At 54.4% G+C, this 112,795-nt stretch overlaps 15 protein-coding genes across 15 annotated transcripts in view; 8 read left to right on the top strand and 7 right to left on the bottom strand.

Annotated features, from left to right (window-relative positions):
- Positions 1-3,093: 3,093 nt before the first annotated feature.
- On the top strand, positions 3,094-7,941 carry NCLIV_050900 (conserved hypothetical protein; the record flags this gene model as incomplete). Its single annotated transcript, XM_003884644.1, has 9 exons — positions 3,094-3,192; positions 4,334-4,500; positions 4,924-5,026; positions 5,366-5,455; positions 5,959-5,992; positions 6,324-6,451; positions 6,869-6,934; positions 7,545-7,584; positions 7,868-7,941. The coding sequence occupies 9 exons, from the start codon at positions 3,094-3,096 to the stop codon at positions 7,939-7,941; spliced, it is 801 nt and encodes a 266-aa protein (XP_003884693.1).
- A 525-nt stretch (positions 7,942-8,466) lies between these two features.
- Positions 8,467-14,367, bottom strand: NCLIV_050895 (putative KR domain domain-containing protein; the record flags this gene model as incomplete). The annotated part of the gene is made up of 1 exon (XM_003884643.1): positions 8,467-14,367. The coding sequence occupies one exon, from the start codon at positions 14,365-14,367 to the stop codon at positions 8,467-8,469; it is 5,901 nt and encodes a 1,966-aa protein (XP_003884692.1).
- Positions 14,368-19,794: 5,427 nt separating this feature from the next.
- NCLIV_050890 (putative KR domain domain-containing protein) lies at positions 19,795-22,876 on the bottom strand (the record flags this gene model as incomplete). Its single annotated transcript, XM_003884642.1, has 5 exons — positions 19,795-20,258; positions 20,754-20,850; positions 21,230-21,382; positions 22,066-22,360; positions 22,719-22,876. 5 exons carry the CDS (start codon positions 22,874-22,876, stop codon positions 19,795-19,797), a joined length of 1,167 nt encoding a protein of 388 aa, XP_003884691.1.
- A 3,987-nt stretch (positions 22,877-26,863) lies between these two features.
- Positions 26,864-28,618, bottom strand: NCLIV_050880 (hypothetical protein; the record flags this gene model as incomplete). The annotated part of the gene is made up of 1 exon (XM_003884641.1): positions 26,864-28,618. One exon carries the CDS (start codon positions 28,616-28,618, stop codon positions 26,864-26,866), a length of 1,755 nt encoding a protein of 584 aa, XP_003884690.1.
- A 10,296-nt stretch (positions 28,619-38,914) lies between these two features.
- Positions 38,915-49,155, bottom strand: NCLIV_050870 (putative SNF2 family N-terminal domain containing protein; the record flags this gene model as incomplete). The annotated part of the gene is made up of 9 exons (XM_003884640.1): positions 38,915-40,006; positions 40,354-40,497; positions 40,778-41,740; positions 41,871-42,474; positions 42,842-43,470; positions 43,885-44,028; positions 44,389-44,482; positions 44,658-44,849; positions 45,365-49,155. The coding sequence occupies 9 exons, from the start codon at positions 49,153-49,155 to the stop codon at positions 38,915-38,917; spliced, it is 7,653 nt and encodes a 2,550-aa protein (XP_003884689.1).
- A 5,014-nt stretch (positions 49,156-54,169) lies between these two features.
- NCLIV_050860 (hypothetical protein) lies at positions 54,170-59,203 on the bottom strand (the record flags this gene model as incomplete). Its single annotated transcript, XM_003884639.1, has 9 exons — positions 54,170-54,214; positions 54,829-54,902; positions 55,230-55,382; positions 55,626-55,872; positions 56,460-56,610; positions 57,431-57,609; positions 58,033-58,154; positions 58,450-58,547; positions 59,184-59,203. The coding sequence occupies 9 exons, from the start codon at positions 59,201-59,203 to the stop codon at positions 54,170-54,172; spliced, it is 1,089 nt and encodes a 362-aa protein (XP_003884688.1).
- Positions 59,204-60,632: 1,429 nt separating this feature from the next.
- Positions 60,633-61,626, top strand: NCLIV_050850 (conserved hypothetical protein; the record flags this gene model as incomplete). Its single annotated transcript, XM_003884638.1, has 2 exons — positions 60,633-60,875; positions 61,534-61,626. 2 exons carry the CDS (start codon positions 60,633-60,635, stop codon positions 61,624-61,626), a joined length of 336 nt encoding a protein of 111 aa, XP_003884687.1.
- Positions 61,627-63,805: 2,179 nt separating this feature from the next.
- On the top strand, positions 63,806-64,333 carry NCLIV_050840 (conserved hypothetical protein; the record flags this gene model as incomplete). Its single annotated transcript, XM_003884637.1, has 1 exon — positions 63,806-64,333. The coding sequence occupies one exon, from the start codon at positions 63,806-63,808 to the stop codon at positions 64,331-64,333; it is 528 nt and encodes a 175-aa protein (XP_003884686.1).
- A 3,118-nt stretch (positions 64,334-67,451) lies between these two features.
- On the top strand, positions 67,452-88,977 carry NCLIV_050830 (conserved hypothetical protein; the record flags this gene model as incomplete). Its single annotated transcript, XM_003884636.1, has 6 exons — positions 67,452-71,180; positions 73,310-73,771; positions 74,103-86,153; positions 86,352-87,368; positions 87,713-87,891; positions 88,959-88,977. 6 exons carry the CDS (start codon positions 67,452-67,454, stop codon positions 88,975-88,977), a joined length of 17,457 nt encoding a protein of 5,818 aa, XP_003884685.1.
- A 2,231-nt stretch (positions 88,978-91,208) lies between these two features.
- On the bottom strand, positions 91,209-92,558 carry NCLIV_050820 (conserved hypothetical protein; the record flags this gene model as incomplete). Its single annotated transcript, XM_003884635.1, has 3 exons — positions 91,209-91,333; positions 91,738-91,800; positions 92,429-92,558. The coding sequence occupies 3 exons, from the start codon at positions 92,556-92,558 to the stop codon at positions 91,209-91,211; spliced, it is 318 nt and encodes a 105-aa protein (XP_003884684.1).
- Positions 92,559-94,874: 2,316 nt separating this feature from the next.
- On the top strand, positions 94,875-95,972 carry NCLIV_050810 (hypothetical protein; the record flags this gene model as incomplete). Its single annotated transcript, XM_003884634.1, has 4 exons — positions 94,875-94,923; positions 95,212-95,328; positions 95,679-95,797; positions 95,898-95,972. The coding sequence occupies 4 exons, from the start codon at positions 94,875-94,877 to the stop codon at positions 95,970-95,972; spliced, it is 360 nt and encodes a 119-aa protein (XP_003884683.1).
- Positions 95,973-96,779: 807 nt separating this feature from the next.
- Positions 96,780-97,358, top strand: NCLIV_050800 (conserved hypothetical protein; the record flags this gene model as incomplete). The annotated part of the gene is made up of 4 exons (XM_003884633.1): positions 96,780-96,962; positions 97,021-97,084; positions 97,106-97,210; positions 97,264-97,358. The coding sequence occupies 4 exons, from the start codon at positions 96,780-96,782 to the stop codon at positions 97,356-97,358; spliced, it is 447 nt and encodes a 148-aa protein (XP_003884682.1).
- A 1,867-nt stretch (positions 97,359-99,225) lies between these two features.
- NCLIV_050790 (conserved hypothetical protein) lies at positions 99,226-99,795 on the top strand (the record flags this gene model as incomplete). The annotated part of the gene is made up of 1 exon (XM_003884632.1): positions 99,226-99,795. One exon carries the CDS (start codon positions 99,226-99,228, stop codon positions 99,793-99,795), a length of 570 nt encoding a protein of 189 aa, XP_003884681.1.
- Positions 99,796-101,989: 2,194 nt separating this feature from the next.
- NCLIV_050780 (conserved hypothetical protein) lies at positions 101,990-102,658 on the top strand (the record flags this gene model as incomplete). Its single annotated transcript, XM_003884631.1, has 1 exon — positions 101,990-102,658. One exon carries the CDS (start codon positions 101,990-101,992, stop codon positions 102,656-102,658), a length of 669 nt encoding a protein of 222 aa, XP_003884680.1.
- Positions 102,659-107,341: 4,683 nt separating this feature from the next.
- Positions 107,342-112,795, bottom strand: part of NCLIV_050770 (putative cation-transporting ATPase) — a gene marked incomplete at both ends in the record, with an annotated part of 7,379 nt that continues 1,925 nt past the window's right edge. The window contains 2 exons of the mRNA XM_003884630.1: positions 107,342-110,472; positions 111,168-112,795. The exon at positions 111,168-112,795 is cut by the window's right edge and continues 1,925 nt beyond it. Coding sequence (XP_003884679.1) covers positions 107,342-110,472; positions 111,168-112,795 — 4,759 coding nt within the window. The remainder of the gene's footprint in view (positions 110,473-111,167) is intronic.

The following is a 112,795-nucleotide window of genomic DNA, read 5'->3' as shown; positions in this document are numbered from 1 at the left end:
GAGAACTCCGTGGGCGTGCTGAACCGCTCGCGCAGATGGTTCGTGTGATAACCACGTAAGCATGCGCCTAAAGTGTTGCAGCGCAACACAGCGGAGACTCAGGCGGTTGATTGGGCGCACCAGCGTGGAAAAGGAAGGCGGCGAGCCTCTTGAGTTTGTCCTCGATATCCACCTGTGAGTGGATCCTTGGACAAATTTTTTGACTGTCGTGCGAGGGAAATAATTTAGACAGAGTGCTAGCGGCGGGTACAAAGACCACCACACAGCACCAGCAAGAACGGGCACTGGCGAGGACTGGCACTCAGTCGGTCACGCCTGAGGTCAGAGAAACCCCGGAGGGGACAAGGCCACGGATGCTTACACCCAGGCGTTGGTGGCTGTCGTGTCGGAGCGGAAAGCGTTCAAGGCGGAACTGTTGGAGTAGCCAAGTAGCAAGAATGCAGCCGTGCAGATTTAGTAGTGCTTGCGTCGTGCAGGGCGACCCACAAACACGGACAGGATAGACCTTTTGCTTTTTCAGACAGTCCACAAGCAGGATGAGTAGTTCATCTACTTTTGGTAGTCCCGAGCCAGTGGAACCGGAGCAACTCTGTCAAGACAGAGAGGGGGACCGTGCCACACAACAGAGACATTGTTTGTCGGATGGCCAGATCGTTCTGATGGCCGCACGTACGATGGTGTCTTCCGTACTAGTCACTCACCTTACGAATGGAAGCCGCCGGGCTAGTCCAAGCGACAAGAAGAGCTCGCCGGGCTAGTCCAAGCGACAAGAAGAGCTCGCCGGGCTAGTCCAAGCGACAAGAAGAGCTCGCCGGTCACGCTCACGTATTCAGCTTGAGGAGGGTCCACTCGAAGACGGTAGACAGTTGATGGAGCAATCGATGCGGATTCATCAATCAGAGACGCCCACATCTGTTGTAGAAGTGTCATGGATGTTCCGCTGTCGCGTGTAGGTCTCCTCAGAATGCCGCCTTTGATCGAGACGCAGAGAAAGTGCTTCCGCTTGTTAGGGGTGCTCCGCCATCAAAGCTTGCAGCTAAAACCAGATCAGCCATTGGTTGTGCTCGGCGTGAGGCGGGAACCGATACAAGAGTGCTTCTGCTCTATGAGCCTACCTTGCCTTTCTCGGGGTCGATAGACTGACGAGCTTCTTGTAGATGGCTGTTTCCGGCCCATAACGCCCATCGTTTCGATATCACTATTTGTTGATGCGTTAGAAATCCCTGCTGCAAGTAATGCACTTTGACAACCGGCGGTTGTCCTGAGACGTCAATCAGCTTTAAGGGACAACCACCACCCCAATGGACTGCTTTAAGACGGCCGAAACGTATCCATCTCAACTGAAAACAAGATTCACCCCCGCTGTTCTAAGACCCAATCGCGGAGATATTTCAAAGGTATGCCAAGTAGTTATGAAGGTAGAAGACGTTTGCCCATGCCTTCTGCTGTCAGGCTAACTGTTTCTCTGCGGTGCTCCCTATTTGGTCCCCCGGAAGAACACACACAATTTTGGCGTGTCCTACCGAAGAGCGGAACACATGGCCTTCAAAGTGAAGGGCAGCCGGAGTTGGGGGTGGAGTGAACAAAAGTTTCGGGTGTCGCTGTGAGGCGCCCGTTCCGAGCAGGAATGTCTCACACTGGATGAGCTTACATGGAAGCATCTTCGTTTTTCAGCATCAGGAACTAATGGACTGCAGTTGTCTTCACACCTGCAAGTGGAGATAATTTTCAAAGCCAAACCAACCGTACACTTCTCATCTACGCCAGCTAAACCTCTCTTTCATCGGTTTCTCTTCTCCGGCTGTGCTCCGAATGTAACTCTCTATGTCCTCGATATGTACCAGGAGGTACGCCAAGGGAGTTGGTGAGGTTAGCATTGATCAGCAGTGCATCCCACTGCAGTTTCGTTTTGTGGCGGTTCCAAAAATGTTCGTGATCGAAACCTGACCGATTCGAGTCACTATGCCGCTAGGCTCTTGGTTGAACACCGCGCCGCACATGAATACAGCCTGATCGTAGGCAATATAAGATACAATACAAAGAATCGTTTTAATGTTACATCAGATACGTAGTATCCTCCAAGCAGCCAAGGTTTTTTAGGGGGGGCCCAAGAGGGCCAGAGAAGAGGCGAAGAACACGGCCGGCACGCCCAGTCCTGTTTTTTCCTGGTTCGTTTGGTAGGCAGGCACCTCAACGCATGCAAAGTGCCGACCCATGAGGTTACCACTCGTCCAGGAAAACTGAGACACACGTCGCGTCCCTCTGAAAGTGGTAGATGCCGCTTGTCTTCGCCACGTTTAGGGACGTCTTTTCAACAGTTCTCAGTTCCCCAACTAGCGAGAGTTTCCAGAAACATCTGGGAAGCTTTGTCGAACCGCTGTCCGTGATCTCGCTCTAAGTCACGCCGTCCACAGCCCCTTGGAGGGTGGAAACCTGAACAGATCCTCATTGTTTGCCTCCACCTTCGCCAGTGCATTGGATGAAATATCTCGTATTACTTCTTCGACCGACGTGGGGAAAAGTGATTAATCCTGGTTACTTGGTTCTGGGGAAAAGGATTAATCCTGGTTGCTGCGTTTCTGCTGGCCGAGTGGTCGGCAGGGGCGGCCAGCTGCCGCATGCATGCAAGCTGCATTCCACTATCCGGTCGATCGTCGATTTCTCGTCGCTCGCCAATAGACAGAAACAACATCCACTATCCTTTAGGGCGATATTATTCGTTCTTTCTACACCTGTGTTGTGTGACTAGAATAAACTCCATCTTTTGGAATGTGACTTATTTTCCTAGATCCAGTGCCGGTACGACGCCACGGCCGACCCGCCTGGTAACTGCGGAGTCGTCGAGGTAGACGTCATTCATGAATACCCTTCTGATAGAGTAAACGCCTCTTCACCTTGGCAAAGGTTTCAATTTCCACTGCAACTGCCGTTTCTTCCTGTACGTGCGTGGAGCGCAAGATGGATTCAGAACAGTCGTCCGGCATTCGTGATGTGTCTGATGGAGGCAGGGGACAAGAAACTCTTTCGATGAGATCGTCGTCCCGTCAAAGAACAGGACCAGGAGAGGCCGGTGCTCCTGCGGCCCGCCAAAAAATGAGTAACGGAGGTGAACTGCCCACTCTACGTGGTGAAGAGACTGCCGTTCCGCCCGAGGCAATTAGTTATAAACCGGCACCTGAGGAGATTTACAAGGTGAGCATCACGTTCCACCCCTTCTATTCCTTCCCTTCACAGCTGCCACAGAATGCTCCCAGTAACCATCTACACTATAGGGTTCCCGAATGCAACCTAGCGACCGCGCTGCCGGAACAAAGGCTGCCGAAGGGGGCTCTTCCGGTGTGAACAGTGCGAACTCCGGCAGTAAGAGTCACGTTCCCCTTTTCGAAGAGGAATCTTGCAGGGCCCTATAGCCACAGAGACTGGCCAACTGGACCTAGCAACGAGCGAATCGTGGCTGGTACAGGTTACGGGCATTCTCACCTTGTGTGAGCCAGTGTCTGTATACTCAATCATCTCGCTGGTCCAGACGCGGCTTTTCGGCGGGCTGGCACCGGCATGACGTAACGCAAACACTTTCACCAACTCGGAGATAAATAATGGCGCCGGAACCATGCTGCCAAGGTTTGGAAGTTCAGGTCGAGTGCATCCCAGGATACCACAGCTACGCAGATTTTTTCGGGCTATTCCGGAGGGGTTGAAAACCTCAGGGGGGTAGCGGTAGCAGCCGTTTGTGTGTGGGGGGAGGCCAGACCAGTTAACTAGGGAGAGGGACGCGAAAGGGACAAGGTCTCCGCAAATGCATGCGGGTAAAACAGAAGCAATATACACAGAATCAGCTGGCGCGAACTCGCCATAACTTTGGTTCGATACTACGCGAGCAGCGATGGATTCTTTGCCAACTCTCCGTGGCTTTCTCCGCTCTGATCGGAAACTCGCCTGCTGGGTGTCGGTTCCATGATTTCGTACCCGTCCTCGAGCTAATGAGCGGTCCGTGGGGGCAGTGCATTCTGCCTTTTCTCCGACCGATGGGCACTATCCTGCAACAGGAACAGCTTCTGTTTTGTGTACTCCGTTGGAAGCATGAACTCCCAGCGAAGCGCTTCGGGTCACAGCGGAACGCGGGGCGTCCCAGCCACTTTCAGGCGCTCTTTACACCAAACAGGGGCCTCACGCAAAGTGCGTTTCCCAGAGCGCCTGTAGTCTTGCGCAGTTTGGCCGTAGGGGGAGCAGGCGCTTTTCCCTGCCACTGAAGACTCGGATCATGGATTCTCCGTCGGTATTGTGAGCCTTGACCATTGGGTCTGCGCCTCGATGTGGTGACCGTGTTTTGCAGCCGATTGGCAATGGCGCGTTTGTCCGACTGATTTTTGGAGATCTGCCTCTCACGCCCTACGAGGTGGCTGAGGCGGCGAAGGTGAAGGAGGCGTTAAAGAACGAACCGAACATGTTTGTTGGCACCGTTTTTTCCGACGACCGTTACCTAATTCGTTTTCTGCAAGGGTAGGCAACTCTGTGGGGTGACAAAGACTGTTATCTTCCCGTCACCTCCCGACACTCTTACCGTCCTTAGGAGGTTTGCGTGATTTTCCGTGCAGGGCTTTGACCCGTTTCCGTGCGTAGATTACAAATGTACAGCTTAGAGGCTATGGGAAGGAAACGTAGCGTGTAACCATTTTTCAGCAGATGAAGCGACGGAAAGCATAACGGGAAGCCAGCATTTGTCGAACGTTCACTGCGTCTCTCTTCTGACGGCGCCTCGCTTCGACGGGGTCGTCTCGAGACAGCGTTTCGGGTGTTTGCCGATGCGTTTTCGTCTCCAGTGTTTCCACGCCATGCTACAGAGTACTCCCGACACTCGCCAAAGCAAAACGTGACGTTCTACACGGTAGGAGCGTGTGGACGTCCCTTTTTGTTTCGGTTCAGGAACGACTGGGACATTGAAAAATGCATCGTGGACATGCGGAGGCATCTTATCTGGCGCAGCACCCATCTGCCGGTCCCCGTGGCCACGGTTTTGCCGCTTTTGGTGAGCGCGCCTCACGTTGAGCAACTCTCCGCCACTCCATATCCGCTGTTTCTTCCAACCAATTGGGACCCCGCAGGAGGGTTGCCTGGAAGTCCGTCATTCCGAACTCGCGGTTTGCTAAGGCTGCACAGGCTTCCTCGGGTTTAATTTCGTTTCGTACCCCTGACGCTGGTGGGTAGCTTCCCGCTACATCGGGATGGCTGCATTCTGGCAGTGCTTGGAGTTGCAGTTCCTATTTTAGGTAGATATCACAGGACGCGGCAATGTAGTGTCTGAATTCTGGTTGTGGCATGCATGTCAGTCTTTTTGCGACGCAGTTGTGCGGCGTGTTTCCTGCAGCCCAAAGGGTATTGCTACGTTTTCGGCCGAGACAAGTGTCTTCGGCCCATTTTCATCATTCGCTGCAAAGAGTTCGTCAATGCGGACCCGGTGAGGCTCCAGTGGACATACGACGGTGCCAGGAACTCGCACAAAAGTCCAGAGGCGGCTCTTCCCCTGTACTGTCTGTCCTTGTTTGTGTTTCAGTTGCGTATGTGTTCCTGCGTTATAGATGCTCAGTCGAGTATCTCTATCGCGCGCAACCCCGGTTGTCTGGCGCAACCACTATAGGTGTAGAGCAGACTTTAAGTCACTCTCGTGAACGGCAGGATCGGCAGACTGGCACACGGACAACATCTTGTGCTGTATTCTGTCGACCGCGCCTTCTGCGACGCGAGGGTCGTGCTGTGCCCCGGCGATCGAGAGACCACGGGCCATCCTTGGCAGCAGTCTTGCGCAAGGCAGACGCTTCCGTAAATGGATGCCTCACGGTGGCTAGGACTTGTGAGCCGTTGCAGTAGTACGCCTTTTTGGGGTGGTTCCGATTCCGTATTATGTTTGGCCTGTTTCCCGTGAGACAGTCGCTCCTGCTGACTGTATCCTTGCCTTCGCAGAACGCGGTGCTTCCTGTCGTGCTCGTCTGGATGGGTAAGGGCTGGGGGTTCAAAGCCTACCGTCTGAGCTGCCCTCTCTTCACTTAACACGTGCCCGAGGTCTACACCTCGCATGCACGTCAGAGCTTCGCGCGTCAGTGTCTTCGAAAACTGTGGCTGACAGAACGAGTTTCTTTCGTACGGGAGGCAAAAGTCAATATGCAGACGCGTCAGTCTGCCTGCAAGGCGTAACGTAGTTTTCTACCAAAGAAAAACACAGGCTATGTAGAAGGAAAGAGTTAGACATCGTACACGCAGGTTGCCCTCGGGCACGGTCTTCCTAGTCGGACAGTCAACAGGACGTGTGTCTCGTACTTTTCCCGCAGAGACGATGATCCACAAGCTGCTTGTGAAGAACAAAGTGGAACAGTGGCGCGTCATCATTGACCTGGATCAGTGCTCCGCCTTCAGTACCCCAATGGCGATTCTCAAAGAGATAGCGGACACGCTGACGGTAAGTGTGGCCAGCGCGCAGCGGAAATACCCTGATTCGCGTCTATTTCACAGCGCTCCGTTTTCGGACGTTTGAAGCGTGGTGACTATGCAGTTACGTCGTTGACCAGGTATCTGGTCACTGAAGAAACATAGTAGAAGCTTCCGCTACCTTCGTGTCTGTGCGATGTTCGCGCTTGTCGTTTGCCTCGAGATCTGACTTGTGCGATATCTGTGAAACTTGTTTACGGGACCCTGGAAGACCAGAAACGCGGCGGTTCACATGCGGCACCACTTTCCAGCATTTCGGTTCCTAGAAAAAAGGACTGCGTATGTATTCCTGAACTTTTTCATGTCGTGCCTGCAGCGGAACTATCGGGGGCGCCTGAGCCAAATGCTGATCATCAATTCTGGCTTTGTTTTTTGGGGCCTCTGGCAGCTTATCAGCGTTGTCTTGCCGGAGCGAACAAAGCAAAAAATTGCCTTGTATACATCCAACTTCCAGGTAACTTGAGACGTTCCTCTTCGCGGAGTCACCAGGAGGACCTCTTCCTAATGCTGAGTTTGTTTTGGGGTAGCCCTAATTACGGTATCATGTCAGGGTTCCATAGTTGGAGACTCGTGCAGCGGTAATGGCAAGCGCATGTCACGCACAGAGTTGGCGGGGCGTCGCCGACACTGATTTCGTCGGACTTAGTTCTGCTCGCTTCCACGGCGACACTGCTGGCCTGAGGAGCAGGTTTGCGCAGAGCGAAACGAAAAAAAGGCCCGACCCGCCAGGCGAACCAGTCATACGAAGCGCGGTGGATGGGGGGACACACATCGGATGCTCAGCAAGAAAGGAGCTCACGGAATAGGATATAAATGGCATCTCGCTGCAGATGGACTGCTGGCCCGGATGTCTCCTGCACCATTCGACGGGCCGATGTGAGAAGCGTGATGTTGTATGTATAGAAATCAGGGGTAGCGTGGTCTTTTGTTCTCCAGTGCATTCGACTACGTTCTTCTTTACGATACCGTAGAAGGCGTGCGAGTTCCCAATTGAGGCTGCACCAAGTAGTGAAACAGTAAGGCGCTGAACCCTCCTTTCTGGTGTCGCGTGTGTGTGACCACAGGCTGACTTGTTTTCCCATGTTAACAGAAACCAAGTAGAAGGTGAGCAGTAGCAAGATGAGGTACTCGAGCTATTCTTCATTAGAACGTTCTCCGTCTCGCTCTTTGGTAATGCTCTGTATGGCTACAAACGAGAGTCTCTTTTGTCTGGTTAACAATCAAGGACACCTGAGCAGAGTGCGAAGCAGGTTATATATCGCCTTTCTCTCCATGATTCGTTACCTGGTCAAAATCGACACAGCCGTTTCGAAGGATCGGAGATAACATGCAATAACCGGCTATGCTGTGTGTGTGTGTGCCTGCGCTAACTGTGTCCCTCTTATAGAGCGCTATGGGGGAAGCTGCTCTAACGTCACGGACTTCGACAGTATCTCCATGCCGCCTGGACCCTTTTCATGAGCGTCTTCGATTTTTAACAGCAGCTTCAGCCCCTGCTTGCAGGCGAAAAAGAATGCAATCGTTACCGACATGTGTGTGTATGCCTGTCAACCGCGTCTGTGCCCCATGTGGCAGTCCCCGATGTGGCACCAACACACGGTGCAACAAAGTATCAAACTTTGTCATGTTTTTAGTGAGCGTGTGTGTCTCGGAGTGTATTTGTTGAAAAGTCCGACTTTTTGTTATCTGTTGAGATCATGGTCACTCGCACCACAAAAAGGTTTATAGTTTGAGTTTGAAAGTCTCCTTTTTTATCGTTTGACCCCCATACGTGCAGTGGTCTGCAGTGTCGTGTCAAAGTTTGGTACTCACCGATCACTTAATTAGGGGCACCTCCCGACGTCGACGCGGGAAGCAAATGGCAGTCCTGCTCAAGACTTTCGCTCATGCAGTTCTCCTTTGTGGAGAGTAAATGGAAATGTTTCCGTCCCCCTGAAAACGATCAACCCGTCGATGACCAAGCATCCCGCCTTTCCAAAACAGTCGTCATGCAACACGAACACTCCTACTAACCGAGCTTTGCCGACCAGTGCCTGCTACCATCGTGCGCGTGCTAGGAGCTTGGTTTCTAATCCCAAAGCCGAGGGCCACAGCTACCGCTGTACCATTTTCACTGAATATCTCTACGTCGCACCTCCCCCGGTTCCCTCCTTCGCCTTCATTGAGGCTAATGCTGTTTTTGCGGTGCCGTATCACGCACCAGCATTCACTGAACGGGACGTACGGACAAACCCATAAGTTGTTCACATGAATCGTCTGGTCATCTTCTACAGGGGAGCGCGGCTGGGTGTCAGAAGCGCGTCCTGAGGACTCCGGGTGGCGGAAAAAACAGGTTGCGGCTACCCCCAAGCTCACTGTCACCAGCCGAGCCAATGCTGCGGACAGTTGTGAACAGTTGACGCCGCCTTCACGGGGGTTCTGTGGCACTCGAATACGACACAAAATGTGCCGTTTCCCCCAGTACACCTCCTGGAGATCAGCCTTCGTAGACAAATGTCTTGCAGCTTGGGTGACTTTAATCTTGCAAGGCCACACACCAGCACTGCGTGTGCGAAGCCACGCTTCTGGCAGTTTTACTGCTGGAAGCCACCGGATGCGAGAAAGAGATGACACGGCTGGTTCGGTTTTCCCCAGTGCTGCTGCGTTGGTGACAAAGCAGCAGGCAGCTTTCTCACGTGGACGCTTGGAACCTTGCTCGCACTCTATTCTTATCGAACAAACCTGTGTTTTGACATTCTCTACACAGACAACCGCCGCTTGCGCGGTGGTCTTCAACGAGCGTGAAAGTGGTTCCCCGTGCCCCGTGTCGAACGGGAGAACGGAAGAAGAGGACGCTTGCGAGGGCGCAACAATATCACAAAACAACAGCCACGAGCTGGCGACGACCGCAGCTTTGCTCTGCTGCTCGAGTCCTGTCATAATAAATAGTTCCACTGCTATTTCTAGACTTGGCCAATACTTTGGCGACGATGCCTCTAAACTTCGTGAGAGTGACGGAGCAGGATCGGGCAGTCCTGGTTCGCCGCGACGTCTGTAGCTGCTGGAACAGGTCTGCTGCCTGTTGACAGTTTCATCCTTGCAGCCCTTCTCATTCTCTTCCCCCTTTTGAGGCGAAGCTGCACATAGTGTTCGACCAGCTTGTTTTGGCCCATGCATCGCCGCTGTCTGCAAGTGGTTAATCACAGGGTGGTCGGGAGGCGGTGCTTCGGCGCGAAGACGACCCTCAGGTATTCCCAGCCTTCCAGCACCACAACTTGAGAACCCCTCGAGTGGAGGAAGTCGGAACAACAGACGTTTCCACCACGGTGTTAGTCCTCCTAAATTTGCATCGGCTCCACAAGGCTCGACAACTGCAGCTCGAGGGGACGACCTACTTGCCGATTCACAAGGGACGAGAAGCTGCGGCGACGGGGTGCTTCCGGTAAAACTAAACAGACGTAACGGTGAGCGATTGATGGGATGAAGCGAGGGCCACCCAACCAACAGGTGTACGCCATCGTGGGCGGAGCAACCAATACAGATCAGTTTTCTGGCTTTCATTGCATGCGCTGCGGTTTCCACTGCACGGTGAATCCGTTGCTTTTTCGGTACGAGAGGATCCCAATATTCGGCTGTTCTAATCAGCGTATCCGTTGCTAAACGCCCGGAAACTGTCGAGATATACAGGCACGTAGCGTTATGCAACGTGATACGCGTGGTGATTTGCCCCAACCGCTTGCTCGGCTCCGGGCGGAATCCAAATTGGTCCATCATCAGTTCCGCTTCTCCGTCTTTGGCCGGGTTTCCATGAGCATCCTTCTCCCATGCATGCTGAATGATGGGGCTTGGACAACTTACACGGCGTGCTTTTATGAATGAACACCCTTGGAGAACATCTGTGGAATGACAAATGGGGTGAGACTCCGGTGTTTCGAAGTCCCCCCGCGAACATGTGCCTCGGCCACACCCGGGAAACGAATAGTCAAGGGCTCCCGACTCACTCTTGGGGGTCGCATCCAATCCAAACAACACCGGTGAGCGCTCGTACGCTTGCGCCCGGCCACAGAAACCGGCTGTGCCGTAGCCGCTTTCGTGAAGGCTGCTTGAGTTCATGTTTTCCCATGCCATTGGTTCCTTGCGACCAGCACAGCTGCGGGTTTCGGAAGCGAGAAGCTCTACGAGTTCGAGTGCATCTTCAAGAGAGAGGATGCCGGATACGGCGGCTGCAGCAATCTCACCAATGCCAAGCCCCATGACAGCGGTAGGCTTCCCTTCTTGCTGCCACAGGTGACGCGCCAGTGCCCACTGTAAGCTGAAGAACATCAAAGCTTCTATGTGTGGGGATGCCAGAGCGTCCTGAGCGCTTTGAAACTCTGCAGCTGTAGACGGATACAGAAGACGGCTCAAACGTTCAGGGAGGCGATTCCCTAACGCTTGTTCAACTTGCTCCAAAAGAGAGGCGAAGGCCCGGTCTGTACAGTAGAGACCACGTCCCACTGACAGCAGTCCCCATACGTCGTCACAAAATAACCAAACCGCTCTGTCCTCTCCTCCTATTTTGCGTTGGGAACCAGGAGTTGATGGCATGTGAAGGGAATCGTGACAGTCAGCTTTAACTGTGCCCTGCATAACAGCTGGTGACCCCTCAAAGTCCACTGGGTCGCTTTTGTCCGATTTGTGCCAGCGTCGTCTGGTAGAAGATTCGATAATCACGCATCCTGATGTTCTGTCGGATCCAAAAGAGCTAATGCCTCCAACTAAAGGACGACCGTGTTTCTCGTCTCTTTTTCCGTTCGGGCCGTATACGTGGTCCGGGGACTGACGAAAAGCGAGAAGGTCCATCTTCTTGCAGGGGAACATTAGAAATCCACAAGGCAGGAGTCCTCTTTTGACGTCGGGATGCAGACTCTGGAGACGAGGAATCGGTGCAGCGTATCCATGCTCCAGCATCAACACTAATTTGGCTAGAGTCGCGAGGCCAGAGGTTTCCCCTGTGTGCCCGATGTGCAAAGCGGCATTTCCTAAAACGAGTGGGGAGTTCGACTGGGTGAGATCTCTAGGACCGAAAATAGCAGCCATTGATGCCACTGTAGAAGCATCTTCCGGTTGCGTTCCTGTTAGCCTGTCCGTTTCCCATATAGCAACTGTTCTTGGATCGACCTTACCCATCTTGAGAGCCTCAGTCATCGTTTTTTCTCGTAACCTTGCGTCTGCCGCGCTCCACTGTGGTGAAACAGGTACCTCTCCTCGGCCCATACGGATTAAAGAAACGCCCTTTAATATGGCCATTGGGCTGTTCCCATTTTCTCGGGCTACGGGCAAACGCTGCAAAACGACAGAAACAATGCCTTCGCCCCGAGGCACAGCACATGTGTCTCTGCCAGGGAGAATATAGAGATCGCGGCCTCGGAAACGGCGTGATGTGGGACTGGTACATGAGAAGGGCGTATCATTGGGGCATACCGGGAGCAGCGATCCTGCTGCGACGACTACGGCTGGACACATGGCATCCTTTCCTCGCAGGTGTTCCCATCCGAGAGCCAATGCGATCAGTGAGGCGCTATCACTGCCATCAATGGGCACCGCCACGCCGGTTAAACTCAGATGGTAAGACAGAAAGCTCGCGGCTAAGCAACTGTCACTGCGTTGCGGATGCTGAAAGCCGGATGTGTTAATGGACGGTGGAAGGGAGGTCTGCATTCGGCTACCTGAAGATGTAGCGAAGACGGCGATGGGAGTACCGGACGAGTCCGCCTGTGGTTCCATGTTGAGTTTGCATAGTGCTTCGTACGTTGTCTCTAAAAGCAATCGATGACACGGATCGGCGGCCAAAGCTTCTGTGAAAGATAATCCGAAGAAGTGGTTGTCGAATGTGTCACGGCTGCTCAACCAACAGACGCCTGGCCTGGGGTAGAGGCCGGTGCCAAGAGATTGCGATTCTGCGGGAAACTCTCTGCTTTTCGCACAATTCCGGAAGCATTCGTCACATGCTGCCGAATCCCCCGGAATCCAATGCCCGGCATCGCTTTGTAGAGCAGCCCAGAAAGCGTCCAGAGAGTCGCAGCGACCGGGAAGTCGGAGCGCCAAGCTGACCAGCGCGCAGTCATCTACCGCAGTCGAGAGACAAGGAAAAGACAGAGGCACAGCGGAGGGCGTGCCCGTTAGACAGGCAGCCACCTGCGTAACAAGTAAAGCCGAAATGGTATCAATTGTTGCGTCAGCCTCAAGGAAGGTTGGTTCTATGTTGACGCAAAAGCGTTGCTGCAGAGCCTGCCTCAGCTCGACAGCTGCGAGAGAATCAAGCCCAAGGGAGACCAATGACTCATCAGTAGGCAGGTTGTTACCTTCGAAGACAACGTAGCAAGCGGCGACCTCTAGGACTTCCCTCCTAACCAACTGCGCCAAGATCGCCAGAAGTTCGTCCTGTCGGTATACCCCGCTCGCGTCCATAGACGGGGACACCGGGATAACGCGGGATTGGGCCGGACTTGTTCTCATTTTGACACTGCCAGCAGACGAGCCTCTTGTGTCTTCGGCTGATCCCGAGTAAAGTAGAGCAGATTCTCGGTCAAAGTCCCCCAGTTCGCGCATGATGACAGGATCCGCGTTGAAGCAAGCAACAACAGGACCAACGACAGTCTGGTTCTTGAGAATCGCACTCACGGCGGCTAAAGGATTTCGAACACTAGAAACTCCTCCTTTTTCTAGCCAGCGACGAACGATTTGTGCCGAAGTCCCGCTTGATCCATCGGTCCAAGGGGCCCACTGAATGCTTGTAGCCACAAGGCCGAGATGCCTCCTGTAGTACGCAAGTGCGTCTAGAGAGGCATGAACTGCAGCTGATAGTGACTGGCTGATGCTGCCAAACAGGGATGAAATACTGGAGAAAAGAATAAAGAAATCCAATTCGACCTCCATACCGAACTGTCCCAAAGCATGATGAATCGACCACGCTCCTGCGGCCGTCCTCAACATGTCGTGTACCGAGTTGGTTGTTAGGTTCGCGAGCAGACTGTCGAGCTTCTCTCCCACGCTGTAGAAAATGCCGCGAACGTGAGGAAAATGTAGATCTTCTTTAAGCCTCTTAAACAACGCGACAACCTCTCCAGGTTGATCTGGCTGACAGATCACTTCCTGGATCAGGGTCCGTGACCGTAGTTGGCCATTCTTCACCCAGGACTCATGAGGGGTTTTCATCCCTGCGGTGCAAGCGGCTGCTTCCTTACACGCGCGAACTACAACAATGTGCGAAGCACCTTCATCTGAAAGCCACCGTCTGAGATGTTGCCATGTGCTGCCCGATCCGCAGTCAAAGACAATCACTGTCCCTGATCGGATGTTCGATGCTGCCTTGTTCCCGAGCGCTGCGTCGGAGGAGGCAGTCGAGACAGTAGGCTGAGGGTTTCCGCTGCTTGGGGATGCCTTGTTGAAGAACATGGGGCTCGGCAGGCTGCAGACTACACTCCCGGCGTGTAAATAACCCGAAACAAACTCCACGGCATTAACGTCTGGTCTACAAGACGCCTTTCGTTTGCTGGAATCCATTGGGCTGGGCAACATTTGTGTGGTCACTGCCTCGGTCATGGGGGCAAAAGCCAAGGAGCAATGTTGTTGGCCCAATCGGTGCGCGTGATCGAAAAAGACATGCAGTATCGGCTGCATTTGAGGCGCTGTTCTCTGTCGGAGAATCTCGCAAGAGCGTGCAAGGTTTTTGCAAAATTTTTCTGCATGGTAAGGATGGGCAGCAAGATCTAACGTACAGTGCACGTATGTGACATCAAGTCGCCACCCTAGTCTTGACTCGGGATGACAAGCAACGAGGTCCACGAAGGAACCACCATGCTTGAGCAAGTACAGCAGATGGTTGTTACTGGACTCGAATTCTTTCTTTAGTGCCCAGACTACCATATCAATACTTGAATGCCCGATTTCCCGCCTCAACACACTTCTCAGGTCCGGCCGATCATAACACCATATTGCTGCACGTGGAACTTGGTAGTGAACCAGTGCCTGGATCTGCTCCTCCGTGCAAACAATTGCAAATGTCTTCACGCCCAGAGTCTGAAAGTGGGTGGCTGCTACGAGCCCTACTCCGCAGCCTGCTCCGACGATGAGGACTCGCGACACCGGCTCCACAGGAGGCGTCGCAAGAGGAGGGGCCTGTTCCTGGGCCCAGAGCAATAATGCCAGCTGTGGAGGGAGGGCAGCAGCTAATTCATAAGAAAACGACGGTGGAACAGGGTGCAATAGGGAGCCAGGAATGTCCGCAATCTCGAACTGAGGCCGGGGCACGATTCCACAGACGATGTCTCCAACTGTGAGGTGTTCGCTCTCCACACCGAGCTCAAGCAGAATCCCGCTGCAGCCGCAGAGGCATGAACCGTTTCCTGGACCTTGAGCACAAAATTAAAAAAGCGAAACTGTCAAGCCTCACACTAAGTCACAGGAGGGCACCACTTCCCGGTGCTGTCGAAGTGCTGCTCTTAAATATTTTAGTGGAACGTCTTTCGTTCTCAGATTACAAACATCATGCATTTGACAGCGTCCTTGAAACGGGCTCCAGTGACTAGAGACGTGGACAATCCAAGTCTGTTCTTGTTAGCATGTGACGACCTTCATGCACGTTACATTGCTGCGACTGAACACGTAATCGGGTCGTTTATAACGTATCTAGGTGTAGCCATAGGAATTTTCTGCGCGGTGCACCAGGGTTTTTTGCAAAGGGGGGTGAGGGGAGAGGGATGAGGTAAACATAAGAAAAGGACAGGGCTCTGGCTCCCTTAGTTAAGCCTTACTCGAAGCTGGTATCGCTTCTATTGGGAATATCTCATCAAGACAGACGGCTAGGAGGCGTACACGACAAGCTTTGTTGGCTGGTTCAACGAGACATGGGAACTCGGGAGTGGCCGACGGTCTTTCCTCGGCTTTGCTGGTTAGACCCAAATAGTGGTCGTAAGCAGGAAAACTTTCTTCAAAGCCAAGGTGAAGGGGGAGCAGACGCGGGGCAAAAATGCGCGTTCTGCGGATTGCAAACTCCGTTTCGTCAACAATACCAGCTTCAATCATACCAAGCAGCTTCGATGTGGCACTAAGCGTTTCTGTTAGTGTGCCGTTTGCCGCGAAATCCATCAAATAAACTGGCGCTGTCCGGCCTGATAAGCTTTCGATCTCCAGCCGGCAAGCACGAACAAATCCAGTGATACCAGCATTATTTGGAGAAGCATTCAAGAGAGAGCCAACCGATTCAACGTGAAAACAGCCCTGAGTCACAAAGAGAATTCGTGGCAAAAGAGCCGATTGACGGGCCATTCGCCCGTACGCTTGGAGGATCAGAAGTGTCCTGGCAATGACTTCAGTTGCGTCTGTCATACAGCGTCCAGCCTCTGAGGTATAAGTAGCCACGATTGCTGTCCAGGTCTCGGCTTTCAAAACCGACTCCACCTGTTCCGGTGCCTTCAGTTCTTCCACGCTACAAAATGTCATTCGGACACCAGGCAGAAACATATCCACAGAGAAGTTGCGAAAGCTCGGCTGGGTCTTGGGGGAAGTGAGGACGAGCCACTTCGTGGGAGGAGCTTGTTCACCACGGAGCGCAGGCGCCGCCGGCGAAATGTTGTCGAGTTCGAGCAGGAACTCCCAACCCATTTCCCAGAAACACGGTCCTTCCTTGCCACTGTGGTCACCCGCGGAGCCTAAAGAATTGTTCTGTGGAGCTATTCTTCCAACGTAGAAACATTTCTTGTTCCACTGCACCAGTTCTTGCTTCCGAAGCAACCGCTCAGTACCAGTGTCAGACGACACTTGAACAGCCACCTGTGCATATGTTCCTCCGAAACCCAACGAAGTTACAAGCGCGATAGTATCCTTCGGCGAGGAAGAAGCTGGCAACGGCACTGTCTTAGTAGGCAGTAACACTGGCAAACTCCTAAAATCAATGAAGCGGTTGAGCCTTTTAAGGTGCAAATTCGGGGGGACTTGTTGTCTGTTAAGGCAAAGTATTGTTTTCAGCAGTCCTGCGAGGCCGGAGGCTCCTTCTAGATGTCCAAGGTTGGTCTTTAGAGCACCCAGCACAAGTCGGTTTCTTCGCTTTTCCATGTCGGGAGCGAAACTGTTGCATAAAGCGCTGATTTCAATAGGATCTCCCAGTCGCGTGCCAGTCCCATGGGTCTCCACTATGTCCACCGCACTCGGAGAGACCTGAGCTCGGGCAAATGTCTGCCTGTATAGGTATTCTTGAGACGGTCCCGACGGCGCTGTGACACTGCCTGTTTTACCTCCATGAACAACGGCAGAAGCTAAAATGCGGCAGAGTTGGTTGGAAGCACGAGTCCCGGTCCCACAAGATCCTTGATCGCCTTCGTTACCTCGTGGTTGATGTCTGAAACCGTGGGCCTGTCGTGTTCTCCATTCGTTTTGCTGTTCCGAGTTGGTCCGACATGGCGCGGCGTCTTGTTCTTTCGATGTTTCGGAAAGGTCACTTTGCAACACGAAGACGACGACACCTTCGCTTCGAACAAAGCCATCAGCAGCATCGTCAAAAGTCCTGCACCTGTAGGTTGGAGAGAGAAAACCTGCTCGTGCGAATGCCAGCGTCACATCCGTGGTCAGCAGCAAGTTCACGCTGGCTACCACAGCTGTGTGGCATGACGCACGCCGGTGTTGTAATTCTTGCAGCGCACAATGCAGGGCAGTCGACGACGAGGAGCAGGCGGTATCCACCGTGATCGATGCCCCCGTCAATCCAAGAGTGTACGACAGACGGTTGGAGAGCATACTGGTCGAGTGACTTGTGGCGGAGAAACTCTGGATCTGTTCGCCATGATTCATTCGCTGCCTGGTGAAAAAAAAGCATAAGAAGCATATGCCCACTGTATTGCTATGCCCCGTTCTTCATCGCAGCGGGACTTTACATGTTCAAGATCAATATAGTACTTGAGGACAGTCGAACATCGATTCAGGTTGTATCAGTTATTATTCGAGGAGACTGCGTGCACTCTGGAAAGAGGTAACTAGGTAGGTCCTCACCAATCAGTGGAGCAACAGCCAACGAACGTCGCAATGGGGGCAGGCCTTGAGTTATTCCTATCGATCCCAGCTGCATGGAGTGCCTCTACGGCTTTCATCAACAGTAACCGCTGCTGCGGATCCATTGTCCTCGCCTACACACATCGGTCCACGAATAAGAGGTAGCTCCACTCGAAGGCAAGCAGTTTCCGTAGCGCTTGCCTTTCTGCATGCCAACATGTCGCAGGCTCTTGGCGACAAACCCAAGGAGAGTTGTCTCCGCTTCTTTTGCATAGACAACGAGAGAGCCGAAAACAGTCAGGAGTAGAGCACCAGAACAGATTTACCCTTGATTCCGCCATCATGTGCATGCATACCTATATATATATATATATATATATATGTTTAGATTATTGTCCATCAGAACATCAGTACACCCATATATACGTTTGTATATTTCGGCACACACGGCGGGTTTTGCTGAGGGTTCAGCTTATCGTTAAAAAAGTACTAGATTCCGACATAAGCGAAATAGTCACCTCAGCGTCAGGGATTCCGAAGAACGAATTATCGAAAAGGTCCACATCGTCCAGGAAGCCTCCCTCTGTAAAGTGCAAAGTCGAGTTTGCCGCTCTGGGTTCCCGGTTGACCTTGAAGTCCTGCGCTGGGTAGAGGGTCCTGACGTAGCAGTAGGCACCCGCTCAACGCCAAAAAAGGGCACGCATGGCTGCTTCCAAACTTTCATTAGGGTCGCTGTTGCAGTTCAACTCGGTCTGTGACCTGAGCCAAGGTCAGTAATGCATTGCTTTTTTCTGGAGGGAAGTTTGTATCCGGCGGCACCCCCTCCAGCAACCGGTTTCTTGCATAACACTCCGTATTGCTCAAACGACTGCGTCTTTTCCGATGCGCAGAGTCGCAGGTGCGGCACACTGGGGGCACTCGCGACACCGATACGCCCGAGCGGCATCGAACTCATTGGTTCTGTACGCCATTTTCCTTCGACAGAATAAATAAGGGTTGCCGGCTGCCAAACTTCTACGCATTGTAGCAACGGTAGGGCCGACCCACAGCAATGCTCGGGGGTCTAATGGCGGAAAATTTAAGTGGACGGAATGCGCTCTGACCAACTGGGGAGTGCTATGATGTGCAACTCACCTGTTCGATGGAACTGGCCCAACGCAATCAATACCTGCTTCCAGGAGTTCCCACAGATGGCCAGGAGTCTGGCAGGAACCCGGAAGCGCACACGCGACACCTGTGACAAACACGCCCGGCGGCTGTTCTTGAACACTGCATAGTGAGAGTTCCGGACTGGGCCTTGTTTGTCGATCTCTTGCACCTCCTTGATTGCGCTTCTTACTCCGTAAGTGGACGACAAGGCTGCGGAGGTCAGCAAATTCGAAAAGCTCAAAAGGCTCTACAGGCTGCTTCATCATTCGCTGAATATCGTTAGCCAGCTCAACCGCAGTCAGCGAGTCCAACCCGAGCGAGAGGAAGGGTGTATCCGGCTGTAAGCTTGACTTCTCGATCCCAGTTACACGAGCGAAACACTCTATCATCATCGACAGTTCTTCTTCATCTTCGTGTTCAGGAAGTTCCTTTTTGGTGGAGTTTAATGCGTCCGTACCCATGGCTGTCGGACCCAAGCACATAGTTGATGCCGGTTCTGCCAAGTTGGCTTCTGTCGTTCCGCGGTGGTCGTGTTCGGCCTCATGCAAACCCTGTTGTCCCTTCGTAAACAAAAAGCCATCCTCGGCGTGCTCTGGACACGCAGCGATGGCAGGCGTCTCAGAGAGTGACTTGTTAACGTCACTGTTGGGTCTGTTCCCTGAGTCTCTACGTTGTTGTTCCATACCAAGCTCAAGCGTGCCTGGTTGGATCGGGCGGTATCCTGAACTGGTGAGATCATGTGTGTGTGAATACAGAATGTCAGTGCAACGCTCTGCCTGAAGCAGTTTCCTTCTCGCTTCTGACCGTCTCGGTTTGCCACTTGTTGTTTTGGGCAAGGAACCGGCCCTGAGAAGCCAAAGACGATGTAGTGGTAGATGAACAGCCTTGTTCACGGCCCGAACAATGTCAGAGTGAATCATCTTCAACTTCACGGGTGTGTCGGTGCCTTCTGTTTCACACACGCAGTCATAATCAATGGCTAGGGTGAACCCGCCACTTTCTTCACTGTTTGTGGAGGAGCACCTTTCATGTCTCACTAAGCCTTTAATCTACGGGACAAGCCTGTCGAGAGCCGTGGGCTTGCTTGATAGTGTTTATGTCTTCGATTGCATGAGGCTCACGGTTCTTCAACTTTCGTATTACTTCATCTGGTCCCATTCTTTACACAGTGGTGACTATGCACGGATTTATGGCAAAAGCGAGGTCAGCAAACGGGTTGAGAAAAATCTTACTCTGAATTTCTGCCGCCACTCCTAACCCTTCGCCGTCATTGACGGTACTGATAGCGAACGCCATAACTCCACCTTTGCGCACTGCAGCGCACCGTTCTACAGCTTCCTCGATATCTTGAGGGTAGTAGTTGCAGCCCCGAATAATGATAACGTCTTTGAGGCGACCAGTAATAAAGAGCTCGCCGTCACCGAGAAAACCGAGGTCTCCTGTCCGAAGGAAAGTCCTGTCGCCACTGACGGCTCCATCAGCTGTGTCGAGGTGCAAGTTGAACGTTGAAGCCGTCTCCACCGGACAGCGAAAATAGCCTGAAGCCGCGCTGTGAGAACTGACCCACACTTCGCCGATTCGCCACTCCGGCAGCTCGTGCAACAGCTTCGGGTCTACAATCTTCACTGCATCCAGGGAACACGGAAGTCTTAAAACACTCGCAGAAATAGATAGAGACACAATTCCAGATCAGTAAATATGCTGATTCAAACTAACGACTCACTCGTTGCTGTTGAAGCTGTTGGAGAAAGCTGTCGTCCTTGGCCTGACGATGTAATCTGTCGCGGCTCTGCGATCAGCCTCCAAGGTACAATAGTAATAGTAGGCGATTGATGCACGGTCTTGAGCTAGAACTACTGTATGGGGGTTAGGAGCTTCCTCCTCAGATGTTTTACGCAAAAATCCGTGGCTGTATTATGTTATCATTGCAATTCGCTCTGCCTGTTCGCCGATATTCGGTTCGACGGACATGTGTTCGTGTTTCCAAGTAGCAGGGAAGCAAGCTGCCTCCAGCAAGACGGACAGCAGAGGTTCTGCCCTTGCAGATAGAAAGAAGCAGTTCGAGGTGTTGACTGAGATCTGAAAAAAACTTCATGAAAGGCAGGAGCCTGAGGACTTACCGATGACGCCTTGGTGAGGCTCTCCACACCCGACGATGAGCTTGGCGCGCATTGCGCCCTCTGATTTTGCTCCAGGCATGATAATTTCTACTGTATCCTGGGAAGAAACAAGAAAGAGAACAGAAACAGAACCAACCTCCAAGACCAGCTCAGCCCAGCAAGAACGTTCCGCAAGGCGTCAATCTCTACGTGTCCCTTGATAAAACTGACGCCAGGATAAAACTGACGCCAGCGACGGTAGGGGGGGCTCATCGTTAGTGTAGCAGCAGCACGTACCCCAAGGAGCACTTTTCTTGGTTTGTCATTTTTTTTATCCACGCAAAACCTCTACTGATCGAGCATACCACGTTTGAATGGGTGATTTTCTTAGGGAAGTGTGTCTCTTCCAAAAGAGAAATTCTCTCGAGTTAGTCCGCCGTCGTACAAACTACACTTTATGCTGACTTAACAAGTGACCCCTTCTGCACCCGACTTACCCCCTGTGCCAGCTTTCTCTGATTGACTTCAATTATCCTCGGATTCCTTGGCTTCCTCCCTTCGGAACTACGGCCTGTGACCCCTACTGTATGCTCGGCAAGGCCATATGCCGGACACATCATCCATGGCTCAAATCCAGCAGGAGAGAACTTCTGTAGACACGATGAAACACGGGTAGACACAGCTGCATCCGCAGGTGGCTGTTCTGTCGGAGGCATATTTTGATCACAGCGCTGTGGGCAGTCGCTTGCACGTCTGTAATCCCCAAATATCGCTCGGAGGGTTACGTGGTAGTACAATGTGTGACAGCTAACAGGCCAGTGAATTGAAGCAGCGGCTTCCAGGCGGTGGCTGACTTGAAGGTACACCCAGCCTCCGCGGGTCGAATCACCTGCTCGGAGGACTGACGACGAATCTTGAGCATGGTACACAGCGACTTCCTGAGGAACCGGATTGTGGCCCAGTCAGACATTACTATCAAATGAAGGAAAGGTTCTGGCAGCTATGGGAGGAAGCGTGAGACCGTAACCGGGCCGAGACGAGGAAGAACCATAAGCATCGATTGATTGTGGCGACATGGCATGGCCATGTTTTCTACGTGGACTTTATCACGACGTAACTTCAAGACATTGGATATTGGAAGGTGCTTCGTGCAGTTGTGTGACCAATAAAGTTGAGGTTGTCTTCGGTAACACAAGGATTTGTCAGACTCTACCTGCCACAGTTTACTAAGAGCTCATTCCCGTCCCGGCGTGAGTTCCGCTCACAAACAGAAACCGAGAGCGGCGGCATTGTGTGCAACAACACATCTGAGTGGGTCTCCACTCGACCGTACCTGCAGGAATGCTTCAATTGTTGCTGGCCGGATGGGCTCGGCGCCGTTGACGCATGCCATAACCTTCTCGAAATTCAACTCCGACACGAGATCATCCGAGGTCTTCCTAGCCGCTAGCGCGTACGCGAAATCCGGTGCAGCTGTGAAAGAGCAGCCGAACTTGCTCATGCCCGCAAGCCAGAGATCCGGTGCGCTCACGAAGTCCACCGGTGACATCAGAAAGGCAGTGCATCCGAAAAACAAGGGGACGCACAACATTCCGACGAGCCTGAGGATGACACAACTCAAGCTTGTCCTGTTTTAAGGAACTGAATGCAAAACACGCACTGGTTGACCCTACCATCTGCAATACAAAGCTCCTACGGAAACCGTGCGAAGTTACCCGCGCTCCTTGCGGTGTCATACACTAACGTTGGTCCGAGAAGCCCCTTCCTCCCCCCCCCCCCCCCGCTACCCCACTCCTAAAGTCATTAGTTACTCATCAACCTGTCAACGTGATTCTCCCCCAGGAGAGGGGAGCCGCGCGCAGTATACCAGTTCCTCTCGCCACTCGAGTGCATCGAAAATGTTTTCGAGCGGTGAGTGTCCAACTGTAGCGGGTTCACCACGTCAGTCACTACGTAATGGCCCCCTTAACGGGCATTCAGACTCACCCCATATCATGCGTTACCGGCAACCAGGAAAAGAAACGCAGCCGATGACCCCAGGTGGACACGAGAAACTCCTGGTACTTTTCAGTGAATTCTGCGTACGATTCAACAGGTAGATCATATAAGCTCTCTTTGGTGCCGGGGTGGAAAGCCCCGCACATCCGCCAGTTAAGATGGATGTTGTGCAGTAGGGCTCTGTGCGTCACCACGCACCCCTTGGGGTTACCGGTGCTACCGGACGAGAACTGGATGAAAGCATGCGTTTCAGGTATAATGTTCAACGAGTCCAACTCGCACGCTGTGCCATCATCAACGTGGTCGGGCAGCTCGTCAGTGAATATCCATTGTAGAGCTCTCACGCAGCGCGTGGCGTCGTTCGGAAGGACTGATTCCAGAAAATGCCTGGTTTTTATTTGGAGAGGAAAAGACACGCGTATCTCCTAGTCCTGACTGGGAACTATTCAGGATAGGCGGTGTGACGAAGTCCGAATTCAAGAAACAAAACAGCATCTTCGGGACACCACAAACAACAATAGGGCACTTTCCGATCGAAATGGGTTCGAACATACTAATCCTCTCTTGTACGTGACTTCTACCAGATTTGGGGGCTACAAAGATAGGAAATCCCGGATGCAAAACTGTTTTAACGAACGCTGTCGCAGCGGCAGACAACTGACGCGTACTACATTCACATTAACGTGAAACAAAATTCATTACCTGAGGAGAGAGGAGCTCAGTACAACGGATGGATTTGTCGTCTTCACCATGGACACTATTCTGTCGATGCTGTCCGAGTCTCTATCATTGCTGCCAGGTGGGTAGACTGGCACGGCAGTAAGCCCACATATTTGACAACCAATAAAGGCGGGCACGAAGCTGACCGAGGGAGGATAACACCTGTAAAGATCGCAGATCGTTCAGTGCTCCGATAGAGCAAAACACAACGGCAAATCGTGGGCGGTGGCACAACAAGTCAGCGGTGCGCGATGAATCGAACAAACTCCCCGTAATATAATACGAGTTGAGTTTACTTGACAGTAGACAAAACACCTTCAGGTACCCAAAGGCGGCGCTTTAAGACCCGTGCTGCAAGCGAAGGTTCTGGTGGTTCATCGGACGACGTCTACGGTTACGAAGTCACGAGCCTGCATTCCTGACTTAGCGGACCTTCTGAGCTCAACCAGATAAAACAATCAGTCTAACGGACGTATGTATTTGCACCGGTTTAATTCTTGCGCTCTCTCCTGCAGGGTCAATGAATGCGAGTATGACTGAATTCCTGGGCCTCCTCTTTCTTATGCTGCAAGGAAAGCCAATCTTTGATTATGGTGATGCATTGGAACATGTTCTGAACGGCCTAGCGACTCTTCGCGTCTTGCTCAATCTCTGCTCTTACAAAATGGCTCGATCGCCTTGCTGACAGTGTACTTGGCTCAAGCAGGTGGCGATTTTCAGGGCCTCACGCCGCAGGTCGTGATACGTTAACGAAGCTGCTTTGGAACCCTACATAACAGTGGGAAGGCAACAGTGTGTATAACGAGACAATCTTCTTTGTCCGCCAATGCTTTAGACTCCTCTGAAGCTACTGTTAGGTGTCGAGGGAACAAAACTTCTTCATATGTTCTCCCTGGACGAAGACTAGACTGTAGGCGCAGTTGAGACCACCACTCCCCACATTTGTACAACAGGCTTCACTGGCGCCTCCTGCTGGACTACAAAAACTGAGGGTACCTGCTGTCTTACATTCGCATCAAGCCAAACGATGGCGTCTTCATGTGGTATCTTCTCGGCCCACTTCCACAGCGAGCGGAACCACAGCCCGTGAAGTTTCACGAGTTGCTCAGCGTTTGCCATGGTTATAATTAATGTCGACTCCAGCTGAACAGGCTGGCTCTTCAGTCCATGAGCATTACGGCATCTGGGTCGTCCGCTTTGGAGGCCAGACACTCGCTGCCTTTTTTTCAACCGGATAGCGGCTGGAGGGCACGTTTTGATGTGGGGTTCTTCTGCTTGACTTTCCAGCTGCTGGTCGTGCTGATCCACGAGGAAGGCAACCCTGTCAGGAAATGTCTTGCAGGTTGGCAAAAGGGGAAAAAATCTGGCCAACCACTCCCTTCACTCACTCTTGGTGATTCGTCTCCCCATTACAATCGACTCCGCACTCCGTCACCTGCCTGGCCGATGTTATGGCACTCCTGAGGACGATGTTGCGCAGCCTCCGAATTGAGACTGAGACCAGTGCCGTTTCCGACTACTATCAGCATTGGTAGCCATACCCAAATAAATATGTTTGCATTGGCACTGGCTATTGTCAATGTTGGACAGCAATGGTTGACTCCAAGGCATGGGCGCACGAAATTTTGAGAGCTTTTGTGGGATTGATGTGAAGCAGATAGGACATAGAAGAACCAGATGCGCCGTGCAAGTCTGATTGAGGCACTGTTGTTCGAAAAGAGAGAACGTTGCGGACAGTTTCCTCCTCATACTTGGGCTTTAGAGCGGTCCATGGTTTCCGAAAACATGCACATCGCCGCGTCTATCTCCGCATGCGAGCAGTCTCCCGCGCTGGGGGAATACGTGGTGAGCGGAGAAACAGAATCCTTCCGCTTGTGCCTGTCTCTCAGACCAACAAATATGTGTACCTAAATTACGATCGAATTGGTCACGATTACGATGCTAATGCCGCTGCACAAATGCGACAACGAACCAGCAAAATGTTCTGCTTTTGTTCCATTCCCATCTACCTGAGAGGGATTTGCCGTGCTCTACCCTGGTTGTGATATGCATCCGGTCTCAATAGTGAACAGCGCCTCTCGCTTCACGGTTACTCGTCCTTTGTCCACCTCATCTGAAAGAATTGCTCAGAGCCGAGTGGTACCAGGGCGACCTCTACCACCTACTAATGATGAACGAATAATTGTCCAAACCGCCTGGGGTCTTTTCACAGAAGAAATGTCATTACACGCCTTTTATTAAATCAAATTGCTCTTGAGAGAGAGTCGCAAAATGTTTGATGTAATACAAGTGTCCAGGTGGCCACAAAACGGCACCTCGGTCTGTAGTACCCAGAGCGTGACATCCGTATCGCAGTGAGATTTTTCGAAACCATTCACCGTCGCATTGCAGTGTGCCAATAATCAGCACCGTCACCCTCACTCGAAATTGTTTTTAATTTCTTGGAATTCTTCACAGGATGATCTCGTTCGCATACACCGCATCACTCGATCCCCCACCATTTGCGGAGGTTTGTCGTAAGCTCATGCTATTTGATAGGAAATATCAACTCAACAAGTACTACCGGGAGCAGCACCAGCACCACTCAACGCTCATGTTATCGGAAAACTGTGCCCAGTCACAATGCCGATTTAAAATATAATCGGGCGACCATAGCGTAGCTTCGTCCCAGCAACCGTGCAGAATACTGTCAGCACAAAATTCTTGAGGCTCTTACAAGATAACCTTTTCCGACTGTGGGTGGTGAATACAGAGGTGGTCATACTCAGCAAAAAATACAGCCCAAATCTCATTTTGTGGGACATTGAAAAGAAAGCTGAGAACCTCCCACAGTCGTGGCAAACTGTCCCCTCGGCGAACGGACTGTTCGCAGTTGCGTGACACAGACTGTACCAGAAGGTCCAGTCTCAATTCTTTCCAAGTCTTTAGTCTCTGCTGAACGGCCATAATAGGCATCTTGAAGCCAACTGCCGACAATCTGTGCAGTGCCCCTCTTGCCGTCTGCTAAAAGGCGCTCTTACTTTCTCCCATTCGATGGATGCATTCACCGTGTTCTTGTACGCGGCTGCCTGTCCTGCCACAGCTAGTTTGGCGCTTGTGTCTAGCTACTTACGTATACCAGAAAATGTCCCCGCCTGGTAAAAAACTACCGTGGGAACGAGACGGTGGGCCGCAGTCGCCATCACCAAAGAGTTGAACGGCTGTCTCTGGTCTTGAAAGCAGAAATAATTAAACCTGTTTTACATCCCTGGAGGGACATGGGTTGTGAGGAGTCACACATACCGTGCAAAGACTATATATGTAGCCGCCTGCACGAGACCACACTAACTCACGCAAGTACACATCAATGAAGATCACGTGTTTCGAGATAATTACATGCCGTTCTCGAACAGACCGGATAATCAAGAAATCAGTTACATGCCCTTCTTAGAGAGCATGACGGGAGGCGGGGGCGGGGGCGCCACTGCCTTTTTCGTCTTGCACTGGGTCCTGTACTTGGTTTCCATGCACGGATATGCCTGTTGTTTGACATGGTCCTTGTAGCAAGTCTTGGGAACTGTGTACGACTGCGTGGCGCATTGGTTCTCGAACACAGTCTTGGAGCACTTGTATGCTTCTTGAGTTGGCACGGCCTTGTAGCAAGTCTTCTCAACCTGGAAGGCCACCTGCTTGCACTCCTTCTTCGGGCAAGAGTACTGCACCTGCGTTGGCACCTTCTTTTGGCAGGTCTTAGAAACAAAGGCGCACTGCTGCTCCATAACAGTCTTGGTACAAGCGTAGGCCTGCTTGACTGGCACAGTCTTGTAGCAAGTATCCTCATAGGGGACCATCTTCGTTTCGCATTTGGACTGGTACTTCGTCTCGGGACAGCTGTATGGCACCTTGATGGGCTCTTGCTTGTAGCACGTGTCCGGAACCTGGACGGGGACGCTCTGGCATTCTTGCTTGTACTCTGTCTTGGGACACGAGTACGCTTCTTTGACTGGAACTTGCTTCGTGCAAGTGTGTGGAACCTCAACAGGGACCTTCTTGCACTGCTGCTTGTATTCAGTCTTTGAGCATTTGTACGGCTGCTGCACAGTGATCGTCTCGTAGCAGGTTTCCGGCACTTCATACGGCACCTCCTGGCACTGTTCAGTGTATTCAGTCTTCGAACACTTGTAAGACTGTGTAGTGGGCACCTCCTTGTAGCAGACATTCTTGCTTGTGAACGGAACTTGGCGGCAGACACGCTGCTTCTTGAGCTGCCTGAGCTTGCATTCCTTGCCCATGCAGGGCACTTGGGCGACTTCCTCGGTACATTCGGTCTTATACTCTGTTTTGGAGCAATCGTACGCCTCTTTCGTCATAACAGTCTTGCTGCAGGTGCTTGGGACCTCAATGGGGACCTTAGTGCATTGTGTTTTTGTCAAAGTCTTCTTGCATTTGTACGGCTTCTGCTGCTGCACTGGCTTGTAGCACGTGTCTGGAACCTGCACGGCAACATCAGAGCAGCTGTCCTCGAAGGCGGTCTTTGTGCAGGGATACTCCTGTGGCTGCATTACAGTCTTGTAGCAAGTGTTCTCCACTTGAAAGGGCACTTGCCTGCACTGTTCCTTGTACTCGGTCTTGGAGCAGGTGTAAGGTACCGTCTTCACATCGTCCTTGAAGCATGTTTTGGCGACAGTGTACGGCACCTCGGCACAGAATTGCTCGGGCTTGGTCTTCTGGCACGAATACGCTTGCTGTTCCTGGACTGTCTTGTAGCAAGTGTTGGGCACCTGGACTGGCACAGCTTTGCAAGCTTCTTTTCCACATTCGTATGCCTCCATCACATACTCAGTCTTGGTGCAAGTGTTCGCCACCTCATAACACTCGGTTTTGTGCTGTGTCTGCGGACACGAGTATGCAACCTGCTGGGAGACCTGCTTGTAGCAGGTGTCGGGAACCTGTACAGGCACGTTCTTGCAAACCTCTTTCTCCAGTGTCTCCGGGCACGAGTATGCTTCCTTCTTTGTCACATCCTTGTAGCAAGTAGCCTGGACTTGGTACGGTACCGTCTCGCAAACCTCCTGTTTGACCACTGGGGGTGGAGCCTCCTTTTTGCTCATGACCATCGGCGGCGGGTTTGCACTCGCCGGCAGCGCCAGCGCCACGAAGGCAAGAGACACGAGACAAAAGCGTGCCATTTTCCCTAATAGGTACCTGCAGATGTGAAGTGAGGCCTAGCAGTGGGTTCGGGCGCATAAAAGCTTCTTGGGGAGAAGTGGCGAAGAAAAATGTGAACTGACCAAACAGACTTGCAGAGGCTTCCCGGCAACAGACAATTGAAAGACATCTCTTGAGGCCTCACACAGGCTCAGCCACCCGGACCAAAACCATCAAAGAAGCGTTGGGAGCCTCCAGAGCACCTGACACCCCAGTCTCCCTACCTTTGTTAGTACGGGGTGCTCTGCCAGCGCGCCTGACCCACCGCACGGGGTGGTTTTTGAGGTGTGCAGTTGGATTTCTTCAAAAAGCGACTCGAGATTTGGGAAGAGAAGTTCAGGGTGAACGTGTTTTTCCAAGTATCTGCTACTGCATCAATGAACTCCGCAAAAAATGACGGAGAATACTTGTGCCGTCGTTCGTCGACTAGGATCTGTGTACAGGCTCGTCAGTGTCAGATCTCAGTTTGTGAAACTACGACTTGCTGCAGCACTTTCGGTGTGTCAAGTTGGGCTCAACGTGGCATGATTCCGAAAAAGAGAAGCCGGTGATGAACATCTGACCATGAGAACATCAAACTTCGCGACGTTTTTGGATCCTCAAAAGTTTCGTTCAAAGCTTCAACAGTACGAAAAGCAAACATGAAAGATCCACTCCCGAGCGTATGTCTGGAAGACACCATGGAGAGAGCATAGCTTCGTGGTATCAAACGGTATAATGTTGCCGAAAATGAAGTCGGTGGTATCAATCATACCACGGGCACCGTGACTGGATGTCGTCGCCCGGGCAACCTGGTTCGATTCCGAGGCGATCAGGTCGCATGGCCAGAGATAGACGCAGAAATCTAGGTTTTGAAGAGCCTCGATGACATAAGCTGCACATTCTGTTCAGACATTTCTCAATTTCCAGCCTGTGAATGGGTGCCGCGCCACATAGCGTCATCCGATTGAATAGGACTTTCCGTCCTAAAACAGAGGGTCCGAGTGGCAGGACTTGAGGCATCCTTCGTGCAGCAATGACACGTATAGAGCCTCTTCGCGTCAGAGGATTTTCTCAAGCAAAGTGGGTCTCTCCTGCGAGTGGGTATCATTTGGTACAGTATTGCTCGCGATAGTGGCAGGCAGTAGAGAAACAGCAAATTTCGGATTGTCGATTAAATGACCATGAACCGCTGGTGTCTCAAGGCGGTTACCAGATGCGAAGTGATGCTGCATAAAATCATTCTTTCAGCAACAGCACTGCACGCATTCATCCTCTTGTGCAGCAGCATCGTATTTGAATGAATGAGATTCTGGTGTCATCTAGTAAAAAGGCAAACGCTGATGGCTGGGTAGATGGGATTGTTCGATTGTTAACGGTGTGCAAGTCTATGCCTTATGCCTTGGTATCGGCAGGAAGCACGGAATTCCCAGTGGTAGGGCAAACATAAACGATCGTGTATCAGAGTTTCCGCTGCGTCCTCTGATATGTTCTTGGACAAATATGAGGTGAGCCTTGAATGCAACAAACGCCTGTCGGATCTCTGTAGATTCATCCAAAAAGTAGGGTTCGCGTAAAAAAGAAAGCAACTGGCACGGGATACGGGCGTTGCCAGTGTGATTGAGGCTTCAGACATCATTGGGAATTACTTCCAATTTACCCGTTCCACGTTTTTTCAATTATTCCTGTGAGGTCGAAATGGACAAGTGCGCACATAATGACTTCCAATTTACCCGTTCCACTTTTTTTCAATTATTCCTGTGAGGTCGAAATGGACAAGTGCGCACATATGGATCACTCACTTCACTTCCTATAGTTGCACTGATGGACCAGCTCGCTCACTTTTTCACCGCATGTTTCTTACCAGTGCAACCCTCAATCGGCCTGTTCCGCCAATAGTGAGGTTCTAGATGCAAACTCAAATAACTAGAAAGAGGCACAGCATTGCAGCAATTTGATTCGGTCTTCCGGAAGCTTCAGTCGAAGACGCGTTTAACGATAGCTCCGTTAGCTTACTCGACGTTCTCACCCACGACGACGAAACTGGTGGGTGCAAACGGTAGTTCAGTGCCCGGAGTTTTCGGGCTCGAATGACCTAACCTTGGCAAGGTTGTGCACTGAGCGGCTTCATCAGTCACTTCACCTACCACGAAAGCTTTCTCAGAGCAGTAAACATTGTGCTGCTGGGTGAACGTGCAACCGTTCAGCGAATGCCCCTAGAAAAAAGCGCAGAGTTGCTTGTTTGTTAGCTCGCGTCCAGTTGAGTTAGTGGCAAAGCGTGGCCTTTTCTCAAAGATATTCCTGATTTTTCCGTTACAGGGATTCTTTGGCAGCACGGATGGCAAACGTACACCTTTTTTTGCAAATAATTGTTCGCAGCTGACACTCGACGCAAAAATCACGGTCTTGCATACGATTGGTACAGCTTCGCTTGTCTGACATCTCTACATCAAACGTCTCTTCCAGCACAAGCCGAAATGGCGGAACCGCATCGGGGCTGCATGTCCCACGGCTGCCCGAGGTTAGATACGCTTGTTGACTGACGAATCGAAGCTCCGGAGCAACTCGATTGTCGTGCTTCGCATGTGGGGAAGGCGCCTCACCGCCAAATGGTATCTGAGTTTGTCTTTCGGCTTAGTTCGAACAGGATTGCAACGTTATCGGGGCTGTTACGTGGACGCAGCCTTCCCCCTGGTGGCAGAAGCTGGCGTTGACGACATCCACCCAGTCCCCCGTATAGCTCTGTGCTGTACTCGTGCATTCAAGTGCTGAACTATCGCCGACGCGGCGTTTCTCGATTAGAGGTTACTTGGAACAAGAGAGAAGTAGTATCATGCCTGAGCACAGCTCCTGCTATTTCAGGACAAGGAGAACTGGAGACAGAGTCATGCTCAAGAGAACGGGCAATACCGTGCACAGCACGTTGTGTACAACTTTTGGCGGTTTGCCTGTTGAGTTCCAGAGTGTCTCTCTCAGAGATTGGTGGCTGCTCAAGGGAGCAATTTTGATAGCTGTGGCCTTCCGTTTCCCACGACTGGCTGATAAACGGTGAACAATGTACCCACCGAAGTTGAAAACCAGGAGCCAGTAAGCGGGGCGTTGCGTTGGCACTCATATTGCGAAGTGGGTAGATCACACGCTGAGAAGAAAAGGCTTACTCGAACCGATGAATCTGCCAGGGCTTGTGCACATTTCCTGTGCTCATCGACTCGTGGCAGGTTACCGGCTGTTCTAATGTGCATGCGGTTGCTCCGGCACACATGCAGGGCCGTTGACGCGCCTAGCCCCTACCTCACAGATGAGAGAAAGAAACGGCTTTTGGCGATGAAACGCCAACTCGACTCGCAAGACTATAAGATCAAAATCAAACATATATATGCAAATGCCCGGGTATGCCGGTGGAAAGAGCAGGTTCCCGACCATACACGGCGAAGTCACTACAATCGTCTCCACCGGTGACTGTCAGCCGCCCTCGGGCGGTATGGAAAAACTTTCGAAGCTGATAAAGCCTCACCAGAGAGGTTGCATCATGACGCGCTGCAATAGATACGACATACCAATCGATTAGACTACCTCCACATCCGTTCATCGTGTTCATTGTTGCACTGACATCGTATTAGCACGTTGTATTATCCCATCACCCAAGAAGTGGGACACTCGAGTGTCCTGTCCAGGAGCACAGGGGGCGGCGACCAGACGAAACAGCACAAAATGTTTGTCTCTTCGTACACGCATACGCGTCGCCAGAGTGTTTCGCCAGTGGAGACATCTACCAGGCATGGATAGTCACGAGCTAACGTTTCTGCCAAGCAGTCGGTGTTAACATCTGGTTGTGTGTTCGTTTCTGCATCAGGCGGCTACGCTGAGGGCGGCTGCGAGAGCGGCACAGCCAACAGGAGGAGCACCTGCCGCAACGTCAGGTATTTGTGTCACTGGGTCAAATTCACTCTCGGCGAAGCCTTTTCTTTCTGCGAATGATGCAGCAAAGACAGATCTCTCAGTAGAGGCCACAATGGCCCGAATCCTCGCGGCGGAGAGAATGGAGTCTTCATTGAGGAAACAAACACAGGTCCGATGCTCCTACATGCCATCGTGCGGTGATTGCTCAAGAGGACTGCCGTTGTTTTTGCTACAGTTTCACATGTTTCTGTAGGGTGCGCTTACCATAATGAATGGGCATTTTAAGCCAATATCGTGATTTTCCAGCCTACTAGTCTGCACCTGCATCAGGTATGTGTTTGGTCAGCAACTATGTTTCCTTCGTGAATACATTCCCCTTATCGTCTGTAGGAAGGCCTTCGGCAGCTTGGTTGCTCCGAGTCCCACGAGGCGACCCTCCACAGCCATTTGAAAAAGATGAACACTACAGAACTGGTTGACGAGTACAAAGACATCGACGTAAGACTGAATTGGACACCGGAAACGGCAACACATGCCCGCACTAGATGCGGAGAGTGTTACCCACATGGTGCTTTGGCAACCAAAAAAAGCGCCAGGTTATCTGCCTCATTCTCTAGCAGGCACTTCCAGAACGCTGCTTTGCCGTTTGCGTGTGTCTCAAACTTCGTAGTGGGCAAATATAAGCGAATATCAGGCTCATGAGTTTGAGGCAGCTCTCCAGAAAAACCAGGACCTGCTCAGGCAGAAGCAACGTGCCACACTTGAGGAACTCAATAAGCAAGTGGACGAGCACCAGTAAGTCTACAGCCGCATGAGGGGTTTATTTTACAAGGTCAGGGACAATAGATCTCGACGGTACTGTACCGAACCCCTCACGACCTGCGTACCTCAATGATGATGCCTTGGGGAACGCGGATGCTTGACTCACTTGGTTTCAGCGGTAAATATATGCCTGTGTTCACAGTACTGGAAGTGTTCATGGACGTCGGACATAACGTCAATGAAGCAAAAGTGAAAAATGATAAAACCACCTGACTGGTCTGGCGTGCACCACTGTCGAACAACCCTTCCGCATCATGGCAAACACTGAGCAAGTGTCTTTGTTATCGTCTGAAAGACCCAATGATCGCGCATCATCTGCATCTGCGTTGCAGCACAGCGGAAAAACAGAGACAAGACGAGGAAGCGGCTTACAGTCGCTCCATTTACCTCAGTCTTGACCAATGGAGGTAATAGCGTGGAACAACAGCTGGTGGAGGTTGTGGAGAGCATCCGGGGCTGTATCACTACGAGTCGAAGTTTGAGTGTCTTAATAGTTAACTCGAAGGAAGCTCTCATCAACACTACCTCAGTACCAAGGCGAAACTGCCCGTAAATACCTCGTTCCGGAGCTCGGTGCAATGGCGACGAGTTTGCCTTTTTAGCGTGGGACATTCAACAGCAATATGTGTCAAAGCTCCTGCAGCTGGAACGATTTTGTTGCTTTCTCTCCGAGAAGTCTCAAGCTGTGTTTAACAACGATACCCAAAGACACAATTTGGCTGACGAAGTTTAAGCACAGTTGCACATGACAGGCAACCGCCATTCATCCTTGCTACAGACGTTATCACACGACCATTTTCTGGTGCTGGCTGGGGTGACTCCCAGCCAACACTAGCTGTTACTGAGCCGGCAAATTTGGTCAATTCTGCTATGGCGACAGGGACTCTGAAAGAAGGAAAGCCTCAGAAGCCAGAGCGAAGCTCCTACGCGACAAAGAAGAAATGGAGCGAACATTATTGTTGAGAGCAAAACAGCGAGAAGTCAGTGGGGATCCTGTGTGAAGACTGTCGGGTGACAGTGCAAGATGGCCGGCGCGCTTGAACAGCGAGGAAACAGTAACTATCGAATAATATCACACAATAGCTCCCGTTGTGCATGCAAATGGGAATTGTAGGATGTTTACACTGAGATGTGCGTAGGCCTGTGCCTTGAGATTGCACTGCCGGTCGTGTGCACCGGGAACAATGAAACCTGCATGTGGTTTTCGGTTACCATTGGCAGGAAGCAAAGAAGCAGAAGGACATGGAGGACCGCAAAATCATTCGACGAACGATCAGGGAAATAGAGAGGCAGAAGCAGAGGGATCTACGCGAAAAGTTGGAGTACCGGGAGGCTGTCCGGCGGATTATGGCGGTATGGCTTCTGCCCCGTCCGGAGCCCAGTCACGGAGGCTGCGCTACCGGCTTCCCACTTTGCAGCTACTGTGGCAGTAACCTCGCTGACGGTATCGCCTCATGAGGCCTTAGCAAGTCTTTATGCCACGTTCGTCAGGCAAGATTTGTGTCTCTTCTAGGACAGCAACGCTGTAGTGCGTTCTGGCGTGTCACTGCAATCAGGTGAGCCAACAAGAACAGCAAAATGCTCAAATGAGAGAAGAGAAAGAAAAGAAAGAAGATTTACAATTCCTGAAAGAAAGCCTTCGTATTGAAAGAGAATTGGAGGCACGACGTCTTGCTGAGCGACAGCGCCACGTTGAAGCTCATCAAAGTCGGGCCGACCGCATTGCCCCAACAGCGAGAGTGGACAAGGTAAGGGAGGCCATTGGTTGTTTCGAATCTTTTTCGCGAACGCCTTTTGGGTTTAGCAGTTAAGAGTTGTTTGGTCCGACTAGCGTGGGATGCGGTTGCGAGGCACAGCACCCACAGCGGCTGACGGTTTGATTCAGCTTTCCTGTCACTGGCCGTCTCGTCTCCGGGGCATTCAACCGTGGACTACGAGGCTTTCTCGCCGCTACACAAGCTCTCGCCAAGAAGATCACTTCAAATAGAAATTTCTGTATTCAGGGTTTTAGGGCGTCCTTAGTCACTTTAATCGAGCCAGGAAGTTGTAATTTGCATCATCAACTGCCCCATGCAAGGCGACCTGTTTTAAACACTCGCCAGCCGAGCACTCTACGCAGGCATACATATTCTGTGTAACAGATGCCGCTATCTCTTTCTCTGGATTACGTACTTGCTTTTTAAAGTCACCCGTTTGCAGTATGGGTCATGGCCTGCAACAAACCCATTTCATTTCTTTCTTGACGCTTATTCCCGGGTAGGACATTTGTGCAATCTCTCTGCGGCCCTGCCAGGCAGAGGCAGCCACGAGAAGCGCTATTGCACGATATAACAAAGAACAGGCAGAGCTAGATAAGAAGGAGCTCGAACAGCAGCAGAAGAAAAAACAGGTGAACAGCTGCAGGGTTCGTAACTCCCTTCCGTTCCGCTGTAGTTCCATGCTTCTACCACGGACGAGAAGTACATGAATCTGCCCTGGTGCAGCTCAGCCCTCCGTCGGATTACTTTATTGCAGTGGTTAGCCTAGTGCTGTGGTAGACACTGACTCACTGGTTTGTCAGTCAAAGGAGAGTCTCACTGGCACAGGGAGCAGAATAATGGACGTGGTAATTCACATTCAAATCGGCAACAGGGACGCTATTCTGTGTCCAAAATTACTTGGTGCGTCGTTCGTCTACCCAGGTAATACACAGGGTTGGTCTTACCACTAGAACAAGGGAAGCTTCTACTGTGCAGGAAGATTGCCAAACGAATACCTTGTTTTGAGAACGGGAGAGGGATCACACTGCTATTGGAAAATATAACTTTGCGGTAGATATAGCTCTCATCACCACGATTACAGTTAACTGCCCGGAAGGATGTCCGCTAGTGGAAAACTCTCAAGTTATGAAGGGCATGGAGGACGCTTCCCTACACAAAAAACTGCTGCTTTTGGGGTTTTGTTGCATTGGAAGGCGGCGAAGGACAATATAGAGTACTTGAAACGACAGGTTCAAGAACGGCAGGATCGCAAAAAAGCAGAGACAGAAGAAAGGCGAAAAATACAGCAAGAGCAAGAGGAAGCTGCAAAGGTTAGGGAACATTGTCCTTCAGTATTCCCTTGTAGATACGCCGTCCTCCAACAGGACAAAATAGACCACGATCTGCAGCCACATATACAGTGATGCGACGCGGACACCTACGGAGTCTGCGGTTGTAGCCGGAAATCTCCCAATGACTAGTTTCTGATGCACGGCGGATAACCACATGACTCACCTTTTCTGTCAAACAAAACCGACTTGCAGTCTTGATGTGCTTCCTTTTTTCGGCTTTTTAGATGCTTTATTCCCCATTCGCGCTGTTGTTCTGGGCAGCGAACGGCAAGGTGGGGCCAAATTTACAGCTCTTGTTTTGTGTATTTGTTCTGCTGCATGTAGGCATATAAGATTGAAACAGAAGCTAAGGAAAGGAACAAGAGGCTTCAGAATATAAGGCAACAGAACCTGCTGCTCCAACAGATTGAAGAACATAAACGCCGTACAGATATGAACGTAAGCAGTGACGTTGTCTGTGCCTTCCGATGCGGATGCCTTCATTACGGAGGATGCCGGTTGTGAAATTCCCCCCATTATGAGATTTCGTGATCATTTGTTTTCCTGAATGTCACAGTCCAGTGGCGTCTTTCCTGAACAGAGCCATTTCCTGCGATCGTGCATTCTACGGCCACATTATCTGACCTACATCAGTGTTGTGGGAAAAGCGATGATTCAAAAGCTTTTTTTTGTGCCCGCAGGTTAGCCCGACTGAGATCAAGCTGAACAGGGCACTCTTGGAAAGAGTCAAGGAGTTTAGAGAAAATCAGCTGTCAAGACCGTTTCGCAGACGATGTCAGAATGGCGACCTTGATTCGGATGACGACTGAAGTGTTCGTCTATAACACCGTGTTACAGAAGCAGCTTCCCACTCCGGCGGATCTTGTCACGCAGTGCGTTTCATTTGCTTCTCCGGATACTGGGTCCGGAAAACGGGCATATCAACTACCTTATTGTCCTGGCGTTCATGCGGCACCTTGGCAGTGACAACCACTGCACCCCCCCCCCCCCCCCAGTTTTGCCTATCGTGCTAACGGTAATGCTTTTCAGTTTCATCGTAGCTCCTTGGTCCAGTGACCGTCTAGGTCGGTGGGCATCACCGGTTTCGGTGCACGCCCCCCCGCCTGAGAAGTGGTAGCGTTGCTCTAACAATGATGACGGTATTGCTTCGATGTCAATGTTTACTGTGCCTGTGTCTGCCCCTGTCTTGGATGCTACTATGTTCGTTCAAACTTTATGCACGATAATTGAGCACGCAACGTTTGCTCAGATTTGCTTGGGCAAGTAAAGAGCGACTCTTGCTAGAGAATGCTCGCTGACATGTACAGGGGAAATATTTAGGCACACTCGGTCGGTCGCTCTTGCCGACCCGAGAGACAGCAATGCGTGTTCAGTTTGCATTCGGTACTCGGCAGCAGGAGAATCCGTGAGAGTATCCGGGGACGTACAACTATCATATTACATGTTCCGTAGCCATTTTCCACATCGGTGCATTCCAAACGTCTTCGGTGGAGTCAGGTGCGGCTAGAATATGAGTACCCCTATCCTACGGTTTCCTTAGTGGGTTCTACCACAGCGGCGAAGTCCTTGGGTTCGCTTGAATTGTAGGCCATGTCTAATAGAAAAACATTAAAAGCCGAAACTAAAAGGAAATTTAAACTCTGTGCTAAGGCCAAGGTGGTCACAGTCATACTCCGCAACCTCGGAAGCGTCTCACCGGACTGAATCCTGGAGTGGGTAAAGGATGGCTGGCATGAAACTCGGGAAATCCTATGTTCAAGTAGACGGGGAAACCTTCACGTGATAGGTTCCTTAGGCAAGAAAATCGAGATAAAAAAACTCGCAGCGTTGTAAAGTCAAATGCGTGAAGAAACGAAGTAAGCCACACGTGTTCCGGGGGACAAGCATCCACGAATCCCCCGCGTTTATTCGACGACGTAAAAACAATGCTCGCCGGCACAAAAAGACCTTTAATCAAGCATGAGAATATAACTACATATGCATCAACTTCAATAAATTGCCAGTTCTACCTAGATAATTGACTGTGGAGCTGGAATGAACAAGATAGCATGCGTTTCGACGTACACACGCATGAACTCCAATCCGCCGCCTCCAGGACAAAAGGGGAAGTTGTATAATTTTACAAATATCTGCGGAGCAACCGTAGCTGCTCTGTCTTTTCCATGCGGTTTTTTTCGGGCACCGCAAAGGAAGCCACACGCCGCGCAACTTCGAGTCACTCCGATCGTCAGCACCCACTCTCCTGAACGCACGACTGTGGCCATAAACTGTCATTTTTGAACTCTCCAACCTCCATTTTCGCCTCACGTCTTCTGCTTTGTAGGGCCAACGAGCACGCAATGAATTATGCATTTGTAACGGCTCCAAGAAAAAGTACTCATCTCATCCGTTGCTGGGAAAGACCTGACACGACTACGCCTGCTCATGTGAGGAGTCGTCCGCTTCCCCCAACAAGGTACCCAAAACGGGCACGCTGTCGAAGTGGTTATGAGACAACCTTGCCTCCTGTCCCAGAGGCGACGCCGCCCCCCCCTGCACGTTGCTTGGCGGCAGCAAGAACAGCGAGGACGGCCACTGGGCCCCCAGCTCCGGTTGTGCTTCCCCCGCCTTTTGTATTTCGAGCACAAAAGAACTCTAGTATCGACTGCTGTTGTTTGGCGGGGGCGACGACATTCAAACCCGTTCCCCCGGTATTTCCGCTGCTCGGCGTGCTAGTCGCAGCACTAGACAGAAGCGAAGATGATCCTTCAGCTCCTCGTTTCCCGCCAGTTGTTCCTGACTCAGTTCCCGTAACTCCCTTCGGAGATGCTGGCTTTCGCCGTTTCTGTGGGGGCGCACCACTGCTCGGGCTACTATCTGTGCTTCCTCCAGTTCCCGTCACGTCTCCACCTGATCGGCTGGTTTTCCCCACCTCGCCAAGAGACCGTTTGAACCCTGGGCCAGAGAAGGAAGCATTTGTGGTGCACCCTCCACTGTATCCAGATTGAGCAGCACTGGCAACGCCTTTGAGGAGAGTCTTCGGTGTTAGTCCCCCGTCTTTGATGGCGTTTGTCAAAGTGTGGCTGTTGCTCGTCGTGGGCTGAAGACTAGTGCTCCACGGGTTTGCGGTTGGAAGCTTGTTTCCTCTTACCTTGCCTTCGCCACCCCCTCCCTTTCCAGCCTGAGAGCGACTGCCTTTCCCTCCTCCAGAAGACGAGTTGATGCGGCCTGCGCCCACAGCTTCTGCATCACTTCCGCCAGCCGAGGACTCTCGTCCGACGCTCTTTGGACTGCCACTGGGACGTCGAACTACTGGTTGTTTCTTCGCACCTGGTCCACCCGGTGTTACATTATTGCCTGACTCGGCGTTTCTTTTTCGGCTGGTTGCCGTTGCCCCTTCTACCACAGGCAAACCGCCTTCTTGCTGCTGGAGCATTAGCTGAGACGCAGTTCCTGGAGTCCGCGAGAAACCACCCGCAGTTAAACTACTTGAAACAACAGTTCCGCCCCCTGCCGACCGGCGATGCCCAGATGCCCGTGGCGTCACCGCTGCTTGAAGACCCAAGGCAATCATCGTCTCTTCAACAACGCGATCGGCCTGAGGGAAACCGCGAAAAACAAACGTGCAAACAAGATAAACTACCGCAGAAAAGGGAGATCCGCCGCGTTAGTAAAATACTCGGCACGGGATGCTGCGCACTCAAACCACGGGCGACTCACGGGGCGTTCCATGGACAACTGCTGCCGGTAAACACACAGTTCGCAATCTGCAGTTGTGTACGGGGAGCGATGGAACCTTTGCTTTTCCCCAGTTACAGATACCCAGTAGCCCAGACGAAGCTCTCTCAACAAGTTCTCCCCCTTCCACAGCTACTGAAGGAGTCAAATCTCCCACGGCCACGGCAAAACGACGACTTGTGTCTTGAAGATCACGGAGAAGCTTACTTGTTGCTGATACTGCTGGAAGTACCATTTGAGCCTCTGCGGGGAAGCGCCTGCATAACCGTTGACGTTCGATGTATCTGGAATAGGCGGATGCTGCGCGAGCCTTTGAATCAGTTGCTGCATCTTTTCTCGTCGTTCGTCGTACTGAACGAAGTCGACACAAAACATTCAGTGAAGTGACAGCGCCACAGTGAAGACGCTCCAGGCGAAAAGACGGTACGACTGGCATAAACAGTCACGTATACACCCCTCGGTCCTTTCTCCTTGTCTCTCTTTTCCGTGTATCCGAGCGCACGTCCCGTTCGTTTCTTACCTTTTCCTTTTCTTCGGCCGGTAGATTCGGGCAATGCTTCCTGAGGTGCCCACGTCTTCCCGTTCGGCACTCGCCACAGCAGCCACACACTTGGCGATGAACGAAGCGCACTTGGTCTGGGCCGCCGCCAGCAGCAGTGATCTGCGCCGCCGTTGTCGCATCGACGCCATTGGCGAGTGCCTCAACGGAGAGACCCAGCTTTTCAGCTAGGGCAGCGGGGACCTCAGGACTCATAGGCGTTCCCGTTCCTCCCCCTCTTCCCCTTCCTGCAGACCCCGGAGAGGCGCCTGGCGAGGCACTTCCCGCGCCGTTCTCTCGGTCCGATGGAGAGGGCTGATGGCTGTCCCCTGTCACGGCCTCTGCTCCGTCGTCCTCGTCTTTCTTCCGGTCTTGCCCCTGACTTGTGCTACCTTCCTCCTCGCCCTCTCGGAGTTGTTGGAGAGCCTCTGGAGACGCAGACAGGGCAGAGCCTTGGTCCGAATCATTGCCACTGTGAGACTGACTGAGTTTCGAGTTCTCACCGACGGGCGAGAAACAAGCCCCTGCCTTCATCGTTCCGCCTGGAGAACAGCGAACGAAAAAGCGTGACTGGACCTCGGCAGGGAAGCAGCACGGCGCGGGGTAGTCGCGCACTCCGTGGCACGGGAAGTGACAATTTTCACACAGAGAAATCGACGCTCCTGGAAGCTTCATGTTCGCCAACTGATTCACCGGTCTCTTCGTCTGTTGCTGCGCCTTCTTCGCATTTGCGGCTGCCTGTTGAGCCGCTGCCGCGGCCGCTTGGAGACTCCTCTGCTGCTGGTCCTCCACACTTCCCGACACCGCTAGCTGGGCTCCACTAGCTGCCGCCGAAACAGCAGAGACTGCGGCCGCCGCAGCAGCAGCTACTGCGGCGACTTGTGCCTGGACCGCCACAGACGCGTCGCGACTCGCTTTCTGAGCCGACTTGGCTGCAGAAACACGTTTCTGAAGTTCTTCGGTAAACGCAGCGGGGAAGAGGTGCTGGTACGCTTGACGAAGCTCTTCTTCTTGTTTCGCATCTTGAGAATCGATCTGCTGCTTCGCTTCCTGGAACTGCACACAAGCAGAGAGAACAAGATATGCAACGGCACCAAATTGCGGATAGAGACGCAGACACGCAGAACCACGTGAACAGCGGGGGACGGAGCCGAGAGCGTCGCGAATCGCGTGGATGCACCCCTACCTGTCTCTCTTCCTCTGCACGCTGCTTGCATTCCTGCCGTCTTTGCTGATTTTCCTGCTTCCTCTTGGACGCATCCAGGTCGTGATGAAGTTCTTTTTGTTGTTGACGCAACTCCTTCTGCTGGAGTTTTTCTTGCTCCTTCTCTTCCTTCGTCAGCCTTCTTCTCGTCTGCTGCTCTTCAACAGCTTTGCACCGAGAACAAAGCAGAAGAATCCAATTTTGAGGCGTTACATTCATTCCTCTCTGACGGAGATAAGAGTAATACTCTTCGCTGACGTTGTGCCGGCAATAGTCGGGAGGAAAGCAATCATAGCAAAACGATGTCGGACACTTCGCGCAGTGGATGAGCATGTTCCCGCACTGAGACGTTTTCCGGAAGCAGAGACAGCACTCGTGCCACCGGCATCTCCAGCTCTTCTTCACGTCCCGGGGTAGACCTTCGCATACGCGATGATAAGCCCGTGGGCATCCGCTGCAGTAGACTAACTCTCCCAGCGACGCCTTAGTTGTGTTGCCATCTGCGTCCACGCTCGAGTGTTCAAAGTCCTTCCCATTGCCACACAGGAAGCACTTCTGCTCGTGCTTGATCTTCTTTCTCTCCTCCCTGCGAAAACCATGAAGTCGCAGGCGCAGTCGCGCTAGCCCATTGTTCAAAGACGAGCACCACGCACGCTCTTACGCACTCTGCGATATGGGAGGCGGAGAGAACGAAGCAGCGGAAAGAGGCCGAGACGCACACCCAAGAAAAAAGGGAGAGGGAACGAACAGGAGGAAAAACGCCGGGACCGCCACACCGCACATGTCGCTTGCAGAGCGTCACAGGCGATCGCGATCACGGGAAACGACCGACAAGAATAACAGACCTCCAGGACAAAACCAAGTTACTTAAATATCTGCTGCATCATGAACACTACTGAGACAAGACAGGTGCTCTCTCCGCAGCAGGGTGGCTCCTTTCGATTCCCACTCACCGTTGGCCGAATTCCTGGGGTACATACACCGCGATGGGCTTCTTTCTTTCTCTTTCTGATCGCCACAAGACACCAGCTCTTTGCAACTCGTTTTCGAGTTTTCCCTTGGTTCGTCCTACGCCGGGTCCGCGAGAGGCATCGTGTTCTCCAGCGTCGCGCCCCTCGGCCGGACTCTGTGCACTTTGTTCGCCTGCAGGTGTCCTTCCGTCGTCTCCCTCCCTCGCTCTCTCGCTCTCTCGCGCCGAGCCACATTCATTCTCGCTTGTGGTCTTCGAGCAACCTTCTTCTGCACCGTCTCGCGGGCCTCCACTAGAGCCACCCATTTCCACATTCCCTGCATCAGGCAGAACGGTGTCTGCCGAGTCGACGAGCTGAGCCTGCTTGTTTTGCTCTTCCGCTTCTTCATTCATCACCTCATCGATATCTACCATGTTTTCTTCATCGCGACTTCCTAATTCATCCTCTTCACCGTCCTCGTTTGTCGTTATCCGACTGGAGTCTAAAAGAGAACCGTCTCCGACCGCGCTGCCTGCGCCGTCCGTTAGCTCCGGAAGAGGCAGACGCTGCCGCTCCGTCAACTCCTCCAGCGAGCACTCTGCGATACTGACGGGATTCTTCGCTGCCACTTCCTGGAAACACGCGAAACATACAAACGCATCGCTGTCTCACAGCCGAAGCACATGCCGACTCCCACACGTGTGTGCCGTGGAGACCTTCGAAGTGCGCCAGAGAACCACAGCGAAGGAGAGACACTTGAGCAGGCTCAGAAGTGCAGATATGCACGAGAGTGCCGCATAGCTCCCCAAGACATGTGGACACAGAGAAGCAGAAAAATGAAGAACAAACACCAGGAGAAAAAGACGTGCACGCATATGCGCAAGTGTAACGCCACGCACGCATGCGACCAAAAAATGCTGTACAGTTGCCCAGAGAAGAAATCCGTCTGGGATGTTTAAACTGGAGCGTATCCAGGATTTACCGACCCAGCGCGCTTCTTAGGTGTTCTGGAAACATCGAAGAGGTCCATATGTACCCTGGCTCACCACAATCGCCTTTCGGCCATGCAGCATAAGCTTTCGAATCTCATCGGTCGAGATTTTATCCCCTCCTTTTTGCTGTTCTTCATCTTCGTCCTCCAGGGCTTCTTCATGCTGATTTTGGACGAGAAGTTTGTCTAAGCGCAGTTTCTGAAAAGCAACAGGACGCAATCTCGCGTTTTGGCTGGTGAGACGTTGTCCCTTACCAGCGGGGCAACCGCCCGGACACAGCTCTCTGCTCCCTCACTTCTCCGCGGGCACAGTCTCGTGTCTCTGTTTCCGTCACCTGTCCTCATTCCCTCGCTCATCTCCCTCTCTGTATTCGATCCCTGTGTTTTCCTCTGAGCCTCCCTCTCTGTCGCTTCCTTCTCCCCTCCCTACGTCTACGTATCTGTCTTTCCCGTTTCTCTCGCGTTTTGCTCTGCATGGACCTCAGCTTCGAAAGCCGTGTGCACATCGCAGGCTACCAGCTGTGAACTCTTGGCTCGACAGTCGCCACCCCACACGCACCTGTTCGCGTCGGAAAGCCATGCGTTCCTCGACCGTCCACTCATTGACGAGACTCCACACGTGGACTGCCCTTTGCTGTCCGATACGATGGGCTCTGCAAAAAACAAGGTTGCCGAACGAGGAACGCATCATTGTCCCCTGTAAGGAAATGTGCGCTTCACGAAAACGGGATAACGCGGCTGTGCACACTGGACAAAGCTCTCCCGGCGTCCCCTGTCACCCCCATCTTCTTTCCCGCCACTTTCCTCGTTGCTCTTTCCCGTCCGCACCTGTCAATGGCTTGGAGATCGATGAACGGATTCCAGTCATGGTCGTAGAGAACGACATGGTTGGCCGCCGTCAGGTTGATTCCTAGACCGCCCGCTCGCGTGCTGATGAGGTAGACGAAGTACGTGCTATTCTCGGAGTTGAAGTCGCGGATGTCGAGCTCGCGTACAAACTTGTTTGTCGAGCCATCCAATCTGAAAAGAAAAACCTCGAATGCAACGTCGGTGAAACGCGAGGGCGGCGAGCAACACAGCTAGCACTGTGTTGCCTTCCGAGAATGCCGCATCTACAGTCTTTCCCTCCCGTCTTCCCAGATCACGTGGCCGGCGGAAACGCACAGGCGTATCCAGACGCGACAAAAAAAAGTCAAGAGGAATCCATCAGCTCAGTTGGACAGTGCACTAGCGAATCGGGGCCACCCGCTTTTGGGTATATACACTCACGATACCAGCTCTCCCCCCAACAGAGGTTGTAGACCGCCCTCTCTAGCAGCTGTAAGGCAATTTGAGACTTTCTATTCCTTGGTACCTGGAGTTTTCAACTGAACGTACGTGCAGCTTGGCGCAAACGGAAAGTGAATTTTCTCTTCCGGCACACCAATGTGTCACGGCCACATGGGGGAGAGGAACGCAAGACACCCTGAGCATCTCCCTTGCACCCTGAGAAAACCCGGCAAACTTCCTCATCTTAGCATGGCACCGAGACGGACCTTAGGTATTTCCAGCCGCGGTAGTGGCAGTACGCTTCCAGTTCGTCCAGGACGAGTTGAAACTGCGTGAAGACAAGCAGTCGCTGGGCTTTAGGCTGTGTCCGGTCAATGACAAATTCTTGTTTGTCATTTCCATTTGCTGCTTCATCTCCCGTCCCTCCCTTTCCGTCCGTCTCCGCCCCCTCTCCCTTGGGTTCTGTCTCCTCTGGTTTTGCCTCCTTCGCCCCGGCGGCCATCAAGGCCTCTTCCTTCTCTTCCTTCGCGACTTCCTTCTTCGCTCCGCCATTTTGCTCGCCACCTTCCTTCTTCAGTGGACACACTGGCTGGGCCCCATCGCTGCTGCGCCCGCTTCTTCTTCCGTTGTCTTTCGTGCTTGACGGGGTGCTAGTGCAGTAGGCGGTTGAAAGAGCCTCGTCCCTGTTCCCGGGCGATGCACACAGTCCTCTCGGCGACGCCTGCAACCCGTTCGGGCCCAAGTCTTCGTTTTTCACCAATGGAGCGGAAGAGCGTTCAGCTGGAGTTTGCGGTGGCCGCAATTCGTCAGAATGTTCTGAAGAACTGTTTCGCCGTGCACCAGAAGACGCGTCCTCGGCCGCCGGCGAAGTGGCTGCGGTGGACGACGTCAGCGAGGAGGGCAAGGGAGCTGGAGAAGACGACGAGAAGGTCGACGCAGTCCCCATGTCGTCCTCCTCATCGTCCAAAATGACCAAACCGCGTTTCTTCTTGCTCCGCGCTGCGTCTCGGGACTTCACGACATCGCCCTCCTCTTGGTCTTCATCCTCGTCGCTCTCCTTCCGTTTACTTGCAGAGCCGTCACCTGGGCCACGCGAGGACAGAAACCCGGACTTGGATAACTGAGGAGCGCATCGCTTCCCCTCTGTGCCCACCTCTTCTGAAGAACTCGGCGCCTTCCCTTCGCCTGGCTCGTCCATAGCCACGTCTTCGTCCACGCTCGCCCGTCTCCCACCCAGCAGACCCACTCCGTCCACGCCTCTCAGAGAAGAGGCGCTTGACTCAATCGGCTGCGGCAACTGAAGTTCGGCTGGGTACATGCCTTCTTCCAGAAAGTCGGGATCTTCAACTGCAGGTACGCCCGCCAGCCGCGGATGGCCAGCCCGCAGCAACCTCTGGAACTCCTCAATGCCGCCGAGTTCATTTCTCTTTGGGCGACGCGGAGGCTTACGCCCTGCTGCCGTCTCTTCCTTCACCACTTCCTCGTGGCGTTTGTAGAACTTGTACGTCGCTGTCTCGCGTCGATGGTTTTCGTAGTCTTTCTCGTAACCAGGAACATACTTGCAGTTCAACTCGTGCAGATGGCGCATCAGTTTGTCCAAGAAAGAGAGCTTCGCGCTGCACAGGATGTGCGCTTCTCCTTCGATCCGCTGGACCTCCCGAGCCGCCTCGATAACCTCCGTCTGCATTTCCATGTTCTCTTCGACGAAGAACGCCTGCAGTCGCTGCATTTGACTCTCGCGGGCACACAGCGCCTTGGGGTGGGCACAGATGATCCGCATTTTGATGACGAGTCCAAGCATCTTTCGATATGAGCTGGTGCTCAACTTGTCTTTGCCTGCTTCTTGCAGCGCCCGAACTCGCAGAAGTCTTTCGTACCAAGAGGCGGCGGGTGCAGAGAGAGGCAGCCAGACAGAATGGTACATCTTCTTTGGGAGGGCGATGGCCTGTTCCTTCAACCTCCTCAGCATGACGCGGTCGAGAAGATTGCGAATCGCCTCCAGATCTTCCTGTCGGAAAAGCTGATCCACCTCGACTACCGGCGCCTTCTTGCCGTTCTGGCTCTTTGGACCCGCATCGCCGCGTCCGCTCGCGTCTTTCTTGTTCGACGCATTTGCTCCCGACCCGCCGCCCTGCGGATTCGTTAAAAAGGCCTGCTCAATCACCTGAGAATCTCGGAAAACATCCGGCATGAGGAAGTTGATGAGCGTGAACAGCTCCGCGGCATTGTTCTGGAGAGGCGTCCCCGTGAGAAGCAGCCGCATGTTGCCGATGACGCGGTCGAGGGCGTGGCGAATGGCGCCTGACGCGTTCTTGATGCGGTGCGCTTCGTCCAGAACAATGCACTGCCAGTGCGGGATCGTCTCCACGAAAAACTCCTCCTCGCTCTTCACCGTCTCGTACGTCGTAATGTACAGGTCGTAGAGTCCCTTCTGCGCCAAGCGATCTTCCATCGCGTGCTGGCGTTCGGCGCGAGACCCGCATATCTTGATGTGAGTCAGCGACGGGGTGAAGCGGTGAACTTCTCGCATCCAGTTGCCCACAGTGGAGAGAGGAACGACGATCAGGTGCGGGCCTTCCAGCTTCATCGCGTTCAAGTACGAGAGGAAACAGAGCGTCTGGATGGTCTTCCCGAGTCCCATTTCGTCCGCGAGAATGCCGCCTCCCGTCATGAACGAGCGGAGAAGCCACTCCACGCCTTCCTCCTGGTGAGGCTTCAGCGAGATGCCCTCGCGCAAGGGAACGCCCTCGATCTTCCGGCCGCTCGGATGGCGGCACGCCCGGTACGCGCGCTTGACGAACTTGGCACTCTCCTCTGCAGCCTCGTCCTCGAGACTCTCCAGCAGATCCTGGATCGACCGTTCGACTTGCAGCCGGCCGCCTTGCGCCTGCGGGCGGCGCTTCCCCGCAGCGTTTGCGCTCATTTGACTTCTGAACGACTTCGCCAGATTGTTGAGGATCTTCTGGTTGACGAACGGCCCGAGGTCCTTCTGGTGGACGAGGAGAAAGCGGTTTCGGTACCGTGTCGTCTTGACACGGATGCGCTCGAGACACTTGATTCTCTCCTTGCGCTTGGCCTCAATTTCTGCTCGCGACCACCTTTTGTGCATCTGATTCGCCAGCGGATCGCGGCCCTTGCACACAGGGCACTCCCACTCTTCGCCAATGGAGTCCCAGTCCACATCCACGAGACACGTAGGGTGGAAGCTGTTGACGCAGAAGTCGCACCCGAGCAGCTTGCCTGGGCGTTGACAGACGTAGCACGTCGACGAGTTGACGATTTCGCCTCGACCTTCGGATCCTCTCGCCCCCGCGCGGCCTCGACCCAGGCGGCGGATTTCATCCTGTTTGAATCCCGAGGGATTGCATTCGGGGCAAAACCACTTTTCTTCATCGGGTTCGATGGTGAGCTTCAGGCACGACCGCATGTGATAGCTGTTCGGGCACCCGTCGCACATGAGAAGGCGGTCTTCCTCCTCGTCTTCCGGCTCCTTCCTTTTGCAGATAAAGCACCGCTCGTCGTTCTGGATCTCGTCTTCTTCGTGTTCCTCGAGACACTGGGGACACATCCAGTCGTCCGGTGAAACCCGCTCGCCCGGCTGAATCACGCCCTCCTGCTGGAGGCACTCCAGGTGAAACCGCTTCGGACACGCAGTGCACTCCACTGTGTTTTCTTCCCCTCGCTGCATGGAGTCTCGGCAGATGTAACACCACATGCCGCCCCGCTTCCGGCCCGCTCCAGAGCTCGCTTGACTGAAAAAGGGCCCGGAAAACTTCGTGCTGCGACCCGACGACGCGCTGGCCGTCGGCCGAGGAGCCGCAGACTGCGACGAGCCATTCCCCCCGCCACGTGTCGAGGTCGACGAAGAGGACGAAGACGCAACTGCCTCCGCCTGTGCCGCGGCCGCCGCAGCCTGGCGTTCCGCCTGAGCGCGGAGACGCGACGAACTGAACGAGGAACGCGGCGGAGACGTGTCTCGCGCGCAGCTGCTGCTTCGGCTGCTCTCTCCACTCCCGGCGCGGCTAGCAGAGCCGCTGCTCACTCCCTGGCTTCCCATCCCGACGGCAAGAGACCAACGAGCATCAAAGCCTGGCCGAAAAAAAAAAGTAGGAAGGCGCGACACCAGACAGCGCGGGATGCCGTGGCATCGGGGCCCAAAGACCCCCGCCGGGAAGACCGGGAAAGTGTGCGACTGCTTGTGGCGCGCGTGCGCTCTCCCGGATGCAGGCGAACGGACGAAACTGGCGACAGAGAAGAGCGATTTCCACGGAGCGTCGAATGCGACGAGCGAACGGGAAGACGAGACGTTCGAGGGTTATGGAAAGCTACACGGAGACGGGTATAATGCAACACGAAAAGACAACCACGCAAACGTTTTCAAGACTTGAGCCCTGCTGGTCTTCGTTGACAAGAATCTGCGTTTTCTCGTTTCCGAAACCGGACAAAAAAAGTGTGTGGAACAACGGAGCCTGTGATTGGAGTAAAAAGAAATAATGGGCGTGTGTACAATGATTGAGACAATGTGGACAAAAACTCCACTTTCTTGGCGCTTTCCGTCCACGGTCCGGCAGCAAAAAAATACAATCCGCGTTACCAAAGCCCCCGCGGTTTGCGCCAGCCAGTCCTCAAGAATCAAAAACGGTCGCGGTAGTAAAGCGTTGTCGTTGAAGAAAAGGAACGACGGTTTCCGGAAATCCTGTCCCAGCAGACGTCGTTAGACGGTAGGAAGAAAGCAAAAAGATACCACGAACAGCAAGTCTCCCCTGCCTTCAGGAGTCTATACACACGAATCGGAAAGCCGAAGGATACCGGCGCAGTCAGAGGAGCGCGGCTGAGGGTGACGTGCACATTTACGAAAAATCGAATTCCCACACGACTGCGATACACAGGTACGGCGTGTGACCTTCACAGATTCGTACCACGAGGAAAAGTCGTAAAGAAAAGTCTTCTCTTACACACACACATACCCCAATTTTCTGTTCGGTGGTACAGACGAACCGGTACCAAGACCGACCCTGCGACTGACTGGACATTAAACGTGGAAAAGCTGTTCCAGGCAGACACCGCAAACCAGACGAGATAGGAAGTAACGAGGAGACAAATCCGCTGGAGGTCTTTGCGAAGAGGAGTCGGCACGACGGGGCCGGCGCGGAAGAATCTGAGGACGATGGACGGCGACTTTTTCTCCCAGGTGGAAGCCGCTGTCGGGCAGCTCGTGAGCAGTGGCGACTCGAACTAGAGTAAAAAAAGGAGAGCACCTCCAGAGAGAATCTGCAGTGTAAATGGGAACAGGGGTGCATTCGCGCGAGGATGTGTTGCAGCCACCGAAACACAACACAGACGAAAAATACAGCCCCGAGGCGACAGAGATTCAGGGCGTTCCCTTCAGAGGCGAAAAACAGACGCAGGGAACCAACGATCCCCGAGGCCTGCGACCAAAATGATTTGCATTCCGAATCACTGAGCACACGATCGCCTTTGCCGAAGACGCAACTTCATTTTTCTGTGTTCACGGCCACAATCTTTGGAAAACTGCAACGACACCGCTGGAACCACAGGGTTTAAAAGGTGACAGAAAAAACCGAAAATGATGTATCAGTTGATTTGCTGTTTCTGTCCCACACAGGTGCAGAGAAACGAGTCGACGGAGAGTTTACGCGCCTCTACTTGCATACTCTTTCTTGACGGGGGTGTTCGACAGCTGGGCCAAGAGAATCCGAAGTGGTAGTGGGGAAGAAAAGACGCATAACAGCCAAAAAATGGGGAAAGAGAGAACAAAAGCCACCTTCTTGAAAGAACAGGGGAAAAAGACCAGCTTCGGAGGTAGCTCTGATCACGGCACTGCCGAGCCACCCGCGAGGCGCCTGGCCGAAAAATGATTTTCCATGCGGAGCGTCAGTCGCAGTCTCAGAGTGCAGCCCGGAAGGTGTTGCACAGAGACGGCAGTTTACGAGGAAACAGGGGAACGAACAGAAAGCCAATAAAAGAAGGAGGGAAGCCGTCGTTTCCCGCCGGTGGTGAAGGTCCACAGAAGACGAACGAGGACGGGAGATTTTAACGGGGACCGCAGTGTTTGCTGTCTGTTTGCTTTCGTGGAGAAAGAATGAAGACACGGCAAGAGGGCAGATAGAGAAAAGTACGCTCGTATGTCGCAAAGAAGAGTTGAAGAAAAGAACAGAGGCATGCCCCTAGCGCTTCGAAAAGAAAAAGAAGAAAAAACGCGGCTACGCGTAGACAAATCCCCAGAGAAGCAGGGGGAAGAGGACGTTCTTCCTCTCTCCCGCTGTGCGCTATTATGTTGTGCAACAGGCGCGCAACGATTTCAAGTCTCTTTCCCCCGCCTCCAAATACGAAAGCCTATCTTCATTTCTCTGGCCAAAGCCCCCCAACAGGCTTTGCAAAAGAGGGGAACAAACGACAAGCAAGGCCCAGTGTGTCTTTAGCCGCTCCCAAAAAGGAGACGGGAGCGAAGAGGAGCAAAAAGAATCGAAAGACGCTCATTTTTCGGAAAACTCGCACGGCGAGCCCCCTTATTGTACCAGCCCTCTCGGACTCGGACAGCGAAATCACCCTCCACACCACACGGCCTGTGTTTCTCGTGTCCCCGAGACATGCGCGGTGTCGGAACCCGCATAGAGGAGGCAGCCCCCAACCAGTCACCGACTGCTCCGTGCGCACATACTAGCGAAACGTGCTAGGAGCGATGGGGGTACAAGCTGAGTGCAGGCCTTCACCCCAGAAATTTCACCCCGTGTGGACCCGATGATTCTCACCTTTTTTCCCTACTGAAGAGCGCCCGTTCGTGCTCAAATGCACCCTCGATTGGTCCCTGGCGCCGCAAGTCGCAATGAAAACGTGGAGTGCACCGCTTCACGCCGTCACGCTTTCACAATCGACACACTCCGGGAAAAAAACCCAAGACTGAAAGAAGAGCTAGGTAAGAAAGCGACGGCGAGATGCGAGAGGGCAACCTCTTTCTCACAACCACCGCCCACATCAAACCGGTATTTGTGTCCAACTTGAGTGTGCCGGCCGTGTGCAGAGAGACACCGGGGCTGGAGAGGAGCCTCGACGGACACACAACGACGTGGGGACGGAGGCAGCGAAAACGCGTTGCCGTGAAGATATTGCAGAAGTCGCTGATCTGATGCGGGCGAAGGACGCATAGGTCTTTGAATAGATCCGGACGGATCCAGTTGCACAGCCAGCCTCTGTCGACAGATTTTGGAGGGTGGAAACCAACCAGACCACGCGCGAGCGGATGACCGGCGGATTCCGATTGTCGCTCGACCGCCTGGGAGCCCCGTTATAGAGTCTTGGCGCCTTCACAGTCCGCGATGAAAAGCCGTCCTCCAAAAAGAAAAACAGCACAAAAAACTCTAAAGATTCGGTGTGAGAGCGATTGCGGGCCAAAAAAGTGTCAGGCGGGAACGCATTTTCGATACCCGTTCATAGACGGGCGTACGACGCTGTCAGCTCCCTCCCTGTGCCGCTCGTTTTTCAGCGCAGGCTCTTAGAAGATCCAAATCATGGTCCCTTGCATCTGGCGAAAAAGAACTTTACTGGCAAGGCTCCTACTCACCTGCGACGAGCCACGAAGCGTCGGCACGCCTTATGAAACAGTGGCGATTCCCCTCCTCCATTTCCCAGGGTACAGCTTAAGCAAGCAGATGACACTGTCCCGCTGTACCACGCAGTTCAGGCGCCTTCAGCATGTGTGCTCGAAACAGTGCTGATCGCCGGAGGTTCAAACATTGCATGTGTATTAGTCGTTTCTGTATCTCACATGGCAATCCAGCTGTCAATTCCACGCATCCTATTAATGTCTGAGAACGGTTCGCAATTTGCCGTTTCAGAAGCATCCATGCCAATAAACGTTTTCGTCTGGGAAACAACAGAGGACGAAATGAGTGGTATCTCCCCTGCCGCCATTCCCGTTTCCACGTAGGCATCTTCCCAATGGTATCGGGACATGATATTACAGAATGGCTAAAGGCGATGGCGGAACTCAGGCAGGCGGTTATTCCCTTCTGCTGCGTATGTTGAGCACTCGCCCACACACAACATGAGGCAGTCAATTCATGGAAAGGCATCGTCGCTTGCTCCAGTCGTTACTCTCAATGATACGCGAAAGGTGGTGTAACGAAATTAAAATGACCGTTGTACGAACTGAAAGCCGATTACACGGATATTTTAACCGATTCTGCGATTACGAACCGAACAATGCACTTCACTCCCCATACCGCCATAGTATGGTGCAACGAGCCTTTTTTGCGCTGCAAGTAACATGCCAATTATGGCCATTGCAATCGAACAAATGTGGACAGCGAAGGGCTGTCACGCACATGTACTGGAAAGCGTCTTGCCGGAGCTAAAACGGCAGATGGGACTCTACCCAGCTAAATGGTGCCGACACGGCAATTCTCGCGTAACCTTTGGATACGTGCCAGCGTGCTCTAATGAAAATTGATTTCCTGGTAAGTGGAGGCGGTGCTTCGCCACCCGCAAATTGCCGATTGACCTTTCGAAGGTTTATATTATTTTTCCCTCTGGCTAAAGGACCGAACTGCAGTCACGTCAAAGTACACTTGCTGGATTCTCGAAATTCGCCTCAGTTGGACGGTTAAGTGAAATTCCCACCCCCATCCTGGTGACGAACCCGCGAGGGGGGTTTCCGCGGGGCTGCAGATTGCGGGTCGAACGTGTTGCTTTGGTGACTGCGTTCTGGCGTTCTCTTTCTTGAAGTTACTTTCAACAGAGCACAAGGGACTCGCTTGACAAGTCATGAGAAGAGGCGCTTAGTACATTGAAGGAGTACACTAGAGGCGAAAAAGACAAAATTTGGCCTAATGGGTGCACGGCGCTCCTAAGGCGTCGTCAGCAAATGTGGATAGCGGTTGAATTCGTACCCGATCAAGCAAACGAAATCCCTAGAAGCCTGCCGCAAGTGTGGATACAATGCGATCTGCCAGAGTGGTTCGTAGCAGTCGTGACCGTATTTTCGGCTTGACAGAGCAGGGCAACAGTCTGCGCCCCATTCGGGAACGGTTCATCTGATGCGATCGCCTTGTTCACGAAGACGCATCTTTCGGGTAGGTGAAGTGGAGCAGCCCATACTGCGGAAAAACACATAATACAAAACAAGGGCCTAACACAACAGAAGGAAGAGGACCATGCCTAAACGGTTCACGAGGGCACAGCTCATGTCAATCAACCACACGAGACACGAATGGATAAAAGCTTTTTTCTGGGGTATGTATGGAAACTACTCGACTCTTTTATACTTTAACCACTGATGGGACTGTCTATTATGTATCTACGGTAGTACTATCAAGCCTTTTCTGGCTGTACGGTCAAAGATGGTGCAGTTTCTGCCTCATTCGGGAAGCTTTCAAGCCACCAGATAGCACCCAGCAAGGCCCAGTCCAGCCTACTTACGAGGAAGAAGCAAACTGTCCAAGGGAAGGCTGTCGCAACGAGCAAAGCATTTGCAAGAGCCTGGATAGAAAACGCAAGTACATAGCTCATCAAATAGCCAATCTCATATAGTAGTGATTCTGATTCTGTTCTCCCACTGCCGCAACGACAGGCCTAAAACCGCAAGATAAGGCAGTGCAATTTCCATTGTTACGTTGAAACCGGCCGACAAAGGTAGCCAAGGGGGCCCTCTGACTCACCGTACTGTGCATACAACTGCCCACTCTAGAAAGAATCAGTTCCTTGAGCTCACCTCGATGTTTTTCAGCTTGAGAGCTTCCGAATGAGCAGACGCACCTTCTCCACTATATCCAAACAAGGACTCAGCTGAGTGAATGCATGGACACGGACAAATGCACAAGAGGGGAGAGACACACGAAGAATATTCCGGCTGTGTGTGTGTGTGAGCCGTGGGACCGGTAGACGGCACACAAAAACAAAGGTTCCGGTTCTCGCTCTCTTCCTTTCGAGCAGCCACAGCTTTCGGGGGATAATCTTTGCCGTTCCCGGAAGTGCGCAGGCTCTGTGATGTTCCTTTTATTAGAATCACTCTCATCGGATTTTTCAGGAGGACGATCTGCTTGGCATCGCTGCCAACCAAATGCAAACGGTGCATCCACTGTTCGAGAAATACCAAGGGACGATAAAACTTACCCATGAAGGCAATGACAGGAGAGCCCAGCATAGCAGCCACGCTTCCTTCAAAAACAATTTGCGTCGCGAAAACACTAGCGCGTGCGTCCGACTCTACAATTTCAGACAAAATCGGTCGGTTCACGCCACTGGGGCACCACGCTATTGCAAACCCTGAGAAAAAAGGAAGCCAGGAAGGACAAATGCACTCACTGCGAAAACGAGTTTGAGCGAGAGGAAAACAAGCAAAATGAGAAGACTGTAAAGCGGTAAAATACAGTACCGACACCCATGGGGGTCCCAGGAGGAATGAACGATCTAACTCTATACCGACAGGTGGAGCAAAAGTGTGCCATGCTTTGACTGGGTGCTCGAAAGACCGGTCGTTGGACACCTGCTCATTGAGAGAGTGCTTACCAAGCAGCAGCATGTCGAGTGCATAGAGTCCGAAAAACTCAGGCCGGCGAGGAATGACAAGAAGCCCCATGTAAATGAGCGGGATAGAAATCAGAGTCCCCATCTGTCCAATCAAAGGACGGCCGTGGAAGTGGCTCCAGTGGTCCGCTTGATCACCGAGCCAGCCACCAAAGAGCGAACCAACCATCCCACCTATCAACGGACACGCGGTCAGGACGCTGGCCTGCCAATCCGGCATGCCGATATACTGAAACCACATTGTATAAAACTGGAATGCATGGAGCGGGATATAACCGCATATGCCCTGCAGGAGAAGAATGAAAAAGGTTCGCGAAAGAGTGGCGCGACAAAAGTTACGACAGCGTCGGTACATATCCTGGAAGAGGCTTGATTGCTGGTTTCCTTTCAGAAGTCCTTGTTTGGAACCTCCGTCTCCGCACTCTTCGTGGCGGCGTGGCTCAACGGCAATGATTCGCACGAGAAGTCCGGCGCACACCGACAGGATACCACTAACAAAAAATCCCACCCGCCAACCCTACAAAGAAAGCATACGGACAAAAGCATGTAACAGTGCACCATGTAACGGCGTTTCGGGGCCTGCTGAGACAGGTAAATACTGCCGATGCATCGTCAGCAACGAAATGGAAGACATCAACAGTTTGTCATCTCATATGCAATAATACGTATGGGATCGCCCACTCAAGCGCGACAGAAGTACCACCTGTGGGATACGAGTTCACTGGATTTGCGGAAAAGATTCAGGATGAGCCGCTGTCGTTTCGTAACCTGCTGTTCTGTAGCTTCCGCTCTCCGTATCAGCCACGGAAAACTTACCCGGACGCCCGGAACAACAGTCAAGCTTGCCATGCTCCCACCAATCAGAGCGCCAACAATGCAGCCTAAAAAGTTAACAGATTTGCGCCCGGACGCGCTGGCCTTGACAATTGGAAAGAAAGAAGAGGGAGAGACCGGCGCCGACAACGCCCTGCCAGAGACACGTAACCGTTTGCGTGGAATGAAGCATTCTCGAAGCTTCTCAACATCTGGCCATCTTACATCCGGCAATACACGCACGAAATGTGGCGTACTGCCACTGTCATACTCCCCCAGACGCTTCTGAATTGCATCTATTCCACCCAGACCCCCTAGTGGTTCCAAGCTAACAATTATCTGTATTTATATACGTACCTCCACACAGGAAAAACTGAAGCCAGCCAAACTGTTCGCCACGCATATTCGACGGAAACAGGTCCGCTATCAGCGATTGCGCCACCGGTCCAATGCTGCACACATGTTCACACAATGCATACTGTCCTTTTGTACTGCGTCGAACATCAAACAAAATAATTTGAATGAGACAAGGAGATTCACGTCGGCGTTCCTAAGGGTGTCCCAGACGAAGTCCGTTCAGCAGGTTTCCTATACTCTCGCGATGTTTTCTGTTTCTTCTTTTCAAGAGTCTGAGATTCACCCTGCTAGTCGTTTCTGAGAGGGCCATAGATCCCATATTCAGTAATGTTTTTGTCCTGCTGTTCCTCGTTACCTTCCTTTTCCGGTCAAAGATAATCTTTCTTCTCTTTGGCTTCTGTCCACTTTTGCGCAGCGGGACTACACACTGGCCAGGCTGTGGACGCCCTGACGACCCACTCGGATTCGCTTGCCTTGTTCAGCCTTCTGGCACCTTTCTACCACATTATATAATAGAGAAAACGGCATATGTTGCACGTTAACTCTAGCGCTTGACTTATATGGGAAACAGTGTGAATCTCTACGGGTCCCGTGTGACAGTCGGCAGAGTCTCTCACCTTGCCATAGCAATGCCGTTAAGTACCTTTAGCACGGCGAATTGCCAATATTGGGTGCCCATGGCAAGAAACATGCTCACAAGCCCCCACGAGCAACAGCCGGTCGCCAGCAGGCGAACACGGGATGAGCGGTCAGCCAGGTATCCCCATACTAGCCCACTGAGTGCTTGAGATATGCTCTTAAAGGCAACAGACACACACAACAACCGCATACTATTCCGATGGATGAAACAGTGATGTCGGAAGAAATTATGACAACGAAATATGGAAAACGATACCTCCCTCATCCCTTGCTACCTTGCTACACCATTTCTCACTTCCATCAGAAGACCCATTTGTTGCCTATGGTGTGAACTTTCCACTATTTACACCAGAAATGGGTACCGGCGTGTTGTTTGTAATGTACTGCAGTAAACTGCAGGAGCCAGCAGACGATTTGTTGTTCCTCCCAAGGAGGGAAGCGAACATGGAACGCGTATTACTGTACCAAGAGGACCGCCCGGAGCTAGGGCTTGCGGGAAACCGCAGAACGTGGTGAAAGGAAACCGCGAGATGCCAATAAATGTGTTAGCGAGGGTGCCGCGTGACTGCGGTCACAGTACCTGGTAAAAAACGAGCGCGCCTAAATCCTGAAGTGCCCACGAGAAATCAGCCTGGAGAATTTTGAAGCTCGCAGGCATAAGCTGGATGTCAAGGCCTTCAATGCCGCTGACCGTGTTCAGCACTGCATGGGCGACAAAAGCACGCAATAACGAAAAAACATGCCACGGCTTACGGAACACCACAGAGGCTCCTCGTTTCGAATTCGACGTTCGTCCTTCTGTAACAAGCAAGGCTAGTCAGTGTTTCTTCCTAGGGGCGGGCGGTTCTGTCAACAAAACAGTGTCACCTGCCTTCCTCCAAACGCGAACTGAAGGGCTAGCCACAAACTCTTGCTGTTCCCTGGGAGAATACCCGAGGAACAATGAGTCCTGTCGCTGCATCCGCTGTTTACGCCCGGACGAAACCACATCAATTACCTGCTTGAGTTGTAACGACTGAAGGACCCAGTTTATACCCGGATTTCTGTGGGATGAGCGGGCCTGATTCGCCACCGTCTCCTCCCGACTTTGGATCCCTGAGAGACAAGTGGAAACGGAGAAAGTCGGCCATAGAAACCTCAGTGCCACAAAAAATGGTATCGTCACACAGTTTTTGATTTAACAAGTTTGGAAAAACAGAATCAAGACATGCCTACTTGCATGTAGCAAACAGGAAGTTCGCATAACCCCATAATCCTATTGTGTATCTGATGATTTTCCACTCATAGAGCAGCAAATCCATTAGGTGAAGGCAACGGCTGTATGACAACAATACCTAACAACAGCTTCAGAATGCACGTCAAAAATTCACAGCTGTTGCAGCAGAGAGTGATGCCTCAAAGAAGCCCGAAAAAAGCCGTTTTCATCATCAACTATGAGGTGGAGGAAACACCAGCGGAGCAGTCCACGGTGTTGGACTCAAGGTTTGGGGCCAGGATCCCCTTTTGGAGCAGGGTAGTTCTGAGACAACGTCGTATTAGACGGTTTATAGCACCGTATTGCAAATGAACACCCATGGTATTCACAAGAGGAGGCGTGATTGTCGCGTAGAGGACAGCGTCTCCGGAGAGTTCGGAAGGAAGCACCCCGGCCGTGCACTAGGGCTCAGTAGGTTTTTCCCATGTAACCTGATGACGACGAGAATATGCAAATGAACGATACTGTGGACTCACGCCTCGAGTGGAGTCGTCATTGTTGGGGAGCATCTCGCCGTTCCATCCCCGACGGTATTAGGTTCGACACGGTCCCGTGCGACTTCACTACGCGCGGCAAGAGCACAGTAGCTCCTGAGGGGTGTTGACCGTGTTCAGAACAGAGGGGAAAACATGTCAGAAACGGGGATCGAACGGGAGAGAGCCCCTGGAAAGCCAAATACCCTGCGTGAAGTGGATTCCAACTTGTATGAGGGGTTTGGAAAAAGGATCATGTAGTCGAGTGCTAGCTGTCTTGCCAGCAACGATTCCATGGTAGCTAGCAGACAAAGACTTGTCCGTTTTTCGGCAGCCCTGATCCGTGGAAATTCGTGAACGAACAGGGCTGTGATTAAGATGAAAAGCGGGGATGTATAGGGCCGGTAATGTCTTTGTTTGATTGCGCAACACAATAGGACAAACGTGCCGCGGGGGCGGCGTCACTTCCTCACCCAGACACCGGCAAAGCCCGACTGCAGCACGATAAAATTCATCCGCTCAAGCGGGGATGGTTGAAGGGTAAGGGCACTTCTATCAACCTTGCGCGGTGCATTGTCTGACATGGCGGGGGAAAATATTGAGATGGGACGCATAAAAAGATCTTTGAGGAAGCGGCAGAAATAGTCTTGGCAACAGGAGCCTCACCGGGCTCAGAGTCAGCGGGTAGACAGACGCTAAGCCATAATTGCATGCAGTTGAGTGCAGGCTAGGTGAGACCATTTTGAGAAGACAGCCAAGGAAGCCTTGTTGCAACGCAGTTGAGGGGCTGTCGCACTGAAAGCACCAGCACCACCCTCCCCCCTCTCTACCAACTCCCCGTTCAGCGTAGGTCCTGGAATTTGGGGAGAAAAGGGAGATCCCTCAAAGAGAGACGTGTGAAAACGAAATCGCGAATCACGAGCCGCGCGCTCTGTTTATTGCTAATCAATTTGCAGAGCGCTGGGCCGAGGGCCCTGGCGACCAGCAGGAAAGCAGGCCTGCGTGCGTGTTCTACTCGGGAACGCTTTATAAGCCGCACCGAGGAAAATAGGGGACTCGGGGAGACCCGTCCGTCTCCAGACCCCGGTTCTCTGCCGGCGCATCCTCTGCCACAGTCCGGGCGCAGCGGGTGTGCGTCTTCGGACGAAATCCTCCCCCACAAGGCACCACGGCACACAAAAACTGGCGCACCCCAACAGCTCGTGTCTGCCTACAGACGGTTGTGCGTAAACGTCGGACTAAATGCGTATCGTTATACTAGAGTACGAATTGTTCACATATACCGTCGTGTGCAAGTTGGAATCCGCTAGCTTTTTCTCCTGTCCAGCTCGTATGCGCGTGTAGTTAGCCTGTGGTGGGTCCCCTCGGTGTTTGTATGTCGCGTTTTCTCTGCGGTGCTGCAGAAGCCTTTTCTTTGTTGCGTAGATTTTTTTCCCTTTTTGTAAACTCAAAATGAACGTCGTCGCGTACACCACTCCGGAGCAGCGGTCGGTGATGGACACGGTGGAGCAAATGCAGCACCACCAGGCGGCCATCGCGGCGAACCGCACGTACTCGAGCGAAGTTGCTACGCTTACTGAAGCCGATTCTCAAAACGTCCACGACATCTATGTTGCTGCAAACCTGGATGTCAAGCCCTGCGAGTACTTCCTTCAGTCCCAAAACATCAGCGTCCCCTATTACGTCGCTCCGACTGTACGTCTTGTACAGGAATCTCACATGAGAGCGTGCGTAGCGATATTACGCGAAAGTTTCCTGAAAAGACGGAGAGCTCTTCACTTCTTTCTCTTTATGGGACGTGAACCTTTTGACGTATCCCTACAAGATATACCGGCTTGTCGTAGGAGTATGCGCCTCGACAATGCCAGGGTCGTTGACGAGTCGCACAACCGCACCGGAAATGGGTGCACTTGCTCGCGTGGGGTGACAGGATTGCTTGCGCGCATCTAGTTAATTAATGTTCCTTTTAGCCATGCCTGCTAAAAAGGTCAGGCGGTGTGTTTGATGACACTGCAGTCGGAAACGGGTGGCACGTTTCAAAGGGAGGTTCGAATAATGGTTTTCGTCGTGTGGTGACAGCACGAGCACATCAAAGTATTAGGCCTGTCGACCAGCGTATCGGGCATCTAGCGGCCGTGTTGAGAGCCGAAACAAGAGTGCATGAATCTGCGTGAGTCGGGAAAGTCGCGGACTCGCCCGGACTGATCAGAGACCATGAGAGATCACGATTTGTGTGGAAGTAGCCATTGTTCTAATACCGAGGTACGGCTGGTCAGGAGAGCTGGTGTGTTTGTTCACCGTGAAACTCATGTGTTGCCTTGGACATCTGCGAATACGTGTTGCTTTGTTGCAGTACGAGAGCTACGTCCCCCCTGGAGGCTCCGTGATCACCCACATGCCGCCGCAAATCAAGAGGATGAAGAAGCGCTGCTGCGCCTGCTGCTAAGGGAGATGCAAGCGACTGTCCCAAAGAATACCGACTCGCAGAAGTCCTGTCCTTCCGGATGCGGGTGCTATGGGGACTTTCATTTTGTGAAACATCCAGAGCTGGACAGTAGTGCAAACACGGCTTGCAGATTCCAGCTGTTTACCATTTGTTCTTTTGTGTATGAGAGATACATTTGTAGGGCGCAGGGGAGCTGTATAATGTAATGTTTCGCATGCAGAGGGGACGGAGGTCCGAGGAAGTGTGAAAATCATCAGCGGTACGGACACGGAGTGGTTGCCGCTAATGTGTGTGATGCCACTTCCAGTGACCCCGGTCATGCACAAGCGCTCCCGTACCGATATGCTTACGGAAGCAGCCGACGAACTCGAAGTCGGTCGTTCATCGTATCCCTCACAAAAAAGGGCCAGTTGCCGAGATCATCGTTATATCTGCATGCATACAGTTACTGAGGAAAACCCTGTATGTCGTGTTGGCCGGCATTTTGGGGGGTTCCGGAGTCACATAAGCTGTTGAAACTACAGTCGAAAACAGGTTTCGCCAGTGTCCTGATGACACCATACCGCCGTCACAGCGTCTCCAGAAGCACAGTCGGTCCCTTCTCAAGCACGGCGTAAGTTTTCTCGCCACTCGCTCTATGTGGACGTTGTGTGCCGCCCTCTAAAACAATCATCTGCACGCTGCGATTTGTAACCGTTTTTCTGGATATATTGGATTCCGGCCAGAGATTTTCGGTGTTGGACGTCAAGCCCTCGCCCTTACGTTGTTCGCAACTTTCAGCCACGCCCGGCGACACTCATGGGAGCTCCAATAAGAGTGACTCGGTAGCCATACGTAGCCATAATCGGTACTAGAGAATCTTATTCTTCATATATCACTCACATTTCGTTGCTGCACTCGTAGTCAGCGCTACAGTTGTTTGTCTGCAAATGTCAACCGACAGTGGTTTCTTCAGCCGGTTCTACTGTTGACGGACGTGTTCGGATTAACTACTTCTCGAAGGCCGTGCCGGCGAACACGTTCTCCCAATGTCGTATGTTCTCATCAAGTGGCCAGTGTTTAGTAGGAAGAGAGAGTGACGAGAGCACCACGCAAGACTGGTTGACTGCGGACTACCCACCAGGCACTTCCGGCCATTCACGGAGTCAGGTCCTCCTCCTTGGCCCAGGGCGAATTGTCCGTCGCATCGGACTGCCAAAAAGACTCTCGTTCGAGTGACGCCGCTGTGGCATTAGTAGATAACCGCCACGTATCGCAACGTGTTGTCCCAGAGCTTCCCCCGGCGAAGACAGAGTTGGCATTCTGGCCTCTAGGCTTTTTTCTGCTGTAGTGGCCCTTCCTTGCTGTCGGACAATCTGAGCTCGCCTACGCGACTTTTTCGCTAAGGGGTCGTGGGAGCCACAGATTTCATGACAAAAACGCTCAGTTTGTGGCTTAGCCATGTGGACGACTTGAGTGTTTTAGATTATATATATATATATAGAATGATATGCGGCAAAATCGTGAGGCCAGACTCTTGGCGGGCAGCCGAAATTTAGAAGGCATAGAATGTGCGCATTGATCGCAGCGACAGAGCTCAGTGGCTGCTGGGCCACACAGTAGATTTTACATGCCCCACTCTGCGGAAACTCGTTTCAACTTTCTGGTTCTGGTGGCGCTCATCTGCACTACTGTCGTTAACTCGTTTAACGTGACGCTGATGGATGCACGCTTCTTGACAGACCACGGCCTTACCCGTCGTCCTCCCCGTAAAACACCGTTTGTGAGAGATCCTACGTTCCTGCGTCACTACAGAATTAAGCAGCCCCACTGTTTACGACAGCATGATAACCGTCCCCTAAGGCATCAGTTGGTGGCAAGATAATTCGTGCATCTAGAACCCACATTTTCTGCGCAATTGTAATTAATCTGTCTCGTTTTGGCGGGCGTCCAGCCAGCTATCGCAGGGAGGCCCTGTCCTCCGCCAGTCAGGATCTGTGCTCTGACTGGCGAGCTACGAGAACCCCGCCAAAACACATGTTCATTTTCAACACTTGAACAGCAGTCATATTGGCAATATTTTGTTGACTTTGCCTGTTGAAGTGAGGGACCAGCACGAGGTGGCTGCCACTGTAGGCAGTCATATTTCACTACCTCAACGAAAGCTGAACATTCATACCCTTTTCGATGCAACTCGGCAATGTCGACTTCAAAGCAGAATTCTGCTAAACCAAGCGCGAGCATTCCTTCGTCTCCTGCATCCAGCAAGAAGAGCCGCGTGCAGAAATCAGATGGAGTTAAGGTTGCTCGAAAGCATGGGGATGGAGACACAGACGGCGACCACGCTCCGACAACGGCGGAAGTCATCAGTCAGCAGATTCTTGAAGATGTGATCCAGACTGGTGCTGCACTGCTTTATCGGAGGCTTATTGATCGAAGGTGCTTCTCCTGTGCTGCATATTTCACTTGGAAAGTGGTGATGTCGAACGTAAAAATGTGTTGTATGGAGTTCGATCCAGGCGACAAAGATCTTGATGCTTCATCGTGGTCATGCGGGGAAATGCCAGAGCCTTCCCCTCTCGACACCTGGGCTCCGGGAAGCCTAGTTTTGAAGGCATTACCATCTTCGACTGTTCCGGTCCAGATCCCAAAACGGAGAGCAAGAACAGACCAGAATACTGTTCGAAAAACCGAAGCTTACCAGGCCTCTAGACATCATTCTCCTTAGGAGAAAAGAAAACAAGTTACCACGCGTTTGAGGAGGCACACATAGGGAATTCTATGGCCCCTTCCGATTCTTTCAGTAATTCCTAAAACGCCATGTGTGTTGAAACAGTTATTCGGTCCTATAAAATCTTCTCTTTTGAGGTACTTCTCAAAAGGAAGCTATGCGGAACCGGCCCGCAAACACCAACACGCCACTCTTGCGACCCCCGCTGATGAAATGAATTCTAAAGACAGAGGCGCGGTTTCTTCTTTGAGGATAGAGTTCCTTGGTTGATGCCAGCAGCCCGTGGACAAGGACCCGCTGCAGGTGGTAGTTTTTCCTTCCAAATTGTCACAGTAGGACATGAAGGCTTACTAGAAGGATATAACAACATGCGGAGACGCTTTCATCCCAAATGCAATGTCACGACGCATACAGCTGGTATGCTACGAGAGCACATCTCGCCGAGATGGCTTTTGGGGGCGACAGCGGCACTGGGTTTGGGTTTGTCTCCCCATTTGGCGACGAGTTTATCCATAAGAGCAATTCGAATTGCATCGTTCCACGCCGGTGAACGGCTAGCAACAGACGCTGTGTCGGTGTGACCCCCCATCAAGACTCGAGATATAACTGTACACTGCCGGACTCTCCTCGCTGCGCCCCTCATGAGCAGTCGAACCATCCACAGCACAATATATTGACACGGGGGAGTCTTCGGCAAAACGAGCAATAGAGAATCATTTGCCAGGGCGTTTGCGAAAAGAGAAACCTCAGCAGTTTGACGGACAAGGCAAAAGACAGACAACGAGCGAGACATACATGTCCATGGAGCTGCACACGCGTCGCCGTGGCACTTCGGGCGTATCGTGAAGAAAGGACACGGGCTCTGATTGCAGTCCAGCAATACGGTTAAACGCTGGTAGGAAACAGAGGTCAGCCATCTAGTTCCTCCGAGGGTGTGGCTGCTCGAACCTGCTGACACCCTCCATAGAAGGGGCACTGCCACGCATTAATGTTCGTGTCACGGCTCTGCCTCTTGTTTATGATTTTCTAGACTCTCTGCTTGAAAACACTGGGAACCAAACAACCGTTGTTTCTCCCAAGGGCTTTATGGCTGACCACAGGTTTTCATCACAAAACTTCTACATGTTAGGAAGGAGGGCAGCAGATTGCTTACGTTTGCCGGCATCTAGAGCATTTCGTCACCTACAAGACTGAAAGATGGTCTCTAGCTAGTTCTAACTGTCGCAATCCAGCGAAGGAGCCGGCAACAGCACTAACGATGCGAAATGGTCCATGTGTCAGGTGAAGTTGAGTCCGTAGATCTAGTCACTGCTGAGAAACACAACCTGAGCGACCGCCATGTGCTGCAGACTAATGGCATCGTGCAAAAAAGCGGGATGGGTTAATACGCGTTTTGTGTGTTCGAGTTTTGTGGCTTGGTGATTAGGCGGACCTCGCGCACCCGCTGGTTTGCTGAAGGTTTCCATGAACTTCTTGAATTCCCTGTGGTTCTCTTCGTGAAATGTATGAGAGTGTCAGCAGTACATATACAAGCTTATGGAGAGGTGACGAAGGACGTTCTGCAAGGATTCACAGGCAAAATAAATAGAAACGTATACCAGAAGCATCTCGGCATATATTATTGCTAGTGAAGTCCTTTCGTTCAGAACGGACGGTGACCCCGACGTGACGAACGGCCCTTCTTGCTGGGTTGTGGACGTGCCACTATCGCATATTCGGTCTGAGTTCAGCCACGGTCACATTGTTGACTGAGATGTTTCGCAGTTTTCTGAAGGATAATATCGACCGGAAGCAGTAGACGCCTCAAAGGCTAGAGGTAAAACGATACCTTCCAGCTTGGTCCTTTTTGCATTCCAGCGACCTGCCGGTGTTTGTTAAAAATCAAGGAATTGTGCGCTCTCCTAGGTGTTAGATGTCAACCAGAAATAATAGGTGTATTGGCTATCGAACAAGCGGGGAGATCAAATTTGCGACGGAGGTGACTACAGATAGATAATCAGGGATCAGATGCACTAGGATATGCTGCATGCAGAGCGTCTCCTCTTCACGCGAAGTCTTTGCCACGGAAAAAGCTTTCTTCACTCAAGGTGTGCACTACATGTACGGAGATAGATGTGACCGGATGTGAGCTTTTTTATTAAAATTGTAGCGCCGGTCGTTTCTTCCAAGCGACCGAAAAAAGTCGCTTCCGAACTGCGTGTGTTGCAAAATTCTTAACTTCTATGCCGTTCCACATCGTTTTTACAGGCTCTCTGCCCTCGTTGCACACCACTCTCTCAAGCAACCAGCGGCAGACGGTTTTGCGTTCTGAATCGGTGCGATGGTAAGCCACGCATGTGCAAACAATGTGATGCTTTTACGTCCGACCGCAGGGCGTTTGAAGGAATTAGACATGTGAGCATCACAGTGGGTTTTTGCTGCCTTCGGAGCTCCTGCGTATCACGGTTGTCTTCTAAGACGGGGCACCTGTAGAAGGCAGACGGCTACGGTTCTGAATTCTCGCGCCCGTTTCCTCTCTTGTTCCCTTTGTCGTGAACATGGTTTTCTGTCAATGCTTCTGTTTTTGTGCGGTGAATTGGGCCTTCCCGTCATTCGCAGGGAACCCAGTCGCTGTGTAGGCTGTCTAAAATGTCGTTGGTAACTGGGCCTCGCTCTCTCCCTCGCCAGGCGTGCCATCAAATTCGTCCATATCCCCCTTTTGTAACTGCTTGAAGTTGCCAGGGGGTGCCCAGACTGTGTCCCGTTTTTTTGTCGCCATCGAGACGCATCTGCTCCGGTTTGTCTGTCGGAATCCACCGAAGATACACCGGCCGGTCTTCCGATGTTTCCTCGTTCCGCCACACAGGGAATCCAAAGGCCTCGTCACACTGAAGATAGGGGGAAGAAGACGAAGAAGACATGCGTTTTTGGCCGGTGTTGATATGCCTTTCTGGACGGGCTAGCCTCCTCTCGTTTTCCGGCCGGTCAGAAAATCACTCCGAAAAGGACGAAGGCCTGAACGGCTCAGCCCACAGCCTGTGTGAACACTTCTGGGTGACCCTGCGGCACTTTTCGCCTCTCGGAGGGGCCGTGTCAGCAGTTTCTTTTTCGTAGACAACTGGTTTTTACATCCGCCATGGAAGACCCCAGAGTCTCGTGTGCTGCCAAGACCGGACACGCCGCCTCGCAGCCAAGAACCTATGGGGCCGTGCGGGAGCGAGACAGAGACGGAAGGATGCAAGTGCCTGAGGGGGAGGAGAACGGCGAAGCGCCTAAACGCAGCCATTCTCAGTATGCAGTCGCCGCCCGCCTCGTCGCGTCTTGCGCTGTAGATTTGCAAACCTTTCCCCTGGCGTCTCCGACCGCCTTCGCCGTGCCACGCCCTTCTTGCGCCCCTGTTGAAGGCTCGCTCTTCTCGCGCCTCCCACTCATCGGTCGGTTCCTTGTGTTGACGCAAGGAACGGAGGCCGGCAGCCCAGGAGAGACAGCGGGGCGCCTTGACGCCGGATCCGCGTCGCTTTCTGCGTCTTCCCTCTGTTGTCCTGAGCTCTCGTCGCTCCTGCCAAACTCACACGTCTGCCGATGGCGAAACCAGGTGTATGTGACTGCGTGGCGCGGCTCCACGGTGTACTGCTACGTCCTCGCAGTACCCTCGTCGTGCTTTCTAGAGGACGAGGAAAAGCCTGGACAGTCTCCGACAGCTGCCGCGACCTATTACACCCACAACCAGCCAGTGGGCATCGCCAGACTTATCCCGGAGCACGGGCTTCTCCTGGTTGCGGGGATCCTCGACGAGAACGACCTAGACCCTGACTCGGGTGACGTTTTCCTGTTGCAGTACGACAACGTCGATCTCGACAGCTCATCGCAGTCGTCTTCCAGCAACAGATTCGAGAACGCCCTCGTTTCGTTTTCTCCCTCGGTTCCCTCCCCGTTTCAAGATTTCAAAGTGTTTTTTCCCCCGTCAGAGACCGACTGTGGATCGACTTCCGAGCCGGTGCCGCTGCGCATCAAGCGCGGATTTCGTCTCGCTGCTCCCATTCATGGTCTCTCGCTCGCTGTGAGCTGCCAAGCCGGCCTTCTTTTGTTTTCCGCGGACGCCCGGAAGAAGAAGGCGTCCGTCATTTTCCTGTCAGACGACGCTCTAGAGGATCTGAAAACGGACGCCGACGCGACGGGCTCGGCCCCAGAAACTGCGCCTCGTCACGCTGCGGCTCGACTGGCGGCTTCGGAAGCCCCGCCTGTTGCAGAGTGCGAGGACAGAGGGGAGACGGCTGGAGCTGCCGGCGACGAACCGCCTCGTCCGTCGTTCCCAACGGAAAATGTGCCTTTTTCGTTGTGCACCAGCGAACACCTGCCGACACTCCCATCGAAACCGACGGCCTACGCCCTGGATCGACGCGCTCAGCGTTTCTTTGTGGGGGGCTTTGACGCTGAAGACGGACGCGTCTGGCTCGCCGTCACGAATTTCGGTCATCTGCGCCCCGAGTTGGATGAAGAGGATTACCAAGATCCTGGGAAGCTGCGCCTGCAGCGCGCGTTTCTCGAAGAGCAGGCGCGGCGCCTGGCTGAGGACGACGAAACTGCGTCGACTGCGGAGTTAGATCGTCCCGTTGTTCTCCTGTTCCCTCTCCTTTCTTGTCTTCGATACGCCGCCAAAGTAGCGGCCAGCCTCAAGCGCAAAGCCGCGCAGAACCTCGCCGAGAAGGCCTCACCCGAGAGGTCCATGGAGCCGAAGCCGGGCGAGGCGAGTTGGGGCCAGCGTCTCGCGGGCGCACCGCCCCCCGGTGCTGCCGACGAGAGGGATTACCAAGTCTCTTCGGTTCTCGGCGAGCCGTGGGGCGCGCAGTTCTACCGCCCTGTTGCCGTTGCCGAACTCCGTTCCCTGTTGAATCTGGACGTGGAAGAGACTTTCTCAAGCGGACGGGAAGGACTTCCATCTGGACGCCCCACTGTCGACGACGAGGCTGCGACGCTTCTCCTCTCTCACGACCTGGCTTCTGCACGGGGATACTCGTGCTCCGGTCATTCGCCCTCTCGATCGCTCTCCAGAGCTGGCGGCGCCTCCCACGCGCTGCCCCGCAATGCCTCTCCAGACGGACGCCTCAAGCCGAGTCCGCAACTCGAACAAGACGAAGCGGTGGAGATCGCCCACATTGCTGTGAGCCGCAGCGGGAGGCGCATCGCGGTCACTCTGTCGACGTGTGAGGTTCTGATTCTTGTAAAAAACGATGGCGTGTCGCCTGTCGTTGCACGCGCGGGTGACGCGAGCCCTGGCAGAGCCGAGAACCCGACCGCCTTTCCTCGACAGAAAAGCCCACACATGCACCAGGCCCCGCCGCTCGGCGCTGCAAAAGACAAAGCCGCCACTGCGCCTCCTTGCCTTTCTGCGGCTGGACAGGAAACGTACTTGGCCACGGTGCCTGACGCCGCTTCCGACCCGTCCTCAGCGCCTTTCCTGCCGTGGCTTTACCTCCCCGCCCCCTTTGTGACCTCTTTGAGGATTTCCGCGAGTCTCGGGCGCCGCGAGGTTCGGCCTGCGCCGGAACTGCTCGCCAGCGCCCTGCCGCGGAGTGTCGCGGCGCCGCCCGCCAAATCAGGTGTGGAAAACGCATTCTCTCTCGCGTCGTCGCTGCAGCGGTTTCCCGACTACGAGGGCCTCAGCGGCCTTCTCGGTTGCGCCTTCAGTTCCGCACCTGGCGCGGGGAGAAGCGAGAAAGACGAGCAGGGGAGTTCGCCGGAAGAAGACGCCGAGGAAGTCCTTCTTCTCGTGCTAGGCGTGAGAGCTTCTCGCGAGCGTCTTCGGGGTCTTGCGGGCTTCGAGCGCGAGGTCGACGTCCCCCTGCCGGAGGCTGTCTCCACGTCCCCGCCCTCCTGTTCGCCCTCTGGGCCAGGTGAACCTGCTTCACGGGCAGAGACCGTTCCTGCAGCTCGGGAGGCAAAAACGGCGAGCTCTCTGGACGGCGGCCAAGGGGAAGACGCTGGCAGTGGAAGTCTTCCTGCTTCGCGCGGCGAGAACGGATCTGGCGCCGGCAGCGCGGGCCTCGCTGTCAGTCACCCTCACAAGCTTCAGGGTAGAGACAGAGCAGGCCTTCTCTGCGACGAACTTTCGCCGACGCCGTCAATGGCTGTAGATGTGTGTGCGCTCAGTCTGAAGGCGGTGAAGGCTTGCCTGGATCGAGGAGAAGGCGCAGTCGCGTGGAAGAAACCAGTGCTCGCCGTTCTGCCGAACGCCGCGCCGCATGTGACTGGGAACGCCCAGCGCTGGCTCTGTCCGTGTAGCGCTGCCGCCGCGGCCCTCGGCGTGGGCCTTCTGCCCCCCAGCTGGGGAGAAGAGGGGTGCGAAAGAGCCGGAGACACGCCGATGGAGCCGCGGAGGAGGGCTGTGACGGGCTCCTGGGGGCGCGGCGCAGAGGAGACCGGGGGGACAGCAGATCGCGAGGGAGTGCCGAATGCTCTCACATTGGTTTTGACTCTCGAATCTTCTCGCGGGAGAGAAGAAACGGAGAGAGAGAACCTGGCCGCCCGCGACGCGCGTGCCCGACGAGGAACGAGCACGTTTCGTATATGGGCCGTGGAGGCTCAGAGCGTGGAGCATCTCACCGCGGAGCTAAGGCGGCGTTCCCGCTTCCCAGAGGCCGAGCGAGTCTGTGCCAATGCTCTAGAAAACCTTCGCGAACAAGATGTCTTTTTCGAGCCCGAGGAAGGAGAAGCAGAGACCGCGAGTGAGACGACGCGCGAAGAACGCGACCGGAGACAGAGAGCGGCCAACGTCCAGTGGTATCGAGACCTTCTGGAAGATATCCGAGAGGCGCGATGGGCGCAGCGAGGAAGCCACCCTGACGCGGCGGAAGAAGACTTCAAGGTAAGCCAGGAAACGAGAACGGCCCCGGCAGAACAAGATACGGGAAAACCATTATCGGAAACGGAAGAAACGACATCAAAGGAAACACACTGAAATAACGGCAACACAGGCGCAATCGTGGTACATGGTTTCCATGCACCCCTACAAATACGTAAATTCTACTCAGGGTGTGCATAGTATATATATGCATATATATGCATATATATATATGTACGTATCTGTATATGGGTGGAGAACACGGTCGGTTGCACAGCAGGTCTTTGGGGATGCAGCTGTCCGACCACACTTTCATCTCAGCAGAAGCGCCTGGATTTATGGAGGATTTGTTGCACTGTGAAGCGAAACGGGGGCGCCATTCCATGCCACCGGGTCAAGATCGTGGAGCCCACGCAAATGCCGAGCTGGATATCTGCAACATCCTTCACCTGTACCTCTCACTGGCGAAAGTGTGGCCCACTTCGTGCATTTTCTGCGGTTGACGCAGGCTGCCTGTAAGGACCTCGTGCTCTGCTGCTACATAGATGTGCGTGCATATCCAGGGCGAAAGCGCGCGAACTGCTGTACATTTACGTGTGTGAAAATCGCTGGTGTAGATGCTCGCTATGCTTATTGATATACACATTCGATGCCTCCCATGTTGGCCACGTATCAGCCGATACGCATCTCTCTGTATGTATGCATTTATACGCATACAACTACATGTACATATATATATATATATATATACATCTATACATACATATATATAAGCAGACCACGAGGAGCAGCGTGCATGTCTTCTTCCTGTATGGCAGAGAAGACAGGAACTTGGGGACAGGGATGGCTGTAGGGTGTGTAGGGGAGGCACTAGGCTCTCGCTGCGTTCCCCTTCTTGTCGACTTCCCTCAGCGATATCAACAGCCTCGCGGCAGGCCGTGTCAAGACAGTTCAATTTGAAGATAGAAGAAGTGGCTTCATCTGTCGAGTTCGAACCCCGGGTAGCAAGAGAGAAAGAACGAAAGAGAGCAAGGGAAATGGCACGCGAACGAGCGAGAGAGAGCAAGTGCAAGAGCGAGACAGAGACAGAGAGAAAGAAGCCGAAGGGGAGAGTGGTCGTATCGACTCATTCTTCCTCGCGTTCGTGCTTCCTTCTCCCGTCTCTGTTTTTGTGGGAGAAGACAGAGGGAGGCGAGGCCAGGTCGCTGAAACCCTTTTTGCCGCTTCTCTCTGATCTCTCCTGTCACCGACTCGCGTCCCTCGATTGGTCACTCTCCCTTTTATTTCCCTTGCTTGCTCTCCGGCCGCCTTGCCTCTCGAGCAAGACTTGAAGTACAGATGAAGAGGGGCGGGCTTTAGGTTGCTGGCACGGGAGACCGTCCCGGCGCGTTTCCAAATGCGGAGTACCCAGTTGGCGTCTGCGGCTGGTTCCTCGCTGCCAGTCGGTGCCGCACCACCCCTTGACACGTTTTCGAGAAGACAGGAACTCCGATCAAAAGCGGACTTCCAGATGCCTGCGTGTGCTCCACTTTAGAAGCGAGCAAAACGTAGCAAAGGCAGCGAGTCGTGCTTTGTTCTTGGGATCTGTCCACGTAGATCTCCACACGGAGCAGCTGTAGACTGCCACGCACATGTGGAAGACCTCACCAGATGTGTGCTTGATCTGTCTCCGGACAAGCAGGGATGTTGCCTCCCTGGAGGCCAGAGTCGAAAGGGAGAATTTTGGGAGAGGTGGAATGAACAGGGCGCGAACAAGACGGAAGAAAACGGCCCTCGAATTTCTCGACATGAAGAAGCCAAGACACTGCGTCCGCATGTGCAAGTCTTTATGGAACACTGTGTGTGGAGATGTGCGTCTCTGGCAACACAACTCTGCATGCTACTGTCTGTGTTCCTCCGTCGACCTCTTCGTGAGGCCTGTCTAGTCCGAAGGGGCGACTCGGCTGCCTTTCTCGAAAAAAGGCCGGCTGGTTCAGTTGTAATAACGGCGAACGCCTTTCCTGTTCTTTTTCTCAAAGGCGGAGCGCGTGAAGAACAGCGGAAAGGCAACGACACAAAGAAGAGGAAAAACGGATTCCGTCTCCGAGTGTGTGTGCCCACCACTGATCGCTGTGTGCCGTCTGCTCGCCGTCTGTATGTGCTTGTGTCTTTAGGTTTTCTTCTCCTTGCGTCCGAAAGACCCCTCGTGGTTGGTCTCTCAAGCTCTCGCGTACGATCCGTTTCAACTGGTTTCCCCTTCGTCTTTTTCCGTTTCGTGTGTCCGTCGATCTGCTCGACGCCCTGCGATTCGCTGCGGGAAAGCGCGCCTCACGGAGCGTCGTGCGCTACCGGGTGGCGGGGAGGAAGAGCGCGGAGAAAGCGAGACGGCGCGCTTGTGGAGACGGGAAGAAGAGCGAGGATGCGAGATTGTGAGGCGGTGGGCGCAAGGCCTGGAGCGACTGGACCGGATGCTCGTGTATCTCCTCGAAGACAGCGTCTTGGAGACGATCACGGCAGCCTCCGGCCAGGCGCTCGCCTCGCGGTCTGCGCTGAGGCGTGAGCAGAGAGGAGACGGCGGGCACAGAGAGACGGCAGGGGCGCGCGCGCCCGAGCGACTGGAGAGGGACCGAGACCAGGTGAGTGTTTGCGCGCTTTTTCGGCGGCGCCTCGGGCCGATGTCCGCATTCCTTCCTGAACGCCCTGTTGCCCGGAGGGTTCCTTCTCCCTCACGGCGTGTTCTGCGCCTCTTTTTTGTCGCAGGCGACACAAAGGAGTCCGGGAAAGCCCGAAGCGGGTGTGCACGCATACCAACAGATCGCGTTTTCTGAAGTGGCCCGAGAGCGCGGCCGTTGTGGTTCGCAGGGTTCCCCAACGAGAGAAACATCTTCGGCCAGGGATGCGCGAGAAACGAGAGTTGTGTGTGTGCGTGCTCAAGTTCCTCGCTGTGTTCCTCTTGTCGCTCTGCAGCTTCGGGAGCGTCTCCGGCGATGTCGACTTCTTGCACTCTTCTGCAACTCGCCTGCCTCGTCCTCTCTCCCGGCATGTTTCTCTGGCGCGACGGGTTCGCGGCCAGGAGTGCAGGAGACTAGCCCTCCCCTCGTTCTCTCGACGCCTCTTCAGCCTTTCGGGTGGGGGGCGCCCGACCCGAGTTTGCCGCTGAGCGGAGAAGCAAAGAATGTTTTGGACGGTCCGTCTCTTCCGTCCTCGGAGGTCCCCTCTCACGCATTTTCGTCTTCCCGCTGCTTCGACGCTGTGGGAGGGGCGTCCTTCTCGTCCCTCTCGTGCTTGTCTCTCTCTCTGTCGTCGCTTCTCCTCTCTCCTACGTCATCTTTTTCCGCGGAGACATCGAGCGCGTTTCTGCGCAGCCTCTGCTGCGTGTGGAGCGCCACTTGCCGCTTAGACTGCATTGTCGCAGTCTTGCAAGGCCGCGCCTGTTCGGAGACCGCGGCGAGTGCCGTCGCCGACTCGGCTCACTGGCCTCGAATTCTCTCTTCTCTTCCCGAAGCCTTGCATCCGGTCCACTACGCGCATCTTCTTCCTCTTCTGTCTCCGGCTCCTCTCTCGTCGCCCCTCCCTGCTCCCCTGGCTTCTTCGGCGGGTCGCCTCCCTCTGTCTCCCTGCCTCTCGCCTTCGGGCCTCGCCGCCTCCGCGTCTCCCGCGCCGTCTCTGGCTGCAGAGAACGGTGGACCCTCCTTTCTGGTCGTGGAGTCCGATCCGCGGCGCTTCCTTTCCTGGACGCTTCGGCGTCTGTTTGTGATTTTAAAAAGAACCGAACTGATTCGATCTGTCGCCCTCCCGCTTCTCCAGGCGCTGCTCTCTCTCGCGGTCAAGCAGCGCCTTCCTCAAAGCCTCAGAAAGGCCAACCGCCGGAGTCGGAAGCGAGCGCTCGAACGCGCCACGGCTCTGCACGCTCTCGCAGCTGTCTCCGAGGCCTGCGCGAAGGAAGAGCCGCAGGACGCGGGGGGGTCACGAGAGCAAGACAACGGGACGCCGGAGAACCCCGCCGAAGAGACGCGCGGCACGGCGGACGCGCAGGACCAGAAACGCGAACGCGCAGAGAAGAAAGAGAGCGACAGAGCGCGAGAAGACGCACGCGTCTCGGCCCTCGCCGCAGCGGTCCTTGCGGTTGGCGTTTCTTCGAAAACGACGCCGCCTTCAGAGTCTTCCTCGTCGCGCCGGCAACCCCCGAGGGCGACCGAGGCCGAGCCTGTCTCCCCGCGTCGGGTGGCAAGCGGCTCGTCAGATGCGCATGCACGCGGCGCGGCCGGGGATCAGCTGGAAGCTTCGCTCGCCCAGAGGCGCGTGGAGACCGCGAAGGAGGAAGACAGGAGTCGCGCAGGCAACCGCGACGAGAGCGTTCTGGGACCAAGGAGTAGCGGAGTGTCCACGGCCCTTTCGGAGTCGCTCGGCAGCGAAAGAAAGGCGAAGAACTGCGAGAACATGGACCGGGCTTCGCCCTGGGCTCTTTTTGGCTCGCGGCCAGACGGCTACGCCTCGAACTGGCAAGCGCTTTTCAAGCCCCCAGGGCCGCCGTCGCCGCTGCTGCTGTCTGTCGCCGGCGACCTCCTCCGAGCGCTCTACGCGCTGCATGTGGCGCTGACGCAGTTTCTGCTCTACGAGGAAGAGCAGAAGCGCAGGAGGGCGATGAGGAGGGCGAGGCAAACGGAAGACGGGGACGAGGCCAGCAGCCAGCACGAGAACTTGCCGCGGTTGACGGCGGACGAACGGCTGATCTTCCCGCCCGCGAACTGGGAAGGGCGCGCGCCACGGGGCGCACCCGCACGACGTCCCGTTTCGCCCGCTCAGGAAGACCTCGACTTCTTCACTTTCCTTCGGCTGCCTCTTCACTCCCGCCTCGCCCTGCTGACTGGCGTCGCGCACTGGCGTGGAGACAGGCCCCCGAGCTGCGGCGAGCAAGAGAGAGAAGAAGCCGTGCGCGTCGTCGAGAAGTTGCGGCGGGGCGTCGTCCAACCCCAGGTGTTGTTTGACGAGATCTTTTGGAAGCCGCGAGAAAAGGACAAGGCTGGGGAGGAAGAATCGGAGGGTGAGGCGACGGGCGCGGCGTTCGACTCGCAGCTCCGTTTGAGTTGCGCCTTCGGAGGGGGACGCGGGCGACTCGTCCAGCGGTCAGAGTTCGCGGAGTCTCTCGCGCGACTCCCGGCTGCCCCGACCTCTCTGTCGACTGTCTCTTCTCTCGCTGACTTCTGTGCGTGTCTCAACGCCTTCTGCGCGTCGCCCATTTCCCAGCAACTCGCAGACTTCTGCCTCGAGGTTCTCCCCTGGTCGTCTCCGTCTCTTGTGCGGTCGCTTCCCGCCACCGCTCCGCGCCTTTCGGCGGACAAAGTTGACGCCCTGCACTTAGGTCGCCGGAGTCTCGCGGTCGTCGCCGAAGTCGTTCAGGCGAGTTCGCCGCTCGTCGCGCCGTCTTTGCGTCTCCTGCGTCGCAGGTCGGACGTGGGCGAAGTCGCTCTTTGCGCAGTGTATCATCGATCGAGTCTCCTGTCCGCGTCTTCGCTGCTCTCCATCGTCGACCGGCTGTACAACGCACTCCCCCAGAGCTTTGAAGAAGAGCTGGGTGAGCAGCCAGCTGGGCAGGAAGAACTCGGCGAGATGTACGGCGGCCGGAGCGAAGGCACGGAGACGGAGAGGCGACAAGCGGAGAGAACGTGGTTTCTGGAGCGGCGAAAACGCCTCCGCGTCCTGGCGGGGGGAGCAGATATGCTGGAGCAGCATCTCGACGTCGTCGAATTCCTCAACCGCCACCTCACGCCGGCGCCGCCCAGTGTCACGTTTCAGCAGCTGAAAACGGCGTGCCTGTCTCCATCTTCCGCGCGTATGCTGTGTGCGTCTCTCCTGCGAGCGCTCTGCCGCGCACCGAGAGTCGCCGACGCCGGGGAAGGGACAGAGACGGCAGGCAGCGACGCGGGACTCTCGAGGCTCCCGGACCGGCGGGATGGGCCATCCGCGTCGGGGGAGGAGACAGCTGCGGTCGGCGCGGCGGAGCCCATCACGTGTGCCCAACTTCTCGACCGCGCGGTGTACGTGCACCGGCGTGCGTGCGCAGCTCTCGCTCCTGAGGACCTGTACGAAATCCTGTTAACGACGTGTGCGACTGAAGTCTCCTTCTCTTCTCTTCCGCGATCGCCTTCCGCGGCTGGCGGCTTCGCGTCAGTGTTCCAGCACCTCCGGCCGCTCGCCCGCGCGTCGAGCGCCGCCCTCGGCCGCGAGCGCAGCACAGGTTCGGCCTTCTCGCCAAAGCGCGCGTTGCTCGAGAAGCTTCTGGAGCGCTGGCGAGACGTCGCCCTCCTCGGGGGAGACGCGCAACTGGCGGCCTTCTTTCCGCGCGCCGCAGCGTCTTTGCTGGCCTGCGCCCGCGACCTCGTCAACGCCGCCCCGAGCATCGGCGATCCTTCTCTCGCCGCCGCTCAGGAGCTTCTGCGCATCTGCCTGGTCCTCGACAGTGATCGCCGGCGCGTGAGGCTGCAGCGCAAGGCGGAACGGAACGCGGGGCGGAACGCTCTCGACGAGCCTGCGCTGGGCTCTGGCTTCCCGCAGGAAAAGAAACCCGGAGAAACCGCGCGCGTGCAAAGAGCGGCGAATCCCGCCACACGCCCTGTCTCGCCTGGGCAGCAGAGGGAAGATTCGACGCTGGGCTTTGAGAGACAGAGCGAGGTCCTCGCTCGACAGGTCCGCTCGGAGCTTCGCTTTCTTGCCTTCCTCGAGGCGCTCAACGCCCTCGTCACGTCCCCGGCCCTCGTCTCCGCAGGCGCCGCGACCGTGCACGGGACCAGACCCTCGCTCGCCGGTCCGGCTGTGGCTGTCGAGGGGAAGAAAGTCTTCGGCGTCGAGTTCGAAGCTCTCGCGTCAGTTGCTGGATCCTCTGCCAAGGCCGCCAGAGCGGCGATGGTGGGCGCCGCCCGCGGCGGCGGCGCCCTGGCACGGGGAGCCGTGGAGGTTTCAGGCTCTGCGGCGTCCTCGACGATGCGTCTTCTTCGCTCCTACGGATCCTCGGCGAGCGTCGAGAATCGGCTTGTACACGGAGAAGCGACGCATCGTGCGGACGGCGCGGCCGAAAGCAGCCGAGGCTTCACTGCCGACGCCGCGAACTGCGTGGCTCAAGAGACAGCTCCGAGAAGCCGTTCCGCAGGGCCTGTCAGTTCTGCCGTCTGGTGTGGTTCGCCAACCTCCGGCCTTCTCGCTCTCGCCTGGCCTTCCACTCCGCTGCAGGTGCGTGTGGCAGCTACAGTGCCCGGCGGCTTGGCGCGCCTGGTGCAGGCGATTCTCCGCGCGTGTCCAGAGGCGGCGGACGAGAACCGGCTTCTGGAGAAACTCGCCAGCTTGCTGGACGACGGCGAGCGAGAGGGGACCTGGCGAGGAAGGTGGAGGCTGCACGAGTCGCGCGCCTGGGCGTACTGGGTGAGAGGGAGGGTGGACGAGGCGCTGCGCGTCCTCGCGACGCTCCTCGTGTGGCAGCAACAGCCCTTTGGAGGAGGGACGGAGACGAAACGCAGAGAGACAGCAAGGCGAACGAGCGAAGAGAGGCAAAGAGGAGGCGGAGGCGCAGACGAAGCAGACTCTGGTGAGGAAGCGAGGCGAGAGAGGCCGCCAAGAGAGGGCCGGACGGCTGTGGACGGAGCGCAGGTGCTCGCGTTGACAGGAGACGTTCGAGTCGACTTGCGTCCTTTGGAGCAAACGGTTGAGAGAACGGTCGGGAAGCGTGAGGGACGCGGCCGCCGAAATTCGAACTGTCTCCGCCGCATTCTTGCGGAGGCCGATCCGTCTCTCTCCGTCCTCACTTTGCAGTTCTCCAACAGGCGTCCTCTTCCGTTTCTCTCTCGGCCAACGCTCGACCGTCGGTCCTCTTCTTCGTCGCTCTCCTTCGAGACGGCCTCGCGAGCTCGATCTGTGTGCTTGTCGCCCAACCTCCGAGGCGCGCTCCTCGCTTTGGCGGTGCGGCGGTGCGACGCGCTGCGCCTGCCGCTTCTCCTCGGCGCGTTCGCGGCTGTGCAGCACGAGCACTTCATGCTCCAGGCGGCGGCTCTGTTCCCGCGGAAGACCACTGTGCACGGAGAGAAGCGACGGGCGGACCCCGTCTTCGAAGTCCAGAAACGAGACAGAGAGGGTGACGCGCTCGAAGCGCAGAGCTCGCCCCGCAGTTTTTCTCGCGACAGAGCGGCGCTTTCGGCCTCTGCAACGCCGGCTGTTGGCCAGAAAGGGCTGCTGTCTGCGGAGAGCCGCGCGGGGGCTTCTCCGCAGCGGTCGCGTTCCTCAGAGAGAAGAAAAAGTGCATGCGCCAGTCTCGATTCTCCAGCTTGGATCCCTGCCACGAGTGCAGACTGGTTCGCCGGCGCGGAAAATCTTCCCGCGTCCGTTCCCTTCGCTCCTTGGGTGCGCCCGACTCTGGAGAGCGACGCTCGCGAGGCCAGCGGAGACGCGGGCACCCGCAGGCTGCTGGCGCCGCCCGGCGGCGCTTCCAGCTTCTGGACGCAGGGAGAGGTCCGAGGCGGAGGTCGTTTGGGAAGCCGCGAAGAAGCAGAGAGCTCTGTCTGGAGGTTCTCGGGAGGACAGACAGGGGGCGGAAGAGCGGCAATCGCGCAGGAGAGTGAGGCGACGTCGGCGTCTTTCTCTCCGAAGGTCTTAACTACATCTCTCTTTTTGCGGTCGCGGGCAGCCCTCGGTCTCTCGGCTCCCCGCAGCGGCGCTGCAGCCGAGGCTAGCAGCAAATCTGTCGAGCGACGTGCAATGGACTCTTCTGCGTTGTCATCCTCTTCTTTTCGCACAATAAAACCGCCACCGGTTGCTCCGGCTGCCTTTGTTTTCTCGGCGATTGGCGTCGCTGAGGGAATGGTGAGTTTCGCAGCGTCGCGAGCGCGGCAGGAATACGACAAGCGTTTAGGTTCGCGGATGGCGTCCTCAGCCTTCTTCGGGAAAGGCGGCGAAGCGGGAAAGAACGAGGCAGAGACTGAGGGACGACGCGGGGAGACAGCACCCGGATGGCCGTCGTTTGCGAGTCGTGGCTCCACAGAAGGGTGCGACGAAGACGGGGCAACACGAGGCGACTCCGATCTCCCCGCGACTGCCCCTGGAGGGACGATCCGAACGGGGAGAGCGCCGGCGGGCCCTCTCGCCGAGGCGGTTCGCGCTATGAAGCCAGTGGTTTCTTCGTCGGCGGGAGACAAAGAACGGAAGCACCCTGGAGAGGGAATCCCGCCGGCGGAGACAGATCCGGTCGACGCGCACCTGGCTGCGGCTCCACCGGCTCGGGGACAGGTCCGGAGCGAGGCACAGCGTAGCGAGAGAGGGAAGGAAGACGCGCTGCCGCGAGAGGTCGGACTCCAGAGAGAAGGAGGCAGGGAGGAGGGGAACACGGAGACGCGAACAAAGTCAGAGGAGCAAAAGAGAGAAGAGACAGCTATGTCGCCAGAAGCAGTTCTCACCGCCGAACCGCATGTCCTCTCGTCGCTCGCTGATTCGAGTGGTGTGGGGCTGTCGATCGTGCCGTTTCTCCTGTTCTGGCCCCAGACAGTCGGTGCGGGATCTTCGTTCCGGCCGCCTTCTGACTCCACACACCAGCCGCCTGGGTGTCTCCACGCGCAGGCGCTCGTCTCGCTCGCGCCGGCTTCCGGCTGGGACCTCCCGCTTCTTCTTTTCTGCTCGTTTCTGGTCCAGGCGGGCAGAGACACCGGGGAAGAGGACACAGGCGAGCAGCGTCTCAAGCGGCACGCCACAAGGCCCGTGTGTGGGGAGCAAACGGAGGAGACCGAGCACGACGAAAAGTATGTTCAGCTGTCGCATCCGGGGGCAAGCCTAGCAAGCTTCCAAGCCTTCCTGCAGGCCTTGCTTCAAACAGACGTTGAGGCTGCCTTCCTCGTTGCTGCGCTCCTCTCCTTGGTTTCCCGCTGTCCCCGTTCTTTTCCTTCCGGTGTCTCCTTCTCTGGAGACGGGGACGCCTCGTCGACTTCGGCCAGGCCACGCGTGCCCAAGGCGAGGGACGGGCGCGAGCGGGGCCTCCAACCCGCGAACTCGCGCCCCGGAGTAGCCTCCGCTTTTCCGCAGTGTGCGCTTCTGCTGCTTCATAGTTTTCTCGCTGCCGCTGGCGACGCTGCAGCGGAACGCAGGGGGGACAAGCCGCGGGGCGCCCCGTCCTCTCCCTCTCCGTTCTCGCTTCTGTCTTCCCGTGCGTCTTCCGCCTCTGCCTGGAAGCAGCATGCAGCGTTCTGTCCGCCGTCGCGTGTGTGGAGCGGCGCGCCTTGCGCGGCCCGAGCCGATGTCGCGACGGAAGTGCTTCTGCAACTTCTGCTTCGATGGGAGGCGCTCTTCTTCGCTTCGTGCCCCGCTGGAAGGTCCCCTGCTGATCCGGATTCGCCCTTGAACTCGCCCTTGGGTCCCCGCGCGCGAGAAAGGCGAGCAGAGACGCGCCTGGTCTCTGTCTCGCCCGTGTCGCTCGTCCACTCGCTCTTCCTCGTCCGCGACTTCCTCCACGCCTCCAGCGTCGTGCTGCTTCTTCTCGGCCTCCTGCCGGAGGCGAGGAAAGAGGAGACGGGCCGAGGCCCACGCTCTCAAAGGCCCCCTCTGGCTGACTCGTCCCTGCGTATCGGCGATTCGCCCACCGAGGAGACACTAATCCTGGGCGACTCCCTGGATGCCGCCTTTCTCTCCTCGCTCGCCGGCGACCCTGCTTTCAGGCGCCACGTGCTGCTGCGGGTCACGCAGGCGTTCCCAGAGAAAATCGACTCCGTCACAGCGCTTCTTCCCGCGGCGAACTCTCTTCAGAGCGCTCTGGGAGACTTGGACACCTGGCCCTGGGAGGCGCGCGATGCCCCGCCGTTCTCGCTTCTTTCTCTCTGTGCAGGCGACCGCCGTAGCGAGACCGATCCGCAGAGACAGGGTCGAGAGCAGCGAATGCCCTCGGACACAAGGCCGAAGGAAGAAAGGACGCCGGAGACAGAGGCGCGCGCAGCTGGGGCTGCGTGGGCGAGGTCCGAGCAAGCAGGAGCGCAGAGAGACGGCGGACACCTCGTGGAGCGCGGAGGCGGGGCGGGGGAGTTGCCGGTGAGTCGGGAAGCCGCGAGAAGCTGCGAGGAGCCTCTGGCCACATTCGCCCGGTCGCGGCTTCTTTCGTCTTCGTCTCCGATCCCTGCCTTTGCTTCGTCTCCGATCCCTGGCTTTGCTTCGTCTTCGATGCCTGCCTCTGCTTCGCCTTTCGGATCGTCGCCGAACGATTTTGAGCCGTCTACCCGCCTTTCCCTGCAAACTGCTTCGTGCGAGCATGTGCCGGCCGCAGCCGTCGCGCTGCCGTCGTGTTTTGCTGGGCGCGAGGCAGAAGCTCTGGAGACGCAGAGAAAGCGCATGCACCCCTCTGCTGAGTCCAAGTGTGGAGGGCAGTCACGGTGGGGCAGTGAGCGGGAAAGTCTCGAGGCGTTTCGCATGCGCCTCGAAACGTTTGAAGGTCTCTTCCTCTCGCCGCTGCAGCCTCTCTCCACCTTCGTCGCGGAGCTTCACACCCAGATGCCTCTTATCTTCTTCCTGCCCGCCGAGAAACCCTGCCGGGGACGGCGAGGAAAGGCCGACAGGCAAGTGGAAGAAGAGGGAGAAGAAGACGAGGTAGGAGGCGTGTGGGAGACAGGCCGGTGGATTGTGCGCCTTCTGAGGATCTTCACGAAGGCTATGGTCTGTTGTCGCTGCTCACAGAAGGGAACGGCAACCGGATCTCTTGGGAAGGAAGTCAAGACACTTCTGGATGTCGGTGGAGACGGGCGAGGAACCGGCGAGGAAGGAGAGGACGAACCTCGAGTGTCCGACGAGGGGGAAGAACGCCGCGCGAGTCAGCTCGGTGCGCAGCTGCAAGCTGCCGGTGTCTTTGCTGTACAGGAAGAGCGCAGCACTCCCTCAGCTTCGGCTGCTTGTCGCGCGTCTCCCTCTGGCGCTTTGCAGGGAGTCCTTGAGAAGACTCTGTTCCTTCGATCGCTCTTCTCGTGTGCTGCTCGGGCAGCAGGTTGCTCACCGCAAACGTTTTTGTCAGCAGTACTGTTCGAGGACTGGAGGCGACCGGTGAGACGCAGGGAAGGAGAGGAGAAAAAAGAAGAGAAGGGAGAGGGGGAGGAAACGGGGGACAGCGAAGGAGAGAGAGAAGACAACGGTCGAGCAGGGGTGGCGTTGGGCAGAGCGACGAGCTTGAGGGAGGCTGGTAGAAGAAGAGAGAACCAAGTGGCTACGATCGTAAGCGAAACGGGCTTAGGATGTGCCCAGGTCGATGACGCTCTGTCTGTTCTCTTTTCTCTTCTTCCTCTCGTTGATATCACCTCTCTCTTCCTTCCTCGCTCCTGGACGGAGCAGAAAGACTGGAGAGAAAAAGACCCAGAAGAAGAGAGAGGGGACGGAAGGCGAAGGGAAGCGAGTGAAGAGGGTGAAGAAGAGAAGGGACAAGATCCGTTTCTGCAGGCAGTGCTCGAAGCGCTGGGCCAGTCGCCTGCGGCGTGGCCAAAGCGCCGGCCTCCCGCTGGAGAGGCAGAAAGCGTTGCTCTGCTGGTCTTCCTTCAGCAGGGTCCACCCCTTCTCTCTCGACGAGCTCCCGCCTCTTTTGTTGTTGAGGCTCTCTTTCTTCGTTACCTCGAAAGGCAAGCGGAAGCAGGCGGCTTTTCGTCTCTTGTCTCCTTGTCCGCTGGTGGAACTGGGCGCCAAGAAGACGACAACGGAGAGGAAGCGTTCGGTCGTCTCAAAGAAGGAGGCAGGGCGATGACCGAACTGCAGCCCGCGCATGCAGACGCCGCCCTAGACACAGAGGATTTCGTGTCTCTACTTCTTCCTTTCCTTCCTCTCTCTCGCTGGGAATCAACTGTGCGGCAACTTTCCGTGCGACTCGGCTTATGTTCGAGAGAGACGCAGACACGCCCTGGAACGGGGTGGCGTTCATTTGCGCGGCAGGCTGCGCTCCTTCATATCGTTCAGCACATGCGTCAATCCCTCGAGAGGTGTCTGAAGGCGGGAAAAGGCCCAGGAGAAGAACGGCGAAAAAGGTTCGCTGGAGACCAGAAAGTTGACAGAGACGGCGAGACACAGGAGACTCAGTTGGTGTTGCGGAACACCGAACGGCCTCTCCATCTCCTCCAGCAACTTCGATTTCAAGAGGCCTGGCTCCTCCTCGCTACTGCCTGGGATCTTGCCTTTGCTCAATCTTCTCCCTTCTGTCTCTCTTCGTGTCTCCTTCCCTCTCTGTCTCCTTCAGAGTCGCCTTGCCTTGCTTTGCACACCCACCACCCATCTCCCTCTTCTTCCTCTCCTTTCTCTCTTTGTTCTCTCTTTTCCTCACCGTCCGGGATACTCACGCAGGATTCTTTTGCGTCTGCCTGCGTCAACGTCCTGCTGTACTGCGAGGAGTCAAAGTTTCCAGGCTTCGCGTCGTCTTTCTGGTTTGCCTTGGCTTCGTGCCCGTCGTCTCTCTTTTCTGAGCATGACCTGAAGCGCGGTAGCGCGGCACGGGCGGCAAAGGGACAGGAAAAGGCGACAATACAACAGCTGGCGGCGACAGGCCTCGGGAACCTGCGGACGCGGGCCGCGAACCTCCTCGCTGGTCTGTCTGTCTCCGCGGAAGGCGTTGAAGACATAGGCGGCGAGAGACAGACCCCGGCGGCGTCTGTGCGAGCGAGAGAGACCGCTTGCGAGGCCGACTCGGAAGCCGGAAGCGCTGTGGGTGCCTTTGTCGTCGCAGGGCTCTTGCCTTGGCTGCAGAATCTTCATGCAAGACTCTGTGGAGCCTCCTCCGCAGGCAGCGGAGACGAGGAACGTGACGCCGAAACGGTACCGCAAAAACGCGGTGTCTCAGACACCGCCACCGTCTTGTTCGCCCACACAGGCCATCATTTCCAGCTTCTGCTTCAGCGCCTCGGCGAAGTCCCGGGAAGTGCGGCCCTTAAAAACAGTCTTCTCGCCGCGGTAGCGGACGCAGTCGGCTCGTGGATCCTCGCGCTCTGTAAAGAGCGCGAATCAGGCAGTCCCGCTGTCTCAGCTCCCCTGGCTTCGCGCCTCGGGTGGAGACAGAACGACGCACAGACACTGCTTTTCTGTCTCGTCCTCTGCGACTCTCTCCTGCAGCACTCTCACCGGGTCTCGCCGCCGCGCGGGTCTCCGTCTGCTCGCGCTTCGTCTCTCTCCGCTGCAAGGTTCACTTCGCCCTTTTCGCGCCTGGAGGCGATTCTTCTGTGGCTGACGGCTCAGTGCATAGGTGCACTGGTGTCGGATCCGCAGGAGGAAGAGATGCTCGGAGCCGCCTCGAGAGGCGGAGAGATGCAGTGCGAGTCGGCGCGGGTTCTCTCGTCTCCGTCGCCTTCCTCGCGGTTCTCGGTCTCTGCTCTCTCCGCCCTCCTCGCGGAGCACGAACGGCAGAGGCTGCGGGGAAGTCCGGCGGCAGTCGGCGATTCGTTCCCTCGGGGAAGAGATACTTGCGCGGAATCGGAGGAAAACAAAGACAAAGAGTTGGACGCCTCGGAAGAGGGAAGCAGCGGGTTTGCGTTTTGTCAGGCTTTCATCCACGCACTGCCGTCGTCTTCGCAGCGGGCTCTCCAGAGCGACGTGACAGGCCAGGAGAACGCAGGCGAAACGCGCGGCTCCTCAAGCGGCAGGGACGCGAGGGGCGATGCGCTCGGGAGGCCATCCCTTCCGGGCGGACGGCTGTTGAAGCTGAGGAGTCTGCGAGATAGGCTAGACAGGCTTTGTGGCGTCGTTCTCCTGGCAGCCGAGAGCGAACAAATCGGTGACCGTTTTTCGGCGGAAGGAAGCCTTCTGTGGGTCCCGCCCGCTGCGGCTGTGGCCGAAGGCGACGGGGAGACTGAAGAGACGGACGAGCAAGGAAGGAGAGAGAAGAGAGACGGAAAAGAAGAGGAGGAGCGATCTTCAGAGCAGCCGGGCGCGCCTGCCTCACCCAGGACTTGCGGCGCGCTGTGGCGCTCTCTCTTGGCCAGCGCCGAGACCGAGGAAGAGGCGCTCCTCATCGCTCTCTTCGCACCGGTGTGGAGGCGCAAGGTAAGAGAAGGCGTCTCTCGCTCCTGCTTCAAATGGATGGAGAACGGAGTCCCGGGCGGGAGAAGGAAGGGAAGAAGAGGGAGGAAGAAAGAAGAGAAGGAGGGAGGGAGAGGGAAGTGTTTTCAAGGAGGCAGATCGATGGGAAAGGTGTGCGTGACTCCGAGTCGATTTTTGTCTTTTTTTTCGCGTTTTTCTCAGGGCGCAGGCCACGATTCGAATCTGCTCTCTTCGGTGTCGTGGTTTGAATCTTCTCCCGCCCTTCGCCTTCTCAGCCACTCCGCCGACCGCACGAGGGCCCTCTCGTTCGCTTCGCCTGCTGAGGGCGGAAGACCCCAGGAGGCTGCGCAGCGGGCCTTGGCGTGGCTGCGCGATAAAACGCAGAAGAGAGCGCGCGAGGCTTCCTCCGCTTGGGGACGTCCGCCGCCTCGGCTGACTACACTCCTTGAGAAAGGCCACGCCCTTCTGCTCACGACTCTCTCGGCTCTCTCTGACGATCCTTTCGCGCCTACGTCTCCCGCCTCTGTAGTCGTTGCCACTCTCTCGAACCGAGCCTGGGTGGACGTTTTGGAGACGGGCGCGCCGGAGGCGGAGGCCGCAAGGCGACAGAATCTGCAGACTGCGTTGCCTGGCCTCGTCATTTCCGGAGATTGCGGACGGAAAGAAAGCATCGACGGCCGGCGGGCAATCCGTGGTGGCATCCGCAGGCCGCCAGTTGACTCCTGGGAGGCGCAAGATTTTTTACAAGACGAGGTTGAGCAGTCGCTCATGTCTTCTCAGCCGCGCGCTTCTTTCCCCGGTGTCCTCCTCCCAGAAAGCTTCAAGAGCTGGCCCGCCGAGCGTGCGCGAGTGGCTGCAGCGGTCTGTGCTTGGTATCGCGAGGTCGCCTGTGAAGCCGGGGAGAGCGAGGCAGAAGACGCCGAATCAGGAGAGGCTGAGGAACAAGATCGAGACGAACGGGAAGAGTACCTTCTCGCGGTTCTCGCTCACGTCTTGCAGTGGCTGACTCTCCTGCGCCCACATCTGCTCAGCCGCCTTCTCCGGAAGGCCTGCGGCGCGGCCTCGCGGGGAGTTGGCTGCATTCAGAGAGAGACATGCGAGGCCTTGCGCGCAGGCGAAGCACCGGGGATCGAAGCCGCGCAGCAGGCCGTCGAGACGAGCGAAGAGGAGGAAGAAGCGCGCTGGCGCGTGAGCGCGCTTCGAAACGCAGTCGACGAGGTGAGGACGATCGGGTGTAAAGGAGGCCTTTTGTGAGGCGCGTTTCTCCTCATTATTTGTCTGTGGCCTTTCCTTTTTCGAGGATTGGACGCCTGTCGGGAAAGGCGCGATCGTCTTGGTGTCGCGCATCGCGCTTGTCTTCTTTTGCTGGGGTGTTCGAACTGGGTCTTGTCTGTCGCTTCTTCTGGCCTCGTTTCTCCCCTTTCGTTCAGCCTTGGATGGCGCCCCCAAAACGCCCTCAGAGACCCCCGGAGATGTGGAGGCATCCCCTATCGCCCGAGGAGCGAGTCCCAGCTTTCGCGTCATCTCTTTCGTGCGGCGTTCATTCCTGTGCTCTCTCGCAGCATCGTCTCTCGGTCGCCGCGCCGCCGTGCTCTCGCTCCGGTGCGTTGGTCCGGAGACCCTGGAGCCGTCCAGGCCAAGACGGAGAAGCAGAAAGCGAAGGCGCCGCCGGAGAGCGTTTGACTCCTTCCTTATGGGAGCTGGAGCGCGAACAGGGAGAGAGACTGGCTGCTCACGTGCGGTGCGCGCGTCAGTCTGCCCGCCCAGGATGGCGCTGCCGCTTTCCAGCGACCGCGTGGCTTCTGTATCGCGCGGGTCTCGAGGTTCAAGGCGAGGAAGAAGCAGGACGAGAACGAGGGGCGGACCGGCGCGCGCAGAGTGTGGCGGGTCAAGCACTGGCGGAAAGGCCTTCGGCCACAGCACCAGTCCTCGCCTCTTCTCCCCGGACTTTGCTTCCGCGCCTTCCCGTTCTTTCGGGCTGTGAAGTCGGGGCGTTATGTGGAAGCTTCGCGCGTTTCGCGAGTGGCGCGTGTCCCGCCTTTCTGGCGGCAGTCGAGCGCCGGAGGGAAGCCCTGGAAGACGCTGCACGCCTGCGATTTCTGGAGACAAGACAGGAGCTGCGACGAGCGCGTGCGCTGCGAGCGAGCGGAGACAGTCTGTGGAGGCACGTGACCGACAGGCTCGGAGAGGCAGTTCAAAAGTGGGTGACCAGTGTCAAGCAGACGCAGAGAGGCGCGAATTGGCGGGGTTTCTCGAGAGCGAGAAAGCAAAAGCATGCACAAACATTGGAGGTCGTGTGAAGGCTCGTGCGGCGCGCCGCAGCTTTGCAGCCACTTCGGGTCGGTCGCCTCGGCCCTTTTCTGTGGTCTGCGTGCGCTGCGGCTTCCCTGTCTGTCTCTTTGTCCCCGCTTCGCTCCTGGTGTCCCCTTGCCTCCGTTTCCTCGGCTCTTCGCTTCACTTGTCCTGTCTCCCCCCTCTCGCAACAACCAGTGCTCCGATATCTGAATCTTCTGCGGGGCAGTCCCGCGACTGGAGATGTCTTGGGTTGACCTGCGCGTGGGGCGGATCTCCGCGACGGATCCTTCGAAGGTGACAGCCACAGACCGGCCTCAAGCCTTTTAGCTACATGGCGCAGCAGAGAGGCGGCGTTTGCCGAGCTGTGTCGCCTGCACAGTTGCGTTCGAGCAGATTTCATCTGACCCTGTTCACCATGAAGCCACGAACGTGGAAGCTGCCGTTTTTGAATCTCTCGCAGCGGTTTCAGCTTTGTCCCCCCTGAGTGTGGGTTGTGTTTCTTTGTCTGCTCAGAGTCTCGTGGCTTCTATGACCGCCCTCGCGCGCCAAAACAGAAACGTCTCCCTCTACCGAGATGTATACATGGAAGCATCTTCATAGGGGGATGAGCAAAAGTGTGCACATATACCTGCACATGCATATACCTATTTAGAGAGGCGGAGGTCCGTCGAACGAGGAAGCAGGCGATCTTCACTGGGACCCAAGTTGGAGACGCTTCCCGTCGCCCCCTGCAGCAGAGAGAGCTGGTTTCTTTGAAAGCGTTGCCTGACGGCAGATGGTCCTTTTCTTTCTACGTTTTGCGGCTTGGTGCGAGTTTTGTTTACAGTCCCAGTGTTGCTTTCTGCGTGTGGGTTGGACAGACGCAAGTCAGTCATCAGCTGTGCTCGAGGACTTTTGCTTCCATCGATTCCCTTTCTTCTCTGGCAAACCTTTCGTCACGCCCACGCATCATTCGAGCTACGAACAAAACGGAGGAACTCCATGTAGAAGTCCAGCGTTCCTGAAACCCCCGCGTATTCTCTACAGAACCGGGATGTACGCGCCTGCCCACGCACACACACACGTGGCCTGCAGACCTGCTCACACGCTGGTGGGTGCCTAGGCAGATACGATGACCAGGCACGAGAACACAATGCCTGTTTCAAGTTCTATCAGAAACTCAAAGGATTACCCCCCGGTGTGTGTGTGCGTCGCATGAGTCTATCTAAAAACGCCAGTTCCTATCCCCGCTCTCTTTGAATGTACAGAAGCCCTTTCTATGCGGTGTACCTGTATACACACGCACACACACGCACGAGCCATGATCTCAATTCCTGTGAGACTGCAGTTTCGAGATGAGCCTACTCGAGTCCCGCGGACACGTGTCTCTCAGATTCTACCGAGTCTTTTACCTAGGCATCCTGTCAGACACAGCAAAACTTGTGGCCTTTTCTCCCGTAGATTTTCAGGTATTTTTTTCGGTTAGGCGGCACGTTCGTTCTGGAAGAGTATCCCCTTGAAGGAGCCTTTCGGAGCGCAGGCGGCTATGCGACGGGCGACTGAGGAGTGCATGGTAGCAGAGAAGGGAGCACCTCTTCTCGTTCTCTCTACATACGTTCCCTTCAAAGCTGCTACTCGTACCATCCTGCTATAGCGACACGCAGCTGGAACGACAGTCCAAATACTTTTGGACGGGTGTGCTAGCATTTTCCTTCTTCACTACTCCTGGAACCCAGGTGTCACGGGATTCGCCGTGCTGCGCCTGTATTCCCAGTTCTGTGTTTCGTGCGGCCAAGACTACCGGTACTGCAGCGACACGAGCAGGCCTACAAACGGAGGGGTCCGTGGCGCTCTTGTTCTCCCGTCCATCTCGGTGCACGTCGCGCGCGCGGAGCATGTGGGCATGCAGTCTCCTTTCGTGTTTAAGTAGACAAAGGATAGGCGACGACTTGGGAATGCGGATGCACAACCACGCGACTAACGGAAGGAGGAGACACGCTAGAAGAGTGAGGAGGGAGACAGGTGTGCGAGAGACGCGCGCAGGGACTCAAGCCATAAGGAGCGCCAGCCCCAGACGCCGTGATCACAAGAGACATTCGTGAGGTTCTCGGGAGACAGGAGAGACAGGAGACGCGGGACGGCTAGAAAAAAACATCACGGGCACCTACGGCCTCCTTTTACGACGAGACGCAGGGGCGGAGCGCTGGCGATGGTCTTGTCGCCATCATTTATGGAGTGGTTCCTAACTGCTAAAAACTGCCAGTAAACATTTTGTATTTCTTGCATATTTTTTTTTGAGTACATTATTCACGGGCACCTCATCCTACGGTCGCGAAATTCGTTGTCCGTTAGGCTCCGACCCGCACGCAAGGTGTTACGAACACTTTTTTTCGGAGATAGTCGGGGGGGAGACAATGGGAACTCAGGGCATTCGCGGAAGGCTTGTAGAGCGGCATGCGGGAGAGGCTCCGCAAAAAACAAGACCCACGACGGGACGAGGTATGGCGAAGCAGCAAAGAGATGGAGAGGAGGTGGAGGCGAGACAGAAAGCAGTCATCGAGAAAAAGCCGATACGGCAACGCAGCGACAAGAGGAACGCGACTACGGGTTACCGGCAGGTCAGCCGGTCAGCAGAACCGTCCTAGAGCACAGAGAGGGAAGGTTTTGCTTTCCCCACGCACGCGATTTTAAAAAGAAAATCTCCAGAGGCATCACGGTGAATCACCACGGCCCTTTCCAAGGCGCCCGCACTCCAGAAAGAAGTCTCGACACGCGCAGCACCCCCTACGCTGTAGCGGTCTTCGCTTGTGGCTGTGCCTTGGCCGCATTTGGGTGTCTCTGTTTGAAGGCTTCCAGTTCCTGCTGGAGTCGCTTGCAGAAATCGTCGTTCACGTCCTCGTCATCCCAGCCTACGGCACAAACACATACACACAAAGGTGCACACGCATGGGAGACGCTGGCGGCACGCCCCGCAGGCGGTAAGACCGCTACCAGACGGCGAGCGGCGCGCCGGTCACCAGCTGTCGACGGTGATGGGCGTGTGCTGCTGACGCCAGGGCGCCTACGCCTCGCGGCGGGAAGATAGGTACACATGCAGGTTCATAATGCTCCGCTCAGCGTGCAATCCCGGTCTTCTTAGGTGTTCCACCGCAGCAGCTGCCTGCCTGATTGTCGGAAGACAGAGAGAACTCAGAGCCCTACGGAGGACAGATTTGCCACTCGGGGTCACCCTCGCTGGATAGGAGAAGGATTTTTTATAAAAAAGTGCCGTGTAAGGCTGAGATTTCGACGTCTTTTGTGCACTAGTTCTCACCTGCAGCGTCCCAGTCCTCGTCCCACTGGGCAATCTCGGTGTCGACAACGCCGTCATCTCCGCCTAAGAAAAGGAACAGAGGCCCCAACACCGCGAAAGGAAGGCGCTGGTTGGTCTGCCTGTCTAGCCTGGAAAGACAGTGCAGGAAATTACCGCGGGCATTCAGAGAGAACGAAGTACGCGAGGGAAGCTGGACAAACCGAGGAAAAAACGTGTTGCCCTACGGTTCTCGAGTCTGGCATCTGGCGTCATCTCTAGATGAGAAACGGCCACCCGCGCCTGAAATGCGGGGCTCTTTGCGCAGAAGAACCACCGGCACAAATGGGTAACGCAGCCCGTTTTCTACAGCCCCTACACTCCTGAGTATGGGGCATGGTGCCTAAGCGGCTAGCCATGCAGAGAGCGCCTCGCCCCGGTCACGCTTCCCTCGCCTGCTCGCGCTGCCACTCTCGCTTTCCGCGTTTTTCCTGGTTTGCGTGAGTGGGATACAGCGAGAAGGAAGAGTTGTAGCTGACTCAAGCAGTCAGTGGGGTAACATTTGTGGAGATGGAACCAGTCGAGCATGTATCAGTATGAAGACATCAGGGTAATCTGGAGTGCGGCATTACGTTTAGGAGTTGCATCGCGGCAACGAGTTCCTCGGTCGCGGGAAGTCCCAAACCACGCGAGACGGGACAGCCGTTCGCCTTACCAATCTCGTCGAATTCTTCCAGTTCGTCGTCGGGTTCATCGAAAGTGTCTTGCTCCTCTCCTCCATTCGAAGCATGCAGGAGCGCCTGCTGCTTCACTTCCTCCGGATTTGCCTTGGTATTGTCTGCCATTTGCTGTCTACGGGAAAGAGTGAGATTTCTGCGAGACGCAGTCCTCGAAGACTTTCGCTCCGCCGTTGTCGCAGCGCCGCCTTCGTCAACAGTCGTGATCCACGAACTGCGCGAATGCCGGACCAGACTCGCTGCCAATGACTTTCTCTAGCTCGCAACGGCGGCCTTGGCCGCGTGTTTCCAGCCGGGTTGTAATTCAGACTGCAATGCAGCTACCACGGGGCGACAGTTCCGAGCTTCTTAAAGTTGCTCTTTGCCGTACCGAGCAACCAAGTCATCAGACTGCAGACACCTGCGCCTACCGCTTGTTTTCGAGATAAATCAGTCTGCCTCGAATGTTTACGGGGCCGTCTCTTCAGTTACGCATACATTTTTCTTGGCTGTTCTGTTGCCACCACAAGAGAGGACCCACCAGCGCAAAAGTGGACAGACCGGACCACACAAAAACACGGTCAGGGGCAGCAAAGAGGTTGAAGGGGACACACATGGACGAGGCAGGAAACGGGAAACGAACCACGAAAGCATAAAAAGAATGGAGGAACGAGGATTGGAAAATGTCACAAAAATTGATGACGGCTGTAACTGACAGTCGTCAGACTTCTTGTTGAACGTCGATTTTTGCGGATTTTGTCACGCACATCAATCTCCAATTTTCTCGAGTACACGCGGCTAGGGACAGACGTTCTTTTATCTGTCGTCTTGGGAGGGGGGGGGCAACGCTGCCACAGCGGCACGACAAAGAAAAGAGAGTGCTTCGCGGGCTCGGAGTACGAGGGACGGTGCATGCAACGAGTGACAGGAAAAGCCACAGGCGTACAGTGTGAGCTCGCCTTTCCGCCGTCGGCATCTGAACCGTGAGTCAACCAACACAGAAGACGAATCTCAATTCGAAGTCAGACACTCAGAAGAAAGCCTTCTCAGATTTAAAAAGAGCCGGATTGGGAACCGCCTAGCACAGCTTGCCCGCCAAAAAAAGCAGTAGACGAAAAGGGTGAGAGAAGCAAGGTGAGCGACCTCCCGGCCTTGAGTATAAGGCCGATTTTGTGTCTCGTCCCTGTCACGGGTAGAGTGGCTGCTACGACGGATGCATTGAAAAAGGTGTTATTAAACTAAAGCAAAGGGGATAAAAAATAATCCAGGAACAAAAAGAAGAGGTGTTTAGACGTGTCCAGCCTCACTCCCGCATTGAGACCTCGGGACATTAACAACGACTGAACAAACAAATCCACGGCTTATTTTCGGCAGATCCCACCCAAGAAGCGGTTCCTTTTGAGGGACGAAGATCGGTCCAGCAAGGTGGAGCGAATGTGTTGCTTCGCTCGCGTGTGCGGAGAATGTCAGGACGTCTGCAGACAAAGGGAAAGCGTATGTACCAGATTCACTTGGTTCTGGGCAAAGTAGAGCGCATGTTTCTTCGCGTTTTTTGTCGAGGACACTGTCTGTCAGATGCGCCCCTGTATGGTCCATGCAAAATGTTTCGTACGATTCCACGTGCTAAGGGGACACCATCTCGTGAGAGAGCGGCGTTTTCGTCGAAGAAAATTTGACGGGAGGTTTAACCGCGGGTGGCGTTTGTCTCCCAGCGCGTTCCAAAGAAGTCCCACTTCCCGCGATGCAGAAAGGCGAAGAATATGAACAAAATCGCTAAAGAACAGCGGACGATCAGTTGCGTAGTTCGCGTCACGTTGGCCCTGTCAGTCGCAGAGTCTTCTTGGCGGGGTGAAGGGTTGTTTGAAAGGTCGTCTTGTTTTTGGCAATCGAACACGTCGCAAGCGCGTGGCAGTCACTCTGATGATTGAATTGCGTACTATTCGATGCATCTTAAACAGCTAGGGAAGAGGCCCACCCTTTCACTTGGCGGGTTGACTTGCATACGGTGAGCTAGTTTTCTCTGTTCTGGTCCACTAGGCGCCGTTTTGTTCCTTTGGCATCTTTACGCAACCCCGTCTATTTTCGTATAGACGGTAACCTTTGTGTCGTATCGTCGGTGTATGGCTTTGTCGTTTTCTTGGTTCTCTCTATACCGGTGTATCCTGACCCGCAAACTTGTTCACTCGGTCGTGGTTGAATTTATATATCTGCCGTGGTAGCTTTTGATAAAGACATCTACGTTGAATACGCTTTTAGTTCTGGACACGTTCTGTACCATTGCCTTCGTCATCCACGATGGCGGAGCATCTGGCTCGTATCATAGGAACGGAGGAGGATAGAGTGAATTGTCCTTTTTACTGGAAAATTGGAGCCTGTCGTCATGGAGACCAGTGCTCTCGGTCGCACTATAAACCGACGTCCTCGCCAACAATCGTCCTCCGACACATGTACCCAAACCCTCCCGTAGCTGTGGCTATTGCAGAAGGACAGAATGGTAAGTCCGTCCCTGGTCCGCAGGAGAGTTGTGTGAGCCTCGTGGGCCAGTTAAAATCGTTAAACCATCAACCCTTGTTGGAGTTCGGCACGTAGACTTGAGCAGGTTACTGCGTGTGCCAAGGCGGCTCGGTTGCTACGTTGTGGTGGGTCGGTCAGTGCTGCTAGGGGCTTGTGAGTGCTAATGTACACATGTCGGAATCACCACCGTCGATAAGAAGAGTTGTATCCTGTGGAGGCAGAGCCGTCTTATCCGTGCCTGGTGGAATGTCGTGGTGTGCTTTTTCAGTGTCGGATGAGCTACTTGACCAAGCAGCTGACCACTTCGAGGCTTTTTTCTCGGAAGTTTTCGAGGAGTTGGCGAAGTACGGCGAGGTAGAGGATATGGTGGTGTGCGACAACATAGGTGATCACATTATTGGAAACGTCTACGTAAAATATACGGATGAAGAAGCGGCAAACAAGGCACTGGCCGCCTTGCAAGGAAGATTTTACTCAGGTGCGTGACGCAGAAGTCGATCGCTTGGCAGATAACATCCTGGTCATTTTCTCAACACGCTAGGCAGTGTGTCGATGGTCACCCGTCCGCTGTGCCCTGTATCTGGTGTCATGTTTACAGGCAAGCAAATACATGCCGAATTCACTCCCGTTACAGATTTCCGCGAAGCACGATGCCGCCAGTTCGTTGATGGTCAATGCCGCAGAGGCGGGTACTGTAATTTTATGCATCTCAAACATGTTCCTCGGTCGTTAAAGAAGAAACTATTTCGGAAGATGTACGAGGATCACCCAGACTACGGGAGGCAACGTTCACCTGGGCGAAGGAGATCAAGGTCGCGGGGGCGATCCTCCTCTCCAAGAAGGCCAACAAGGAGGTAAGCGGAAGCGGTGTGTGCCTCAACGTGATGGAATTTCGTAGTTGCTACCGTTAGCGCGTAATGTTAAGTTTGTGCCCGTGTGTCGTATGTTGTCCAGACGTTCCCCAAGCATACAACGGCCAGAACGTCGGACCAGCGAAGAGCGGAGAGCAATGATCGCGAAGTGGAATGAGGAGCGCGAAGAAGCGAATGGATGACGTTAGCACCATCCTGAAGTTTTTTTTGAGTAACTGCAGACTTCTGCGTTGGGCTCTTATCTGAAGAACACTTCGTCAGCCAATCAAGTATTCACTGAGTCAGAACGCACCGGGCCTGTTACAGAGTCCATTCGGCACTCACCGGTGGCCCGTTATTTCAAAGACCGGCAGGTTTTGTTGCACACAGCACAGCCAGAGTGCACGTTGACATTATTTCTAGCCTTGTGCGAATTAGGCAAGACATGTAAATGATCTATTGATGATGACATCTCAGGATCTTTAGGGCAAAGGGGAGATACAGCGATGTCACGAATTGATGTCCGAACACGAATAAAAGTGGCCACACCGCACGCGAGATACTGTTGACAGGGTGATGCAGGAGACATAGAGATTAGCTTGCAGCTTGAGGAAGAGTAGTCAGCAGTACTCTGACGTTCTAACAAAATCCGGATGATGCCGGGGACAAAGGGTGGTGGCAGAGAGGAGATACCGGCGCGTCCCTTTCCACATCCTGGCTTCAGCTTAGTACAACAGAGTGACATCAGAATACTCAGACCCCAATTTACTGTTACTCTAGCTTGTCGCGGAGTCAACCACTGCATGTAGCTGGCACTCAGTTTTCAAACCCTGCGGAGTTGTGCTTTTCAAAGAAGTCGACTGTACACACAGATCAGAGGATCAGCGCAAGTCCCTCGCTCATCGCGCGGGTATGCGATAGCTCATATTTCGTTGACTTTGTCGAATCGGAAGGATTAGTAAGACTAGGAAAACCATTTTACAGCATGCAAGGTTTCTTCCGTTCAGTCAGCGACGGTGACTTCGGTCCTGAGGCAGCATCAAAGGCACAGCCGACTACGGGCGAGGAAAGCCTCTACGCGGACAAAACACTTCGCAAAGGAACCGAGAAAGTCGTCCTCATTACGCTCTGCGCGTCATCTACGCTGGCACTCGTTGCGCTTGTACTAGTAGGCACGCCGCAGACGAATTCAGTTTTCCACGATGGAAGCATCAGTACGATCGCAGGGGACAGCACAGTTCTCTACCATCTGCGATCTCCCCCTGGTGAAATGGAATCTCGGAAACGCTGGTAATGACGCAAGTATGCCAGTATATGTCAGTGTTCCATTGCCAAAAAAAATTTCGTCAAGGATCCTGTCTCTACTCAGTGCAGCGTCCGTGGCAGCACTGTATTACGGCCCGGCTGTGATGACTAGTAGGCAGCCTCACAAGCATCGCATTTACAGTGTGCTACGCCCGCGTTTTCAGTTATTTCCAGACTCGTCCGGACCGCTGACTTCGCGGAGGTTACCCAACATGGAACCCCGGCTCTAATGATCTTCTTAAGTCTTCTTCTACTGTGAGTACGCGAAAGAACCATCAACGGCCGCTCATAATATTCCCTCCACGCAGGCCAGTTCTATTATTGACCTGGTGTATGCAAGGTATATTTCCGTATTTCCTTTCGCTACCCGTGTCCCCGTCGACACACTCGAGTTCCCTGCAGGGTATGTGGGAATTCTCTTTTCTTTGACATGCAAGAGCACCGCACCAGTTCTGTTCGCGGGTACAGTAGGAAACATCTGCCTGTAAGTCCGTGCTGCAACTTTTTCCGGTCAAGTTGAGAGTAACTTCAAATATTACAGAACGATGGCGGCTGTTGCCTTCGGGCGAATTATGATGACTTATTTCATTGGGCTATCGAACGGTAGAAGCATGTATGAAGTTGTCTTCTCGAAGTTTGTGTGCCATCCCGAATAACTCTGTTACAAACCGGGCATCCTTGGAGTCCTCCACCGGTGTGGCTGCCTCTTGAAACGATGCACTAACGCCCTGGGAAATACTAGCGTAGCTCTTACGCGAGGAGCGTCCGATTTCGCTTGCTGACTACCAGCGACTGCCGCAGCGCCTCGGTTTAGTGTCGTCTTGTTTGCGGGTTCAGGTGGCCTGCATTCGTACACATTACGTACATTCCTGGTTATGCGGGCCCACACTAGTATGCCCGGTCAACAGTATACTAGAACGGATACTAGGAATGTGGGCAGTGGACAATAAACTTCCTGATCAATCGTATTGCTTCGCCCCAGTCATGAGAGCAGTCGACCTGCCACACATTCGCAAGGAAAGTATCACAGAACAGAAAGGCACCCATCCAAAGGCGCAACTCACTGGTTCTGTCAGCGGCTACTTCTACATTTTAACGTATCACGCCAATTCACTGACTGGAAGCAAAAGCTCATACCCACGATGACAACGCGTCCCATTATTTCCTTCGGAGTCTTGTGAAAGCCGAATGCATGCTAAAAGTCCGGCTGCCTGCTGGCCCTCGAAGTGCTCCGAAGCCGGCTGTTTTTTCCACGCGTATCAAGAACAGGTCACCACACAAAGAGACTGGAAACTCTCAAGAGGAACAACTGGCTGTCTAGAATTAGGAAAACGACAACCCACGAAACGGCCTTGCCCGGTTTTCGACTGGCCGGAATGCGATTTAGTTTGTTATTTTGATGAGACATCCTTCTCGCAGAGTGTGTTGACTGTGCTGCTCTCCCTGCCCACTGGGACAGAAATGGAGACAGTCACTTAACACTTCTTCCTGTTTAACCGATTGTTCGTGGTTGCCCGAGCGTAAGGGATAGCTAAATCAAGAATGTCACATCCATACTCAAGCCGTTCACGCCTGCCGATGTCGATACCACAACGCGACGCACTTTCAGCCTATTAGAATGACACGAATGCTCTGGGTGGTTGTGGCCGCAGCAGTCGACGCGAACCGTTGTTAACCCGGCAAAGTTTCCACGGCGTTAACATAATTACACGGATGTATGCACCAGTGTCGTTCGAAAAGAGACGCTGGTTGGTACACAATCATCGGGACGGCAACGGATCTTATAAATGAAACTGAAGGGGTTAACGTTTAAAATGGGTGTGGTTGCTTTTCGATTAGATTGTAGGAGGAACTTGGACAACCCACCGTGTGCTATGCTAGTGCCTCATGCCTCACGAGGATCGCGGGGGAAGCGCTGTTTTCTGCGTCTCGCACCAGAGCAAGCTCTCAATAGATACAAAGATATCACTCTTTTGTTTCTGAATGCTTTGTTATCATCCACTTGTAATACATCTGTTTAGTATTTGTGCTACCGACAGCCAGAGAAGTAAGCTCGTGCATCTCCGGTGCCGGCAGCGCCGGGTAAATTGTGTTCAGCGGAAGACGTCGTGACCAGCATGTGTCAGATGTTGTGGCCGTTGACGATTCTCTCCGTGGCCGTGCTGTACGTTGATACAGTTCAGGCGACTGCTTCATGGTCGGACAACGTAAAGGGACAATCGATTGACGGAGAGGGGACCGGAGAGGATGGAACTGAGGTCATGCGTCACCCCCCAGCAATTGCCACCGCTCACGGTGGAGGCGGCACTGACCGAGGACATCGGGACCGACGACGAAAAGAGCACGCCGGGCACGTTCAAGTAGCTCCGTGGAATTCAGGGTTGCAACTGGTAATTGAGCACCCTACAATGCTCACTGTATCCCCGAGAGTAACTCGAAGAGCCAAATGGAGGAAAGTTCTTGTGGAGTTGCTTCCTGCAGTTGCTTTCGCTGGCCTTCTGGCATACTTAGCGCTCAGGAGACAGCCACTAATCAATGTAAGTAGCATTGCACGTGGTTTGGCGCCTGATAGTGCCGCAAGGGAGAGAGGGGAACCGTGGTGGCGAAGGAGATCGCCCTTCGTGCCTCTGCCGGTGGAGGAAGAGCCATTCTACGACATTGATACAGGTGTACACACGGACACGGAGGATGAATGACCAGGCTATTGTGGACGGGTGTGTACGGCTTTCGAAGTGATTTGAGCGTGCCAGCAAGTTGAAGCCCGCGGGTGAGCTCTCAAACGAACCGCAACTTGAGAGATATGCTGGACGCGGCGATGAAGTACAGACATCGCGAACAACACGGTTAGAGACACTGAATGTATTTTGTTCCTCTCCAGATAGGGAAGAAGGCTAGCTCTGCTGGGGAACGATCTGGTCCACCCTCGTGAGCCGCTCGTATCGGCTTGTCACAAGATGTTTTGAAGACAGTCGGTACAGGGGGGGTTTCCACTATTCATCGGTGTGCGGCGCCTATACGTTTGCTTCCACCTCTTCTCTTCTCGACATTCTTGCTTACTTCAGTGAGTTGTGTGTGACCTCCGCATGCCTTCTGAAGCCGCTTGCAGCAATCCAGAAGGTTGATACGTCAACAAGTTATGACTCTGCGGGATCCAAGTTTTATGGTGCTAGCAGCGGGAGTTCCCAGAGCGTTCGTTTATGGCCCAAGGGTAATTCGCCTTATGGAAATTGTTTGGATGTGGCGCGGGGAAACTACCCAGGTACATGCTGTTCAGGAACTATTTGCCTTGGTCGCCGCGAGCAGTGTTTCTTGTAAAGGTTGAATTTCGTTCGGTTGAACTGACACTGCAACCATGGCGCCGGCAGTATGCGAGAAAAACGGGGCATGACTGTATTAGCTGTTGTGCTGACGTGGTTTGCATGGGCACCAGTTAACGCACCATCATACTGCCACACATGTGCAGATATTTGGCAGCCGTTTGCCTCACCATTCTCGCCCTTCTGTTACACTCGCAGATGTAGTTGCTCGCTCACATGACGTGTAGCAGTTAGGGTAGAGGTTACAAACAGTTTTCCATCGCATATTTAGAGCCTGTTGCTGCACTGCATTACTTACCATTTACGCGCCGCCCCTGGTACGTTCCAGGCTTTACACTAGTGTTTATTACAGTTGTGAAGCATTATAACCACAGCGGAAACGCTCCCGTAGTAACTCTGCTCTATGGGTTAGCAGCTAGAAAGTGACCAGGTTCTTTTATCGTGATCCGGTGTTGTCGGGATGCTCCTCCTATATCCGTATTTCTACGTGCGCATACAAGTACCGAATATGTCAGACCCCTGATCTCCTTTACCATAAGACGTCGCCGTGCCACGCCAAGCGCCTAGAACTACTGCTGAGTGTTAGGAAGTGCGAGAGAACCCTCGGGGGAAGACATCCTTTTTAGAAAAGTAGCCGCGCTGTTCGTTTCCACCCTGCCACACCGGAGCACGCTACCGCAGTTCAGGCGTGTAAAGCCACGTGACGCTTTTCGGCAACATCAAGCCTTCAACGTCTCTTCTGGAGCCACGGAGCTCGTGGTGTGAGTTAGCCCTGGTATAGTGCATGTTTAAAGCACTAACACCGGGGCATGAACTTCTACCCTGGTCTAGTGAATGGCTAAAGCACTAACACCGTGGCGTGAACTTTTCTGACAATATTGCGATCTGCTTTCTGTCCCGGTTGCCCTCGTAAAAAACAGTCCCCCCCCGTTTCTGTCATGTATTACAACTATTGCAGTTCGCTGTGTAAACGTGCCAAACGGGCTGTATGTGGAAAACATTCGTCTGCTAAAAAAAGCGGAGCTGCATAACGCGTGAAGCGGCGTACAGCAGTCATAAAGGACTTGGGGCGCCAGATTTGTTCATGGTTGTTGAAACTCCGTAGCTTGGAGAACCAAAGAGAAAAGTAACGGAGTTCCATCAACGCTACTTTAATTCGACGACAAAGGGCCATCAGCCATCCAGTGGAAAACACAACAAAAAAGTTGCGGCTTGCGGTGCTTGCCATCCCCACCCGCACTCTGAAGTTGCAGTCGTTGGTTATATTGATGACCTGTAGACCCTGTCCAACCGAGCGATGCGTAGAAGCTCTATATTGGCACTTTGTAAAAAGGGTTGTTCCCGGTACTACGGAGGTGTCAATGTGCCACCACTACTACGTCGGTAATTGAGACGCAACTTTTCAATCAGCAGGAACTACATTTTCTCGCTGAAGCCGTTGAACGTTCCCCTGTAGCAGAATGTTTCTCATCGAAGGGTAGCGGGTAACAGTGCTATGGAATTTACTGTTGTTCCCCTTCCCTCCCTCCGGATGCACTAGTCTTCTCGAGGAAGTACGAGTACGTGGGAGGCGATGGCTGCCTTACCATCCTCCCCGAGGTCACTTGCGTGGCCGCGATCGTTACCGCTGAAACTTCGTCCTTTTCTACCTAAACTCGCGTTTTTTACAGGCTGTGTCGCATCTGTCATTTCCCAGCTCGGAGTTGCAGCTACCACTCAGCGAAGAGACACAGGGGCGTCTTCAAGTGAATTAGGTTTCCTCCCTGTGCCACCTCCTGCCACGCTCGGTGATTCACCCGACGACACCCCGGGACACGGAGGAAACAAACGTGGCACAGACGGAAATGCTTCTTATTCAGGTACCCGTAGAAGCCAAGAGACAAGACATACAGATTCGCAAGAAGAAGAATATGACGACGAGCAGGAGGAACCGGTTTCTATACCTGTTGACAAACGAGTGGCGGCCCGCTATCGCTTTCCTCTTCGCGAGGTCGACACGCGCCGTTCCCCCTCTACAAAGAAAGGCGGTAACGCCATGAAGGATTTGTTGTTAGATACGTTCCCCGGTCTCGTCGCAGTGACCATTTTGGGCCTACTTTATAGGCGACTTTCGAAAGCTGAAGAGGGACCAGCTCCAGAAGAACCGTTATGGCTAACTTACGGGCCACCTCCTGTGTACGAGCCATGGCGAAGAGTGGCACGGAGACCCAGGGACGATATCAACGTTACACAACGTCCCTGATAACGGTTAATGGTCACCCGAGGAACTAGTTCCTTCATCATGATTGTGAAAAAAGTTGGGGTTCCGTTCGGTGCCTTACGACGGGGGCGTTGGGGAGACACGATATAGAGAGGGAACAACGGCGGAAAGGCACGGAAAACTGTGTTTTTGTCCCTGTCCACTTAAGGATGAAGTAACAACACGTGCTTTTCGCTTATTGAAACTGCTGCGGCGCTTCACCATTTGTACTCCTGTTGAGTGTTCGAACAGGTGAACTCAACTGATCGTACCGCTTTCTTCTCCAGCACTATTCTAGCTTGCTTGCAGCTGTGTATGCGAATGTTATTGGGTGTTGTGCCAGATGGTATTTCAGTGCTGACCTTCAGAATACGAAAGGCACAGGTACTTTGGTACGGTGTAACTGTGTAACAGGCTTGTGCTGAGTTCTTTGCGGGGATTGAATTGGTTAATCGTTATTTAGACCGCCTGTTGGTTGCGTTTACCGGCGTTCGTCTGTTGTCATTATTCTGCGGCGAGACCACTGGAGCTACGAGTGAGTGTGGCGGACGCATTTCAGGAGACATCTGTGCAAAATACTGCGTGGTACCGGGTAAATGGCGTCTTCTGCATTAGGGATTTTTCAGTGGCGGTGTTGTACAGGTCGTTTGGCGCGTAGACGCTTCCGGTGAAACCCCCTCAGTGGCAGGGCATCCGTGTTAGGCCACCGGAAAACGTTTGAGGCTGTTGACATAATTACAAAGGTTACGGTCAGGGGCTAGAAAGCGATACACCCAAGCTCAGACTCTGGATGACATGTGATTGAATTTGAGGCATAACCGGAGGGCTAGAATCCGCTAATTCTGCTGCATCACCAAATTTATCAAGATTTCCGTGTTCTGGGACGCGTGTGTACGTGCAGAACTCCGCCTGACATTAAGTTGCATTCAGTGAACTGCGGATTAGCTGTGGTGCCCACGAATCGGTGCGTTGAGTGGGATATTCATCAAAGGAATGGATAAGCGGGGCCGTATACGGTGAAGACCGTGCACGGCTTGGGACTGGGCCGGTAGAACTATTGTGCACACACGGCCTTGTCGTCGTGTTTCTTCGAACATCAGTTTCTGCATTGTTCATAACGGTGTTCTCCTCGACTTTCGTAAATCACCTGATTGCTCGATTTGATTGAAAACATGTAGAGGGCAGCGTTGCAGACGCCGTGACCTCGTGGATGGGCGTTTCCGTGGGCAGACAAGTATCGTGGCGATCGGTGTATCCCATCACACTCCACTAATGCATTGGAAACACGAAAACGCCTTGGTAGTTGGGACACCTAGAATTTTGCGTAGAGCTGCACGCAGTGCACATAAATGTTTCAACTTTCCCGAACAGACCTTGCACACACACTCGGCGACACACCCAGAGGCGGAAACGGGCCGAAGCATTCTTCCTGCCCTGTCGCAGCCTTCCTCTTTATACAACAGCCACTCATAATTCCACCGGTGCATGCCAGATGGGCCGCGTATCTCCCATCTGGTGTGACGTCACCAGGAGGATTTCCTTTGCCATATCAAAAATAAATTTGGACAGAAAGCTCAGCTTTCTGACACGATTTGCTCAAACCAGGCACGCGCACATGCATACGGCACGCATCAGGGATACTCTTGCCGCCAACAGCAAGCCTTCCTTTCCAAAGCTCGCTGTGTCCTTTTTCTCTCAGATGTGTGCCGCTGTAGCAAGCCGCCATAAAGTCTTTGCCAGCACGAGGGCATTCTTGAAGATAATGAAAAGCACAGTACTTTTTCCAGGTGTCATTTTGGCTGGTTGACCCCGGAAATTGTTTCTCTCTGCTTCTGCCTGTTGCACGAATCTATAAAACTTGGGAGTCTTCATTAAGCCCAGCAAACCTCGTGGCGTAGTGGCGGTCACCACACTTTCCACTCTTTGTAGGAGTATTTCTTTGTTCTTGCCACGTGCCATGCGATAACGCTACGTGCCTCGTGGAAGCGCGTACACGTTTGTCCTTGAGCTGCGGAGACGCAGCCGCGAAGCGTTGTACACGCAAGTCCAGCGTTATCCCCCTGCTTTAAAAAGGACAATCGGTACGGCGTGAAGGCAGGTGACTACTACTCAGTTTGCAGGTGCTACGTTTGTGTACGTGAGAAACGCTCCAGCATCCCATCAGGTGACCGAGAGAAGCCATCTCTTATTGCAAGGCAAGGGCTGGACATTCGAACAACTTGCAAGAACACGGGTCACGCGTCACTTTTATAGGAGGTTGTTGAGCTAGCCGCCTCGCATGCCGTTTGCCGGAGACCCCTCCTGGGGGAAACCCATCATCTGTACGCCGAAAAGAGACGCAACAACGTCAAGTACTAGAGGAGCTGCTTGAACCGTTTTTGTTTTCGTTTTTTACTACGATCGAAATTGTTGGGTTTTCTGCAGCTCACGCGTCTCTCCTTCGGGGCGGTGCTGGAAGTGTTGTTGCGATGTTGCAATGCCAGGCATCCTGAATTTTGGCTAATACCTGGTATGGTCGACATGGCAAGGAAGCTTATTGACTTTCTGCTGGCTTGTGCCACACTGCATGTTGTAAACTGTTTGTTACCTTTTGCGGAGGGTACCCCTCCGCATATATTGCGAATGACGAGCACTGAACCGCCGGGCAGGAGTTCATCTTTTCCTTCGGCTCTGCCTGCCGACGTTGGACAGGAGGAGGACGAACCACGCGTAGAGGAGGATGTTTGGAGTCCAGGTTCATACAGCAGCTTGAGATATCACATGTCGGATCTCGAAACTACCTACCGGCGGCTCCCCACGGAAAGTCGCCGTTTTCCGGGATTGCTTCGTGATGTAGTTCCGGGTGTGCTCATGATAGCGGCTCTACTTTATGTGGCACATAGAGCAGGAGACATTGAAGACGCGATTCATGACACGTTAGGCACGATTTCAGAAGAGCTGGGTTTGGTCAACAGGGTAAACCCGTTGACAGAAAGGCCTGCTAACTCTCCACCAGCATATGCGGACTGGGGACCTGAAGACACTGTTGACGAGCTTCCATTAAAAACTCCAAGCGGAAGGAGTTGAAATGCGACTTTACATTTGGATAATAGCATGAGGGTTACACTCCTATCCACTTTCGACCCCATCATATTCCGTAAGGTTCCTTAAGCAACGCTTATTTGCGCCGAAGCCAGGCTGCCTGCCAGCAGCCCGAGAGCCGTACGTATCGACTTTCATTCTCTAGCTCCCCGTACGCGTGTTTGCGAAAAGGGAGCTCAACCGGTGCACTTGTTTTCAGGGTTGTCTGGTGTCGAAATGGTATGGTACTACGGAAGGTTGCTCTGTGAGGGTTCAATTTTCTCCCGCGGGACTAATCTATCGTCTGAGTTATCAAAGCACAAGATTTGGGGAACGGCGACGTGGAGTTGTGAAATCTTCAACGCGCGTAGTCACCGTTGTCGGCGCAGGCACCCGTCCATAATAGAGACACTCGAGACTTTTTTCGAGTGCCCCCCAGGATGACACTCGATGGTAGAGGATAGATACCAGCATATTTCACATTCTCGTTTGTATATCCTCCTGAGGGCTTGTTGGTCCTCATTCTGCCCTGTCCGCGTTCTTTTTCATACCCTGCCTCGGCATTCCAGATTGTTGTATTTTTGATCTGTTGGGACCTGATTTGCCTCCAAATTTCTGTCTCACGCCTCTCTGACCACACAGTCGTGTTGAAGCTGATGCTCCACCCAGTAGGAACGAGATGTGCTGAGTCCTCCCTCGTGGAGGCAGAACGCTCTGCCGCAACGGCCAACATACGGCGCCTATGTTTTGAATGCATTAGTCGTACTGCAGGTATGTGAACAGAGGTGCCGGGCAACTTCTTTTTACCAACTCTATGAAGGTAGGGAGCTTTGCACTGACGGTGTGGGGGCTGGGTTCTATTCCGACCAAGCCAGGGACCCACTGTGCTTTTGGCAATAACGCCGTTGATTTGCGTCTGAATTGAGGCACGTAGTATACCAGGCGATAGCGGATTTGTGACCACAATTGTGTGCGCGGGTGCCCATAGCATACGAGTTTCTTTTCGGTCTCCCGAATGCGTGAATAACGGCAAGGATTGTTGACCCGAAAGGTAGGAAAAGTGGATCAGGCTGCATCTCAATCACCATGACTTCCGCCTATGGCAGTGGACCGGCCCATTCCTGTGCTCTGTGGTCGTTTTTCACAGTTGATGCTGCCCTTCCGATATGCTTCATACAAGCCTCGTCCAGCAATTCCTCTCCAGGAGTTGCGGAGAGGATATTACCTGCGGGACTGCAGTGACGCTACCGAATTCACTCAGCGACCGAGGACAACTGAGGCCACCCGCAGTATTACTGCAGTCGGCAATAGGTGCCAGACCGCTAGCGTACCTAAGAAACGTATTGCACCTGGAAAGCATTCGCTGTGACGGGGGAAGTGTTCGAACTGGCTGCCCACGTTGTGGCCCACAGAGCCCAGCCCAGACGATTCCAGGTTTATTTGACGGCTTAGACATCAGGAGCTGAGGAGATTTTGGTTTCCGTACAGAAGAGTATTGAAAGGGGGTGGGCGATTATGGCACATATCAACTGGCAGCAACGTATTGTTGTCAGTTCTTTGACTGTGATATACGAGAGATCAGAATGGAAAGGGTCTGTGGACAGTATTTTTCTCGTAATACCAGCTCTAAACAGGTATGATCTCACCTTTGAATCGGGAAGGATGAGCTTTGCGCCACCAGTTGGCGAACGTATCTCGACCCATCTGATCCCCAATGACGTACATGTGAATCAGTGCATTCAATACTGACATCGAACATAAGACGGAGAGCAAGACTTGCCCATACCACGCGGACATCTCCGACCCATTGCCACTTCTCCGGTCATGATCGTATCCCCATTGCACTCCGTGTGCTGGCCCGTTGGTGGCGCCTGCGTTACTTTTTTCACCATTATCGTTGACGTAAATAGGAACTTTTGCATTGTGTGACCCGTCGTTGTCATTTTGCGCCCGAGCCTTAAGATCATAGAACAGTTCTGTTTCATCACCTTCTGCTGTTTCCAGCGGTCCCGATGCAGATTTTTTCGAAGCCCGGTCTGGACTCGAGTCTGCTGATAGAGATGTCGGATGAAAGCGTGCGATCTTTTCGTCAGGAGCTGCCATATCCACGCTCAGAATCGCACGCACTTTTATCACATCCGCTTCAGCGTTCCGCGCCAGAAGCCGATACATGTCTTTCTCTTCCCTGTCCGTAACGAGCTGCTTCGCCACCCCGACGGCATTCTTTCTTTGCTGCTGCATGCGCACCTCGTGAGCGGGGCAGTTGACCATGAACACACAGGACACATGGTTCGTTGGTGCTGTGACCAGGAAAACGAAGAAAACCGCGAAAATAAAGCTGAGAGGCATCAGAACCGGATTCCCCCAAATGGTTTTCCCCGATGTCCCTCCGCGACTAAACAGAAATGCGGCATTGAGCAGGCATGCTCCTAACCACAAGAATATGATGGATGCCTCAGTTCTCCCATCTCGACTGCATGGTGGGTCGTGGTATGCTGCTTTGGGCCTAAGACTGTGTCGTAGGAGAGAGTCCACCTCAGGGCGTGGCCGCGGCGCGGCACCTCGTGCTTTTTCTATCGAGGCATGCGATTTCATTTCTGGACCTGAGAAATACCGAACCTCCGCTTCCGCATGCGCACTACCGTTGAGAGGCACGGCCGTACGGCGTTTGGTCGTCGAGATGAGGTTTCTCAAATGCTCCTGCTGTGCCATATTAGAAGCGGAGATCGATCTTTTTCGGACACGCCTTTCGTGGAAAGATTTGCTACTGAGACGGGTGAGGAATTGAGTCGCCCTCTGCTTGCCAATTTCAAGGAAAGCAGTGGCTCTAGTGTGGCTCTTCGCGGTTTCTTCCAAATGCTTCAGCAGGGAGGCAACGTCGTTGCCATACAGCTTCTTCTGCCCGCCTGACAGTGTTATGTCAGAAGCATTTCCCACCGGACTTGCCATTCGACTGGCTTCGGGGGTTGGAAAGGACAGCGAGGGCGTTACTTGGGACGCTACCAGAAGTCCAGATGCCGGATGCGTTTCCTGGGTCGTCTTCTCCTTCTTTAATACGGTCAGTCTCTGCAAATCCAGTGGCGCTTTGTCATGAAGCTCCGTATTTTGCGTTGCTTGGTCGCGTGCCTCCTTATCATCTGGCTTGTCCTCGAGGAACTTTTCGAGGAGAGCCGCAGCGGTTTCGTCAGTTTGGACAGTATGATGCTCGTTGAGCGAATGGAGGTCGAGCAGGTTTTCGATCTGCTGTCGTTGCAGAAGCTCGTTTCGCACTTCTCTCTGGACCCACGCACATGGGAGGGGCCGTCCAGCTGGGCCGTAGAGAAGCCCGAAAAGCACAAACAGTGCTACGATATCGACAAGGAGAATCGACGTCACCTGAGCCACTGTCCTGACGCCTAGCGGATTACTTGTAGGACTGCGCTTCGTCAGCGGAGTGACAGAGGGGACGGACCATATCATTGATAGAGAGAGGCCAAGGAGCATAGCTACGGAAGAGAAGAAGAGTGAAAAAGCGTTAGGGGTGCCGTACGCTCCAACGGTCAGCATTAAGTAAGAAATCGCGGATAATATACCATACAAAATCTGTAGCTTGTAAACGGCAAGCGATGTGACGAGCGTTGCCCGTCCTTCACGCAATAAGGTAATGACGCCCAGAAGGCCACACGAATCAAACTTGTTACTCCGAGGGCTTTTTAGCAACGCTAAACTCGCCTCTGCTTGATCGGCTGAGGCAGAAGGGTCCGACGAAGAGGCAGATTGAGTACGGTCTTGCCCTTGGTTGGTCAGAATTGCAAACGGCGCAATGGATTGACACATGCTTCCCGGCCCGAAAGCGACGCCTACTTGAGCTTGTCGGATGGCGAAACAGTCATTTGTCCCATCTCCGACCATAGACACAATGAGGTCCCTTTCTTGGTACCGCTCGATGATAAGGGCCTTACTGTGGGGTGACATCCTTGCAAAGACACGGACACGGAAGAGGATGCGGTCAAACAGCGTCGGGATTCGTTGTTTCACTCTCAAGAGCGATCCGTAATCTTCCATAGACTCTCCAAACCCCTTCGGATTCACGGTTGAGGCGGGACACGCGGACTGGAACTCCGACGATTCATTTGTACTGCTTGGTGTGCTTTCAGATGTCGGCAGAAGGCCGCTTTGGCTTCGGGACCAAAGAAGTTGTGCACTTTCGTTCTCCAACTGACCGCTTTCGGTTTCGTCGCCGAAAGCGACATCGTCCCCACCCAGCTCTCCTATCATCAACGCATCTGGCGTTCCTGCAAGCGCTTCCACTGCCCGCGCTGTCAGGGCGAGCTCCTTGTATTCCTCGGTGAAGAAAATCTTCCACCGGTCGATTTCTTCTCCGGTGTCCACATCTGTCCACTTCACTCGCTGGCACAACTCAACTGCGGCTCTGGATCTCTCGCTTTGCGAGACCCCAGCTGTATGCTCCGCGACAGGTTGCGATCCCAGATGTCCGGCAGCCTCGTGACGCTTTTGATCAGCCGACCTGCGCCTATGTCCCTTTCCAGCTCCAGAGCTGCTCCCTCCTTGTTCTCCACCACCCAAAAACAATTCTAGGTTTTCACCACTTGATTCCTCGTCCACAATATCACCTAAAGCCACCGGAGTGGTGCCACCAGCCACATAGCCTCTGCTGAGCCTCTCTAACCGTCCGGTGTCGCTGCCTAAGCCATCTCCAGAGCCCCGTACCATGCCTGCTCGCCGGGCAACGGCAACAGCAGTCAAAGGAGAGTCGCCTGAGCGGAGAGCAACGGGCAGAAGAACAGAATGACGTGGACTACTACAAACACCATAGCGCCAGTCAACAGAAAGCGATTAGCAGATACAACACCGGCTGACTCCGCAGCACTCTTCCACAGTTTCTCGCGGACACACACAACTTTGTGCTCAAAATGTGGAGCAACGATATGCACGATGAGGGATACAAATGTGAACCTGGCCACTACGTCTGCGAAGTTGACACGCCGCCCTGTTCCAGCCAAAAAGACGTTTACTGTTTTCTCGAGGGATTCAGTAACCGGCTGAGACCATCGAGTCCAGCTGCCGCCGAGCCTCCATGGACTTCCTAAATCCTAATGAGCAATCGGAGTAGGGGTAGCCCTAGCGCACACTTCAGCCTACTGCCTCGCTTGCGCCACATAGTCCTGTGTGGTGTTATGAGTAACCACGCGTTTCAACACACGCAGTATATGTCTACCTGGCAGCACCACTCTGGTGTAACGTGAGAAGAGAGCAGGGTGTGCGGCGGGCGTCGTTGCTGGAGCCTTCCGTTCTGACGTTAGATTAGGTCCTCGTGCATCGATGTCTAGAGTCCGCTGGAGATTGCAGCGGTGAAGCCTAACTGGTGATCGATAGTGAGAGGGCCGCAAGAGTGGCAGACAAGGACTATTCAATGAACACTGTGAGGCAGATCCACCGCCGTCTTCTTTACCTGTGAGTATGACGGGTCGGATCCTCGCAGCCTTGAGCTGATGGATGGTGTCGGCTGCATCGGGTCGGAGTTCGTTCCGGAACAGCAGAAGGCCTCCGAGGTCTAGGCCACTTTCCACTTCTGACCGCGGTAAGTCCTTCCACGCATTCAGGTTCGTCCGTACGCCAAGGGACTTGCTCGCCGCCGCAAGTACGTACACGCCTTCTTTCGCGTACGCGCTGGCCCCGTGAAGGAACTCTCCAGGCACTGTTTCGGAGCGGCAGAGTGAAGCCACGGCTTCGTAGCTGCCTTTGCAAAAAACAAGAACCTCTCCTTCGTTCTGGTCCAAGCCTTGCCCGTCCTTTGTCCGTGCAACAACCACGCTCATAACTTGACGCACCGGATCAAAGACAAACCTCTGAAGAAGAACAAGCCCTCCCTTCCTTCCTTGGCCATCATCGCAGTGCCCCTGAGGCGCTGCCGGGGAAAACACGAGTCTTACCGAGTCCCCGACAACCTCGCTCGGACCCTCTGCCTCCTGTCGAGGAACAACCGTCCGGCTCATCCTCCACCCTGTCGATTCGAACATCTGCTGCTCCAAACCCGTCCCCGCCACTTGTGCGTTCTCTAACGCCAAACCATGACAACAGGCGAGGCTCTCAAAAAGCCGAGCGGGGACCTGCCGGTCAGAGGCGCATGCTTCGCGGAATGTTCGCGGGTGGTTTCTGTTGCCTTCTGAAGACACAGGCGCGTCAGGGGCGTCAGGCGCGCTTGCGGCTGCAGAGCGTATGCGCATTGGCGGGCCGTCAGGATCGTACCTCACAAGCGGCAGTAGGGACGCAGCTTCCACCGGCTGACACCCAATAAAGGAGAAATCTTCTCGGGTGAGCGTCCCGGTCTTGTCAAAACAAACGACTCGGACCTTGGCCGCTATAGGGAGACGCCCAGGCGCCGGACAAACTACAGTGAAGCGCATCGGACCCAACCGTGTGGATGACCCGTCGGCGGGTGCACGCGCGGAGAAGCCACCGCAGTCACCTGGAGAAGCAGGATGCATTCCCTGGGTCTCCGACGTGTTAAGAGGCTGTTCGCTAGGAAAGGAAGTCCTTTCTTGCCGACGGCAAGCAGTGGAGAGGAGCGCCATCAAACGCCCGCCTCCGGCCTCCAGTTGAACCCTCCGCCGGAATCCGTCCATTTCCTTCGCGCTGCAGACACGAAGACGCCGCGCCGCCAGCGTAGCAAAAAGCCCGCAGAGAGCAGGCAGCCACAGAGGGAGAAGCTTCAGGAGAGAGTCAACGGCGAAACGGAAAGACAGCAGGAGGCTTTCGGTATAGTGCGCATGCAGCGAGACAAGACATAGCCAAAGCGCGAGGACAGCAATGCAGACGTAAACGAGTTGACGGTCGTATCGAAACATCTCCTGTTCTGGGAGTTGGAGTTGCCGGAGTTGTTGTCCCGCAGCTGTATCAATTCCAGTTCGGAGCACCACGCCCCAACAGATGCCTCCTTGGCCGGACGCTCCCGCGTCCATCAAAGCCGCAGCCGCTGCGACTTGCGTCTTCGCAGCTCCAGCCAGATTCCTTGCCAACTTTGCTCTTTGCTCATCTCCCAAGGTCTCGCGGAACGCGCGCCGTTCGGATCTGTTTTCT

This window comes from Neospora caninum, chromosome X (assembly GCF_000208865.1).
Source record: "Neospora caninum Liverpool complete genome, chromosome X".
Taxonomy (NCBI): domain Eukaryota; phylum Apicomplexa; class Conoidasida; order Eucoccidiorida; family Sarcocystidae; genus Neospora; species Neospora caninum.
The sequence above is the reverse complement of the archived record's forward strand: the minus strand, read 5'-3'. Positions and strand labels throughout refer to the sequence as shown.